The 144,179-nt window shown below is 40.3% G+C and overlaps 3 protein-coding genes across 6 annotated transcripts; 2 read left to right on the top strand and 1 right to left on the bottom strand.

Annotated features, from left to right (window-relative positions):
- Window positions 1-47,513: 47,513 nt before the first annotated feature.
- GALNT7 (polypeptide N-acetylgalactosaminyltransferase 7) lies at window positions 47,514-109,442 on the top strand. Of its 4 annotated transcripts, none has more exons than XM_042468407.1 (13): window positions 47,514-47,696; window positions 50,386-50,388; window positions 76,775-77,238; window positions 85,972-86,138; window positions 88,333-88,463; window positions 88,707-88,786; window positions 90,247-90,429; window positions 92,522-92,639; window positions 93,481-93,603; window positions 94,795-95,013; window positions 97,368-97,466; window positions 104,234-104,362; window positions 106,781-109,442. In XM_042468407.1, exons 1-13 carry the CDS (start codon window positions 47,547-47,549, stop codon window positions 106,916-106,918), a joined length of 2,004 nt encoding a protein of 667 aa, XP_042324341.1. In that variant the 5' UTR covers window positions 47,514-47,546; the 3' UTR covers window positions 106,919-109,442. The 4 variants fall into 4 exon arrangements, with proteins under 4 accessions (XP_042324341.1, XP_042324342.1, XP_042324344.1 ...); XM_042468408.1 differs by lacking the exon at window positions 90,247-90,429 and adding an exon at window positions 89,912-90,094; XM_042468411.1 differs by lacking the exon at window positions 50,386-50,388 and adding an exon at window positions 58,073-58,207 and having other exon boundaries at window positions 47,621-47,696.
- A 4,905-nt stretch (window positions 109,443-114,347) lies between these two features.
- HMGB2 (high mobility group box 2) lies at window positions 114,348-119,343 on the bottom strand. The gene is made up of 5 exons (XM_042469769.1): window positions 119,191-119,343; window positions 118,647-118,802; window positions 115,624-115,766; window positions 115,297-115,471; window positions 114,348-114,873 (listed from the first exon to the last, which is right to left on the bottom strand). The coding sequence occupies exons 2-5, from the start codon at window positions 118,794-118,796 to the stop codon at window positions 114,709-114,711; spliced, it is 633 nt and encodes a 210-aa protein (XP_042325703.1). The 5' UTR covers window positions 118,797-118,802; window positions 119,191-119,343; the 3' UTR covers window positions 114,348-114,708.
- A 14,169-nt stretch (window positions 119,344-133,512) lies between these two features.
- On the top strand, window positions 133,513-143,517 carry SAP30 (Sin3A associated protein 30). The gene is made up of 4 exons (XM_042469137.1): window positions 133,513-134,312; window positions 138,253-138,375; window positions 140,076-140,174; window positions 143,220-143,517. Exons 1-4 carry the CDS (start codon window positions 133,818-133,820, stop codon window positions 143,340-143,342), a joined length of 840 nt encoding a protein of 279 aa, XP_042325071.1. The 5' UTR covers window positions 133,513-133,817; the 3' UTR covers window positions 143,343-143,517.
- The last annotated feature ends 662 nt before the right edge of the window (window positions 143,518-144,179 follow it).

Raw genomic sequence — 144,179 nt, 5'->3', positions numbered from 1 at the left:
TGATGTCATTTGATAAACTTCAGGCATTTCTGGGTTTTCTTTGGTTTATATCTAGTTTAACTCCTGTTTTCCCACAGAATCTTGCTAGTGTGATAAACTTCATGGAAAGGTTATGCTTTTTGGAAACAGCTTCTAGAGTACTCCAGCAAGCATACCCAGAAGGTAACTTTTTCAAACCCTGATTCAACAGTATTTAATGGGACTCACTCCAAGGGAAGCAGGCATGGGATTGAAATCACAGCTGGATTCTAAACAAATGCTTTCATTTGTTTCCCCAGACTGGTGTTTTGGCTGTATTTCTGGAAAACAAATTGGCCCATTTTCTGAAGGGCAGGATCAATCAAGTAAACTTTTGTTACAATAATCTGCTCTATACCATTTTGTGATATGGGAAATGTTATTTATAAAAGTTATGTGTGTGGCAAAAGGCATATGAACATTTGATGTCCTGTAATGCAAAACATGAAAACAGACCCAATTGTGGCTGGCTGGTGAGCAGGCATAGATGCAGTGCAAATAATGGATGTAGAAACTCTAATCAGTGATGAATACATGCCTCAAACATTTTAATGACAAGCTTAAAGGATTCTACTAAACGTTCTGAAATATGAAGTAAAAATTCTGTCCCTGGTTTTCTTGTGTTTTTCTCTGAATGTATTAAGATGGGAGGGTTTGATAAAAGGTTAAAAATAGTTTGCAAGATTTCCTTTGAATTAATAAATACCTCTCCAAAATGAGAATAATTAGTCCTTTCTGTACATGTTATTTCCATTACAGTACATGACAAATACATTTTTGTGCAGGATTTTTCTCAAAATATACTTTCTGGGCTGGACAGTTCACTGAGTGTACTCATATTTGTCCACAAATGACATTGGCAACCTATGATTGGGTTGCTAATAGCAGCTTATTCAGTATTTTTCCCCCTGGGGATGGAGTTATGACGAAAAAGTCCATCAGTTCTGTCATTCTTCCAACTTCTGATAGAAAGCTCACATGAAATAGTGTTAGTTCCCAGACTAATTGCTACCCTTTGTTTATAATTAGGAGTGGGAAAGAAATGTGATGGGTTCACATTTCACTATAAAAACAGCCACTTTGAATTGCCCAAAACTGGAAACATTACAAAGTATATCTTACCTCAGAAATCTTTACATTTCTGAGTCTTGCAGCTCATTTTCTACTGGAAAAATATGCATGCCTAAAAATGTGTACATTTCTAAGACATAGCACAAATGTACTTGAATCAATGGCAAAAAAATGCATAATTAAGAAAATGCATACTAAAATATGCACAGAGGTGTAGTCGTGCAATTCAATAATGTAATTGGGACAGACCAAGAATGCCCGTGAGTAACCAAGAAACTCTGTGAAAAACAAGAAGAACAGGTTTTCATAACCTGATTGTAACAGACTAGCAAATTGACACAGCTGGAAAAACAAATAACTAGTGTAACAAGTCTCACAGGAGTTCCAGTGCCTTATGCCAGTGATGTACCACATTAACTCACTACACTCCTATAGTGCTGCTATTCCACTTTAACTGCTCTGGCTACCTCCTGTTGCATTCTCGGTTTTGTAGTTCAGTGAGGCATAAGAGCGCTCCTTAAACTGCAAATCCCAGAATGCAACAAGAGGCAGCCAGAGCAGTAAAATTGGAACAGCAGCACTATAAGAGTGTTGTGCGGTAATCTAGGTAGACTCAAGTCAGTTGACTCAGACTCAAGTTGGACTCAGGTCACTTCATTTATTCAACTTGGACTCGATGCTGCATGTCACCCTGGCATGACTTGGGACATATATATTTTTATTGACCAGCTTGCCTGGTCTAACTTCATCCACAATGGGCTTGAGGCAGGGCTTGAGGTCTACTCAGCAACCTTTCCCCATGGCACATCAGAGGATCTAGAAAATCAAGAAGACTTGCACAAAGTTAAAAAAAACATTCTCAGAGGGGAACAGCAAATGTGTTAGGCAAGAAATGTGTTAGGCGATTGTGTTATGTGTAACACATTTGCTATTCCCCTCTGTGATTTTTTTAAAAATCTAACTTTGTGCGGGTCTTGATTTTTTTATTCTTTATTTTTGTTATTTAAACTCCACACCACCACACACACACCACTACCACCTTCTCTTTTTTCTGTTAAAATTGGTTCCCAGACTGGAGACTTGACTTGAAAGTAATTTGCAAGGACTTGAGATTCAAGTTGAGACTTTGAAGGTAGAGACTTGAGATATGAAACTTGAGTAAAAGACTTGAACACATATCTGTCTTTTGCAGAAGTTCCTTCCTGACCACAGAGATGCCTTCCTCCTTCCCAATTCTATTTCATTTTGTCTTAGGAGAGCTGTCTAATAAGTGGGACCTGTCCTACTATTAGGCAATCATATCAGGCAGCAGAGGCAGCCTCCTGTTACTGATGGACTTGACAGCTTTTCTCTTCTCCCACACAACTTGTTTTAAGTTCCCTAATTTATCCTAATGCCTGAAGGGAATTGAAAAATATTCTCCCCTGACTTGTGTTAAGGTAAGATAGACCTCCCAATCCAGCTAGCTTCTAGCCATAAAGAAGAAATGTGTACTCTCTTGATCTTCCCAGGCAGCAAGATATCTTAAATCAGTCCTCCCAGTAACATGCTTCACTTTTGACTTTAGCACAGATTTGAGAGGCAAAGTTGCCATTGTTTTAGTTGGGGCTTGTTTATAGCTGCATTTTTGCTCCTGAAGCCTCAATTAAGCAAGCATTGGTTATCAATACCTTTGAAGATATAGGTAGCTAGAAACTCCCATTAAAATAACACATTGATGCTTTGCTAGGCAGCCTGTAATCAAATGCTAACTAAAAATACCAGCAAGTCATGAAGGATAACTATCAAGTTGACAGCCACTGTAATCACTCCAATTACTCAATTGTCTGAGCCTAATTCGTTATAGGCAGTTCAGTTGTGTTTGTCTTGATTAATATTGCAATAGTTAGACTAAAACAAAGGCAATTTCCAAAAACAGAACCAGCACAAAAATATACATTAGATCCCAAAAGAAACTGGGTGAATTCTGATTTTTTTGGTTCCCCTTCATAAATGGATAAGCACAGGGGAAAGGGGGTTGTTTTTAAGCAATAATGATTATAATTATTGCAATAATCTAGTTTATAATAAGTTCCACATAAAAGAGCTCTCCATCAATTTTAAGATAAATAACAGGGCCTTAAGTAGATCATATTAAGATTATGAAAAGCACTTTTATCTCCTGTGCAGAAACTCCTCAGGCAACAGGCAAGGGGGAAAACATTCCTAGACAGAAAATTGTCTTCTAATTAACTACCTCAGTAAATAAAGCAAACTTTCTAGGGAAGGTCTCAGGAAACCATATTAAAGCTCAAATTTGAAAAGGGAGAGGGGGCAAACCTGAAACCTAGCAGCATTCTCAGGCAAATATCTTACTTCTAAAATATATTCTAAAACTCATATACTACTTATATGGTGGTCATGTGGCCAGTATGATTGCTTCAAATGCTGTTTACCTTCTCACCAGAGTGTTACCTATTTATCAACTTGCATTTGCATGTTTTCAAAAAGCTAAGTTGGCAGAAGCTGGGACTAGTGACAGGATCTCACCCCATCATGCAGCACTCAGGCCTTGGACTGCCACCTTCTGATCTTCCAATAGTCAGAATTGGCATCTTAACTACACATTTATTCCATTTGTCCTCCAAGGAGAGCTAAGTAGTAGACATGGTTTTCTCTTTCTTCCATACATAGTTATCCTTAAAACAAGCCTGAAACAGAGTGACTGTTACCCAGAGCTTCCAGATCTGATTCTTCCCAGTACTAATCATAGTAATGTAGCACAAGCCTATGCAGGCTGACATGGAAATAACTCCCACTAAGTTCAGAAAGCTTAAGATACTTAGGGTGGCAGCTCTGTACTCTTTCTGTTACATCACACTGGTTCTTACTTGAGTTTCTTTACATAATACTGGTAACTGCAATCTGGAGCTTAGGGCCTGAACAGAAGCCCCAAAGGGCCAGCATCACATTGCAGCCTCGGCCCTGATCTGGCAATTTGCCTGCTCCAAAAGACATGGCAGAAAGCTGCTTCTTTTGGAGCTGGCAAAAAGCCGCCCTTGCCCTGGTGGCAGCGGCTTTCCCTGTTTCTTCCCTGTTTATATGTTTACATGGTTAACTTCTTCCTTCCTTCCCATTTTTGCAGTGCCAGGGTTCACCCTCTGCTCTGCATCTACCTTTTGACCAGAAGTATGTAGGCTATATTAACTATCCATAATCCCATCTCCCTAAGTAATTTAGAAGAAATAATGTCCTCATATCACCTTGATCTGGGAATAGCCCATTCAGGGGCAAAAGAGATGGTCCTGAAGAGGTAGTGTGACACTGCCCATTAGAGAGCCTGTGGCAACTGCATGCTCCTATTTGGGGCAGAAAAGCAGCCTCTAGAGCTGGCTTTTCACTAGCTCTGGGGTGAGTGGCATCTGAATGTCATGCCCCCAAGTTGTTTACATCTAATTGCCAGCATGGCTTCTGGGTGACTTAGGGGTGTGGCATGTCTAAATGCCACACCTGCAAGTTGGTTAAAAGCCAGCTTTATCAAACCATCAGTTTCAAACTCATGTTAAGATTTTTGTCTTAATTTCTAATCAGAAATATATGTCTGTGTGTGCTTGAATGAGAAGCATTGAGTGTCTATGTTTGGCACTTAATATGTAACACTTAATGACATCAACCAAGGCTGTCCCTAACTTTTAGGTTTTAGCCTCAAAACATCAGGATCTCAGATGATCTTGAACTTGCAGCCCTGCTTGAAAACCAGGTTTGGAAGGCAGTTTTGAGTGGTTTGACCTTAACAAGTGGCTTTAAAATATTTTAAGCAAACAAATGATATCAATGAATAGTAAATTCATGCAATATATTTCCACTGCCACATTGGCAGTGGCTTCATCATCCCCTTAGTGCTGCATAAATACTCACAAGCAGACATCTGCCACAGCAGCACTACACAACCCTCATGCAGAATGGCAACATTGTGCAAAAAGGCAAAGTATAGGATGCAGAATCACAATGGAAAGTATAGGGTGCAGAACCAAAATGTAAAGTAGAGGATGCACAACTGCAATGGGTAATTAAAATGCAAAGTGTAGAATGCACAACTTCAGTGCATAATCACAAAGCAAATTATAGGGTGCATGACCACAATGCAAAGTATAGGCTTGGCAGCCTCAATGCACAATATGTAACTTGGAAAGACAAGGCAGAGAGGAGCAATAATAATAATAATAATAATAATAATAATAATAACAACAACAACAACAATAATAATAATAATATTTATACCCAGCTCTTCAGCCAAAAGGCTATCAAAGCAGCTTACAGTTTGTTAATTAGACATTTCCCTGCCCTCAGGCTTACAGCAGGGACGTAGCTAGGATTTTAGGAAGGGGGGGGTCCAGACTAAGTGCCACCATTATAATGAGGCTTGAGTGCGGCGGTGCAGCAGCATACCCCATTCATTTTTCTAATGGAAGGGGGGGTCTGGACCCCAAGAACCCCCCCCTTCACTACGTCCCTGCTTACAGTCTAAAAAAGACAAGACACAAAAGGAGAAGGGAATGGCAGTAGGGAAGGGGGAAAGTCCAGCAGATCTGCTCTCCCTCAGAGGCCTTTTGGATCTGGGTTGCCTTCCTCTCCCTCAAGATGGTGGATAGAGGGATGGAGTCAGATGCCTTCTGGGAGGGCTCAGTTCTTTAGGGAAGGCCTGATGATGTTGTGCCCATCTTTTCCTCCCTCAGAGGCCAGGATGAAGTCAGATGCCTTCTGACATGCTTCCTGTGCAGATCCACTTCCACTGCAATCATTACAATAGGTCCATTGTGCAACTGTGAGTTTTCGACCCTGTATGTGTAGCATGACGTACACATGCATATGTCTCTACATGAATTTCAGCCATTGCCAAGCCATAGCTCACTTTGCTATGCTAGCTGAGGAACATTGGTCATGCTGTCTGCAGGATTTGAGGAGCTGTAATTTTAAAAAGTGGCTTATCCAGGTTATGAGTTTTAGGGACCAGCATGTACCAATTTAGTGATGGTGCGAAGTTTTTAAAGTTCAGTCTAGAAAAGTAGTATAAACAAAATATTCAGGAACAATGTTGAAAGCAACTGTGAAATAACTGAGCTGACATGAATAAATGGGGAAAGTGTCTAGATATACAAGCAGGAAACCAATGAGTTTAAAAAAAACACTACAAGCATCATATCTATGCTGCTCATCTGCTGCTATACTTTTTGATAATGACCAGTGATTTGGGATGATATTGGAAAAGATCCTTTCACCAGAATGAAATTTATTGATTTTCCACAGTGATTGCCAAACAGAGCAGGTTATATTGATAGGAGAGCCAAGAGGCAGTTCTGAAAGGGATGCAGACACTATCTTAGATGAAGTTAATTCTGGCCTGAATGCCAAGCCAGTAGTTTCAGACATAGCTGGTTTGACTGCTTCTCCAAGCAGGATAATGAGTCATGCTGAGACAATCATGGCTTTTGGAAAAGTTCAAGCTAAAGAGAAAATAACGGTTCTTGAAAGTGTTGGAGTAGCCATGAGGATAACTCTTACTCACCTGGAGCGTGTCAGGTACAGTGAGTTACAGCAGAGGAAAACATTTCCAAATGACAAGAATGGGCAACCCAAAATATAGTAACACTCATAGCAATACAGCAATTTCTCTTGGGATTATTATCATGACAGTACATTTTAAAGGAACCAGATCTTAGAAAATGAGCAGGATCAACCCTAGTTAGTGCTTGTATGAGACTGGCAATGAATACCAGGTGTTGCAGGCTATATTTCAGAGGAGAGAACAGGCAAAATCACCTTTGAGTATTTCTTGCCTAAGAAAAGCCTATGAATTTTATAGGGGTGCCATAAGTCAATAGGCAACTTGAAAGCAGGAACACGCACACTTTTTTATAATAAATGGAACAACACATTACCACTTCACTGGTAAATTCACATGTAATATTACTAATACATGTTGGCTGAGAGTGCTGTTCCATCTATTCAATGTCCTGCTTTTTAATAATGAGACTGTAGGTGGATGTCAAATGATGGCATTACCAAGACCACACACATTTGGTTCAGCATGCAAATGAAACTGCATTCTGTGTCAAATCAGACAAGCAGAAATAGAACTGTTGGGTCAGTCTCTTTTTTCTCTCCCTAATCCAACATAAATAATGCTCTCTCATTCACCTCCTCCCCCACCCCAAAAAAATTAGGCAAACTGAAGCAAATGCTAGGAGGTAACCACAAGGTGTTGTGGGAAAAGAGCTGTGTTCTATGTTCTATCACCTAATCTTGCATGCTGTCTCCAGATGTAGTGAAAAATACTCTCCCACCATCTTGCTGAACAAAGTGTCAGCTGCCAGTCTAGTTGGTTTTTATACATGGGATGTACAACACCAAAACATTCTTCATCTCAACTACAAAATGTCTCAATCTTTTCCTGGCTCTATGCTATGCTATAGTATGTTATGCTATACGCATAAAAATCTTGAACTGGGGGATCTTTGTGCTAGACTAGGACACAGCCCTCTATAAATCCAGTGCATCAATTCCAAGTCCTAAGCAACGGGTCAGCATACCAGATCTAAGTCTAAGATCCTCTCATCCTGAGGAACATCAATGTGGTTCTGCACACTGTAAGTCCCTATAGAAGCCTTTTTCCAGATGTTTTACTACAATCTCCCAAATCCTTGACCACTGTTATGCTGGGTGAGTCTGGTAGGAGTAAAAATGCAACTATAACTAATGTAACCAATGATCAGGAATTTTGTGAGATGTAGTCCAACAACAGCATCTGGAGACCTACATTTTTCAACTTCTGCCCTGTAGTAAGGAATAATAAGGTGTTTGGAAAGACAGGTAGGGCCACAGTGCTAACTCTATTTGCAGATAATAGCAAATACAACTGGCTGTTGGAAATTGTTTTACTTACAGCTATAGCAATGATAAATGTCACAGGGATGGCACATTATACTGGGGTAGCTTTTCTTTGGAGAGAAAAAATACATCATGTGGAGGACTGTTATACAACTATAAACAAAAGAACTTTTCAGTGTCTTTATAACTGCCTTTACTAGGAGAAAATGTAACACTTCCTGTCCCTGTTCCAAAGGTTGATAGAGGAATCTAAAGGTACATGAAAAGTCAGCTTCTGTCCACAGAACTGCCAAACACACCTTTGCCTTACTGAGCTCTTAACACGGAAGTATCAACAGGAACCAGGACCCACTCCCTTTTTCTGGGCACTTAGTGTTACAACCAGTAACTGTTAGGTGTGTGCAATAAGCTTTCAGGTGCTGGAAGGAAAAATTACAGGCTGTCTCTGAAGCTTCTAAGATTTGGTGAAATGTCCAGGACAAAGATACAAATCATCTCCTTGTGTTGACACTCAGTCCTAGTCTAGGGACAGAACAGCAATATTAATCAGTGCTGTTTCTTCAGCAACTCACAAATCACTACAAGATACATATATGCTTTGCAGTAGACTGGTATTGGGTCAGGTATAGGCAGAGTTAGGGGCATGAATGGCCACATACTTTGGGTTTGAAGATCATTAAAGTAAACTCAATGAAACATGTTGTTATTTGCATGCCTTCAAGTCATTTCTAACTTGACACAAGTAAAACAATTTACTTGTGTGCATGTGTGCTAGCATAGGGGCGGCACACACTGGAAACCCTGCCCCCCCCCCCCCCTCACAAGGTGTCATTTCTGGCAACCCTAAAGTGAACCTATCATGGGATTTTCTTGGCAAAATGTGTTCAGAGGAGGTTTGCCATTGCCTTCCCCTGAGCCTGAGTGCATGTGACCTTCCCAAGGCCACCCAGTCGGATTCCTGGCCAAACCAGGAATCAAACCCTTATCTCCAGAGTCATATAGTCCAACACTCAAACCAGTATGTAAGCTGGCTCTCTCAGTGAAACATTTGGATCGCCAATAATTTAGAGAGATTTAAAAGCTGTGTTAGACAAATTCATGGAGGAAAAATATTTTCATTGCTATTAACAAAGGTGACTATTCACATCCTCCATGCTTTCGTGTAGTATACAAGTAGAGAACAAAAGCAGAAGGAGGCTGTTGCCTTCAGGATCTACTTATGGCTTCCTGCAGGGATGGCTAAAATATCTGGCTGGTTGAGCTAACAATGATGATCTCCTCCCAACCTCTGCACCAATCCACTTACAGACGGTGATTTGACTGACAGCTGAATCTGGCACAGGCGCACACTACTGTACCTGAGGGCTGCAACCTGCAGAACAAGTTGCTTAAGAGACTCAAAGGAAATGGCACAGAAGTGACTGCCACTTTCCCATTATCCGACATATGTTCCCTGAGGTGGTAGCCTCACTCTGCCTAATATTACATCTCACCTACACATCTGGAGGCAACTGAATGGTCACTGTGGAAAGCAGGGATGCTGGTTGAAATGGCCCTTAATCAAATCCAGCAGAGGGTTTTCTTTCATTCTAACCACGAGCCAGTGAAATACTATCTCAGAGATCTAAAGCTGTTAAGACAGTTTCACAATGCCTTTATATGAATTAAGGAGCCCTGGTGACGCAGTGGTTAAATGTTGATACTGCAGCCCAGTAGCATGACTGGGGAGTGCAGGCCGTACTGGGTGACACTCCAGAAGGGGGTTGACACCCCAGAAGATGGGGTGACATCCAGTCGGTACCATGCCCCCATGGGGCTTTCCTGGGGCCTTTGGTGCCCCATCTGGGCCACTGCAAGCTCTTGGGTGCCTTCTCTGAGCCATCTCGAGGCTTTGCACACCTTGTCTAAGCCATCGCAAGACCTTCGGTGCCTGTCTGAGTCACCATGAAGCTTTGCGTGCACAATTCACTTGTGTGCATGCGCGCTGCCATGGGAGGGGTCTGCACTGGACGCCCTGCCCCCCCTCACCGCGTGTCACCAAGTCAGGTGACGCCACTGCTGCAGCCACAACACTGATCTCTCAGGGCTCCAGGTTGACTCAGCCTTCCATCCTTTTGTAGGTCAGTAAAATGAATACCCAGCTTGTTATGGGAAATTGGCTAACCCATTCTAAACCACTTAGAGAGTGCTTAATTCACTGTGAAGCAGCATAGAAATGTAAAGTGCTATTGCTATTAAAAGAATGTAGTGTCGGAAGCACCAGATCCTGTCTGGCTTTAGAAGCTAAACAAGGGTCAGTCTTGATTAGCACTTGGATGGGAAATTACCAACAAATACCAGATGCTGTAGACTAGATTTTACACAACAATTAAAGCAAAATCTTGACCACTAGAATATTAATAATCCAGCAGATGTAAAGAAAATGGACACATGAGAAAAGAGCTCCCAAAAATACTGGATCAATTCCTCTGTGAAGAAAGATTGCACCATATGAGACTGTTCAGCAAGTGGAGGCATGATACAGGAATATAACTTTAGCCACAATGTGAAGAAAGCTGACAGAGAAAATAAAATCCCTGTCTCTCGTAATTTGAGATCCTGGGTTTATCCACTGAAGCTGAATGATGGAAGCTTCAAAACAGAGAAAGGAAAGCTGTAGCTCTTCACAGAGGTAGCAATTAAAACAGCAAAGTTTGTTGCCACTTGTTGCAGTAATGGGCAACAAATTGCATGGCTTTAAAGGGGATGGGCACAAGGGATAAGGCCATCCGCCTACTGCTGCTAGCAAGCTAGACATATATTCTCCCCATAAAATAAATTGTATACGTCTGAATATTTGTTGCTGGAGAACATGAGCAGGGTCCAGGGTGGAATTGCACTCAGGTACTGTTTGTGGGTTTCCTAGAGGAATCTGGTTAGCTACATGAACAGAATGTGGAGTATAGAGTATTTCAGACTTATTCAGAAAGGCTCTCCTTATGTAGTTGACTCTTCCTAATTTTTAAAAGGAGTTGGCTGTTCATCTTTTGGAAGTGCTTTAGTTTTGCATTCCTGCACAGCAGGGGTTGGACTAAATGGCCTTAGCAGTCCCTTCCAGCTCTAAGATTCTGTCATTCTATGATTCTGTGATCTTATGTGGTTTAGACTCTGAGCATAAAGCTGTGAAAATGGCAATGATTTCTAATTAAAAGAGGGTAAAGGGGGGTCTGCCAGAAATACATCAAAGATATTTTGAAGGAGCAGCAATGTATTTCAGCCCTCAGACAGAAATCTTAGAGATATTTTTAAAATATCACCAACCTGCCACTGTTGTTTGAGAAGAAAAGAAGGTCACATGTACAGCTAATTCAGAGAGAGATGAAAGCATGTATGGAAAGGACAAAAATAGATAAGGCCACCTAGGCTGTGCTCAACCATTCCTCACCAAGGCTTCAATTTCTGCCTGTCTTTTTCTCCCTTTTGTTCCTGTCTCCTTTGTGAAGGATTATTTTTGGATGGAGCACATTTTGCAGAAGTTTTCAGGACATCATCAGAAAGGTGACTGTTCTGCCACTATAGTTCCACCATTATCCTCCCCTTTCTCAATCTTTAATCATGAAATAGCCAATGAACCACAAGTCAGTACAGGGAGAAGACATTCCACTTGCACAGCTTGTGGATAGATTGAATCGAAAATGTGTATAAGGTAGCGTTTGCAAGAACAATTTCTGTATTTCCTGGCCTGACAGGCAGGAATGTACATGAATCCCAGAATATTTAAAAGGCATTGTGAAAATCCAAAAGCAGCCCTAATGACAATAATAATAATAATAATAATAATAATAATAATAATAATAAGTTCCATAGAACCAGTACAAAATGTTTTTCTACCTAAGGTGGAGCAATAAATACATAGAATCATAGAGTTGGAAGAAACTTCAAGGACCATAAATCCAGATTCTCTGGAATCAAACAATCCTGACAGATAGCCATCCAGCCTCTGTTTGAAAACCTTCAAAGAAGAAGATGCCACCATGCTCCAAGGCAGCATATTCTACTGTGTATTCCCCACTCAGGTCAACATCTATTATATCCCAAATGTTTTTCTGTCACATGACACTAAATATCACTGGCAGTAAAATAGCAAATTAAATAATTATTTTTTTGTAGTTCTTTAGCATTGCCCCAGTCCTGATACCTGAGGTGGCTTCCTTGCTCTGTCAGATGGTAGGACCTGCCTGGCAATTCTATACTTTAAATCAGTGGTAGATCACTGCAACTTTTACCGTTTGATTTCTGCACACATTTCCACATTAGAAATAAAGTCATGTCACTTCCAGTTTCCATTTTGAGTGGGGTTAGGCTGTTTCCCTCATTTTTGGTGGCTCAGGCAGGGCAGAAACCATCATAATTTGCATTCATTTGGGGAAGCTTTGGGGCATTTTTCAGGCCAGAATTGCTCCAGAATTGGGGCTATAATAGTGGGGCTATAATACACCAGATATTGTCTGACCTTGGAAGCTAATCAGAGTCAGTGTTGGTTAATACCTGGATAGGAAACCACCAGCAAATACCAAATGCAGAGGAAGGAACTGGTAAAACCACCTCCGAGTATTCCTTGCTTAAGAAAACCCCATGAAATTCATGGGGATGCCATAAGTCAACAGGTGGCTTGAAGGGAAATGCAAACACATAAATAGAATCCCACTTTCTTAAGACTTAAACACTAAAGCCTAAGAAAAAAGAGCAATTCTGTGATGACCTGTGATGCCAGTCATACATACTCATTCTTGCTAGTAATTTTAAAACCATTATAAAGCAAGCATCAGATTCCACACTTACTGTCATCTGCAGTAATTCAGTAGACTTTTGTTTATACAGCACCCCCCCCACCTCCAATATATAAAGGCCTCCTATATTTTTTTTTTCCATGAGAGCCAGTGAGGCGTAGTGTTTTGACCATTGGACTATGACTCTGGAGACCAGGGTTCAATTCACAGCTTGGCCATGAAACCCACTGGATGGCCTTGGGCAAGTTACACTCTCTCAGCCTCAAAGGAAGTCAGTGGCACGCCCTCCTCTAAACAACTCTTGCCCCCCCCCCCAAAAAAAAAACATAAGTTCACCTTAGGGTTTCCAATGAATCCTTTAGTAGGACAGGTGCAAGATATTTTGTTATCTGAAGTGAAGAACAACACTGTACCCTTCTCTTTTATTCCACCCACCAAACCCATCCAAACAGGCAAATAAATTTGCCTTCAACACTGATAATGTGATAATGTCTCTCACCACACCTGAAGGCAGCAAACTAGCATAGCAAAGAGTAAACCACATGAAGCACAGCCCTTTTCTCCAACATCTTGTTGGAACTACCACCTGAAGCAACTACCTCACTTTGCCTAATGGTAAAGCCAGCTGTGCCCTCAAAGAAACTTTGGCTTTATTTTATACATAGTTGGAACTTTTGACATTTTGTATAGAAATGTAGCCCACTTAGAAAAAAAAAGATTATAGCTCAATTTGGGCTGACAGATGCATCTTACATTCAAATTTACTTCAGTCTGTCAGATGTTTTGCCTAACAGAGAACCATGTCTTGTAACAGAACTTGTCTTCAGAGATACATACACAGGAGAGCAATTCTTAGAAAATTTGGTTGCAAAAGCATTAGAAAAGCAAATAAGTAGTTCTCATGTATGAGTTTTCTTTCCCTTTCTCCCTTTCTGTCTTTAACAAAATAGAGGTTGAAAAATCACAGCCACCTCCATTTGGGCCTCCTATTTTCAAATGAGTAGCAGATCCCATCTAACTTTGGAAGTTAAGCAGGGTCAACCCTTGTTATTACTTGGGTGGGAGACCACCAACAAATACCAGGTGCTGTAGGATATATTTCAGAGGAAGGAAAAGGCAAAACTTTCTCTGAGTATTCCTTGCCTAACAAAACTCTATGAAATTAATGGATTCTCCATAGGTTGATAGGAGGACCTATACACAGAAATGTAACCTTTCTCCAAGCACAAGCATATCAGATTCCCTGGTAGTTCTCAAATCCTGCTGTTACCCATATTAACAAACTATCATTGTCAATGAGCCATTCATATTTGGATGACAAATGAGATCACATTGTATTGTGTTCACTGAGGATGGAAGTTCTAATACTAGTATGCAATTCTGCTCTGAACCAAGGGCAAAAAACACAGATGAGAAAGGAAGCTCAGTTACTTGTCAAACAAAGCAATTTTAGTAAGGTGAAGGTCTATGCAGCTCTTCTTAAGTCAGATGCCATCCAGAATCCATGACACCGGTCCCCTCTCACTATCTGTCAATAGAAACAAGGGAAAGAAGTAAGTGAAAAAGCTTCAGACAAAGGATAAATGAAACGAAAAAGCAGATAACGCTGTTGTGTTGGCACGTGCATTCTTCAAATTCTAAATGACAACTTGAGGACTGTGTTACAGGAGAAGGAAATCTTTTTTGCTGTGGAGAGCTGCAAGGTGGGTAATCTGGAAGGGGCTACATATTAACAAATGGACAGTAACCGCCAATCTGCCACCTTTTCTCTCTCATGTTTCTTTGCTGTTTCTTGTTGTATTTCACTTTTTGTTGACATTCCTTTCTAGCCTCCTTCCCTTTCCCTAGGGGTCCTTTCACACTACACAATTATAACACTATGATTCCACTTTAACGGCCATGGTTTTGTACAATGGAATCTGGGGATCTGCAGTTTAGGGAACGGATTCTTAAAATTTGGTGTCAAAGAACACAATTTCCCTAACAAAACATGCCCCAGGCTATAGAATATAGAATGTAGCCATGGCAATTATAGTAAAAATGCAATTCTATAATTGATTTGACTGATATATCCTACCTGCCTCCCAATATCAGATTCAAGGCGGCTTACAATCTTTTTTTTAAGCTAAAACATTTATTTTAAAAAGTTAAAAAAGAATTAAAGAACAGTATTGTTTTTAAAAGCATTATTAAAAACATTTTTAAAAACCTAAAAAACATTTAGAACATCATTACTAGTGAAAGATTCAAAGTATACCACACCACTTTACACATGTGCAAAAGGGGCCCTTGGACCCAACCAACTGCCAGGGGAGAGAAAGACTTTTACACTTTCTAGAAGTCTGAAATGACTTTCTACAGAAGGCTTTAAATTAAGCCAAGAACTACAGGAAATTATACTAAGGGGATACACACAGCCCCAGAGCTGCCCACCATCACTATATTTTTCTCAGGTGCATGTTTAGATTGACTCTGTACCCTGCAGAGTACAAAAGATATTCCTTTCTCTATTTGTGTGGGATTGCCATTGCTTCTTTTCATCTGCAGGGAAGATGTTTTCCTCTGCCAGGAGGGTTGGGTTAGCATCCACTTTCTGTATGGCCAGCTGTCTCTAACTGAACGCTGACATTCAACATAAAGAAGCATCAATCTGTCAAGCCAAACCATTTCAACTCCCTAAAGGAACTGACCATTTTTTTGTGGAGATAACATCATTCCGCACTAGGCTGTATTTTCAATCAGCAGCTCCTTTCCTTGAAAATCTACCACTCCTGAGATAAATCCATGCTGCAGTAAACTACAGATGGCCACACTGGAGAGAGTTAATATAGACCACTCAAGTGCTGGATCACCAGCTGGCAGAATTAAGCAACAGCAGCACAATGATCTTGGCTGTTACCAAACAACCGGTACATCAGGCTGAAACAAATGTGCCCACAATGATGCAGAGCAACTAATAAAGCAAACAAACTGTACAGAAAATCTGCACAATGCTAACACAGAGATCGCAGCTTAAGCAGATACATTGGAACTTGATACTCCTAGTTGCTGGCTTGCTTACCACAAATATTTAAAAACATCACATGAAGGACGGTAATAATGGTAACACTGTGTAAGTTACTACAACAACAAAAACAAGACATTTCGTGCAAGGTAGGGGTGGTACCCCGATTAAAATAAATTTAGTTAGATGATATGATATGAAAACTACATCCACATGGAAGAGTGCCAATACAGCATACCTTGGTTATCAAAGCCTCTGACAAAGAAGCTCCTTTTTATCAAGTTATTTTAATGCCTGCCAGTCTAACTTTTCTCCTCATCCTTTGTCCAGCTGGAAGGTTTTTAGCAACATCAGCATTGGGAATATGGTGAAGGAGGGCTGGAAAAACACCGATTTTCAGGTTGCAGCAGCATGTCTACAGTAAACAATGCAATTAAGCTTACGGCAGGGAAAAGTGGGGTTTTATTCTAGCCAATCCTACTGTGTTCCAGTCTACAGCAGGCAAAGTTAACAACAGCTTCCTCTAGAATCCCTTACTGAGTATGGGTGAAAAGCAAAAGGGGGAGAATAGTTAAGCTTGCCTTACCACCTTAAAAAAGATCTATATCTTTTGATCTATAAATTTTCCCACCAAAAAGGAAATCATAAGAAAGGTGAAGGCTGGTGAAAGAAAAAAAAATTCCCTGGACGCATTTTGGAATAAGCTTTCTGGTGAGCTTTAGAAAGTATTTTCAGTTCAAATGTACTTATTGTTAAACTTTGATAAAAGTTTCCCAAGACTTAATGGACAGCTCTTCTTTGCAGTGGTGTAAGAATCTATTCTTTCCATGTTATTTCTGCCTCCGGCACCAAATTTTCTGCTCAGGAACACAACTACTTGGTTAACCAAGGTATACATTTATCCTGGAAGTCTCATTTCACTAGATCCTGGTGAAGGTAAATATGGGGCAGTACAGACCGCTGTGAAACAGTGGTCTGCATTCACTCGTTTTAACTCCGTAGGGACAGCACAGCCCCCAAACCGTGCGCTGTCCCTACGGAGTAAAAAGAACCTAGTTCTTTTTGCAGCGCCAGAGTGATGTCATGAGTGCGCCACTGGCACACTTGTGACATAAGTGATGCATGACAACATGCGGATGTTGTGTGTTGGTTATGTCAAAATGGTGGCACCCATATGGACGGGACGCCGCCATTACTCTGCCGCCACACCATGCTAGAGTTAGAGACTGTGCAGTAGGTGCAAAGCCCCTAAGCCTAGTATCAGTGCCAGCACAGCACATTCAGCCCATCTGTTCCAGGCCTTAGTCACTTTTCTTATCAAAGGTACACTCGCTCAGCTAAAATATGAAGCATAAAAGATACTACTTCTTGCCTTCTATGCCTCCTGCTCTAGACTTTTTCCAGAATAGTACCCCACAAGAGAAATGCAGTGCTTTCCTGAATAGGGGTGCGACTTGTGTGGGGATGGCCAGTGTAATGTGGAAGCAGACTGGATCCCTGGTCTATCAACAGTGCAAATTGCAATCTGTTTCAGATTGTCTTGCTGAAGAATTCAAGCTATTTTAGAGAGTAAAGCTACCAGTCTCTTGTGTCTGTCTGTCTGTATGGATGGATAAATAGATAGCTAGGCAACAAGATACCTATGATTCTAAGACAAGGAACTGTTTTATAGCGAGTCAGACCAATGATAGATGTAGCATACCATCTACACCAGAGGAAGCAACTATGCCAATTGTTTGTTAAATGGGTTCATGGGGCTTTGGGAGACACAAAAGTGTGGTTTGAGGCTGGTCACATGGAGCCTACAGGTAGCATTTCCCTCATTCTAATTTCTGGGTAGCAACACTTCTCCAGAGTTCAGACAACCTTTTCCAGCACACTTTAAATATGTCAAAGATGGAATCTGGGACACTGTGAACTTAACAGATGGATGAAGAGATAGATAATTGGCCAAAGACATTTTGCTACTACAGGCACAGCACTGAGGTACATGCACATGTACACACACCCCTAAGTCAAGGTGCATAGTATCCAAATTCAGGCAGCTTATTTGGTTAGATAAGGCAGAAGCCATAAGTCCCTATTTCTATCTTTAGCAGTAAAAACACAATGTGTGTGTCTACGTGGCTCCAAGTGGCCTGTCAGCTTATAGCAACCCCATACATTTCATAGGGTTTTGTTAGGCAAAGAATTATCAGAGGCGGTTTTGCCAGTTCCTTTCTCTGAAATATAGCCCACAGCACTTGGTATTCATGGATAACAGCAACATAAATAACTAATAGTTTACTTCTTTTATGGCAAAGCTGTCTTGATATGCCTGTAGTAGGGTGAACCCTAGAATGACCTAACTATCAATCAATAGACAGCTATACAGACAAACAGACAGATAATACCTATCACCTTTAATTTCAGGCACATGAAATAGATATGCCTATTTTTACATAATGTGTTAATAAACTGATTAGAAATATTGTGACTATGAATTGGACCAGAAACATACAGACATGGGTCCAATAGGGCAGATCAGCTGTCCAGTGAAATATGAAAACAAGTTACATTTGCCACATTCTGATCTGCATTTCCTTGATATTTTTCCAGATCTGAATTTGCCTTGACACCCAAGCTATTCCCCAAGACTGAAAATATAGAAGATATATATATATAGAAGATACTATATTCTACATTCTATTTTGTACCTGCAATATATCTATGAACAAATAGCACTAACACTGGGCATCATAAATTACACTGGATGAAAAGTCTCTACACTGTTAAAGGGAAATTATGTCTGTTGCTGAAATAGGACAGCATATTCTGAAAGACCACAATCTCTACAACACATTTTTCCAATGAACATTATTCTGTCAAAAATGGTTCTGTTGTGCTTCTACTTAATGAGAGGCCATTGCAAAGTAACAGATTTCTGGGGAAAAGTTTTTAACTGGGGCAAATCTTCAAAGCTTTAGATGGGAGACTCACATGGAAATCATATTATTTGAAAAGCTGCTTAGCCTTCCAAAGTCAACACACCAAAGAACAGCCAGAAACATGATTCCAAAGAGCTACAGGCATTTTAAACAATTAGTTAATATTTGTAAAGAGGCAAGAAGGATTTGTAAGGATTTAAAGGGAAAGAATTACAGAAGGTTTATATGTTAAGAAGGAGATAATTGAAAGGGATTGAAAGTTTTACATAGAAAATGGCTAGTATTTGAGAAATCAGATAGTCTTACTGCAATCCTGTGCAAATTTCCAGTGGAATCCTAATTGAAAGGTGTATTGGCTCTAGAAGTTAGGATTATGCAGAAGCATAATCTCTCTCCTTAGCTGGCAGATCTCAGAAATCTTCTGATATAACAATCTGCCAGCAGTTCTGCTGGCAATAGAGTTCCCAGATCTCAAAGTCTGGATCTAGTCCTCAAAACAAGGAGAAATATTCTTGTGACAAGAGTATTACCTTTCAAAGTGTGTTGTATGTGTGTTCCACATTTATTAGACTTTTTATCTGCCATAGCTGTGGCAGCGCGGTTGTTTGACACCCCTTAGGGACTGCATCATCTGGATGCTGCACCGGAGGCGCACCATGATGCCATGCACCATCTGAAATGGCTTGCAGCATCAAAATGCCCTGGGGACAGAGTCAGGGCGTTCAGTGTCAGGATGCTGCGCCCTGACTCTGCCCACAGTCCGGCACTTTGTGCCAGTCTGTACAGGGCCGCTAGTTAAGAATAAAGTAGCATTTTTAAAATATTAATTTTCTGTAATAAAGATGTTTTTGTTGTTGTTTTCTTTTACACAGTGCTTCTGGCACTTGACAGTTCAAGAAATGCAGCTGTGAAATCTGAATATTTCTAATCATATCTCCTGTCTCTAAACAACACATCATGAGGGGGAAACATAAGTATTCTGTAAAACAATCTGCATCCAATTTACATTTCTAATATTTTTCAATTCCAAAAGCTAACGGCTGAAGCTATTTAAAGGGGTTCTTCTGACAACTGACTTGTTTAACATGCAACAAAAACCTTTGATTAAAAATAACTCCTGAGATTTTCCTGATATATTTCAAAACAGAAGGTGCTACAGAAATATAAAAATCCTTCCTGGTGCAAAAATGTTTGGGTAGTTGTTATTTTGATATATAATTAATAGATATTAAAAAAGTTATCTTTTCTTATTACAGGAAAAGATGGTGCATTGTTAAATCAGTGATCAAAGAAAGGACCTGAGGCAATACGATTATTTTAGTTAAATTGGCTATTTCTGTTACCTAGCCAGGTTGTTGTTATTGCTATTGGCTTAACTTAAGTACTAATATATGACGTGTGTGTGTGTGTGTGTGTGTGTGTGTGTGTGTGTGTATTGTTCAATCTTTTTTTAACATGAGGAGGCAAAGCAATTTTCAGGGCCACTCCAAGGCATACTGTTGCCTAAGGGAAAAGATTATCTTTGGGCCTGTACAGACAGGTCAAAATAAAGCTGCTTCAGGCCACTTTGGAGGTATGCTGTTTAAATGCTGCATGCATTCTAAGAGGCTGGAAGATGTGTGTGTCATTTAAACAGCATAAAAGTGACCCGAAGCAGCTTTATTTTGGCCTGTCTGTTCGGGCCCCTTTGTCTCCTTTTCTGCCTAAACTTAAGCCCTGATAACCTTGGTGGCCAAAACTGTGCTTCTCATGCAGAGTTGACAGCTAAAGTAAACTGATTAGTGATAAAGTCATTAGTTATTAACTACCTGCTTGGAAACATGGTCTTAATAGACCCTTAGTCAAGGCACAAGGACAGCCATCCTTGGTGTCTGACTTTTCAGCACCTCTTCATAAACTTAGAAGAGCCCAAAGCTGGCAACCACTCTGAAACATCTTTAATGTATTAATCTATACTTCTTCATGTTCTGCTCTTCCTCCAAGAAGTCTGAAGCACTGCACATGGGTCTCACAGCCCCCTTTATTATCACAACTACCCTGTGAGATAGATCAGGCTAAGAGAAATGACTGGTCCAGTGCTACCCAGTGGGTGTTAAATGGAATTTGAACCTAGATCCTCATTCTAATCTGACATTTGGGGAACTGATTTTAGTGGAGATAGAGTTAAAATGTTAGTCTAAAATAATACTTCTCCATGGACCAGATATTAGACTCTCTTCCTTCTCTGCTATTTACAAAGCTTGAGTTGGGACAAGACACAAATCTCAGTCATTCCACTTCTCTGTTTTGTAAACAGAGCATTCAAATAACTTGGTTGTGAAATTTTTCAGTTACTGCATGGTGCATCTGGCCCCACATCATTCATGTGTCTTTGCACCACCTTCACAAAAATCAAATGCAAACATAAATAAAATGTACACACACACACACAAAATTATTTCTAACCCACTTTATATCAAATTACATCAGTGATTACATAAAGTGATAAATATAAAATGACAATCCAATGAGGAAAGCCAAGGTATGTCACAAAGACCCCACACAGCGGATAGACAGGCACATCTAAATGCATTGCCACAATAAAATCAACATGGGTATCAGTTAAATCTCCAATGGGGATGAGGGCATTCATAAGTGGGATGTCACACCCAAGAAAGAATTCCCATGGGTCTCCACATAATACATTGTTTCCCCAACAGGTATATTCAAAAGTGTATACTCAAGCAAGTATATATAATGACCTCAGTGAATAAAATCTCACACCATATAAGGCTATAAATATCATCACTAACATCTTGAATTCAGTTCAAGGAATCTCAGACTAGGCTCCCTGTTGGCCCATTCACACCACACTGTTATAGTGCTATGATTCCATTGATGGAATCCTAGGATTTGTAGTTTGGTGAAGCACTGGAATTCTCTGGCTGAGGAGTCTAAATTGTTGTTGTTGTTGGTAGTGGTGGTGGTATGTGCCTTAAAGTAATTTCCGATTTATGGTGATCCTAAAGTAAACCTATCTTGGGATTTTCTTGACAACATTTGTTAAAAGGAAGTTTGCCATTGCCATCCTCTGACACTGAAAGAGTGTGACTTGCCCAAAGTCACCCAGTGGGTTTCCATGGCTGAGCCAGGATTCAAACCTGATTTCCCAGTACTGTATCCTAGTCCAATGCTCAACCATTACACCAAGTTGGTCCTTGCCCCTTCCCAAACTGTAGGATTCTATGGGATGTTGCCATTGCAGTTAACATGGAATGTAGTACTGTACTAGAAATTGTGTGATTTTAATGGGCCCTGTGATGTTTGTATGGCAATCACATTTCCTGCATCTCCTGTGCCATCTTCAAGGCAGCTCCATATAGAGTACATTGCAGTAATCTAGAAAGAATGTATCTCATGATGTATAAATTCCTGTGATCAGGATATACCTGCCAGTTATGTTTCTTCTTCAAAGAGAAGAAAGGCATAAAGATTACTGAGCTACTTCCACCTTTTTTAAAACAGATTCATGCCTTTCCAGCTTGTAAATACATGTACAAATCTTTTCTCTACTCTGCTTTAATCAAGATAGTGCAGGCATACTCCTGTTGCTTCACGGGAAGGCGACATAAACACATTCTCTTGTGTAGAATTAGATCGATTTCTGAGTGTCAGGCTTTTTGTTTATCAATGCAAAAGGGGCAGTTCTCAGTGATGTGTAACAGACAGTATAATTTGATTGATTACCTAAACTGAATTCATTGGGACTGCAAAGAAATGATGCATCCAAAACTGTTCAAGCATTTAGTCCATATAACACACTGGGAAGAACTGGAAACACATCAACAGAAATATAATGTCTGGACTGATGTAAGTAATAGTGCATTGGTGAGACCTCACCTGGAATACTGTGTCCAGTTCTGGGCACCATAACTCAAGAAGGATATTGACCATCTGAAACTTGTCCAGAACAGGGCAACCAAAATGGTGAAAGGTCTGGAAACCATGTCCTGTGAGGGGTGTCTTAGGGAGCTGGGTACGTTTAACCTGTGGAAGAGAAGAGGTGACATGATAACCATGGCCTGATACAGACAGCCAAAATAAAGCTGCTTCGAGTCACTTTGGAGATATGGTGTTTCAATGATGCATGCATCCTAAGAGTCCAGAAGCCGCACCAAAGCCACGCTCCAGTCCTAAGGACTGGAGTGCAGCTTTGGTGCAGCTTCCAGACTCTTAGGACACATGCATCATTGAAACACCATATCTCCAAAGTGACTCGAAGCAGCTTTATTTTGGCTGTCTGTATAGGGCCCATGTTTCAATATTTGAAAGTGTGTCAAATTGAAGATGGAACAAGCTTGTTTTCAGTTGCTCCAGAGACTAAGGCATGGAACAATGGATTCTAACTACAGAATCACATTGGCTTTTTAGCAGCTGTGTGAAACTATTGACTTACATTCAGTCTTCGGCCTGCTAAGACTCCTTGATTCCTTTACCATATACTGTTGTGAAGGCAGGTGTCATGCATCCTACATCTGTGCATGTAATTTTTTCTGTCTAAGTGTAGTACCTTACATTTCTCCCTGTTGAAATTAATTTTGTTGGTTTTAGCTCATCTCTCTTACCTATTAAGATAATTTTGAATTCTTGCCTATCCTCTGGGCTAATACCTACCCCTCCTAAACTGGCATTATCTACAAATTTAGTAAGAATGCCCTCTATTACATCATCCAGTTAATGATAAAGATGTTGAATAGCACTGGACCCAAAACAGAACCCTGTGGCACCCTACTAAATGTACAGAGATATACTGGTAAATCCCCTTATTAGCCCCTGGTAAACTAGACTAGTCACTTTTTCCAGAATAAACAGGAGACGTTGCTAAACACCCTTTGGATTTGGTCAGTCAAACAATTACAAATCCATCTCTTTACTAGCTTGCTTGCACGAATACGACGGGGAACCTTGTCAAAGGCTTTACTGAAATCAAAATATGCTACATCCACATCATTCTCTTTATCTACCAAGTTGGAAAGTCTACCATGAGATAGATAGATAGATAGATAGATAGATAGATAGATAGATAGATAGATAGTCTGGCATGACTTATTTTTGAGAAATCCATGTTCACTTTTAGTGATCATAGTATTCCTTCCTAAGTACTTATGGACTGTCTATTTAATGATTTGCTATAGAATCTTTCCTGGTATTGATGCCTGGGCTGACTGGGCAGTAATTATTTGGGTCCTCACACACACACCCTTCAACCTTGTGAAAATGGGGACAACATTTGCTCTCCTACAGTCTGCTGGGACTTCTGTCCTCCAGGAATTCTCAAAGCTTATTGCCAGTGGTTCTCGATTATCTCTGCCAATTCTTTCAATACTCTTGGATGTCATTCATCTGGCCCTGGAGACTGGAACTCATTTAGAGTAGCCAGGTATTCCTGTGCTTACTCTTTGGCCGGTTACAGACCGGCACTTTAGTGCGTGACGAGCACACACTAGGGTTACAAAAGGGCGGTGCTTGCACTAAACGGTGGCGGCCCTTCCATACGGCCGCCGCTGTGAGGACGTCACAGCCGTGCCGCCTCTATACAGGGCGGCGCGGACGTGACGTCCTCAATCCGCGGCAGGGCGCCTAAGGCGCCCTTTCCACAAACCAGGAAGGAGCTCCATTTCGGAGCTCCTTCCTGGTCCACGGCACCGCTTTGCTTCGCTGGGCGCAGCCTTCAGACGGCTGCGCCCAGCAAAGCAAGGGAGAAACCCCCTCCCTGCCGCCGCAGGGTGTCCTTGGGGCTTGAAGCCCCAAGGACACCCCTTTTCAGGCTGCGGGGAAGCAGCGTTTTGCTACAACCCGCCTTTGTTTCCTGCTACGTGCTCTGCTCCATTTTCCCCAGGTTGAGCACTGTTTTCTTTTGGAAGAAAATGGAGGCAAAGAAGGTGTTGAGTATTTCTGTTCCCTCATAGCATTTTTCCATCTTCTCCACACAGTGGCCCTATCATTTCCTTGTTCTTCCTTTTGTAATTCGTATAACTAAAAAAGCCCTTTTTATTATTTTTAATCTCTCTAGCAACCCTGAACTCATTCTTTGCTTTTAGCTTTTCTGACTTTCTCCCTACATATGCTGGCTTTGTGTTTACATTCCTCTTTATTTCCCCATTTTCCCCCATTTTTTTATACATGTCATTTTTAAATCTTGGGTCAGATTAAACTTCTTTAGACATCCACCCTGGTTTCTTGAGACACCTCCTATTTTTCCTCCCCAGTGGAAATGTACGGAATTGTAGTTTCAATGCCTCACTTTTTTAAAAAAAACACTCCCATACATCATGAACTCCCTTCTCTTTTAGTATTCCTGATTGCAATCACACCCAAAATTTCTCTAAGTTTACTGAAATCAACTTTCTTGAAGTCTAGAATGTGTGTCTGACTACTTTTGGCTTTCCCTTTCCACAGTACAACAAACTCCAGGAGAACATGGTCATTTCCACCAAGGAACCTGCCATTTCCACCCTATTAATTCAGTCATCACTGTTGGTTAGGATCAGATCTAAAATATCTAATCTTTTTTGCCTCTTCCACTTTCTGGACAATGAAATTGTCTGCAAAGCAAGTGAGGAATTCATTGGACCTTATATTCTTGACAGTCTTCCAACAAATAGCAGGATAGTTGAAATGTCCCATTACTACTACATCTCTCCTTATGGAATGTATGATCATCTGTTCCAGGAAGGCATCGGATTTGTTCAAAAACTGTTTCATATCCACATCTAGGGTAATTTGGATCACATGTTCTGTAGTAAGATATCACTACTGCACTTTAGTTGAGTGTCCAGTTCCCTGCCCTTAACATTTATACCTTTTATCCAACTTGCAGTGGGGAAGGTTGGGAACAGACATATTGGACTGGGAGTTCATCAAACCACAATCCATATATTTCACTCTGTGCTCAACAGCATTTCTCCTCAAAGCAATTTCTATTTACAAAGAATTGAAAATAAAAGACATTGAGTGTATTATCTAGAGAGGTTTATGGTGGCCTCTGTCCTCCTTGAAAAGTAAATTTTAATTGTTACATTTTGGTCTTCAGATTCCTGCTCGAAAGGAGCTGTGATTTAGTACAGTACTTTCCCATTTGCCATAAAGTCTTTTCTGCCCTGCTTACCTCTACTGAAAGCAGCACAGCAGAGGAATATACAAGGAATAGTCCAGAGTCCAGTCTAATGTCAGTCAGTCACAGCAAAAGGCAGAGGCAAGAACATAGTCACAAGGCAAGTCCTGGGGTCAGATAACCAGAGTCATGAATCAAGAGCAAGGAACAAGGCTGTAAAACTGATTGTCAGCTGCAAAAAAAAAAAAACTCTCCATCTGGAGATCTTTTAAAAGTCTTCTGCTTCTCTCAGCTGTAACCTATTAGCTCTCATCTTGGCCTCTAGCCTGGAAGAATGCCTCAAAGACTCTTTGACCTGTCTTCCCGCCACTGGTCCCAGCACCTGCATCGTAGAATCTGTTTCTCTCTGCAGCTTCCTCAGCCTGCTCTGAGACTGTTAATTCAGGCTGCCCCAGATCTACCCCTGTCTCAGCCTCCTCCATGTCTTCAGAGTCTGAGTCCTCTGATTGTGCCTCTAAAGGCCTGAACAGACAGGCCAAGATAAAGCTGCTTCGGGTCACTTTGGAGGCATGCTGTTGAAATGCTGCATGCATCCTAAGAGGCCGGAAGCCAGGCCAAAGCCACACTCCAGTCCTAAGGACTGGAACACAGCTTTGGCACAGCTTCTGGCCTTTTAAGATGTGTGTGTCATTTAAATAGTATACCCCCAAAGTGATTTGAAGCAGTTTTATTTTGGCCTGTCTGTCTGGGCCCAAATCAGGCCCAGGGCAGTCCATGACATTTTCATCAAGGAGATTACCCAAGAAAAGGATTTCAGAGAAATAAATACAACCGTGAATTGTGTGTAAAAGGTGATCAGGGAGCTGTTATATGGCTTTACTTAGATGAAAGAAACAAGAGGGCATACTAAGTGAGAAATTTCAAACAATGCTCAAGAACAAATGGCATTGCTTCATACTCAGTAACAACAATGATACTTTTGATTGTCAGATACACAACAAGTAGATTAGTTGGTGGATCTGGCCCTATCATTAAGCGTTAGGCAGTCAAGGAGGGACTTGTAGAAATTTACTAATAAATGTCTTTTTAACATGTCTGGAATTAATGCCCCTGTAATATGCAAACGAGATGAAGTATTGTGCATCACAGGACAGCAAAGCTCATTGTGATACAAAGTATACATGTGTTTAATGAAGGGTTTGTGCGTTGTCATTTCTTAGAGAATGTTATAACACTACATTTACAGTGAAGAATGTATGCCATAGATCCCACCATTGCCACACACTAGAAATCAATGGGATCCATTTCCAAGTAGGTGGGTCAATAACTTTGTGGCAATCAGTATCCGAAATTAAGGATTTTAAATGGAGGGAATACCATTGGTTGATGTTAACTCTTTAGGAACAGGAAAATGAATTCCAAGACTGCAGTATGAAGCACATTTACTTGGAAGCATGCTCTTCCCCAATCCAATCAAACTTTTTTCCAACTTTATTTAGTATGCCAGTGTAAAGCAGGATAAGGTCCTGCTGGTGGAACTTAGAAGATATCTGAGTATATGTTTGGGTGGAAGCTCAAAAATGGAATGTTCTGTCTAGATGGAAAAAATTATGACAAATTATTGTGATGACAGGAAAACAGGGCTGTGAATTACTGACTCATACAAAAATATGGCACATTTGCTAAGTAAAAATTAACATGGTCATAGCAAAACAGGAAGATGTGTTCATGACATTTTTTTTAAAAAAAATCAAATTTGAGTAGACAAATTCTACTGCCATCCTGGAACTTACAATGACATAATTAGCTGGTGTCTAATATTTTTTTAGCACAACATTAAAATGAGTTGGTCTAAACATCCTAAAGCACAAGTTCCCCTCTGATCTTGAAAACTAAGCAGGGTCAGCCCTTGTTAGTACTTGGATAGGAGACTATCAACAAATACCAAGTGCTGTAGGCTATATGTCAGAAAAAGAAACTGGCAAAACCACTTCTGGGTATCCTGTACTTAAGAAAACTCTATGAAATTCATAGGATTGCCATAAACTGACAGGCAACCTGAAGGCACAGACACACAAAAACCATCAAAAGCCCAATAAAAATGCAATAGTAGAAAAGCAGCACAGAAAATGAAAGCCACTGTCACAGTATCCTTACCAATGGTTGCAATGATTTGTTTTCACCAGATCAGTAGCAGTTGATGGCTTGCTTCCATGGCAGCAAGACAGTAAAACTCCCCCAGGTTTTAGATGGGACTTTAGAGGAGCCATCCAAAGTTGTCAATCCAATCCTCCAAACAGGTTCACCACCTTAGACAGAGCTTTTAAAGTTCAAACTAAAACCCACAATGGATTAACTGCTCCACTGAAATAGAAGGAAGCCGTCAGCTGCCACTGCCCCAGATGACGGCCCACTATAGCTCTGCACAGAAAACTCCAGTCATCATACATTGATTGTGGGGAGACTCAAACAATGTCACAAAAATGATTCATAGAGGCTCCAACAAAGAAAGCACAAGTATGTAGGCAGAAGAAGTCCCCAAAGAATAGAAAGGGACCCACACAGCCTGTTTCTTTTCATTTCTCCTGAATCCTAGATTTAAGAGGGTTCAAAAGCCCAAGAATCCATGACTACCATCATGTTTTTCAGGGCTCCCTGGCAGACCAGACACAGCTGTTTCAAACCATCCCACTGGCAAAAGAATGGCAAAACAATGGGTGAGACATGAGAGAAAAGATTGCTATTCTACTCCAGACATCCCCTATAGGTACAGAAAGCCACACTCAATAGAGGTTTACCCATCAACTGTCTCAATATGGCAGGGACAGTCTCAACGAATCCTCTGACATCCCACATTTTCACATTTTTCCATGACTAATAACTTTTGCTGTCTTGACCACAATCTGATGTTGCTTGGCCAACATATCCCAGTTTTCATCTGTAAAACATTGGATGAAACTCATAGGCCACAGATCCTCTTAGATAAAGAGTTCAAGTCCTGACATGTTACAGATGCATACACACAGTGTGTAACCGTACTTTCCTAGTGATTTCTGACTGGCAGGGACAAACGTGGAATGGATTCACTGCACAGAAGTAGAAGAAAAGGAAACTTAAGGTTGCATTATCACACCCATTCTTACAAAGAAATCCTATTGACTTGATATTTAATTTCAAGCAAACACTTATAGGAATGGGCTATTAAAGGGTAAACATTATTGGTCTTTATATGACTGTTACACTTTTGTTTCTATCAAAAGTGAATTATCAAATACCATACAGTACTACCAAAAGACAGAATAATATTTCTTAAAATTGTAATATTAAGAGTCACTGCTGAATTTTCAGGAAAATGATGGCACTGTAGGGTGAAGACTGAAAAACTAAAATTTTCAGAACATTTCTTTCTCTCCTTGTCATCTCCACCACCACCACCCACCCCAGTATGTCCTAAGAACTGCACAATATTAAGAAGAAAAGCACATCATAAGATTGACAGGCTGCCGTCTATCAAGATGCAAGAGTGAAAAAAATACATATTGCTATTCACAGGCAGTGAAAAACGGGGTGAGCTAGAGGTGATGTTGCAAGAGGGTAATAAAGAGAGAGAAAAGACATGAATCATGAAAGCATTTAGCAGGGTAGACTTCATGACAAGAATGGAAACAGAAAAAACATGATCTTTGCAGAATTGACAGAGAGGAGGAAAAGAGGCAATGTGAGCAAGCGTCAAGTGATATTATGAAGCAAGTGAAGTATCATAATGGCTAATTTTGGCAGGCATGGGAAGTCAAAAAATAGCTACAGTACAAAATCAGAGCATGTCTCTGTGGTGGTTTTTAATGGGAGCTGGAAGTATATCCAGTGTTCACCTGAGACCCAAAGTCTACATATTTCATTGCAGGATCCAGGTCAGTCTATCATACTCAACTGAGGTCACATGCTTTAAAAATGGTTTCAGGCAAAGCTTTTATCACACTGTTGCCCATTTCATTCATTGAATGTTACAGCTCCTTCAAATAATTCCTGCTGCATTTGTAAAGCTCCTTTGTTTTTTCTACGGTATATTCTTTCCTATTATCATAGAAATCATATTAAGGAGAAAAAGAGAGGAGAGCTGAACAGCAGAGTTTGGAAACTTAATATTTTGGGGCCTCAGTTCCTGAAATTCTCCAGAGGTCATATCCACTGATCATACTACCTGGTGTGGTAAGAGTTGTAGTCAAAAAAGTATCCCCACTCCACCCTTGGCTCTGCTAGACAGTGCCTTCAAAATGCTAATGTGAGGAGCCTTCTGTGTTTAACTGCCCTAACAAAGAAAAGAACAACAAAAGAAAAACAAATTAAAAATATAAACTAAGAGAAAGGAGACCAGCTGAGGAGCACTGATGCAGACATGGCTTCAGCTAAAATTATCTGAAATGAAGAAATTGAGATTTCTTCAGTATCTACAGTATTCAAGTTGTTCCATCTCAGTCTTTATTCCCCCTCCTTGTACAAAAGATAATGGGATGGCTCCAGGTTTTGGCACATGAAGCTGGACTTGAAAAAGCAGACTTTATTATATCTTTTTTCACTTGCCATTTCCTTTAGCTTCCTGAAAATGCTACCTTGAAGACTTGAGGACTCTGCCAAAAGGAGGAGACTGTGGTACAAAATTGGAGAGAAGATCCCTGGAATTTAGGCAGAGAAGCCCATAGATCCCATCTTGCAGAGTCCCCTTGTGAGAAGAACTGCCATGGGATCAGGGAACTGTTCACTTCTGCCAGCACATATATTCTGGATACAACCCCATACATTTACTTAGGCTGATTTCTTTTCTGTCTGTTTTCTGACCACTTCCTTCACCTTGCTTTTAAATCTTGTGCAATCACATATCCATCTAAATTTTCAGTATCCACTGCTGAAACAATTTGGAGCTTTTATAACAGTGTGGACAAAAACATACTCCCTAGTACTCCCTAGTCTCACCACTCCCATGATGTGGGACCCACCTTTGACCATTCTCTGCATAGGGAGAGTCCCTTTATGTACGCCTCGCTGTCCTATTGGAGGATAAGAAACCAGTTAGGAAAATCTTTCCTGCCTCACTATCCGTCTGAATTGGGAATATGAGTAGTGAGGAAAGAGATCTCATTGTTTTCTCTGATCGGTGATAACAGGATAGCAGCACATAAAATAATCTCTCCTACACCATAGGCTTCTGGAAGAGAAAGGCTTTCTGGAGCAGAATCTTCCAGGTCCTCCACAGACTGAACTGGAGCCACTCAACAATAGAGAAGACCCACAGGCCGATGTTGCATTCTTCTGACTCCCGGCATGGGAAGATTGTTCCACAACTGGAAAATGTAACAAAGGCGGGATAAAACCGCCGCTTTGCGGCGGTCTGCCGCCGCCGCCGTTAGTCTGCAGGGGAGCCGGAGCCTCCACACGGCCGGCTCTGTGCAGACAGAAAAAGAGCTCCAAAATGGAGCTTCTTTTTCAGTCGCGTTTGCGACGTAGCGAGGCGCCAGGGGTGCACTCGCTACGTCACAAGGACGCAATGCATACGGACGCTCAGCGTCCGATATGCAAAGATGGCGCCGGCCCTGTAGAAGGGCCGGCGCCATCTTGTACGGACGGAGTCCGTATTAGGCACAGGGGCGTCTATAAGAGACCCCTTTTTTAAAATAGGACGTCCTCCAGACGTCCAAATGCCGGTGCAGAAAGCACCAAAGTTACTTTTTAGGATTACAGTTTCCAGACTCTCCTAGCCATCATGGCCATGGTGGAGCAATGTTTCCAAGCTCTGGAGTGATTATTTCCATTGAAGCCAAGGTGTGCAAGTGCTGTGTGCATAAGATGGGCTGTTCATAAACACTGGATTAAGAATAGTCTCTTTATCCTCAGCCTAGACCAGCATGTGTGTGAAGTGGAGCCCTGGTGGAACAGTGGTTAAATGCCTGGCTGCAGCCACATACTCAAAAACCACAAGGTTGTGAGTTTAATACCAGCCAGGGGCTCAGTTTCAATTCAGCCTGGCATCTTTCCAGGGTTGCTAAAATGACTGTCCAGCTTGTTGGGGTTATTAGCTTACACATTGTAAACTGCTTAGAGAGTGCCTAAGTGCACTGATAAATGGCATAGAAATGTATTTGCTATTGCTACTTGCTAAGTGTATCTATCAGTCAGATATGGCACATTGTCTTTTCTCTCTCTTCACAGACTTCCTTTTCCAAAAGAAAAACAAGAACTTTTACTGATTATATATAGTTGCTATGGTGCCAAATGCAAGGCTGAGCCCCAGAGAGTCTCCTGTACATAACAGCCTGGGGCTCAGTGCACAAAAGAGAACACAACCTAATTGATGCACACTAAGGGAAGCCTTTCTTATTCTAAGCTTATTTCTATCATACACTTCCTCTACAAGGAAATATTTTTGTGCATCAGTACTTTTCCTCTATGTAAAATGAGGACAGTACATTTTATCTTCTGCTCTTGAGACTGAAACTCATTAATACTTGCTGAACTATTTGAGCTCCGCAAATGGAAGGTAGTATTGAAGTGCAAATTATATAATTATCTTAACAAAAAGATGTCATCATTAGAATCAATGGAAATCAAAATGAAACTTGACAAAACTTCCCATTCATTTATTTGTGTGTTTTTATAATCCAGATGTCAAAACAGGAGAAAGAGTCATAAATAATGAAGGCAAACATGTTAATTGGCGGGAAGAAAACCAGAATCAGTGACTTAAAAAAAGAAGTTACATCTTTGTGGTCTTGTTCATATTATTTAAAATGAATCAGATCCAAAGAACACAAGTATGCCAGAGTCTTACTACCAAATTTGATAGTAATATGTGGGGGTTGGGGTGAAAGAGTTGTGTTATTTTAGTGCCAGAATTTCTAAATCTTGCCTTGAACGTTCTGGCTGCTACACCAAAATCTTTGCTTTTGACAAACCTGCCAACAGTTAATTCTGGGCCAAGATGTTAACTGCAATCCTATTTGCACCAAGAAGCACTAAGTCAGTGGTTCCCAACCTGTGGGTCGGGACCCCTCTGGGGGTCGAATGACCCTTTCACAGGGATCGCCTAAGACCATCGGAAAACACATATTTGCATGTAGCAATGAAAATAATTTTATGGTTGGGGATCACCACAACATGGGGAACTGTATTAAAGGGTCATGGCATTAGGAAGGTTGAGAACCACTGCACTAAGTAATCTCATGATATCTGCAGCTTCGCATTGTCTAACACTTTTGTGCCCAAATTGCTCTATCCCCCACCTTCTGTTAACCCATTCTTTCCAGAACAATACACATACAAATTACTCCTGTCTTTCCAGGTCACACAATATATATATCCAACTCCTTTCCAGGCAAGCGTTCTCTGAAGATGCCAGCCACAAATGATGGCAAAATGTCAGGAAGAAATTCTTCTAGAACATGGCCACATAGCCCGAAAAACCCACAAAAATCCATTCTTGCCAAGCCAGCTCTTGTAAACCCACTAGTCTGTACAGAACTAACAAAGGCATACTGTTCTTAAGACTGTAAATCTTATGGCTTATGATGCCCACAAGCAAAACAATACATGAAAGCCTCTTGAGCCTAATTTAATTGAACCAAACAACTGGCAATACTGGCAGAATATCAAAGCAAATTACATAGATTGAAACTTAAGCAAGAGGGTGAATTTAAGAAAACCGCAGGTTGGATCTAGGGGGAAAAATAGATTGGACAGAAAAGAAGGATGCTTCTGCAGATCTCTTACCTCAATCCCATAGTATATTGCTGTGATTCTTTGATTTGGGGGAAAGGAGTAATGTGGCTTAATGTGAAAAGACAGTTTCATTCTTTATTTTTCCAGTCCCAACTCCTTCAGGCAGCTAATTAGGAAACAAAACAAACATGCAGGCATGTAAAGTGAGATCCAAAAGGTTTTCCCAACAAAGAAAATCATATGCAGCACAGAGGTATAGAGAAATATATGCCACAGAGCAGAGCCAAAACAAAGTCATAGACCAGCTGAGATTTTAACATGTTGATATTCTTGAATTCTCTCAATTTCCAAACTAAAAAATGTTTTTATTAAAGCCTATAATATATTTCAAGTATACATTTACACAGTTTTTAATTGTTATAGTTTTTAAAACAGTTTTAATGTTGCTTTTAAGAGATTTTAACTGTTACTGTGTTTAATATGTTTTCCTCTTGTTCAAATTATTTATGTTTTTAGCCTCGAGATGTTTTTAATATTTTAAATTGTATGTCTCCCCCACTACCCAGAGATCCTGTGATAAAGGGCAGGATAGAAGTGTTTTAATATATATAAATATATATTAAAAATGGAAGTGTTGAACATGGTACGACTGTAGTCACATTCAAATGTATTACCAGTGGCACTTTGTGAGAGCAGTCACTGAAAACAACTGTAAAGCTTGCATTCAAACAGTGCCCAATGTAAAGTTGTGAACTCTTTATGTAAAATATTTCTTTTAGTGCATGGTTGCATCTTAGGGATTCTGGGAGTCATAGTTTGGGGTTTTTTAAAGTGACTTTTCCATATTTTGCAAGTCATAACAAACCTGCGAGGGAGGCTGAAAGAGAATGACTAGCTTAAGGTCACCCACTGAGCTTTGTAGCTGTGTGTTGCTTTTGACTCAGTTGTAGAACAAGACCCAGATCCACCCTTCCTTGATTTCCACACTAAATGCATTTTTTGCCCAAAGTGAACATTTTGTAAGAACACAGAATGAAGAAAAATTTTCTCCACTTTATTCTTCTCTTCATCATCTCCATAACTCGAAGGGAATTGTTGTCAAAATATGCCTGAGAAACTGGATACAGTCAGATTCCTGAGATTTCTTTCTTTCTATCCAGATAGCCATCTCATAGAAATAACAAGATTTGGTTAAAAAGTGAAACATTGTCTGCTGTCTTCCACCTGTGAAATCCAAACTCACTTATAACAGGATGACAGATATTTTAGCATTTCAAGAAAGCCCTGGTTCAGTGGTAGAGAACCTATGGAACATGTGCCAGAGGGGGCACTCAGAGCCCTCTCTGTGGGCATGCGCATCATCACCCCAACACTGCACCACATTGGCTTTCTGTGGCAGTTGTTGTTGTTCTGTGCCTGCAAGTGATTTTCAACTTATGGCGACTCTAAGGTGACTCTATTATGGGCACCTACCACATCTTTTTAGCGATGCCACAATGATCCAAATCTTTGGGGGTGAGGACTCGCTACTGGAGAGATCCAGATCTCACAGGAAATTGTTTTGAAAATGGAAGTGCCTCCATTTTCAAAACGATCTGGTGTCCTGGAAACATCCACTACCTCTTCCTCCCCCCTCCTCTTCCTCCTTTTCCTTTTCCTTTTCCTTCCCCTTCCTCCCCCTCCATCCATCCTGTCCTACCTCCTACCTCCTGTTCCTCCCCCCAGCCATCCCATCCCTCCTCTTCCTCTTCCCGCCATTGCATCCTTCCTCCTCTTCCCTGTTGGCACTTTGCAATAAATAAGTGGCTTTTGGGTTACAGTTTGGGCACTCGGTCTCTAAAAGGTTCTCCATCATTGCCCCAGTTCTTCAGTGAGGAATTTGTGGCTCTCCAGATGTTTTTGGATGGCAAAAACAGTTCCCATGAGTGCAAACCAACCTAACTGGTCATGAAAAATAATGGAAAAACAGTATTGCATTTTCCTACCTCTGTGTTCATTCCTTTTTATGCTTAAATTCAAGATATAGCCATGTTAGTCTGTAGAATTAGTATGTAGAGAGACCTTGTAGCACCTTTGAGACTAACTGAAAGAAAGAAGTTGGCAGCATGAGCTTTCATAGACTTAAGTCTACTTCCTCAGATGCATTTGATGGAGTCATCCTTTTTATGTTGTTTTTTTAAAGCAGCACCATGTTTTAGCTATTTAACAAATTATTAATTGGATATGCTGGAATTCAATGGTTGTGCAGTAGTAAACATAGGCAGTCATAATGACAGCCTCAAAAACGATTCCCTCAAGCAGAGTCCAAACAAGGATGCAACTAGGCCGCTTCATTTTTCTCTCTGTCCTTCCTCTGAGTGTTTTGTGTGTTTGAAATATACTTTTGCCAGATAGACAAACACACACACTCAGAACAGCATAATACCCATTTTTTAAAACAGTCCTAGGATAAGGAGCTAGCAAAAAATAAAGGCAGTCATTTTCAGTTTAGATTGGAGACACTCAACTTTGTAGGGGAAAAGGAAGAACCAAGTATGACCCCAAACAGCACAAGACCGCAAGCTCAAGCATTTATTTTCACAGCCTCAAGAAGAAACTGGTCAACAAATCAGTTCTAGAAATGTTGATCTCTACCAGGACCAATGGATTAGCTAAGTCCACTTCACTGAAGGAGGAGACTGAGGGAAAACAAAAGACACTACAACTTTTTCTTCCAAATGCCTGCAAAGAGAACAAAGCTTGCAATGATAGCATGCTCTAGGGTGGTACTGTTGAATTGTTCTGACAGTGTAGTCAATGATCTTCCTCTTGTTAATGTAACTCTAAAGTGTAAGCAGTGGGTTCTTGCCCTTCTGTTCTTGAGACTGACATTCTTGTTCTTTCCAACATCCTCCTAAATATTTAAAATCTGTGAACATATCCCTCTTTGTTAATCTTCTTTTCTCCAGTTGGTTAACTGTGCCCATCAGCCTGTGTTCATGGGACTTGCCTTGTAAAACTCTTCACTGTCTTTGCAGGTATCCTCAGATGTCAGAACTAAAAATAGTAAGGTAAATGAGGTCATATCAGCACTGAATAAACCTGTACGATAATTTCTTGACATCTGGAAACAATGTTCTTGTTGAATCCATCTAAAATGTGACACAGTGTAATATTTACACTAATGTTTGCAAAGCAGAAAAGCCTGAATCACTACTGTAGATACCATCCCTAAATCCTCTGCAGAAAAGTGACTTAAATTACTTAAGAGATTAGTAATAGGATGCTTCACCCCACTGTTACAGTAGGTCACCAGTTCAGCTGCAGCATTGGCTAGTAATTACAATACCATCTGACAATACAAAAGTAAATTATTAGGACCGAGGTGTCTTCCAAATGGGAATCTCGTACCTGTAGCCCTAATAGTCAAAAGAGACTGCACTATTAAATCTTTTAATCCCATTTCAAACCAGCTTTCGGGCAGGCTACGGGGTTGAGACTGCCATGGTCGCCTTGGTCGATGATCTCCGTCTGGGCATTGACAGGGGAAGCGTGTCCCTGTTGGTGCTCTTGGACATCTCAGCGGCTTTTGATACCATAGACCATGGTATCCTTCTGGAGCGCCTAGCAGAGGTGGGAATCGGGGGCACTGCGCTCCAGTGGTTCCGATCCTACCTCTCTGGGAGGTTCCAGATGGTGCAGCTGGGAGACGTGTGCTCCGATAAGAGGGCCCTTACATCTGGGGTCCCTCAAGGAGCCATTCTGTCTCCCATGCTTTTTAACATTTACATGAAACCGCTGGGAGAGATCATCCGGAGTCATGGGGCGCAGGGTTATCAGTACGCTGATGACACCCAAATAGTCTTCTCTATGTCTCCGACTGATGCAGTGACCGGGGATGGCATCTCTCCTCTCGTGACCTGTCTGGAGTCGGTAATGGGCTGGATGAGGGAAAACCGACTCAGTCTGAATCCAGAGAAAACGGAGGTGCTCGTGATAGGTTCTCCTGGCCCGGGGATGGCAGTGGTTCCACCTGTCCTGAACGGGATCACGCTTCCTGTGAAGGACTCGGTACGCAGTCTGGGGGTGCTCCTTGATTCATCGCTCCACCTTACATCTCAGGAGTCAGGAGCACCTGTTATCAACTTCGGCTGATACGCCAGCTGCGTCCCTACCTGGGCCAGAGGGACCTTGAAACGGTAGTACATGCTCTGGTAACTTCTCGCTTGGATTTCTGCAATGCGCTCTACATGGGGCAACCCTTGTACCATACCCGGAAGCTACAATTAGTGCAGAATATGGCATCCAGGTTGGTTACTGGCATACCCAGAGCCAGCCACATAACACCAGTGCTTAAAGATCTGCACTGGCTGCCTATTCGCTTCCGGGCGCAATACAAGGTGTTGGTTATTACCTATAAAGCCCTAAATGGCTTGGGCCCAGGATACCTTGAGGACCGCCTCTCCCCATACAATCCGCCCCGCACTCTCAGAACATCTGGGCAGCAGCTGTTGAGGGTTCCAGGGGCTAGATTAGTCTCTACTTCTAAGAGGACTTTTTCCATCTCGGGCCCTACCCTCTGGAATTCCCTGCCCATTGAGCTCTGCTCGGCCACCTCCCTGGCCCAGTTCAAAAAGGGGCTGAAGACCTTTTTATTTAAACAAGCATTCCCTGATGTAAGCCCCGACTAACTTCTCCCTCTCCTCCACGTCAGTAGTGGCAAGCTGGCTTGAGTGTTTTTATTGGATTTTGCTTTGTTTGTATATTGTATTTTATGCATGTTATGATTGTTGTATTTTTTGACTGCTGTACACCGCCCTGGTTTTATAGAAGGGCGGTATATAAATAAAATTTTTATTACAATATTTATTTATTATTATTTTATTTCATCTTCACAATTTTTATTTCTGGTGAATAAAATTAAATTCCAGAAAAGCAGAACAGAAAGGTCTCAAACTGCAGGCAATGTTGTCTGGATTCTCTTTCAAATTCCAGAAAAGAAGCTCAGCAATTGTATAATAAAAATCTCATTTAAAAGCTCACTGAGTCTGGCAGTTCTTCACAGTTCTGTCTACAGAAGAGGCTTGTGGTCTATTTTTGCTTCAAGCCACTTTTACATCTATGCACATAAACCAGTGCAACTTAGTATTTGGACATGATTTGTGCCAAACTTATCCTGAACAGGTTTCTGTTCAATACCTTCTATGATCCCTTGAATCAATAGGCTTGTTGGCACAAGTTAAGCAAATATAACCAGTTTTAAAACAACATGTTACAGGGATGTGAAGAAGCAACAGAGCATATTGTTAGCTATTTTAAGCTGAGCTGGCTAAGCTTCCAAGGAACACAACCTGAGTGGAGTAGACATTAGTTCACAAGGGCAGAAAAAGGAAACAATTTCTTATGACTTAGTTTAAGCAAAGGACTTGCACTGCAGTCTCAGACACACAATTAGTACATTTATTTCTTTGCTTTCCCATATGCTCAACCAGCAAGCAGTAGTAATATCATTAATTGCTGTTAATGAATTTGCAAAAAGAACTTCACAAGGTAAATCAGTTGTCATGCAAGACAGGCTGGAATAGGAATGTCCACAGTACTTGAATAATCCTGTTAAATTTTCTGATATACTTAGAGGCAATGGGTTGATGTCAAATATGCCATGAATTGAGACTGAGGGGTTGTACAAACAGCCCCAAAGGGGTAGCCTCCAGCTGCCCCTTCTTCAGTCAGATCAGGGCTGCAACAACCACATGCCGCGGCCTCAATCCAGCTTTTCCAGGACGTGAAAAGAAGCTGCAAAGAGCAACTTCTTTTTGCACCCTGGAAAGGGCGTGATAGCCGTGGCACCATGGCTATATGGCACTCCTTCAGCACTGTGTCATGCAGATGAAGCGCCAGAGGAGCACCATGATGCCGCGCACCGTGTGGAGTGGTGTGTGGTGTCACGGTGCCCTGGGGGGAGCAGGAGGGCATCATGTGGACGCGATGCCCCAACTCCGCACCCTGTTTGGTCTTAATGGCCTGTCTGAAAAGCCCCTAAGAGTTCAAATATAAGATTTAGTCTTCCTAGCCAAAACGAGATGAAAATTCCAATCCTATACCCACTCCTCCCAGAGCAGTAATGATAATAATATTGTAATAATATTTCAGGGAATGTTAGCCATTGCCTTTCTTGAGGCTGAGAGAGTGTGACTTGCTCACAATTATCTAATGGACACACTTTCAGTCCTAGAGAAAGACAGTGGCAAAACCCCTCTAAACATATCTTGCCAAGAAAAACCATGAAAGGGTTTAGGGTCACCATAAGTTGCAATGATTTGAAGGTACATGACAACGATGACAACAAATATTTCTAATCAGACACAGGGTGCAACTACATGGCAGAATTAATGTAGTTTTTACACCACTTTAAATGTCATGGCTCTATGCTATGGAATTCTGGGATTTGTAGTTTGTTGTGACACTAGAATTTTACAGCATTGATTCATGGCAGTTAAAGCAGTGTCATACAGCATTAATTCTGCAGTGCAGATACATCCTGTTGGCCTGCTATATCAAGGGCATTGTGGGAAGCTTCCAGTCACTTACTGAGGGCATTCAAGGCTGATTGGAGTGCTTCAATTTGCTGTTGCCCTTGGACTAGGTTGCAGGTAATGGAAGAAGTGGTCCACAAAGTGGCCCCCTGAAACCTAGAGCCAACCCTAGAATATGGTCTTCTTATGCTATGTTATGGGACTCCACATTTCTGTCTGACGTGGAGTGCAGTAGATAGATAATTTAAGTGCGTAGAAACAGAATGCAGCAGAGTCTTCCCTGGAATTTGTCTTCCATCAATTTGGTTGCCTTTGGCAATTGACTTTGCTTACTGCAAAAGTGGCTTTTAACTCAGCAAGTGTATATATTTTTCTTTTGCTGGTTTTCAAAGAAGTAGTCATATTAGTCTCTTGCAGCATAAAAAGGAGGAAGGGAAGGGAGAAGGAATGCAACAGCATCTTTAAACCTAACTGGTTTTTATTTTAGCATGAGCTTTTGTGGATATATATCCATCTCTTCAGATGCAGTACAGACTGATATCCAGGCCTCAGGATATAAAGCATATTGACACAGTTGTAAGAGTGAAATGGGAAGTATTGGGAATTAGAAAGATGAAAATCATGATCCTTGCCCTATATTTTCAAAGGGCTGCATATCTTTCAGATCTTTACAGTGGTCAGTTAGTACTGACGTGTGAAAGCAATAAATCTGCTTACCGGAAATCAGTTTCCTTAGGTTCAAAGGCTTCTCTGAGAAGATTCCTTTTGTTACATGAATTCTTGTATTAATACATGCAGTGTGCCATGAAGCAATTGTTTTTGTTCATACCTCTGCTAATGGACTGAAATTTGTGAATATAATTCAATTTAGCTGTTTCTCTTTCTAGTCTTCTTTTGTAATTTCCTTATTCAAAGACTGCAACTTTTAAATCCCATACTATATGTTCTGCAATTGCCACTTCTAATGTCTATTTTGTGTCCATTTATCCTCTTCTGTTGATCCTGTTTGTCCAAAGTAGAAAGTAGAGGGGTATTGCTTGCATTGGATGGCATATCTCAAGCTGGAAGAAGAACAAGTTACCTCTGATGCTATGGGTGATATTATTGAATCCTATAATACTGCACCCAGAGTAGATGTACACAGGTAATAGCATAGAATTTCCCCCCCAGAAAAAACAAAAACAATTTTTTTAGCATGTAATGCAGCCCTGAACCATAAAACACCGGAACCACAAGCATCAGAACTTGTATAAACTGCATAAAACTCACTGGAGTGATGTGATACTTAGTTATATATACAATTGCTACGGATTGTCAAGCACTATTACATAGTTTGAAGTAACTCTGGTAAGAATAATTTGATATAAAATGCAGTAATGCACATTTAATTGGGAGCAAGTCCAATGATGGCCATTGGGGTTTCCTCTCCAAAATGTGTACTCAGAACTGCAGCCTTAGTAAAATATTGTCTTTGGAACATACCAGTGAAGCTGTGCACTTTTGTTATCTATGTCTAACCCAAGGATGACGAACCTTTGACCTTCCAGATGTTTTGAACTGTTGACTCCTAGAACCCTCAACCATCATTCCTAATAGTAAAGGATTGTGGGAGTTGTAGTCCAAAATGTCCTGTAGGCTAAATGTTCACTACTACTGTTCTGACAGAAATATCTATCTTGAACTGATCTCTATTTCTTTACATGCTTAGTGAACTCATATAAAGATATTCCAGGATGTTTACACTCTGTAGAACTGTAGAAATGACTGAAGCCATTTATGGAGCTACGTTGCAATCTTTGCTGACAAAAGAAATTCTACACATTGCTGGCAGAGCTCTACCAGATGTTAATGCAAATTAAGATTTGTTTTCCAGGTGTGTCAAGTTGAACGTGTTGTCAATACTGAATAAGTGTTAAATTTATTTTCATGGAACATATTGTTCTTCATACAATGCTTCCTGTTTTTAAAATAAAATATCATCTAAAAGAAATTTTCCAAACGTCAGATACAGTAGATTTCTGCAGGGTGCACAGATTTGAATGGCAGGGCATAATCTGCCCCTATAATGAGCTAAATATATGATCTAAAGAGGCAAAAAGAACAGTACAGTTTAATAATAAGCTGGCATAATTACATATCTGGAAATAGATACATTTGAAATACTGCCTACTAATCACTGTGGAAATTATTACAAAAATACTAAAAGCAAACCCAGATTAATTTAGAGTGGCCAAAAAGTCTTGAATGAAAAAAGGCTGATGGCTTAATTTTGCTATGATCTGATTCTGTTTAGTAATCTGTTTCTATTCTTTATCTTCACATAGTTAAGTCCATCAATACTAAATAAAAGGAGAAAGGAGGAATAGATGGAACCACTGTTCCATCAGAGCACGAAAGCTGAAGGGTTGTAAGATACATTGAACTTATAATTAAACTAATGATGCCATGGCACAGAAAAATCAGTACCAACATTACTCATGACATGATAAAAACGCTGCTCCACCGGCCACATTTGCCCGTACATTGTCACCAGCAGCGCTCTCATTGGACGGCATGCCTATGGCTTAACAAAAGTTGTCTTTACCATTACATCGAGGGAGATGGCCAAGTAAAGCAACAGATGTGAACTGGTATGGACAGTGCTGCACCTTCCACCAGCTGACCACCTCAGCATTCTCTAAACTAGACTACTGTAGGGTAGGAGTGTTACCATCTTGTCCTTCAGCTTGAGAAACAAATGTTTTGGATCTGTCTTTAGCCTCAACACATTTCAAACGTAAACCCAACTGGACCTTTTGCATTACCAAAGACCAGCTCCATGTACTAAATATATAAACCCGTAAATAATAGAGAGCATGTGTGGTGTAGTGTTTTGAGTGCTGGACTGCGCCTCTGGATTCCGTGATTCAAATGATTCAAATCCCCACTTGACCATGGAAACCCACTGGGTGGCCTAGGGCAAATCACCCTCTGAAGAAGGAAAGAGCAAGCCCCCTCTGAACAAATCTTGCACACACAAAAAAGCTATAAGTTCACCTTAGGGTCACCATAGATTGAGTGACTGAAAGCCTGCAACAACAAATAAAATAAGTGACTATCAAGGGAATTAACTGACTGAGGACCTCCCCAGGAAACAACAACCAGATACATAACCAGAGAGAATCAGTAAAGAGATGTGGATGGTCATGTCTTCCACAATAACAGTGAACCGTGCTTTTTACTATTAAGCTTCCTACTGTTCTCTTGGCATGTTGTTTATATTTCTGATGACCAGCACTGGGAATCTGCCTTGCAGACACTAAAAAAAGCTACACTGACCATCAAGACCAAATGAGATTGCTTCCACCTGCTATCAGCAACACATATTACTTGGCTTGGATCTGTCATCCTCACAGCAGAATGACAGGTAACACAAAAGGGTCCTCAGTTCCCACATTTATTATCACTTAACCAGTTCCAGGCCACTATTGGCAGTCTAACCCAGTGCTTCTTTAACTATCTAGTATTCTACAATCTGATATGAGACACTGCCAGGGTCCTCACCACCACCACCACCAATGTCCCAGCAACTGGCACCATATATTTGTGCCTATGAACAACTGTTTCCGGGTGCATCTACACCGTAGAAAGAATACAGTCTGGCACAATTTTAAGTGCTGTAGCTCCATCCAATGGAATCCTGGGGTTTGCAGTTTTACAAGGGCTTTAGCCTTTTCTGCCACAAAACAACAAATCCCAGGATTCTATAGGATGGAACCATGGCAGATAAAGCGGTGTCAAACTGCATTATTTCTACAGTGTAGATGCACCCGAAGTCTTTCCTGGAAGCTCACCATAGATCAAATGCCACTAGCTCACCAACTGGGGCGGTCCACAAACCACACCCGCTTTGAGTAGCCCTGGTCTTTTAGAATAACAATTCCTTTGGGGAAAGTTGTGTTTTTGCTTTGTTGTTGTTAACAACGTCAAGATCGCCAGTCCTCCACTGCTCTGCTCAGGTCTGCGGCATCTTTTATTGCTGTTGTTGTTGGGTACATTCCAGGCATTTCTGACTTATGGAGACCCTAGAGTAGTGAACCTGTCATAGGATTTTCTTGGCAAGTTTCTTCAGATGGGGTTTGCCGTTGCCTTCCTCTGAGGCTGAGAGAGTGCGGCTTGCCCATGGTCACCCAGTGGTTCTCCATGGCTGAGTTGGCATTTGAACCCTGGTCTCCAGAGTCTTAGTGCAGCGCTCAAAGCACTACTCCACTCTGACTCTCCAGGGAGCCTATCTCTGTGGCATCCCAGTGCATTTAGCAGGCAGCTAAAAACAAAGTGTGAGCTGGTTTATTTTTATGTTGGAGTCTTTAGTGTCTGCCTTTGCTTGGAACCGTGGCTTTTGCTCTCTCTCAGAAAATAAAAAGCCTCCTTGGTTTCCTGTATCAAGTTAATCTCAGTCAAGTTATGCTTTAATCCTGGATGGCAGTGGCACTCTTTTTCCAGGTAGCATATCAAGATGAACACACCTTTTCATGCAGGATTTCCTCCAGGGCCAACTCTGAGCCAAGGCAAAGAGAAGGCCAGGGAAACCTGGCTGATTCACCTTGCCAAAACTAGGAGCAGCCGTGAGACCTTTATTTGCGTAGTAGCTGGGGCCAGACTTATCCTTACAAATCCACCTCCGAAGTAAGAGTAAGAAGACGTGTCAAAAAAGGGAGGGAGAGCAGAGGTTAAGGAAAGGGAGGGGAAAAAAGGAGGACAGAGAAAGCTGCCTGGGGCACGGTGGATTTCAAACCACTCTTGAGAACTGGGCTATTGAGACCAGACTTCGAAAACCCACTTGGCCATGAAAACCCATGAAGACCTTGGGCAAGCCACTCTCTCTCAGCCTCAGAGGATGGCCATGGCAAACCCCCTCTGAAGAAACCTGCCAAGAACAGCCTGCGATAGGTTCGCCTTAGGGTCACCATAATTCAGAGTATGATTCTGGAGGCCAGGGTTCGAATTCAGCCATGGAAACCCACTGGGTGACCTTGGGCAAGTCATACTCTCTCAGCCTCATTGGACGGTAAAGGGATCTGCCTTAAGTGGATCTTCACAGGATGCGCCTCAAGCTTAGTGGATTTCAAACCACCTTTGGGGCTGCAAATGAATGGCCTGAGTGTTGGAGTCTGGAGCCAGGGTTTGAATCTCCACTTGGCCATGGAAACCCATTGGGTGACCTTGGGCAAAGTCACACTCTCTCAGCCTCAGAAGAGTGGGAGATGCCTTGAGTGCACAGAACGACACCCAACACAAGAAGAGGATGTGTCAAAAAGTAGAGAAATAGAAGAATATATGTGTGTGTGTGTTCTTATTCTTCTATAGCTATATTCCTATGTGTGTGTATATATACATATTTCATATATATACTTATTCTTCTATATCTATATATTATCCTTGTGTGTGTGTGTATAGATAGATAGATATGAGTTATATAGAACACACACACACACACACATATATAAAGGCTGGCTTGCTATATAGCAAGCCAGCTTTTGTGTATGTGTGTGTGTGTGTGTGTAATTCTATATCTATATACACACATGTATACAAAGTGGCTTGCTTATACACACACACACAGAGTCAGCTTTTATGTGTGTGTGTGTGTGTGTGTGTACATATGTTCTGTATCTATATAATTCATATATATATATATGTGTACACAAATATAGAATAATATATCAATGTATGATACACACACACACAGCTTTTGTGTGTGTGTGTGTATATATATATATATGTTCTAGTAATAAAATTTATTCAGTCTTTGACCAACATATATATATATATTCTGTATCTATATAATTCATATATATATATATATATATGAATATAGAGATATACTATATATGTGAATGTATATATATATATTCTATATATATATATATGCATATAGATATATACTATATATGTGTGTGTTTGTATATAGATAGATACTTCTATATCTATATAATTCATATATATATATGTACACACATATAGAATACAGTATATTGATATGATATATATATATATATATATATACACACACAGTTTTTATGTGTGTGTGTATATATATATATGTTCTGTATCTATATAATTCATATATATATATATATATGAATATAGATATACTATATGTGTGAATGTATATATATATTCTTATACATCTATATAATTCATATATATATATGCATATAGATATACAGTATACTATATATGTCTGTGTGTTTGTGTATATATATATATATATATTTTTCTATATCTATATTATATATATCATATATATATATATATATATATATATGAATATAGATATCCTATATATGTGAATGTATATATATATTATTTTATATCTATGTAATTCATATATATATATATATGCATATAGATATATACTATATATGTCTGTGTGTGTTTGTGTGTGTATATATATAGATTCTTTTATATGTATATAATTCATATATATATATGTGTGTGTGTGTACACATATAGAATAATATCTTGATATATGATATATATATAGACACACACACAGCTTTTATGTGTGTGTGTATACATATATATTTATATATGTTCTATATGTATATAATTCATATATATATATATATATATATGTAGAGAGATATAGAATAATATATTGATATATGATATATGATATAGATATATATACAGACAGACAGACACAAAGGTGTTATGTGTGTGTATGTGTGTATATTTTTTATAAAGTGCATTGCAGAAGGACAAAATCCAAGATATAAGTACAGATTCCAACTTGAAGAACTGGACTTTAGAGAAGAAAGACTTCCACAAGATTCAACTATTAGGCCCCTGAAGTTTCCTCAAGTCAGAGAGAAGAAGAAGAGAGAGAGCACTGCTTCCAGTTCCAGCTCTTGAGCTTCACCTGATTTCAAGCTCTCATCGTATCATCTCAATATTGGACCAGTCTTAACTTTACACTTCAATTGTTTTTCTTAAAATGAATCATATAGACATAAAATACCGCATTATCTCTCCCCATAATATATGTATATAATTCATATATATATATGTGCAGACATATAGAATAATATATCGATATATGATATACATATATATATATGTAGACAGGCACACAGCACACAGAGAGACCTATGTCTCTCTCTCTCTCTCTCTCTCTCTCTCTCTGGGCCCAGTTGTTCCAGAGGAGCCTTTCTTTCTGCCACTTCCGGATCCCTCATTTTCATTTCATGTATTTATTGAGAAAGTCAGAGAGAGAGAAATAACAGCAGCAGCAACAACAATAGCAATCATCATCATAAAGTTTGTGCCGGTGTTTCGGGGGCGAGAGAGGCGGGGAGGGGAGGGGGCGGGGAAGGAGAGGCGGAGGAGGAGGAGGAGGAGGAGGAGAGAAGCTGCAGGGAGGGAGGGAAGGAGGAGGGAGGCAGACACACACACACAGAGAGAGAGAGAGCGGGGCTTGGCGCCAGAGAGAAGGAGGGAGGCGGCTACCGAAGGAGGAGGGGAGGGAAGGGAAGGGGAAGCCTAGCGAGGCTGCCTCTGCCGCCGCCGCCGAGGAGGAGGAGGAGGAGGATGCGGGTGAAGCTGGGCTTGCTGCTTCGGGCGGCGCTGCTGCTGGGCTCCTTCCTGGGGCTGCTGCTGCTCTGGTCCTCGCTCTCGCCCCGCGCCTCCCAGGAGCCCAGCCCCGGGGCAGCCGGCGGCAGCAGCAGCAGCAGCAGCAGGGTAAGGATGGGCAACTCCCCCGGGCGGGATGCGGCCTCCGGCGCCCGGCGGGGAAGGAGGCCCCGGGAAGGGAGTCAAGGGAGAGAGAGAGAGAGAGAGAGAGAGGGCCTCCTCCTCCTGCTCCCCCCAAGTGCTGCTCCAAATGGAGGGAGAGAGAGAGAGAGAGAGAGATTGATATAAAATGTGTATCGGAGCGTCTTCCTCCTTCGAGGCTCAAAATGGAGGACCTTTGGGAATATTCCTGGACGGAAGCTGGGAAGAGAGAGAGAGAGAGAGAGAGAGAGAGAGAAAGAATCCCTCCTCCTGGACAGAAGGTGGGAATGGAGGACTCTTCAGGGGGCCCAAAAGCCCTCAGATAGAGATAGAGATTAACATTCACACACAGAGTATATCTTGCTATTGAGGCTGAGAGAGTGGGACTTGGATCAAAGCTGCCCATAGATAGATAGCTATAAGCATATATAAATATATATGGATACATAAAGAATCCCTCCTCCTGGACAGAAGGTGGGAATGGAGGACATATCAGGTCACAGGGCTCAAAAGCCCAGAGAGAGAGAGATAAAGATATTAAGATAGTTCATAGTTATATGAAGATAGTGACACCCTCATGGCCTGAGAGAAGAGAAAGACCGACCCACAACGGGGGGGGGGGGGAAATCCTAGCCATAGATATATATATATATATATATATATATATATGTATCTCTCCATGGCTGGAAAGGTTGCTTTGGTTTGCCTTTGGAGGGGTGAGGTGATATTCTTACCTAGTCAGACTGCATCCACACTGCAAATTTAATGCAGTTTGATAGCACTTTAACTTCTCAACGCTGTGGGATTCTGGGAGTGGTAGTTTCTTTGTGAGCCTTCTCTGTAAAGAGAGCTCAAGGTGTGCCACAGTGACAAGATGTTGGGCATAGGGCTGAGCCAAGGCAGTTGGAAGCGGTGTCAAACTGGCTTGTGTCTGCAGCCTCAGAAGCAGTTTCCCTCCAGAGACAGAAGTAAGGCTTCTAGGAGCACATTTTAGCCAAATGTTTTGGCTAATGTTAGGTTTGTTCTTCTTGTTGTGTGCCTTCAAATTGTTTTTGACTTATGGCAACCCCTATAGCAGAGCCTTTGTGTGAGGAGGCACAATTTGTTCAATGATGGTGCCATTGCCTTCCTCTCAGGCTGAGAGAGTGTGACTTGGCCTCAGAGGCTGGTGGCGCAGTAGTTAAATGCCTCACTCGCAAACCATAAGGTTGTGAGTCCAATACCAGCCGGGGGCTCAGGGCCAACTCAGCCTGGCATCCTTCCAAAGTCACTAAAATGAGTACCCAGCTTGTTGGGAGCAATTAGTTTACACACATTGTAAACCACTTTGGGAGTGGCATAAGTGCACTGATAAGCAATATAGAGATGTACTTGCTATTGCGGTTGAGGCTGAGAGAGTGTGTTTTGGCTCAAGGTTGCCTGTATTGTACAAAAACAGTGTGGCGTAGCGTTGGGCTACGGCTCAGTCATCCATGGAAACCCATTGGGCAACCTTGGGCAAGTCACAATTCCCCTGAACCCAAGGGGAAGAAGGCAAGGGCAAACCTCATCTGAGCAAATCTTGCCAAGGAAACCTGATGACATGGGTTGGTGTAAGCCAGAAATGACTTGAAGCAACAACAAATTTGGCTAAGATGAGCCAAAATGTTTGGTGAAAGTGTGTGAGTTTTTGTCTAGACGCTTGGCTTCATCCATGAAGTGTGTGTGGTGGGAAAGGTCTCGCTTTAAGGACTGTGTGCCAGGTCTCATTTTCAACGTGCCACTGAGCAAAAAGAAAGAGAAATGGCCTGGGGGCTTTTTCACTGGCATTTTGTTTAAATCGGAGCATCCCAGCATAGCATGCCAGGGATTTGTAGCCCAGCAGGCGCTGTTGGCATTGCACACTTTCAGTCCTGGATTGCACACTTATTCAGAAATGAGTCTGACTACATTCAGTGGGACTTATTTCCACAGATAAAGAGGAAAAGCGTACATAGGATTGCAGCTCAGGGCCTGTTTTAAAGGAGGCTTTGAGAGTGTGCAAAGCTTCTGAGGCATGTGCGTGTTTGGTGTCGAGTTTAATTTTGGCTCGATTAAAACAGGTTGATAATGATAAGTAAGCTGGAATGTGAATTCTCTGATGCCGGGAGACCTTTGTTAGGCTTACCGCTTTAACTCGTCTTGCACCTGTACTTCCACTCACAGTTAGCAGACAATGCTTATTCTCAAACTGGAGGAAGAGTTGGTGTTGTTTATTTGAGTCAGGCTGTTCTTAAGGGCAGAATAATGTGGCCATCAAAACAGGTAGTTAATAACATAAAACCAGGAAACGTTGTAGATATTTTGCCATGCGTGGTCAGTGAAAACAGATGGTTCTCTCTTGATAAAGTCCTGCATTCCCTTAGCTGCACTTGGATATTTTCTCATCAGCTGGATTTAGCCTCCTCCTTCGCTTTAGTTACTAGTGAGTTTTTATTTTTAAACTTAATGGCAAAGCTCTGACTGAAGCACATGCAGTCAACATAATTAACACAACATTTCACTGCTAATGGTGTACAGTCTTAATGTGTATCCTATTAGCCTCAGGGTTGTTTTTGGTACAGATCCAGCACCTCTAGAATCTTCTCCCTCTGGCAATGTATATAAAGGCCTAAGTGTAGAGCGCTCTAAACTGCAGAGGGTTCTTTCTTTGTCTGAGCTTTTTCCAATTGACCCCTTGCTAATGAAATAAATTCTGAAGAAATTGAATGGGATTCAAAGAGTGCTTTAAATCTTGGTTTTAAATTAGTCTAATTTCTCAAGGACTTGTAGGTTAAAACTAGAGCAGGAATGGACAAGATTTTCATTACTGAGTATCATGTAATGTGCTGCTGTAAGCCAAAATACTACAGAAAATGTAATAATTTACATAAGGTTAATAAATAAGCACGTTACCTGTGGGAAGGTAGGCACTCCTTCCAGATTAGCTACAACTCTGTCTGCCATATGAACTAGAATACTTTGACACTGTTTTGTGAAGTATCTCTTTTTTGGTAAACAGTTGTTGAGATAACAAGAGTGTCGTCAAGTTCCTTTCCACCAGCTGAATATTTCAGTTGCTTGGGACATTCAAGAGGGTTGATATTTGAAGTACAGATATAAATTGCACAAAAAATAATTGGATAATGAGGAAATTTGAAAACAAAATCTTAGAACCATTTTATTTGTAAACAGATTGGAGATATATTTAAACTTTAACAACTGTAATGAGGTCTGTGAACTTACCTTTTTAAACATCTGAGAGGCCCAAATCTTGCTGTTCCAAGAACTCTGCATTTTTAGGCCATGTTGATGTGAACCATAGCTATAGTCTTATAAATCTGTGATTTAATTTCTGTACTGTTTTTGCTTGTAGAGGAGTTTAAAAAGGAGCACGAAATAGGGATTCTTTGGTATGGATTTTGCATCCTTACTTGTTCATGTAAATGTTCATAAATATTGACTCTGTTAGCCCTTCCAAGAGGGGCTGCATCCACTGGAGGAAATCACTAGACTAGAGAAAGTGATGTGAGGGAGAGGTCTGTGAACACATGTTGAGGAGAAAGGACTGTACTCCTGCATATATACAATATACCCAAAAGGAATGTGAGGAAGGAGACTGATTAACTTAAGGGTTGTCTGACTGAACAAGAAGAGGTGGTTTTGCCCCATTTCGAAACCTGTCTGTTTAAACAACACGCATGGCCAACACAAGAAGAGTCTGTCACAAAGCCACACTTGAGGGCTAAACTCTGGAACAAAATTACCCTGGTTCAAGCTGGAAAGTGTTGCCTCTACTTTTTTTTGTTCCCCACCCATGAATTGAATGCACATGCACATGAATGGTCAGCTGCAACATTGATCCATTACACCATCAACCCATTGCACACCTTATGAAGCGAAATGAGACCAACACGGCAGGACACTAACAATACAGTGGATTTAATAATAACATTAACAAGCAGACTGGTCTAACAGGGCCATGGGTATGTATGGAGGGCCTCTGTAATAATGCTGTGCCAATGTGTCACTGGGTGCACTGATGCACTGTGCAAGTGGTCTGTCACTTGTGCGATCAAGTGGCCAGTTACACAGCTGCTTGCACAGGCATCATATGGGCTGTAAAGTGAGTGGGATGAGAGTAGCAATTGAAGGCCCCTAGCAGTGTGTCTGTGTGCTTGTGTGCATGCATTTGTGGTGGAACAGAAAAAAAATTAGTGGTGTGGCACAGCTTGTACCCGTGAATGCCCTGTTTTGGCAGGTCCATCCTTGCAGACGAAGGGGAGCAGTGCAGACTGCCTATTGGTGTTGGGCCTGTTGTGAGAGTCATCCATTCAGTGGGTTGTTCCTACACATTGGGAAATCCCAGAGGTTAGCTGGCTTTTTCACTCCGTCTGCTCAACCTCTTACATCATTTTTGATCCATCTAGTATGAGCCTGCGCATTCCTGCCAGGCAGCTGGCTTTCTAGATTTTCTAACAATAGTTATTCCCATTAGTTGGTACCCGATCCTTCTTAATGGAGATGCCAGAGACTGAAGACAAGATCTTCTAAACACAAACCATCTGTTCCTCCATTGAACTATGGCTTCTCTCATATAACTGAAGAAGTATTTAATGTTTTTTGGATTTTTTTTGTGATATGGAGAAAGTGCTGAAAAACTTGGAGAATAAGGTTATAAGAATATGACCTTAGGTTTGTACCTTGTCCATTTTATGTAAGCATTGTAGGAGAACAGATGAAATGTATTTACAGTCCTGAATAATCAAAAATATCCTAAAAATATAATATGAAAATGTTTTGGTGAAAGTTTAATTTTGCTGGATGAAATGTTAATTATTGTTGATATGAGCTGCAATCTTATAATAGCATTTAGGTGAGCAGTGGACTGGCCAGACTTGAGTTGTAGACTGTGTATGTGTAAGTAATAATCATTCAGTACTACAAGACTACTTTCTTAAAATAATACTTTAACAATGAACGGTCTGCTTTTGAGGTAGTATGCCATAAAATTAGTATGCAGAATCATTCAGTGGAAAAATATCACCTTGCCAATGTGTTGTACGTATGGGCAGAGAATGATCTTGAGAGGTGAGAAGTGCAGTTCCAGATGTGTATGGGGGGGAAATTCTCTCCGCTGATATGATATGAGAAATGGGAAGCGAGACTAAACTTCAAACAGGGCCATATATCACAACATTTTGACACCTGTATGGCTTGTGAAATTCAGGATAGCTGAGTGTTTTGGTTTCAGAATTTCCTCTTAAATTTGTATTGCCAGTAACTTGTAAAAATAGTACAGTACTCTGAAAGTTCAGGCTAAGGAAACAAATTAGCAGGTTCAACAGCTCTGTGAACTTTTACAGAGGATTGCTGTAGTTTTAAACCAAGTCAGTCTTATTTTCTAAATGGAAGGTGAACTGTTTCACCTTTGTGATTGGCTGTTATACGGGCTGCTTTCTGCATAGGAAGGGCTTTTTTGCAGGGTTGTTGTGAGGATGAGCAAGCAAATAAATATTAAGTATTGTTATTAATAATAATAAGTTTTAATGTTAAGTACTTTAAGTAAAATTGTTAGCAAGGATTGTGGAGGGTTCTTGCAAAGGAGGGGGCTGGCAGAAAGAAAGATCATGTTTTGGCCATGAATTCATGTTTTAGATCATAGGGATATCAATATACACAGGGAAACAAGTGATTTGTTGGTATAAAATTATAACTTTTGCACTTAACATCGCTGACATCAGTTTGTCAAGCTATGACTTATTAGAAATGCTAGGGTTTTGCAGTCATATATGGAAAAGAGAAACTGTGGTCTGTGCCAGCCTTCCCCAAAATGGTGCCCTTCATATGTGTTGTACTACAGCAACCATCATCCTTAGCTTGGACAGCCAGTGGACATGTCAGCAGACTACAATGAGAACTGTAACCTATTGTATTTGGAAAACACTGGAGAAGGTCTGGTCTGTGTCAGTGGTATTCACTGGTTTAAAGCCTTCAGCATAGGAATTTTGTTTTGTTTTTTGGAAGGTGTTTTAACCGATATGGCAGGATTGTGACATATGCCTTCATTTCTGCAGAAAAGACCTTTAACTGGAAGGGTATTATATTGTTCCTTTACTAGTGTGTTTTTAATTGTATTGTATTTTCAATGCTTTCATTTATTTTATATATGTTTTACTGTTTTATTGTTCTGTTTGGGGAAGAGATACAAGTAGACGAAAGAAATAGTGGTCGGGGCAAGATTAAGCTAGGTATTACACAGGAATTCCCTGGCTCCCTTTTCTTAAAAAGCAGCTGAGAATGTTTGCTTGGTTTTCACTGGGGTCCTGTTTTCCCCATACTGATTTCTTAGCTAACCTTCTTTGGCTTTTAAGGAATTGGTATGGAGCAAAAGGTCAACCCTTCTCCCTTGCTCTGCTGGTTTTTGAAAAGTAAAAGAATGTGAAGAGTTCCAGGTACAGAATGCCCGCTTAGCATCTAATTTGGCCTTTGTATTCTTGACTGTGGTCAGCAGCTATTGCTTCCTGGGGGTCAGTGTGTTTCCTGGGGAACAGTATACCATGAAATTCATATACAATTTATTGTAGAGATAAAAAATAGATTTGTTGTATAGTAATGAACATTTTCTTCTCTGTAATTACATGTAGTATTACAGTCTCTGTAAAAGTGATGTGTCAGCGGGGAAAAAAGCAGTGAGGAGTGGTAAACTTTGGGGATAACATTGACAATAAAATACTGAAAATGGTTGCCACGTGGGTCTTTTTACCTTCATCTTCAAGGCTGGGATGTCAGGCAAAAGCAGGAGGATTAATGATGTGTTGCTTCCTTGAATGCACACTTGTAGCTTCAATGAAACATCAAAAATCATCTTCAAGTCATTTGTAAGAAGTCTCATGTGACAACTATTCTCAACTGGGAAGATATTTAAAATCACTGTAAAGCCAGGTTTGATATGGTCTATGTATTCTTCCTTGGAAGATGACCTTGCCACCTTAATAATTAATTATTTGGCTAAAATCTGAAAACTGTGTTTTCTTGTTAGAAGAAGTTTAGATATGGTGTGGATAACTTTTTAAAAGATTGGGAACTTTGCTTACTTTACCTGAAGAAGAAAGAAAATAAAATTATGTTTGCAGACTGGGATGGTTGAAGTGCTTTTGGTGATGTAATATTAGAACAGAAGTGGGTTTATTTTATTTAATTTGGTTTGGTTTAGTTTATGTAAATGCTTGGTTTAGGGTTTTTAAGACGGGGAGAGGGAGAATGATTTTTAGATGAACAGATTTATTAGTTGTTTTATATAATACTGTGTTTAGATGTGTTTGTATTGTGTGTTTTGTAGCTTTGTATGCCATTATTTAAATGCAATTTTTTTAAAAAAATGTTTAGCACATAATTATTAATCTAAATTTATTAATTATTTGATTGATATATTTCACAATAATGGCCAGGGTCAGCAAACACTTGTACTGGATGTCTGTTGGGGTTGATGAGTTCCACAGTGGTACTACTCACATAATCCTTCTTAAAGTCAAGTTGTCACTTACATTCAGGTCTGACCTAAGTGAAATGTCATTTATGTCTCCTTCCCCTCAGGTGCCTTCTAGTGCGACCAAATGTAGTCTGGGGAAAAGAAGGAGTGAAAAGCAGAGGAATGCAAAGAAGGGTCAGAAGAGATGACGCACACCCCCAAGATGCCCAGAAGCTGGCTTCAAGCTGCCCAGCTGTTTCCAGGCACTCTGGCAGTGTGACGTTTATACACTACATGCCGCTGGGGCATCTTAAAGCCGGCTTTCCATTGTGGTCTGTTTTGCCCCAAAATGTGTTAATATCATGCAAAAATAATGCAATTTGACACCTCTTTAACTGCTATGGTGCCATCCTATTGAATTATGGGATTTGTAGTTTCTTGTGGCAGCAGAGCCCTCAGACAGCGATGGTAGTTAAAACTTTGTCATACTGCATTATTTATACAGTGCAGATACAGCCCAAGTGTGTCTGAACTAGTTTTTAGAGTGACAGGCTAGAAATGACAGTCCATCTTGAAACTGGGAGACCTTTGTTTAAATCTCCATTCTTCTATGGATATTGCTGACTGAGGAGCAAAACAGATGACCCCTAAGTTGCAGCTTGACACCATCCCTTTCAGCACTGGATTGGGGCTACAGCAACTGCACACCATTGGCCCAATCTGGCACTTTACCAGCCCTTAAAGAAATGGCAAAATGCCGTTCCTTTTTAGAGAGGCAAAAAGCCACCCTTGCTGCTACGGCAGCAGCTTTTCCAGGTTTCTTTGGTGCAGCATGTTTAAATGCTGCGCCAAACAAATGGTGTGACACCGCCTGTCGTATGGGTGGATGGGCAACGTGACACTGGCATCGAGGCAGTGCTGGTGTTTTATGCCGGTCTGTTTTGCCCTTGATTTTGAATCAGTCACTATCTGTCTGTGTAGCCTACTTCATAGGGTTGTTTTTATGATGCCTGTAGGGCAGTGGGTAATCTTATAAACATCAAAGCCCTGAGGATGAATGGAAGGATATAAATTATAGTAACAACAGGAGGAAGAACAGTGCTCTATATTTCCATCTTCTGCAATGCTGCTACAGTTTGACAGGTTTCCAGTATAAAATCATTATATGTGTCCAGGAATCTCAGTTCTCTGCGCAGCATTTTTTGCATGCACTCAGACTGTTCTACTTCTTTCCTATTGCAACCTTTGTGTTACCAGCTGAACTATTGCTCACAAAGGTAAAAGCAAGTAATTCATTACAGCATAAGATGTGAAGCCCTTGGAATATGCCTATGTTTCAGGCAAAGTGTTTTCTACTCTCATTAAATGTACTTTGGATTCTATTTAATGTATTTTATTTCTGTTAGCACTATCTTGGTGCTAATACTAAATGCCAGTGCAGCAGGTGGAATTTTTTTTATCATCCACCTGAAACAGTTGAAAAATTACATGTTTTTAATAAAGTGGGAAATATTCCAGTCATATGTCTTCTGAATTCTCAAAAATGTGGTGTGACCTGGGAATTGAAGACAGGTGTTCATAGAAGTCAGACCTCAAAAACACAGTGGGACTTACTTCTTTGTAAAATTGAACAGGATCAGGCTCCAAGTTCTTTCCATTCAGCTTTGTATAGGACTACTTCTGGGAATTTAATTACGTATTTACAGCTGGATATTCCCAAATATATTATACATTAACATAACAGTTGGGGATGGTATCATCTTCCTGAGTTTAAATTTAAATGTTTCAACCACTCCTGTATGTGACTTAATGAGATAAGACATACATGAGTTTACAAATCCTTTGGTTACTTTAATTTGGTGTCCAATTTATATTTACTGATTGTTTTATGACTGTAAAACCTTTTATTGTGATCTTGGATACAAAATGGTGAATCCTCATGGCATTGGTATACACTTGTAAAAGAAATGTCAGACAGCACAAGAAAAGCCTGTTGTTTTCTTTACTTACCAAATATGCCTGGAGCAAATTTCCCAATATATCGATTATACAAACAAACAAAAAACTTGCTGCTTCACAGTTACAATACATTTGTTGACTTTCATTTTTTTCCTGTAATGAGCTTGGCTAGTGAGTACCAGCAGGACTGTAGCCAAACAAGGTCACTGAGAAGCATAAGAGTTGCTGGCTTGCTTGCGGGAACCCCAAGGTTTATACAAGTAAACAAAAAGGGGGGGGAGTTATAAAGGGAGTACAATGCTCAGTGGCCTCAGAAAACTGAATAGGTTTTGAAAGTTGAGGTGGAGAAAGGAAATGTAATGGCATATCATGGTACTACCCTGTGTTTTTTGTTTCTGCTTGGCAAACATCACCATATTTTCCTTATACTTGCCAATCATGTATCTTGTAATTAATATAGTACACCATTTTGAAGTAGAATTATTTTTTGTCAAACAAGGGTTGTTTTGTTGAAGCAAAGTTTATAATATAATGACAAGGTCAGCACAAAAAGTATTTGTTTTTTAAACTGAACTCAGTTGAATAATACTCACATAATACTTGACCCACAGACATACCACCCATTTGCAGATGTGATGTCAGTGTAATAGCTTTAATATTCAGCGATTAAGCAAGGCTGAGAGAGTAAGGGGAATGGACAAAGATAGGGCATTGTGGTTGTCCTGGATGGTTAATAGCACACTGAAAGATAAGGCACTCTTCAGTAATAATACTTAGGATTACTATGACACTTTCATGAAGTAAATTGAGTTAGGATTAATATATCGTCTTTCCTTTCTCTGGTATTTTATATTTCCCAGTGACCTGTTACTAGAACACTGTGAGATATGATAGCATTACTATTATCATATTGCAGATGGGGTACTCATCAGAGAGAGACCTGCCTAAGACCATCCAGTGTCCATGACTGAAATGACATTTGACCTAGGTCAGACTTGAATGCATTGGTAAAACTCTGGCTTGCATCTAAATTCCAGACACATTGGTTTGAGTAAGTGTTCATTTATTTTCTAATATTTGATGTCTGCACTATCTATCTAGATTGACATCATTAATGTAGCAGAACAGGCTAAGCTGGTTCTACCTTAGTGGGATCCTTGAAACCTTATTTTGAACTTGGTAAAAAGGACACAGATCCGTCATTTTGCATTAAGGCGTTATAGCTTAATCCAGTGAGGCTGTGACTCACCAGTGCTCGGCAAGAGTACTCTTGTGCTTTATCCTTATGCCACTGAGGCCGTACGTGAAGAAGGCATGAGTGTCAATCAACATACATTTCTCAATAGATCTGTACTCCTTATAAATCAAATTATTGTTAGGTTTGTTGCATTCAGTACAATCTATATGCAAAATGAGTTAAATATAACACCCCCCTCCCCCCAAAAAGAAGATATTGACAGCATCTAAAGAGGAAGAAGAATCTTTTTACTTAATCCTAAAACAGGTTAGGGAATCTACAGGCACCTTGCTGTTCTTTTGTGGTTGCTGCCAAGTGTCCATGTATAAGATCTTTCACAAAATGATTTTAAAATGTCAGTATATATAATGATGAAATTCTCCTGTGAAAGCTTTTGTCTGCTTTGTGCTATTTGTTTATAAGCGCTGTTTCTCATTCAGTGAAGATGTCTGATTGCACTTAAAAAATGAGTTCAAATATCTATAGAAATATCCTTTAAAGAACAGCTGAATGTCAGATAAGGCAGAAAGTATTACTCATCTTATTGTAGTAAACGTCACAATGAGAAACCAAAATATGATACATGTTTTTAATGTGAACATTAGTCTTTTTTGCTACAGGTGTTGAATACCCTGCCTTAGTGTCTCCCTATATTTCATTGGTATCTAAGGGCCTGAACAGACAGGCCAAAATAAAGCTGCTTTGGGTCACTTTGGAGGTTAGCTGTTTAAATGATGCATGCGTACTAAGAGTCCGGAAGCTGTGCCAAAGCTGCGCTCTAGTCCTTAGGACTGGATCATGGCTTTGGCATGGCTTCCAGACTCTTAGTATGCATGCATCATTTAAATAGCATACCTCCAAAGTGACCCAAAGCAGCTTCATTTTGGCCTGTCTGTTCGGGCCCTAACTTTGTAAGTACTGCAGTTGGCTATTGTATATGACCTTGGACCCTTAATGCCAGACATAAGAGGATTCCCTTCTGCTCTGGAAATCCTGGCCTTTTGTGCAAATGAGAGATGCTTAAAATGTTTTTTGTGTGAGGCAAACCCTTTGGTTAACTGTATAAAAAGAGGCAAAACCGTGAGGATTTGAGGCTGCAGTCCAAAACATGCTTACTAGAACAAGCCTTGTTGTACATAGACTTAATTCTGACTAGGGTTTTGTAATTAGCGTTCTTTAATATGCAATTAGAGTAGCACATCTGCAGGGAATACCTTCAGAAGCTTCAAGAAGAAAAGGAGGATGCTAAAAATATATGTATAAAGCATTCCCATAGCCTCCCCCAACCTAGTCCTCTCAAGGTGTGGTAGACAGCAACAGATATCATTCCCAGCCAGCATATTGTAGCCTGCTTTGACATAATGCTTTACTCTTGCTATGTATTGCATTTCTGAATCTTTATAGGAAATGTAATGCTAACTCTCAGCATAAATCATGAATATATTTTCCATATGCAGCCTACATAGTGATGATGTGTAACAAATTGTAGTGTGCATATGCCTTCTTCACAGGTTGTTTCCAAATGTGTGTGAGATATTTTCCTCCTTTCCTCTCAAACATCCAAATCATTCTGTGGCAGAATTTTGTCTGTGACAGAATGATTCTCCCAGTCCCTCAACATGGTATTGATTTGAAATTTACACTCACATCTCAAACAGTGATTTTAGTGCAGGGGTATGAAACATTAAGTCCTCCAGATGTTCAGAGCAACAGCTCTCAAATCCCTTACTTAGCACAGCTGGTTTTCATAGGCTGCAGACATTGCGTTGTTCAGAACAAATGGAGGAAGCAATTTGGCTACCCTTTAGAGCAACGTTGGGCAGCTATGTCCCTCCAGATATTGTCAGACAGTACTCCCATCATCATTCATCAATGGCTATGTTGGCAGGTCAGTTAAAGTCCAGCAACATCTGTAGGGCCAGTGTTGTCCATCCCTGCTTTAATTTCTATCTTGTTACACATATGGGGTCTTGTTTTATAAGAGGTGGTTTATTTGTGGATTAATCAAGTCTTTTTCTTAGTTCAAGTGATAAGATTAATTATTCAAACAATAGTTCTTACCATTCTGATACGCAGTTGTGTCCCCAATTACATCCTCAACCATAACCATAAGGGAGCCCTGGTGACCCAGTGGTTAAATGCTGGTACTGCAGCCACAACGTTGTGAGTTCGATCCCAGGGCTCCAAGGTCAACTAAGCCTTCCATCCTTTTGTAGGTTGGTAAAATGAGTACCCTGCTTGTTGGGGCAATTAGCTTACAGATTGTAAACCACTGAGTGGTATAGAAATGTAAATGCTATGCCATAACCTACTGTATATACTAGACTATAAGTCAACCTCATGTACAAGTTGAGGGTAGGTTTGGGCCAAAAATCATGGATTTTGATATGACCCATGGATAAGTCAAGGATAAAACTTAGGGGCATGTAATAGAGGATGGAAATGATGAAGCAAAGGAAAATGATGCCAAAGAACTTATAAAATTCTGACCGGTGTATATGTTTATGCTCAGACTAAAGGCTGGAACAGTTAGGAGAGAACTAGGGTAAATTCTGGCTGTGCAATGTAAGCCCCAGTTCTGAGGGGAAAGTGGAGTATAAATAAAGTTAACAACAACACTGTCTTTTATTAGTGATTTATTAAACAGTGAAAATAAAGCTTGGGATAAAGAATAATTTCCTAATTTCAATTGGAAATTATACCTTTTCCATGATTAAGATATGTTTTAAATTCTTGACTGTGTCCTTCAGTGACATGGAAAATATTTAGTACCTTAACAAAGAAAAGTACCACTGCTGGCACATGTAAGATAAGAGTTCATATGAAATGTTACTGGACTTTATCATTTGTTTTATGTTTATTTTAGAATAGTTTGGATAAGACCCCAGGACCTCAGTGAACCATCCTTGTGGTTGGTTCAGCTGTGTGGTTCACACCCTTACTCTGGTCAGTGTGCTGAAGAGTTGTGTTGTCTAAGATTGGAAAGGGTCTTGTAGACCATCTGACACAGTGCTGTGGTCAGTGCAGGAAACCCAGAGCAGGAGTATCTACAACAGATGTTTGACTGGTTCAAGCTTGAAGACAGGCTGCCGCTGCTCCCGGCAAAGTTAAGGCGCTAACACTTTCATGTGCTGTGATTGAATGAGTACTCTGCTGTAAACAAAATAAATATATTTCTGAAATATAATTTGGGCACTTGGCATGATTATCCCCTCAGTTGTAAGCCGCCCAGATTCCCAGTGATTGGGTGGCATATAAATAAATCCTATTATTATTATTAATAATAATAAATAGTGGTTCTCTGTTATTATCTTATGCCCTACTGTTCTTTTTCATCCTATTTTCAGGGTCCTTTGCAGAAATCAGGCTTGTGCTGTGACTGGAACTGTAAAGAATTCCTAGGATGTATGCCTAGCCTTTATATTACATCACATTTTAGGTGCTGTGATGCTATTGCTAACTTGCTTTCTTTTTCTGCTTGAAAGCAACATTAGATTCAGCAGTTCCCTGTGAGACTCAAAATGAGCGACTTGCAATTTTATGCCTAAGGTGTCAGTATTCCACTCTGCTCTAAAACCTACATGAATTAATTTGTTGAAGGATAAGCCTTTTGAACATGTATAACTTGGAAATTTGGCAAAACTTGCTTCAGTCTTACGATGACAAATTGATTGTTATGGGTGGCGTTCCTTAAAGATGTGTTCTATTGAAACATCACATGGAACATACCATAGTATTGCTGACAGAAAGGTTAAGATGCAGATTCTAGCAGCTGTTTTAGGAATGAGGCTGAATAAATGTAGCAAAGATAATGCCAGGACTACCTATTTGACAGATGAAAGACAAAATCATAGGTTTTTCAGGGAAGGGGATGTACAAGTAGCAAATGAGTTGAGTATTAAGTCTTTTCCTTCCAGGCAAGTAGAAAATAGTAGCAATGATATGTTTGACGTTGGACCCAACCAGATTTACCAAAGCATTGGAATCTACAAAATCAGATGAAATAAGACTTCAGAAAACAGTGGCAGCTGAGCCCTATTTTGGTTGGTGGGGCACAGAAGAGGTAAACTCAGATAATGCTTCCTGATCCCAGAAAGCCAAATACACTACAGTGTGTGTGTGCAAAGACCCTGAAAGAATTAAAACCTGTATTCTTCTGATGAACCACCTTGTCAGCACATGCACATTATGGATACTGTAACTACCAGTGTGTATTGGCATAATGAACTCTGTTGTTCAGCTTAGGAGAGTTTTATTAAGTGATATGTTACACAGGAGAGGACAGATGTTCAGCATCTGACAATTATGTCCATCTTTAGAAAACAGATAATCTCTCCCCCCCACACACACACACCCCAGACCTTTTCAAAACACAGCATTACCCTCTGTTCAGGTTTCCATTGTTGCACTTACTAGTTTCTGTTCATTTGGCACTTCTCAGCCCCTATGTGTATTGGAATCAGTTGCAGAAAACCACATGAGAAAATTCCAGCAACTACCTACCAGACAGAAATGATGTATCTTTTCAGGTCTTCAGTATTCTTCCTCTGAGATTGGTTGTATAATTTAGTGAAATATTAAAATATTTCTGTCTGCATTTTTATTCCCAGTCCAGGATCTCTAAAGGGATTTTAATGTCAGCGTAACTAACTTCCCCAAAACATGTATGTGAGGGTGGGATTTACATTTTTTTCATATATACTGTAATCTGAGAAGGGAAGGAATATCCTCAATGGTTCAAGCTGTCTATTACGAAAAAGGTTACAAGAGTCATCTTTAAATTGACATTTCATGGTACTGTATGTATGGAAATTTATCCTGTCTATTTTCTCCATATGAGTGGGTTCTCTTGTCAGCTTGGGCTGTGTATCTCTGAACCCTTATTTTTATAAGAAAAGGAAAAGAAAGCTATGTGATTATTCAGAGAGGCTTTTTTTTTTTTTAAATGCATCAATATTCTTGGACTGTCCCCGTTTACAAGAGGAAAGTGTATCTCAGAAGGGGAGAAGGGTGACAACTAAGAAAGCATTTAACAACCTTTCTGGCAGAAAATGCTATTGGTAGATATGATAAATTGAGAATATTATGCCTTTTCCCCCTCAGGTTTCCACTCAAATTTTCCTATCTCCAGGATGGAGTGGTCGAGTAGGGAGTATGTTTTTAAGACTCTTTAGGATTGTCCCTTTAGCAGTAATTTTACAGAAAACTGCAGCTGTAGCTCACAGAATGTAGATGAGGCATCAGTGGAGAAGAGAGGAGCATGAAAAAGGAGTGTCTGAAAAGATAAGAAGGAGAATGCTGTGATCTTAAGCACACTTGCCTTCTTTTAAGCAAGTACCATTACACATTGTTAGAGTTACTTGTGAGTAAACATGTCTAAATTGAGGGGAAGCCTCCCTCATCCCTTATAAATGCAGCCCACAGCCTTCTTTCTCTTGTCAGCACACCACTTGACATTTCTTCCTGTTGTTGTTGGCAGCTGAGCAGAGCTGGGAGCGTTTTTTCTTGGATGTGGCACATATTTCCTGGTGGTGACATTAGTTCCACAAGATTTTTGATTCAGAAATCCAGTCCCCACATCCCAAGTCCAGATGAGCAGGACAGACTAGCCCTCTCCCCACAGAAAACCAAGAAGCCAACTTAACAGATAAAGGAAAAAAGAAAAGTCCACAACAGCCATGCTACTTCCATTGGCCACACTTTTCCACATGGCTGAGCTGAGGAAATGGATCATCTCCTTATTTCTTCCCACAGAAGACTCCAGCCTGTTTGCTTTGGGGGCAGTTTTACAAAATATCCCATTGAACATAAAAAGCTCATGTGCACTTGCAGCTCTGGATCACCAACAGCAGAAGAACATAGGAAGAATTATAAACTGTTTAGTCTTAATATTTCCTCTGATGCAAAGTACGCCTTGGTCTTTCCCCCACCCCTTGCAGTGGCAACAGGGGGCTTCTGTGTCAATGTATCCACTCTGCCTTTTAGTCTGAACTTTAAGAATGCCATGAAAAGTACTGCACACTATCCTCAAGGTTGGTTCACTAACTTGGATAACATCTTCAACATTTGGAACAAAAGCTGGAGCAGATTCAGTGTCTCACTGACACTGAAGCCACTAGCTTTCACTGCTTTGAGAATGAGAGAGACAGGGTTAGCTGGTGAGGACTCCATGTTTATGCTATGAGAAGGCAATGTCCCCTTTCGGTCTACAGAAAAGCCACGCAGAAAAGAATAGTACTTTAGGAGCAATCTTAAATACATTCACAAGGGAGCAAGCCTCATTGAACACAGCAAGACTGACTTTGAGTAAATATCCATAGGATTGTATTGTTGGACATCCCTGAAAGATCAATAGGTATATTCTATTAGAGAACTCATTACTTGCAAGTGCTGTGAGTGTTTACAGTTGGTTTTCCAGCAGAAAAGTCTCCCAGGGTTTGTGTAAAAACACACACAGAGCTTGTAAACAACAAAGGAAACTTTCAACATTTAACCACCACTTCTACCGCAAGCAAATAGAAATTGGTGGATTTTATAAATAGAAGGTGGTGAAGGTGATGTTTGAGGGGAAAAGGTGAGGAGAAGAAATGAATGTATTTCTTGTAAAACAAACAGACCCAAATACTACTTTTGTCTATACACCTTTATTAAAGTGGTTTATGCAGTATTATGGCTGAGCTGTGGTCAGCTTTTTAAAATTCCTGTCCTTAGTGTATGTTGGATTCCTAATATGTATAACCAAAAGGCAAATAAAACCATAGAATCATAGAATCATAGAGTTGGAAGAGACCGCAAGGGCCATCCAGTCCAACCCCCTGCCATGCAGGAAATCCAGATCAAAGCATCGTCGACAGATGGCCATCCAGCCTCTGTTTGAAGACCTCCAAGGAGGGAGACTCCACTACACTCCGAGGGAGTTTGTTCCACTGTGGAACAGCCCTTACTGTCAGGAAATTCCTCCTAATGTTGAGGTGGAATCTCTTTTCCTGTAGCTTGCATCCATTGCTCCGGGTCCTAGTCTCTGGAGCAGCAGAAAACAAGTTTGCTCCCTCCTCAATATGACATCCCTTCAAGTATTTAAATAGGGCTATCATATCACCTCTTAACCTTCTCTTCTCCAGGCTAAACGTCCCCAGCTCCCTGAGTCGTTCCTCATAGGGCAAGGTTTCCAGACCTTTCACCATTTTAGTCGCCCTCCTTTGGACACGCTCCAGTTTCTCAATGTCCTTTTTGAATTGTGGCGCCCAGAACTGGACACAATATTCCAGGTGGGGCCTGACCAGAGCAGAATATAGTGGCACTATTACTTCCCTGGATCTAGATACGATACTTCTATTGATGCAGCCTAAAATCGCATTGGCCTTGTTAGCTGCCGCATCACACTGTTGACTCATGTTCAACTTGTGGTCTACTTGGGCTCCTAGATCCCTTTCACATGTTGTCTCCTTAAGCCAGGTGTCTCCCATCCTATATCTGTGCATTTCATTTTTTCGCCCTAAGTGCAGTACCTTACATTTCTCCCTGTTGAAGTTCATTCTGTTAGCTCTGGCCCAGCTTTCTAGTCTATTCAGGTCATTTTGAATTTTGATCCTGTCCTCTGGAGTATTAGCTATTCCTCCTACTTTAGTGTCATCTGCAAATTTGATAAGTATTCCCCCAATTTTTTCCTCCAAGTCATTGATAAAGATGTTGAATAGCACTGGGCCCAGGACAGAGCCCTGTGGGACCCCACTGGTTACTTCTCTCCAGGATGAAAAGGTGCCATTGTTGAGCACATCTCTAATGTGCATGATAAGCCATTACAATAAGGGAAAGAGCTACAACTTTGACAACAAAGTAGTACCTCCCCATTCTATATTCATGATATAAGCAGCACATACTACTTAGAGCATGTGCTGTCTACCTCAACAGGCCCAACCAATCGACATGAAATGCTTTATGATTGTCCAGTTACATGACATGATCAAGTAGAGCAAAGCTACACCTGGAGAATATACCCAATCAGTTCAGGAATCTGGAGGTGAAAATGCAACTTGACACCTGTTCTATATGCTGTGTTTTTATTTTAAAATGTTATGATGCAGTTATGTAGCATTTGCTAATATTTAGCTATAATAGTTTCCATGTCCAGGTTTACACTGGATAGGCTTGAGCAACTTGGCAGCTGAGAGGAATACATATACTCACATGATAGCATTCCAAACTGCCACTGGTTCTGGTGGTTCATGAATCCACGCAGAGACCCTTCCTAACTGGCCCCGTTCCCAACACGCGTGGAGAGCGTCCTAAATGGCAGTGCCCATCCACATGGGCGCTGCCATTTTTACGTCTTGGACGCACAGCGTCCAGACATGGCGCACCGGAAGTGATACCACGAGTGCGCACCTCGCACTTCACGGCACCACTTCTGGGGGCCAAAAAGGAGCGCCATTTCGGCGCTCCTTTTTCTCTGCGGCCGGAAGCCTCGCGGTCTGGCCACTGGGGCTTCCCACTGCAGCTAATGACGGCGGTCTTTAGGGCGGTCTGTAACGCACCTTAGGCATCATTCTTTCTTGGACTAATAAGTTGATGAGTTCAGACTTGTTAGATGGGCTGTACAGATAGCTTTTTAACTGCTAGGTTTTATGGGGTGGTTCTGTTGAAGCATTTGTCTGTTGCTTGCAACTTTCAGCATTTTTAATAGAGGTTTCCAGACAAACATGGTTTCACTATGAATACAGTTATGATGTATAAAAAAGAGCATTAGTTTTGCCAGGAGGTTTAAATGTCTTGCTCTGTCAGTGATACAGGTATGGTAGTACAACTTTGATAGTCTTCCAGAGTTTTCCATTTCTATTTGCAGCTAGCCAAGGCAAAGTTTCCCACAGGATGAACCAAAGCACACTTCATGTGTAGCTGTCAACTTTGAGCAACAAGAATCATTCTCCCAAAGAGGATTCAGTTAGCTTAACTTTACCATTACCTGTATTATGTATTGTTTTTCTATTGAAACAGAAAATGTTCTGTGATTCTCTTCAGATATCTTGTCACAAAAATTCTTTTAAACACATCTTCTTGGAACCCAAATATGCTGCTTTTCAAATTTCAAGAATTGTGAAGGGAACTTTGATTACATCTCAGTGTGCTGTTATAGCAGCTGACAAGACAAATCTGACTAGTCAACAGGTTATTTTGGTGACTGGATATTACCATAACTATCCTTAGAAGCCAAGATAACTAAATTGAGACTGTCATACTCTGGACACATAATGTGAAGACAGAACTCACTAGGGAAAAACAATTATCCTTGGCAAAGTAGAAGGTAGTAGTAAAAGAGGAAGACAGCATTGCAGATGGTGAAAATCAGTCAAAGAAGCCATGGCCCTGAGTCTGCAAGACCTGAGCAAGGTTGTTGATAGGGTGATCTGGAAGTCTTTTTGATAGAGTTGTCATAAGTCAAAGTCAACTTGACAGCAGTTAATAACAGCAAATGGGTGTCAATCCTTTATATGCCTTCAGCATATTTGAATGATGATCCTCTATCTCCTCCTACTTCCTTTCTTTCAGAATGTCTTTTTGTGGGGGAAATCATTTCAGTTTTTGTAAACAATTTTACTTTCAAATTAGGGGAGTAACTATGGATAGTCGATTTGCACCCAGTATAGCTAATTTCTTTATGGCATACTTGGAACAGTTATATATAATTTTTCATCTTACATCTTTTATGGTAATACATTCTTCTGTAAAAGGTATGTAGATGATGTTTTCCTCCCTCCCCCCATCTACAAAATTTTCCTTCCTTCATAGATCGGCTTAAAACTTTATACTACCATTATATTTTTGGTTCAATGAGTTAAATTATTATTATTATTATTATTATTATTATTATTATTATTATTATTATACTTTATTTATATAGCACTGTAGATCATTTACAAAAGGTTCAATATTTGCACACAGATGGGAATTTTCCATATTTATGTGTGTTTACCAAATGCATGGACAAAAAATTCTGTTCTTTTTTTTTTTTTTTTTTTTTCATTTTGTCCATCTACAACAGTGGTCTCCAAACTGTGCCCTTTAAGAGATTTTGGACTTCATCTCCCAGAAGCCTCAACCATGTTGGCCAATAGTCTGGGTTTCTGGGAGCTGAAGTCCAAAATCTCTTAAAGGGCATAGTTTGGGGACCACTGATCTACACAATAAATTATCAGGTGGACAAATTTTTTAGACTCTAAAGGAATGTGTCAGGAGGAATTTAGAACTCAAATAGATAAGAATCATCCCATTAGGATCACTGGTAATGTTGAAATTAGGCAGATATGATTCCAAGATCGCATCTTTGAGAAGAAATCTCAAAATTGCTCTTCCACCAAATTTACCTGGTCATTGGAATATTCTTATCTTTCACCTGCCATCATGAAAATTGGGCATAGATATTGGTACTTAGTATGGGAGATCTTAGGGCCTAAGCAGACAGGCAGGATACAGTGGACCAAACCTGTGGTATCCTGTGTCTGGTTCAACCTGAGTCAGTCCCTGGGCAGGTTTTTACACTGCCTCCCACCACTGCACCATGGAATTGCTGTGCACCCCATCCTATTACCACCATCACATCTTCTCTGAAGGCCCCCATTGGCACCCATAAGGGCAGGAATGGGTCACCTGGCTATACCCACATGGCCAGGCACCCCCATCTGACATCACAGGCCATGACATCACTGTGTCTTCTTCAGAGAAGACACAGTGATATCGGCAGATAATGGGTATGCAGGGAATGGGCACGTCTGTCATCTGTCGAGTTTCCAGGAAAGTCCATGGCAAACAGCAGTCTTTTTGCCCAGAACTAAGACCCCTTTGGGCCAGGATTGATCTGGGACCACCAGATCAGCGTCTGGACAAGCCAGGTGTAATGGGTGCTCCATGTGTCCTCTTTCATTATCGACTAAGGAAGCTGCATAGATCTTCAAACTAAATACTATTGTTCCCAAAGCATTAAAATGTGTCTTTGGACTTGTTTTCTGTTAGGTCTCACACCTGAAATTAGTTTTAAATCTTATCTGAGCTTCACAGTTTGAGTCCTTCTAGCATGTGCCCCTGAGAGCCAGTCACCTATATGTAGTATATGTGTATGTATGTATGTGTATAAAATTGGTATTGCATATGGTATTAACCTTTGGTTAGTTTGAAGGTTAAAGGCCTTTTGGTGTTTCATTAGTCTGTAAGTCTCTTTTTCTCTCCTTTGCCTTTTGTTGTGACTTTCACTGATTCATAGTTAATACTTTATATGTTTTTGTTTCTTATCCACTGTCTGTTAGGTGGTCCATAGCTTTTCTTTCTGACCCTATGGTCCTTCTATTTTGAGGTAGACAGAAAGGGATTTCTTCTGTCATTTGGTCTCATTATGGTCTATATTTCCAAACGGTTTTGAATGGTTCTTTATGTTTATGAACATATTATCTTTCCATCTGTTAGATTGTTTCTGTTATTGTGTTTGTGTGTTTCTGACTATTTACAGGAAGAATTTATTCAAAACAGCACCAGTACTGAAGAAGAATTTTCCAAATAGGATGATATCTAGAAGTCCTATTCACCTAACATCCTTGCTTCATCTACATTTAATTGTGCCAGCTTTGAGCATAGGACTGTTTGTTCCTGCTAGTTTACCATTTTGTAGCATGTTGTTTCATACATACTGAGTATATTTTGGTGTTGCTTCTGCATTCTTCCTGTTTACACCAGTACACCAGTACAATTTAGTATTCATTCAGTGTTTTTGTGGCTTTGGGTTTTGTGTATCTAGATTTTGCAATTACACGGTTTACTTCTCATGTTTTTTGGAATCGTGTACTTTTATAGCGTTTTGGTTGTTGTCTGGATGTTCAGTGAGCAGCCAGGTGGTCTCCTGTAGTAGTATAGAAGAAACATGTACTGTCAGCCCTAATTGCCGTATCCACAGATTTTTATCCACTGACTCAAACATCCATGGCTTGAAAATATTTTAAATATATATAAATTAAAATAAACCAAAGACCAAACCTTGATTTTGGCATTTTATATCAAGGACACCATTTAACTATGCCATTGTCTTTTTAACAGTACTTGAGCACTCACAGATTTTGGTATCCACAGGGGGTTCAGCAACCAAACCCCAGTGGATACCAAGGGCCCACTGTATTGAGGCAAATAGTCAGCATTGTCTTGTATTATTGTGAAATCTTCACAGCAAATGTGTTGACACTGCTTGCATGATGACCAGCTGCTGTCTACTTAGTTCTCATTGTTTTACACGCATGTCAGAAGCAACATGAGATTCTTCAGCAAAGGGCAAAATAGTATTTGATTCTACTTCATTTTAGGTTACTGACCATAACATAAGTCTCTCTTACCAGCATTGTATATTGTTAATATAAATGTGTGGCTGGAAATGGTTGGCTGGCATCCTGTTCAAGATTTACGATGTCATAAGCTAGTTTTAAGACCTCATAAACTCTCCTGTTCCGATTTATGATCATGAGACCGTTGCCATAATTATAAATGTTCCCCAAACCCCACCTTAAAAGCCAGGCATTTGCACCAATTGAAGGAGTTCTATGGTGCTAGCAAGCAGTACACTTAGTTTATGCATCCAGCTCCCTCTCCTGTGCAAGGTAGTTGCAACAGGACGCCACAGGGCCCCATTCTGCTACTTGTCACACCATGATTTTTTGGTGTGAGGGGGTTGGACATGCCATCCTGCAGTGTCCTGTTGCCCACCACCACAGAACATCTTCACTCGGTGTGGCCATCAAGAGATGGATCATAGCTGTACTTTCATATCTATACCTCCCATGCAGGATCACAGATGGTTCTTTTCTTTGTTTTTAGCAATTGAGACATTGGATATACATAGTCAATTGAAGCCCAGTTATCTTTGAAAAAAATGGCAGCATCAGTGACTCTGTGTGGTGTCCCTTTATCACTGTGTTCTTTTAGTTGCTCTGTTCAGGAACAAGGTAAATAAAAATACATGGATATTGAAAGATGATGATCTCATACAAATAATATAGTTCTTTTCTGTAATATTAGATATACCTATTTCCTGTATATTGGATACAATCATATAAGCAGTGGATATTTTCAAATATGTCTATGGCATATGAACATTAATTTATTAATGTATAGGCCAATTGGAAAGGTAAAACAGCAAGCTACAAATGGCTAACAATATCAGAGATATCTCATATGCAATTAAACCACATAAAAATGAGGGGAAATTGACTTTTTCTTTGAAATATGGCTTGTATCCAAAAAAAGGATAATGTAATTAGTTTACTAATGCAGTTTTAAAATTTAAAATGTGACATGTTCATACAGTATTATAACTAAAATTAGAAAAGTTAGAAGATGGCTTCAGCCATCTAGATGACATAAAAAACTTAGGCTGTCAATCAGAATGGGCTGTCAAGTGGATATACACTTTCAAAAGATGCATAATGAAATCTTGCAATCTTATATGTTAGTGATTTGAAAACTTTCATCTCTTGGCCTCCCAACCCACCTGCACTATTTTTTTGTGACAGCTTCCTTGGTTTCTGACATAACTCCAGTGTAACAGTGTATTATGTTATAGTATAACAGTGTAAACCTGCCAGTCATATAAACAATCTGTCAGTAAAATTATCGTTATAATCTGACTCAAATCTTTCCATGCTTATGTTCATGCAGCCAAAAGAGGGAGGCTTTGGTAGGATCAGTAATCTACTGGATACTGTAAAGTGTGTTGCAGAGACCACTTGTAAAAAATAATGCTGGAGGCAAGTTGATCATCCTGTGTGATTTACATAGTGATGTTGCCTAGCAGATTATGTATCTCATATATACATTGCCTTTATTTGAGAATCTTTTGAGGTACGTGTGTAGTTATATTGATATGTCAAATAAGTAGTTTTTTGTTTATCAAATAAGACTTTGCTTATTTTTTATCACTTGATGTATGCTCTACTGTGTTGTACACTCTCTTTGTCAAACAGCAGCTACAAACAGAAGAAACCAAACCACTAAGATTTATGATTATTTTTCCCTTTTTCAAGTTTGCTTCTCAAAACTCACAGAGTTCTGAGAAGCACTGCCCTTAGCCAAGATGAGAGTCAAGTGTGCTTCCTACATGAAGACAGATTTTCCTACACTAATATACAGGAGTTCAGAGCTTTTATGTTAAGGCTTCCTTCTTAAGCAGTCATGGCAATCATCATATTCCTGCAAATCAAAGCAGTCAGGTTTGATTTATGGTTTATTGTTTTTCCTGGCAAGTATATGAATATTAATGTAAAACTATCTTAGTAAATATTTTTGTGCAACTTGATACTGAATTATAGTAAGGTGTCACTCTTATTAATGTTTTTTAAAAATCAAATTTGTAGATGAAAAGTATAAAAGCTTTTCTGTGACCGCAGTATAATGTGTAGATTGTCTTTCTGTTTCTAAACTATTCCATCTCTATATTTTTTGTGGGTTTTTCGGGCCATGTGGCCATGTTCTAGAAGAGTTTCTTCCTGACATTTCGCCAGCATCTGTGGCTGCCATCGTCTGAAGATGCCAGCCACAGATGCTGGCGAAACATCAGGAAGAAACTCTTCTAGAACATGGCCACATAGTCTGAAAAACCCACAAAAAACTATAGATGCCGGCCATGAAAGCCTTCGACTTCATATTCCATTTCTGATCAGTGAGTGTGATTTCCACAGAAGTTTGATTGACAGAAACAGCCAAGTAGTTTGTGTGGTGAAAGGTACTGATCATGGCATCTTTACTATGAGCTTGTCGACACTGCCGTATATACCAGCTTAATTTTGTCATTTTGCATTTAAACTTCATTTTATCCTTCTAATTTAAATTAGTATTAGCCATCTTAAATTATATCTAAAAAAATTTAGTCTGTGTTTTCTTTATGAACTAAAGTCAAAGTATCTGACACATACAAATATATAAAATACTGAAAAACAGCATAAACTATGTTCCAACAAAGACTTGATACTTCCACTTGGATTCCCTCTGTCGCCTTTGTGCCCTGGGTTGGTTCTCTTCTCCATTTGTTTTTTCTGGTTTTATTGTTATACAGTTGGCCCTCCATTTTCGCGGGGGATCCGTTCTTCCCGCCCTTCCAAGAAAACTGAGGCTTGTGCTTATTCAAGCCCCATAGGCTTGAATGGGGTTTGCCCCGTGCACGGGGCCTGCGCATGCGTGCCAGGCCTGCGGACCATTGTAAATAGTGGAGGCCACCCCTCCATGTATATTCTCAGATCCACAAGTTAGGAGGGGTGACTGTATTTCATATTCTTGTTTGATATTGCCACATTTGTGGCAAGGAACATGTGGCTCTCCAAATGGATTGGACTCTAATCAGCCCTAGCCAGTAAATCTGCTGTGTGACTCAAGTATTTGTACTATCCCATGTAACTTAAGCTGTGTCACAAATAACCATTTATTTTTTAAAAAATACAGTCAGTTGTATTATGGGTTATCATTATGCCTGCAATACATGCTTACCATAATAGCTGCATGTCTTTTGAGTTTTTGCTGTAGAAGCCAATCTTAGATATTCTGGTCTTTCTGGAACTTGGTATGGCTGTGTTTTCTTAAATGGCTAGTTTTGAGTTGGATAGTTAGTTCAAGAACTCAGTGCTACTGTTGTTCACAAATATGTGATGTCGAGGGGGAAAGTCTGATTATGTGCATGTAGATTATTTTAATATATTTGGAGGTGAGAATTTGTAGAGATTGTTCTGGTAATTTAGATTGTGATTCGGTATCCTCAAGCCAGTGTGGCATAGTGGTTTCAGTGTTGGACTAGGACTCTGGAGACCAGGATGTGATTCCCAGCTCTGCCATGGAAACCCACTGGGTGACAATAGATGATGACAATGGCAAACTCTCTCTGAAGAAACCTGCCAAGAAAACCCCATGATAGGTTTGCCTTAGGGTCGCCATAAGTTGGAAATTACTTGAAGGCACACAATAAATGTTGCAAATCCTCAAGTAACATATGTCGTTTTTGTAAACAGCAGTGGTACCTCCATAATTGGTGTTACATAAGCCTCTCTTAAAACAAAACTGCAGTTTCACTTCATCAGTTATTCATCAGATTGTGCCTCACCTGTTGGTTTTTATTTTCGGGAGAAGTTCTGGCTTGTGTGAAAGTGTGATATTTTCTTCATGTGTGAGTCTTGCAAAAAGAAGGAAATAAGATTTCCAATTGCTGTCTGTAGAAGTTCAGAATCATTACATAGAAATCCAGCTTTGATAAACTGGAAGTCATGAAATTTTGAAATCCAGTGTAAGTTTGTTTCATTATATAGAGCCATCAGCTTATGTTTTAAAGTAGTGTAGAACTTTTTAGGGATGTAATAAAGATCCTAGCACATTGAACGTAAGCAACATGTTTTCAAGCTGTTTACTAAATTGACATTTTAATTGGGTTTTTTAACCTTTGTATGAATAATTTTTTAAACTGCACCATGTTTTCTAACTCTGTGGAAACTGCCTCGGAACTTTTATGAAGAGGAAGGTGGAATATAAATAAAATAAATAAATAAGTTATTTTTAATTTGATCTTAGTCTCCATATAGATACAGATTGCATTGTTCTAGTCTTATGAAATGCTGTTAAACTTGAGGGCATGGGAGTGGGATGAATGGTTAAGGATTTTTTTTAATGGATTCTACAATCTCTGTTCCCACAAGAGCTAATTTCTGGAATTTATATTTTAAATGACATATACCAGGGCTTCTTCAGCTATCTGATGTGATGGACTGTAGGTCACCATATTTGTTTCCATTGTCCACAATTGTTTCTTTCGTTCCATACTGCAGACCGGCAACTAACGGCTTGTAGGCTGGCACTGGTCCACAGACTACCACTTTGAATAACACCGCTGTATGTTATTTTTTATTAGTCCTTCCTTTCACATGTGTCAAGACACTTCATACCTAATAGAGTTTTTTAAAATTATTTTTTGCAAACAATAAGCTTTGTTTTTTAATAGTGTCATTATAAAGGGGTAGGGAGCAAGGTGTTAATAGAAAGGAATGAGGAAGGAAATCAGTACAATTCTCAACAGCGATTTCATTTTCATTGGTTAAATATGAACTTCTTTTGGCTTTAAAGGGCATCCAACCCAGAAAAAGCTAACAAGTTCCCGCCAGAGAAGTGGGACACCATTTTACTATGCTACTGTATTTAATGGGACTTGAACATCCACAGATTTTGGTATCCATGGGGCATCCTGGAACCAAACCCCTGTAGATACTAAGTGCCATTGTATGAGTTGGGAGTACGGTTTTTTTATGTTTGCTGAATTTGAAATATATGGACACTAGGTTGCAAATATAGGTATGACATTATTATTATTATTATTATTATTATTATTATTATTATTATTTGTTTTATTATTATTATTTAATTATGTTACAGCATAATCTTAAGAACAAAACTAAACTTTCTGTACGTATACATAACAACAGTCAGAAAAAGGAGAAAAAGAAAAGAAAAAAAGGGAAAAAAGTATATCCATATCCTCTGAGAATTTCAATTTCTACTCCAATTTTTACCAGTTTATAACAGAACATCTTTCTTGATATCAAATGCCTTTCCCCAAAGTTGTGTTATCAGAAGCCATTCTTCGTTTAAGTCAGTTTCAGATCTATTATTTATCAGCTTTGTGAGTCTGTCCATTTCCCTCAAGTCTTGTAATTTTAACATCCAGTCTTCAATTTGCAGTGGTTTGCTGTTCTTCCAATTTTGTGCAATCACGAGTCTTGCCACTGTAACTAAATATAGAAAAACTCTCCAATATTTTTTTCTATCTTTTTCTCCATTGCTGGTAACATGTTTAATAGATAGAATTCTGGTGACATAGTAAATTGGAGAGTAAAAGTTTCTTGGATTGCTGCATGTACCTTGAACCAAAACTTCTTGACCTTCTTACATGTCCACCACATGTGAAATAAAGTACCCTCACTTTCCCCACATCTCCAACATTTTAAATTTGGAATTTTATTGATTTTTAAAATTTTTGATGGGGTGAAGTACCATCTATTTGATATTTTTAGATGGTTTTCTTTTAGTGTTTGTGAGGCGGTGAATCTATTTGTTTTTTCCCAAGATTTCAACCACTCCTCATACAGTATTGGATGTCCTATGTCACGCGCCCATCTCATCATGTTTTCTTTTATTGTTTCTTTTTTGCAAGTCCCTGTTTAATAATACTTTGTAAAATTTTGCTTTAAAAATATTATTAGCAATATGTAATATAGTACCTAAGCAATGTGACGTTCAAATTGTACTTAGCATGGAAAACTGAAGCTGAGTCTTCAACTCTGGAAATAATTTTGTTCTGTGATGTTGTTTGTCCCTCTTATGTAGGATGAGAAGGAATCTAGCAATCTCATGCCAAACAATGGAGACCACGGCCTGGTTCCTGGAAATGACAGATTCAAACCTGTGCTACCTTGGCCTCATGTTGAAGGTGTAGAAGTAGACTTGGAGGCAATTCGGCGAAGGAATAAAGCCAAAAATGAAGGGAATCCTCTTGTTGGTGGCAGTAATGATCAGCAAAACATCATGCAGCGACAGTATCTTACATTTAAGCCACAAACGCTTACCTACCATGATCCTGTATTACATCCTGGAACTCTTGGTAATTTTGAACCCAAAGAACCTGAACCCCATGGAGTTGTAGGTGGTCCTGGTGAGGAAGCCAAGCCATATGTGTTAGGACCAGAGTATAAAGAATCTGTTCAAGCCAGCATAAAAGAATTTGGGTTTAATATGGTAGCAAGTGATATGATCTCACTAGATCGAAGCATTAATGACTTACGACAAGAAGAGTAAGTACCTATTAAGTGCCTCTTTTTATCGTATTTTTTAATGGGATAGGGTACTTTCATTTTTATGTTTAAGGTGATTTCTGGAGGTATCATGATTGGACTACTCCATTTTCACCTTGTTATGAATAAGATTTTAATCTGTTTTTTAATTTTGTATACTTCCTTTCCTGTGCTTCATTCCGTGCTTTGTAACAAACAAAACTTTGTCCAGACCATTTTTGTCAACTTCTTGTGGCTGTCATTCCAGATTTTCTTGCAATAATTATATTCCTTTTGTGTCATCGTATTCAAGTAGTCATCTACCATATATACTCGACTATAAGTCGACCTCATGTATAAGTCAAGGGCAGGTTTTGGAGCCATAATTATAGATTTTGATATGATTCATGGATAAGTTGAGGATAAAATTTAGGGCCATGTAACAAAGGATCGAAATGATGAAGCACAGGAAAACAATGCCAAAGAACTTAAAAATTCCAGCAGGCATCACTGTTTGTGCTCATGTTAAAAACTGGATTGATGAGAGAATAGAGGGAAGTCAGTGCTTCCAAAACAGATTACATTCTTGCTTTTCACCAAGGTATGGTTCCTTTTTATATAAATAAGAGTTAAAGTACAATACTTCCATTGACCCATGGATAAGTGGACTCAGGTTTTTGGGGTCACTTTTTTCACTAAAATTTCTAGACTTATACATGAGTGGTATACTGTATATATATTCTATTATCTACAATCTACACCTTTGCTTTTCTTTTAAGTGGAATAAATCTATTAATATAATTTGTATTTCTTGATGTGTATATAAAGTTCTACGAAAAATGCTGGTATTCTTAGGAGTATGTTACTTACAGTGGTATTTAAAATTCATGTGACTCACAGTATTGTATTCTTGGTGATGGTTAGTGCTTATTTCTCTAAATAAGAAAACAATGGTATAAATTATCCCCAGTTCATCTCTTATATAAAAAAAAAACTCTTCCATTGTTTTAGGAGAGTTACAAGCATATGATTAACTCCTGGTAAAATCAGTGGGGGAAAAATGACTCAATTATGACACATTAGCACACATGTAGTATTCTTGTTTAAAGTTTGTTTGTTTGTTTATTATGCTGCCTTTGTCCCAGAAGGGACCCATGTTATGAGTAGTATAGCAGGCATTCAAACAGTGAGCAATGAATAAGTTAATAAGCCACATTTAATATGAAATTATTTTTCTCTTTTTGATGGGTAAGAGTTGTCCTGCTGCTATAGAAAGGTTTACATAATTCTTTCTACCCTTTTATGTTGCTTGCTGTTTAAAATATAGCCTTTCTCTCTCTTGTAAGGCATAGTGCAAGGATCTGGTGACCATGCTATTATCAGAGCCATTGCCTTGGCTACTGCAGCCCAACTTTTTGTCTGAGGAACATTTTCCACTGTGTGATCAGTGAACAGAATCAACCAGTTGCTACCTTAACTGGTACTTCTCACTGTGTTTATTTTAAAAATTTACTGTCTTCTGCAGAGTATGTACTACACTAAATTCACTCAGAATGAATATTACAATAGTTCAATTTAAGAGTTATGCAAAACATTCTTTCTTTCACATTGCTGTAGAAACTACTAAATGTAATTGTGTTGTGAAATGATCTTGTTTTGTACAGTGTATCTTTTTCAAGTACAAAGCATTGGATTATCCTCTCTCTGTTGCCATTAATAATTTAAGAATCTTACAATTTGGGCTCTGTGATTCTCTTCCATCCAATTGGATAAAGCCAAAAACATGTAGGCTTGTATCCAGAGGTCTCTTTCTATAGATGGAATAGCTGCATCTATATTGAGAAGGCTTTTAATCCTGATGATTCTTTCTTCTTTTAGAAGAAGAGAGGAAATAATCTTTGTTCCCTCCTTTACTGCAGATCCCCATCGTCCTTGTAGTCCCCCAAACCCATTCCAGAAAATCAGCTCTGTAAGATTAGAGTGTACCAACAGTAGCAGATGGAGAGAGAGGAAAAATTCAAATAAGATCCCATCACCCCCCCCCCCTTCCCTTCCCACTGGCTAAACCATCCTGAGAAGACTGTAACATAGCCAGCTCTGGGATTATAGAGATAAAAGGCAGCACATTCTGGACACAGCCTCTGGGGAAGCTAGGAGCCAAGAAGAGGCAGCACCCACCTTCTCTCAAGCAAAGCAGCATAGCAAGAGGGAGATCAACCTGTCCTACTGTTTGTATTCCTTTTACCTTTTCTTTCACTTCCTATAAATTGTGAACCTGCAGGTCACGTCTGTCTAATATTTCAGAAAATGTGTGTTTTCTTAAGTATTTATAAAGTATATAATAACAGTAGCAACAGAAACAATAAGTAAAAGAAAAAGCAAATTCACTTGGGCTGCTCTATCTGGCAAACTGAATCCAAATCATATGAGTTTGTTAATAAGAAAAAATATCTTACTAGCTGTAAGTGTGGTTTCCATAGACTTTTTCTTGTATAAGACTTATAGATGCAAATATTTCAGTGTGTGTTTTGCTTTTATTGTTGGTTAGAATTCTTTGGTAATTATTGTCTTGAATGATCAATACATTTTCTTGATCAGCTTGTTTCACTACATAAAATCTGTCACAACTGTGGCTTTGGCACTAATGCTACTTGTTAAGTGCAAATGTATTATCAGCACATTCTCTTTCTACAAATAGCTTTATCTTGATATTTCCTTAGGTTGAATAATGGAACTTTTGTCATCCTCTCTTCAAGGGGTGGGCTGGTAGGGGCCAGGAATATGGGCCAGAAATATGACCCAGAAGTGACCAGAAATACTTCATTTCTGGAAGGAAGTAACAGAAGATGGTAAAATTGAACCCGATCCCAGAGAAGTAGCTATTTTAATTACTGCACCAAAAGCAACAGGACATTTTGTTTGATTTTATCAAACTAATTAAGCTTTTTGTAGATTAGAGTCCAGTTCATCAGATGCATGAATTGTAATCTTAAATTGGTGGACAGATACACACATAGTGGGGGTGGGTAGAGATTAATGAGTGCAGAGGGCATTTCAACACAAAGAAAGCAGTAACCATTTAGTTAAAGCTAAATAATTTGGTAGCTATTAACAGAACATTGTTGTTTCACAAAGGAGTTCTCCAGCTCAGTTTAGAATGGCTAGTTTAAGTTAGTATTATAACATCGAGTGAAACTGAAAAGTGCTCCTACTTATTTCTGATAGTCACAGTCTTTCATGTCTGTCTATTCTTTTGCATGAAAACTGAGATTTTTCCATTCTGTGTAGACCACAGAAGGACATTACTAACAGATCAGAGTATATATTATGTTACCTTTTGACATTGTAGCTGAACCTACTGCCTAAACGTATGCAAAGTAAATGTGTTATTACTAAAGATTGCCCTTCTTAAATCATTCTAATAATGGCTGCATCCAGGGATGGGTTACTTGTATGTAGGGGAAGAAGGTTGGGTGTCTGGCACAATCTCTTTTGACACTGCAAAATTATGGTCACCTCTCTTTCTTTTGTGTCATGTAAGACAAAAATCAAACCATAGATTGGCTTGGAAGAAGCATCACAGCTCAGTGATAGAATGTGTATTTGGTCTACAGAAAGTCCCAGGTTCAGATCTTAACTTCTCTGGATAGAGCTGGGAAATATTCAGGTTCAGTGTAGACAATACCAAGTTGAATGGATCAACCTTTTACATGTGGTTATGGTAAATTCCTATGCCCTTTTGGGTGTTTATAAACTGATTTATTAAAACTGCTCTGTTGTGGGCACTGTTTGGGGAAGTATACCTGTTTGCAAGGAGCAGAGAGTCTATACTACCCTGAAGTCCCAGACTATGCTAACTGCATTTTTTTCCCGTTCCTAAACTAGACTCAACTACGATGCATTCTGTGTTAAGAGGGTAATGGAAACATTATCCTAGTATCTCTGAATGTGATCAATGTAACAGACTAGGAGAAGCATGTTAGTTCATATGGCACACATTAAAAGATAAGGGCAAGGGGAACAGTTGAGATGCCAGATGGAGACAGGAGTATCTGATAGTATGTTCCTCCAACAGCTGTGTTAGAAGTTGAAATGCTGTGGAATGAGAGTCTTTGCTTGGTGGAGTAGCAGTACAAAAGATTTCACACAAGGTGGCAGCATGCATCAAGTTTTCAAGCAAAAACACTTTCTAAAATGAATCATATATAAAAACACTTCCTTGTTTACATCCAGAAGCCCTTCCCTTCCCATGTAACTTAAATTATTTTTAATTGTTAACAGAAAGAAGACACATTCTGACCTGGCTCATAACTTTAGCCATCTTGTTGACTCTTGATTCCAGTGTGAGATAGATGAGGTATTACATGTTTTGATAAATAGTGAACAGCATAAGCTTTCTGAAAGTTTGATAACTGCTTATAGGTAAAGGAGTCTGCAGATTTTATCTCAGCTTGTTAGCTAAAATCTGGAAACATTTCATATCTGGCTTATGACCATCAGTGTTCATTTTGAAAAGAATGATTTGGCACTCCTCTCTGTATTTAAACAAGAGTTTACCCTTGTCTAAATGTATGCCCTTATGTGTATGTTCGTGGATAATGTAAAATGAAATACTTAATTAGTAGTTTAGTTAATTTTTACCTGTTGGTATTTGAAATATCCACTGGATGTCACTGTTCTCCTACAGACTAGCTCCTTGGTTCATCTAGTTAGATTCTTCTTGGACACTTCATTTTTTTTCCCTTTTCTTTTTTTAAGGTATGCTTATAGTTTGGTTAAGATAACATTCAATATCCTCCATAAATTAAGATTTTTAAAAACGTGAACAAATACAGGCCGTCAGAAAAGTTGGACAGAATTTGCACTATGAATGGCTGTCTTGGTGTTCTAAGCTTCTGAACTTAGGACACAAGATAAAAAGTTGGAGGTAAGGTTAAGGACTTATGTAAAATGGGTAGTGCAGATTTCTATCTTTCTTAGGTTCAAAACACACTACACAAATAATCCAGTTTGAGACTACTTTAACTGTCTTGGCTAGGTGCTAGGGAATCCTGGGAATTGTAGCTTATTGTGGCACAAGAGCTCTGTGACAGAAATGGCTGAATGTCTCACAAAACTACAGTTCCCAAAATTCCCTAGCTTTGATCCAGGGCAGTTAAAGCTGTCACAAACTGGATTATTTCTGTCTGGAGTTTGTTTTGTACCTTAATCATTAGGTATGAGTTATACTTAATACACATTGGACCACATGCAGGCATCACAACAAGTTAGTTGAAGTTCTTCAGAATTCCAGATTGCCAAGGATTAAGCAACTAACTGGTGCTAGGTGGCTGATCGTGAACTTGTGGTCTTTTTTAGCCTGATGTCCAAACTCAGCAGGCTTGTTGAGGGAAAAACAAGCAAGAGAATGCTACTTTTCTGCAGGAACCAGAAATCATGCTAGATGTCTGTGGTTTCTTCAACTGCTTTTCCTGTAAGTAGGAGCAGTTGGGCAGCATGTAACTGTAGTGCCCTGTCTTGTTTTGATGTGTGAACTTGGATGCAGAATAAATCTAGGCTTTCACAGCATATTTCCTTTTGCTATAACTACAAGCCATTTTGGCAGTTTGAAGGCTTCGGAGTAGAATGTCCATATGAGCTTCTATCTAAGTGCACACTATTTCAATACCATTTTTTTTTTACAAATTTAGTACTTTTCCTGATAGATATAATTGTTGTTTTAATATGTTCTGTGAGATAAATTTATATCTGATAAATGGTGGTCTGTTTCTTATAGTAAATTTTTAAAATTGGTTTGGGAGCTAAGAAAACATGCTGGTTTAAATAGTAAACACACAGCCAGGAATACTGGCCTCAAACAGATGGGTCAAAAGAAGCGGTTTCAGGCTGCTTTGGGAGCATAATGTTTAGCCGCAGTATGCCCCCGAAGCATCTGGAAACCATGCCATGCCCATGCTAAAGGAAGAAAAGCTGGACTAAAAAGAAGCTGAAAGAAACCTCCTGTTCTCAAAAAGTGCACACCTTCAACCCTTCATATCACCTGTGCCAGTCTGAGCAAAGATGGTTACTTTAATTTTATTCATCATTTCAAGCAACTATTTCATTAGTTTGTTACCCTTGTAATTCCAGTTCTAAAGTTTACCCTTGTTCAGAAGTAACTAAAATAATTTCTTTGAGGATTTTTTTTTGGGGGGGGGGGATCTGAATGCAGCAGTATGTATGAGGCACAGCATAAGTCACCATTTAAGCCACGTGAAATCCCCAATCTACGCTTTTGTTGTTGTTGTTATCCACCCTCGAGTTGATCTTGATCCATGGCAACCCTGTGCATGAAAACTCTCCAAGTTTCCCAGTGATCCACTGCTCTTCTCAGGTCCTGCAAATTCATATCCATGACTTCCTTAATAGAGTTCATTCATCTAGCATGTGTACTTCCTCTCTTTCTGCTTCCCTCTACCTTTCCTAGCATTATTGTTTTTCCAGTGAGTCGTGCCTCCTCATGATGTGGCCAAAGTACAACAGCCTCAGTCTACTCCTCTTGACTTCCAGAGAGATTTCTGATTTGATCTGCTCTAGGGCCCATTTGTTTGACTTCTTGTCTGTCCATGGTAACCTCAGCACTCTTCTCCAGCACCACATCTCAAGTGAATTAATTCTCTTCATATCCGCTTTCTTAACTATCCAGCTCTCACATCCATACATGGTAATAGAGAATACAGTGGCTTGTATGATTGTAACTTTCATGCTCAGTTGTATGTCTTTACATTTTAGGATATTTTATAGTTCTCTCATAGCTGCCTTCCCCATTCTTAGTCTTCTTATGATTTCTTGACTACAGTCCCCACTCTGATCAATATTTGATCCCAGGTATGAAAATTCTTTTACTATTTTTATTTCCTCATTGCCTATAGAAATAGTAAAATAATTTTCATACCTGGGATCAAATATTGATCAGAGTGGGGACTGCAGTTAAGAAATCATAAGAAGACTAAGAATGGGCAAGGCAGCAAGTGGAGTGAAACTGCATTATTTCTACAGTGCAGATGCAGCACCAGTGGCTTCAATTGGGTTAGCATTTTAAGAGGTACTATATAGCCAAGTTTGTTTGCACCTGTCCAGCACTGAAAGCACTGCACTGGTTGCCCATTTGTTTCTGGCCCCATACCAGCCTACGTGTCTTAAGCTCTGTGGAGGCCCTACTCCAGATTTCTTCCTTATTGAAAGTGTTCTGTGTAATCATAAAGGAGATAGTTTTCTTAACTGTATTACTCCAGCTTTGTGGTTATCTTCATAAAGAATCTTTGTACAGTCTTTGTAGCACCAGTATGTAAAAAGATCTTGTAGTACATTTGAGACTAAGGGAAGGAGAGAAGTTGATAGCATAAGTTTTTGTAGACTTCAGTCTACTTCCTCACATGCATGGAGTAGAGTGGAAAGCCCAGGCACAGACCTATATAAGCAATCTGTATGTAAGAATGTCCATAGGAATGCAAAACTTTGTGGCTGTAGAGATGAGGTGATGGACATTCTCACTCACAGACTGCTCATATAGGTTTGTGCCTGGATTTTCTACTCTATGCCATACATCTGAGGAAATAGACTATTGACTTCTTTCTTTCACTTAGTCTCAAAGCGCTACAAGATCTCCCTAAATACTGATTTTCCAGACTACCATGGCTATGTCTTGGATTTGTAGCACAAGTTAGGGCATTGATTTACCTGGGCATTTCCTTTGTATAACCCTTCAGTATGCCTGAACAAGCTTGTTTGGTGTCTTCTATTATGTTTGTCTAAAGTTAATATTTGAATGTTTTATTACATTATATGAGATTTTAAGCAATGTGTTGTTTCTATTGTTGTACAATCAGACATTTGTATCCACAGATTTTTATCCATGGATTCAAACATCCACAGTTGCAAAATATTTTTAAAATCTTTAAATTCTAAGAAGCAAACCTTGATTTTGCTATTTTATTTAAGGAACACCATTTTACTGGGCCATTGTATATAATGGGACCTGAGCATCCATAGATTTTGGGATCCATGGCGGGTCCTGGAACCAAACTCGAGTGGATATCAAGGGCCCACTGTATAGAGATCCTATTTTGATGAATGGCAGTATAGAAATATGGCTCTAAAAGCACTGGTGTACTAGTCTATATCTGGGCAATGGCACTCTCTCGTCAAAATCTATACCTTTTTGGCTGAAATTCTGCTCAGAAGGGTTTCCCAGACAGTCCTAGCATAAGGATATGTGGTGAGAGGAGAAAGATCACACACCTGTTTTTCTCATTGGAATAGTACCCTTGGGTCTGCACTCTTGGGTGGGGGGCTGTTTAATTAATGTATTTAGTCTGGAAAGACAAGATTTTCACTTAATAAGCACCTGGATTCATTTATGAAAGTGATGCCGTGAGTATGTTTTAGAATACCATTTTAATTGGTATTCTGTGTGTGTATCTCGTTTCTCTTTTTTCAGCCTAAACCAGTTTTCTGCATTAGTATGTCCAAAGCAGTGGTTCTCACCCTCAGGTTTTCAAACATTGTTGACTGCAGATCTGACAGTCCTTGATTTTTGACCATATTGGAAGGGGGGTTACAGGACCTGAGGTTAAAAACCACTTGGAGACCAATTTTTAGAAACCACTGATCTAAGTGACCTTTTTTTCCCCATGCAAATTGAATATGAAAATATCTGGGTTTTGATACAGATGTATGGAAAATATTGAAATGTAACACTTTTTCAAATTGCAGGTGCAAATACTGGTACTATGATGAGAATCTACTCACTTCCAGTGTTATCATTGTCTTCCATAACGAAGGATGGTCTACACTCATGAGGACGGTTCATAGTGTTATTAAGAGAACACCAAGGAAGTATCTGGCTGAAATTGTTTTGATAGATGATTTTAGTAATAAAGGTAAATGTATTTCATGTCATTACTAAATAGAATAAAAACTGAAGTCACAATTTTACAGAAAAGTTGAGCCAACAGGCAAAGTATTCTGCTGATGTGTAGTTTTTAATACTCTTGACTAGATGCCAGTTTGCAGGTTTAAGAGTATTGGGCCGTTAATCTTTGATGGAGGAGTTTGTAGCATGCTTCTTAGTATAGATTTGCATCATTATGGGTTTGTTTGGGTTTTTTGAATGCCTGGATGAATTAATGTACTGTAGTTTGCTCAAGCCACAGAAGTATTTTGAACTTTGTTCTTTTCCAGTGTTATTTTTTCCCTTTGGTGAGATGCTCAAATAATGACTGTACTAAAAAGAAATGTAAATGCTTTCAAATTTGGCAGATGCCTGTCTTTCTATTATTTTAAATTGGTGTGGGAATTGTGTGTATTGCAAGCTGCATGTAACCCTCATGACTTCTACTTTCTCTCCCTTGGCTCTTACAGTCATCTGAATTCTATATCATTATCATCAACAACAGCAACAATAACATGCCCCCCAAAGGAAGTCACACACCTAGAAACCTCCAGGGAAAAACATTATTTTAAAGCTGCTTTTGAGGACCATGAATGTCTTTGAAAAAGCCCCAAATAGCTTTTTCAAAGTCAGAAATTGCCAGTGGGTCACTTCCACATTTGAATAAATAGAGGGGGATGAAGTCCATGAAGGCCTATAGCATTTGGGTCGGAGACAGCCCCCAAGCCTTTCTTATATATCTACTCCTGCTTTAAATGAAGGCTTTAAAGCCAAATTCATTTCGCAATCTGAAATGGATGATATTCTTCAGAAATAATGTAAGAATTTAAGAATTTAATGTAAGAACTAAAGGCATCATCCAAACTTTCATAATTGAAGATTATGTGGTCAGATGGATGAGCAGGTGCAGATGAGCTAGAGCTGTCGGATGAATATATGGGGTTAGGGTTTCGGCTTCCTGTTAGATATATGGATGAGACTTATTAGCTTTCCTTATGGATATTAGAAGACAAAAGTATAAAGGATATCAGAATAAGTGACAGTTATATGTACAGTTGTATATGAAAATGTAACAGGGAAAATCTAGAAGAGTAATAGCACCCAAACTGTGTGAAGGTTCATAAGGAAGAACACATGACAAAAAAAAAGACATATTCAACAAGTCCTCCTCGTCCCCCTGCACAGTACATTTGATGAAAGGAAATGTTACTATTCCTTTTGCATATGAAAGTGTCCCCTTTTTAAATGCATTTCTGTTCAAAGTGGAATATAACAGAGGCCCAAAACAGATAGGTAAAAAAAGACACCTTCTGCATGGTTTGGGGGTGTGGCAGTTAGATGACACATGCTCTCAAACCGCATGAAGGCCATGCCAGGGCACAAAAGGAACGGCTGGCCTCGGGATCATGGCATTTGGTCCCTCACCACATTTACTTGTGATAGTCATAAACCTTGATAAAGAGTCATGGGTATTTTCTTGAATGTATTGCAGTATCTTTTTGATATCTACATCTGCCTTCAAATTTAGACATTAAGATTTATTGTGGGGTTGAATGCTACATCTCCTGCACCACTCCCTGGACTTGAAAAATGCCTTATAAATGTTCACATTTTATCATGTGAGTTGAAACCCTTCATTTTGTTTGTTTGTTTGTTTGTTTGCCATGTCAAAGGACACCTATTGTCACTTTCCTGCAATCAGTCAAGACTTTCTTACAACATTGAGGTGCACAGAAAAAAAGATGGAACACTTCCTTTATCAGGGCACTTTCTGTTGTTACATTTCCTTCTTTCACATGGCTTTAGCACATGACTGGAAAAGTATTTCAGGGCTTGTGCCTTTGTATTGCCAAGAGGGTCAGAGTCCATTAGGCATCTTCCTTCTATAAATTCACACAGCCCTTTCTCTATACTGGCCTTTTCACCATTATAAAGGCACATGTCTTTTCTACTTCCTTATGTACTTTTTAAAAATCGAAGTAATGTTGGTAGTAATTCTGAAGTGAACTTACCATCAACAAATATACCCATTAGTGATGATTTAATATTCTTATCTTCCAAGACTCTAAATATTTAGTGAAGTACACATAGTTTGTTTTTAATATAGATTTAGTTTGTGTTGTAAGCGCAAAGCTAAATATCTTATAACATATATGGACACTTCTTTTTTTATTATTTGATAGCACACTTAAAAGAGAGACTAGAGGATTATATTAAGCAGTGGAATGGCCTTGTAAAGATTTTTCGAAATGAAAGGAGAGAAGGTTTAATTCAAGCTAGAAGCATTGGAGCCCAGAAGGCTAAACTTGGACAGGTAGATCACTGTTTGCTAAATAAAAACCTCCTTTCCCTACAGTCTGCATTTTGCTTTTAACAAACTTTAAACCACTTGATTATTGTAACTGTAGTTCTTAATTGCAACATTGCGTATAGCCTTTTAAAGATAGTTATTAAAATGATGTCAATCTAAAATGCAAAACGCTCAAGTAAATCAGTTTGTCTTTTGTGCAAGGAAATCTCAACTGAGTTGGAATCTCCTTTCCTCTTTATTTTAAAGGTTTTAATTTACCTTGATGCCCACTGTGAGGTGGCAGTAAACTGGTATGCACCACTAATAGCTCCTATATCTAAAGACAGGTAATAAATTCTGCTTATTTCCATATTTCAGAAAGTCTTTAAAAACAGCTTTATAGTTTGTTGCTCTCTCAGGTTTCTGGGTGAACCTTCTAGCTCCTACTCCAAGTTGCCCAAATAGCTGTCTGCAGGTTTGCTGATATAATTTTGTGTTTACCTGCAAGGCTATTCTGGGGGGGTGCAGGTGGTATAATTACATCAACAAACATGGTTTGAATTCTGTTCATAGCAATAAAACATTTGCCAAGATTGAGGACAGTCAATGTACAGTGAATAGTATTTGTAATTGTACCATATGTAGTGGTTTTGGCAAATGGATAAACTGGAAGGGAAATAGTCTTGGAATGATGTGCATTTGGGATATGCCAAAATGTCATTAATATGATACAAGTTATTAATGTGCCTGTTTGCATAAACCCACAGATAGTTAAAACAGGGTGTAAAATCATAAACATCATCTGTTGAAGGTTTTGTTCTGAAATTGCAAAATAGAATTGTGGTTGAATAGTAAATAATAAAGCATGATGTTGGAACTTACTCTTCATTCTCTTTTTCCTCCATCCTTTTGTGCCCGTTAAATAATAAAAATAATATTAAAATTTGGATCAATACAATAGAAGAGATTATTCTGGCTTTCTACCTTACATCAGAAAAAACAGCCACTTTTCAAATGCATATATTAAGTATTTACAAAGTCTAATTGATTTAGTGCCTAGCTTTAAATTAGACCTCTTTTTTTTTTTTAATAAATAAGTTTTAACCAACCTAATCTTCTCACAAAGTAGTAGCCCTATGAAATTCAAGGGGACAAACATATTACTGCTAAAAGTACAACAGTATGTTTTCCCAGGATGAAACATGCTGCTTCTGGAAAGTATGTCTTCAAAAATCTATGAAGGAAGAGGTAGGCTGGTATACTCAAGTTCTGCTTTCAGCATGATTGTATTCTTATATTACTTTAAATTCATCCTGCTAATGCATATTTTTTTCCTCTGCTTCCTTCCAATAGAATAGCAGTGTCTGTATATGTTTCTTCTGATTGCACTGGAATAAAGCATAAAAGATAGCAGGCAATGTATTAGATTAGACAGTTTAACCTTGTCTCTTCCCCTTCCATAAATGTTTCAGAACGACATGCACTGTACCTCTAATAGATTACATTGATGGGAATGACTATTCCATTGAACCACAGCAAGGTGGGGATGAAGATGGCTATGCCAGAGGGGCCTGGGATTGGAGCTTACTATGGAAGCGTATCCCATTAAGCTACAAGGAAAAGGCAAAAAGAAAATACAAAACTGAGCCATATCGGTAAAGAATGCTGTATCATTCTATTGATCTTTGTAGCTCATGCTGATCTAAACCCTTTCATTTTTCCCCCTTTCTTTTCCATGAACCATGATTCGTTTAAATGTGTCATGTACCTGCTCTCATCCTCACTGCCACCATCCATAATCCTGCAGAACCACATGCACTGTACCGCTTATAGATGTCATAGATGGCAACACTTATAACATTATACCCCAAGGGGGTGGTGACGAAGATGGGTTTGCTAGAGGAGCATGGGATTGGAGTATGCTGTGGAAGAGGGTGCCCTTGACCAAACGTGAGAAGGAAATGAGAAAGACAAAAACTGAGCCGTATCGGTAATCACTAAACCACTTACGTGTTTCTCCTTTTCCTAAGGATGTGCTGAACTATTAAATACTTGCATGAACTCTTCAGAGCTTTTAAATACCACTAGCCAAAGCAAATGCTTTGTCAGGAAGCATCACTCTTCACTAACTCATGGTCAGGCTCTTCTAATTATAGCCTTACTAACTCCTTTTGCACTTCTCTTTGCATACTCAGTTCTCTAAGCAAAATACAGGTTTGTTCTTACTTGGATTGTCAAAACATATGATCTTACTATTGAACCTTAAGGTTTTTTAGAAATGGCTTAGTATGCTATGATTCTATCACACTGTTAAGAATAGCAATCATTTATCCTGTTTCAGTGCATGCATTCTGCACGTTAATCAAAGGAGTTGGTTAGACTGCCCTTGTTTGAAAACACAGCTTTATAGGACAAGAGCTGGGGACGCAGAAGGCATAAGTGGTTTTATATTTTAAAAACCTACAACTTTAAAACCCCATTTTTTGAGTGGAACAACACAAGAGCCAAGAAGCACCTGTGATTTCTCTCCTTTCCCCAAAATTCCTCTGAACCGCTGGATCAAAGCAGCATCCCTCTGCAATACGGTGGACAGGAATGCAAAGCAACTGCTCAGAAGTGGGCATGACATATGAGTCTGAGAAGACCTTGGTCAGAGCCTGCTCTAACCTGCTGTAGGACCATGCAGCAGAAAAAAGAGATGCTGCTTTGTCCTGCCTACTCAAGTGAGCTAACAGAAGTTTAATTGATGGATATTTCCAGGAAGAAGATGCACAGTTAATAAATCTAAGCACCTTATTCTGTTAGGTAAACAGGAAAAATTTTGTTTCTTTTGATTTCTGCAGTCCTCTTTTGCTTGCTTCCATCAATATTGTCCAGGCTTGATTTCGGCCAAAAATAAATAAATAAAAATTTAAAAATATATTTGCCTAGAAAGACTGAGTTTTTCCCAATATCACTACTCCCTTTCCCTAAATTAGTGAAGCTGTGGTTCTGCTTTGTTTCCATTAAGTTTTACTAACTCTGCAACTAGATTTACTCTCATTTCAAAGCTTCTTTCCTTGCGAGTAGATTAACTATATTTTCATATTCTTTGGATGCATCTATGCAATTTTTAAAACTAGTGCTGCTTTTCATTTTGCTCTCACTTTATGAAGTCTTTGATAAATTTCCAAAATATTTTGAAGAAATTATGAAGCTTTGGTTTTGACCTCTGACAGAAAAAAGATATGGTGATTCCATCTCATAACTCAGTACTCAAATAAAGGGTGAAACAGACTAGCTCTAAACACCAGCTTCCTGGTGTCTTGAGGGTGTGGCATTTAGATGTCACATGCCCGTAAGACACCTGGTAGCTGCCTGGCTACCCAGATATGGGCTGGCTTCTGGGTGTTCCGGCGGTGTAGCATTTATACACTGCACGTCACAGGAGCACCATAAAGCCGCAGGTTTTTGTCCGGAAAAGCCACCTTTGTGCCCACACAAAAAGGAACTGCAATTTGCCACTTCTTTTTGGGTTGCCAAAATGGTGGATTGGGTCCACAGCCCCAATCCAACTTTCTCAGAGGCAGCTTGAAGCCACCTTTTTGGGTCAGTCTGTTTTGCCCCTCAGTTACTGCAACAGAAATAATTTAAGAGTGGACACCTGGGCATTTGACCATTCTGGTTAATATGGGCAAATACTGCCAAACAGCCTATATATTATGTACAATTTTGCCACAACTGTGCAGACTAGGGATATGCTGTGTGATTTCTCTCATTGAAAAAAAATGTGGAAGGTCAGTTCTCCAATGCACTGTTCTCATCTTGTATTGCAGCCTTTGTGGTTGCTTTTGCCTTTTTAAAAAATGTTGAGAGAGGAAATCACAAAAGATGTTGATTGCACCTTTGTTGGGGTCTTGTTTTCCAAAACTCTTAATCATTACAGCTTGCAAACAGAACTTGAAACATTTGCTTCCAACTTCTTATTGACCACCATTAAAGCTTTATAATTTCTGTGTGCCTAAGAGTTACTAGCTACTTCTTCAAGTAAAACACATGTCTGTGCTGCATACAAATTGGTCTTGATTTTCCCTGTCTCCTAGATCACCTGCAATGGCTGGAGGATTATTTGCAATTGAACGTGACTTCTTTTTTGAACTGGGTCTCTATGATCCAGGCCTACAAATTTGGGGTGGTGAAAACTTTGAAATATCTTACAAGGTAAACAACAAAGTGAAAAGAGTTGGTAATCATCATTCTTTGCATGTAAAATGCATGAATACTCTTCAGTCCAGTTTTTATATTCCTAGAATCAGGGACATAGCCAGGATTTTGGGAAAGGGGGGGGGGGGGGCCAGACAAAGTCCCCCCATTATAATGGGGCTTGGGTGCAGCGGCGCAGCAGCACACCCCATTCATTTTAACTAACAGAAGGGGGGGGGGCCCAACCCCCAAGACCCCCCCCCCCTTGGCTACGTCCCTGCTAGAGTGGTCCAGGATCTTCAGTCGCATTCTCTTTTCAACTCTGCTGCTGGTTAGTGCTACGCATACAGTTATGTCAAATGGCACTTCTACCTTCCATTGTATTTTTACAGGGTAAAGTCTAGACCTTATTTTCTGCAGGACTCTCCCTCCCCCCAGATGTATCTCTGATTCAGTGAGATCATTATATATGCTAAATATACATAGATTATATGTGCTTTTCTGGATGCAGGGCAAAGGCATGAAATGAGTTCCTAATATTACCTGCAGATATGACTTCAGAAATTGGCTGAACCCAGTTAAGAAGTGATTTAGTCTTGACTACTTCTTAATATTGTGTGCTAATTATTGTACAGTTTCCTTTATAAGTGAAATGTAAGAGCATTTAGCTGTAGGACAATGTTCGGGTTTGATATCCTGACAGGGAAAATGAAAGTGCTGCAAAGTAATAATGACTAACCCTGACATGGAATGTGTGCAGTTTGGTATAGTACAACTATTTTCTGACATTTCAAATCAGCTTGTAATTGTCATGCCTCTTTTACTTGTTTGCTTTAATTCATTTCATTTAAACTTTTAGATTTGGCAATGTGGAGGGAAACTGCTATTTGTCCCTTGTTCTCGTGTTGGACACATTTATCGACTCCAGGGATGGCAAGGGAATCCACCTCCAGCATATGTTGGATCATCTCCTACTCTAAAGGTGAATTTGTATCTTTAAAACACTGTTAGCATTTCATTATTAAATTAAAAATCATGTTTCTGTTATGTGCCCTCACATCATTTCCCACTTGCAGCAACCTTAAAGTGAGGCAAAAAGCAAAAAAACAATCACTGGGTTTTCTTGGCAAGATTTGTTCAGAGGAGGTTTGCCATTGCCTTTCCCAGAGGCTGAAAGCATGTGACTTGCCCAAGGTCATCCAGTGAGTTTCAAGGCAGAGCAGAGAATTGAACCCTGGTCTCCAGAGTCGCAGTCCACTACTGAAACCACAATGCCATGCTGGCTCTCATAAAAAAATCATATTGTAGTTGCAATATGAATATATGTGTGACTGCAGCAGAGCGTGAAAATAACACATTTCAAGTAACAGCACTGCATTAGTTTTTGAAGGTAATGAGGGATTACCACTTTTATTTTGGAAAAGTTATGGCTCCTAATGTTGTTAGATTTTTAGTATTACGAATAGCATTTAACTAATTACTTTGGATGATTATTTGGGGATAGGGCATTTGGTGGCATTTTTTATTTTTAAACATTTGAAAACAGCTAAAATTTAATACACTCATAATGTTTTAAATAAAGTGGAAAAGGCAGTAGATAATTATTAAAATTAAAAGAAATCAGTTAACACAGAGTGGTTTTATGGTTTGAGCGTTGGACTATGAGTCTGGAGACAAAGGCTTGAAATCTCCATTCAGAGGAGTCTTTCCGGGGAAGCCCTGTGGTAGGCTTGTCATGGAAATGACTTGAAGGCATACAACAACTAACATGTTGGTTTTTGAAATAGCTATTCTGAGCGCTAGACTGCAGAGACACTCACTAATCACTACATCAGTTGGTAATTCAGTTGTCTTGTCAATATTCTTCATCTCCCAATTTAAAATGTAACTTTTGCAGTGTTTAATTAGATGTGAGCCACTCCAATTAGATGTTACTTAAAGCAGTTTTATCTCTGAAATCAGTTTTAATAATAGCATATTATTGAATTAAAGACAATAAAATATAATTGCATGGTGAATACTAACAATCTTTTTCCTTCCAAACATTACTCAACTCAATGGATAGTTGAGGACACAAACACAATGTTGTTAAAGTAAGATATTTATCTTTTTTTTGTTTGTTTGTTTATAAAATCCACATGTTAATGTTGTATGTGTCCCCCCCCCCCCATAGAATTATGTCCGAGTTGTGGAGGTCTGGTGGGATGAATACAAAGATTACTTCTACGCTAGCCGTCCTGAAACAAAAGCACTAGCCTACGGTGATATTTCTGACCTAAAGAAATTTCGTGAAGATCACAGATGTAAAAGTTTCAAGTGGTTTATGGAGGAGATAGCTTATGATATAACTTCTCACTATCCTTTACCACCTAAAAATGTGGAATGGGGAGAGGTAGGTATAATACTTTGGCAGGAATGTGTGTGTGTGTGTGTGTGTGTGTGTGTGTGTGTGTGTGTGTTTAATGTAAGCCTATATTTCAGAATGACCTGGGATGGATCATAGGCCTTTCTTTTACACTTTTATGCTTATGGTAGCAAGTTAAGAGACAGTATTAAAGTCAATATTTATTAACCTTAGGGCACCTAAGAAAAAGACCAATATATTCCATATTTTGTTCCTGTTGTTTTTAATTTTATTTTGGAGACCCGAACATGCTTTCATTATACCAGAATATTTTCTGGCAGCTGCTGTTATGATGAGAGACTTTTTATACCAGCTCTCCAGTTTGGTTTATTTTAACCCAGTATAAAATGGTAAAGAACAGGAACAAAATCGGGGGCTTTTCAATCAGTTCAGGTGAACCCCTAGTGTGTATTCTTCCTTTTGAGAGTTCAAGCCTTCTGAATCTAAATAAAAACTTCAAAAACACTGGTCCAAAATCACTGCAAGTTTTCATACTAGAATTGGTAAAATCTCTAGCATTGCTTCCACATAACACTTAAAATTACAAATCGGATGTGGATTTTGCCAGTTACAACTGCATTAGCATCACATTTGTTTGGAGCTAATTAATTGTGCTTTATCACACACAGGTTTTAAACCACTATTTAATTAGGAGGGAAGCGGCATCAGCTACACTGATTGCACGACGCCACTTCCCTCCTGTAGCTGCCCTGTCCCCCAGCCTTCCCTTTTCGTTTATGGGGAAACGCATCTATGAACTGACAATTGTGTGATGTACCAGGCACAAAAAACCATTCCCAGGACTTTAACGCAATTGGAAGTCACACGGTATCACTGTCCCCTCCTCACCCTTGCTATTTTTAATCTTTTCCCCCTTAGGTTTTCATGCAATTCTGGAGCCTCAAGGAAATTTTTAAAAAGATTAAAACATTAAATCAGAGCTGCAGAGCTCCGAAATTGCACAACAAACATTGGGAAAAAACCCAAAAAACAAAGAAATGCGGGGGAGCAAGGGAGAGCGGAGTTAAGGGAGAGGCTGGGAAGGGAGTGCAGTGAGGGCAGGAGCGCCCCCCCCATCACACAAAAGAATTGCAATGCAGTAAAAGCAGCAATAAAAGCAGTACATTGCCATTTAAAAAAAAATTCCCTGTGATTACAGCGAGAAAGGGGCTGGTGTGATAAAGCACTTACTATCAAACATTAGTTAAGATTGCTGTTCAGGTGTGTGAATAGGCACACATACGCAACTTGCACAGCAGAAAACTATGGGAATGCTGTTTCCCACATGTTTCTTGTTTGTGCATTTTGAGCCCATTTTTCCTAAACTTGATCAACTAATAAGCTTCCACAGAAGTTACTATGCTAATTACTGTAGTTATAAAGGAAAGCGGTCAAAGAAAGAAAACATTGCCACTATATTCATTGCTCATATTATTGGCAGCCCATAAAAGGATGTGGTGTTACACCTCTGTTTTATTTTTCCAGATTATCAACTTGGATTTTATTGAAATATTTGTCCTGCCTGTCATCATAGAATTGCAAGTCTACAAAATTTAGAAGCTGTGTGGCATTCACCAATATATAGCATGATGATTCATGCCCAGACCTCTGACTAGGTTAATATATTGCCTGAGTTGCACTATATCAAAATAAAGGGTAGCAAGAGGCATCCTTGCAAGGGTAAAACATATGTTTAGGGGGAAAGGTGAGCCAAAGTACATAGTAAAAAAGAAAGTTAAAAATTCCTTTGTTGTCCTTTATCTTACACTGTGCTGTAAATGCTTTCTATTTTAAAAAAAATGTATCAGTCAAGGCCATCATGTTGCAGCATATTTGAAGTATTTCTCTTTAAACGTTGCATGATTTTACTTTTTTTCTTGGTTTTCCTACATGGCTTGATGGACACTTTAGGTATAAAATCATGTGAGTTATGATACTCTGTTGCAATTAGCCCCATTTCATTTCACTGTGGAAAGCAGGAACATAAATCTGACAGAATTTAGTGTTTTCTTAGCTTTTGAATTAAGTTGCAAGTGATCAGGGTTCACAAGGTTGTTTTCTGTTTGTTTGTTTTTTGTAAATTCTACTAAACATTTCTTCAGATTATAGAAAAAAGGGGACCATGATGTTAATTTATTATAAGGGGCATTAAGATTTTATTTTGCCTCTTTAAAATAATCCTTGATATTTTGTATACCTCTTTGTATGTCACCAGTAGAGTAACCTGTTTGTGTTGATTCAGAAACCTCTGAATGTTTCATTTTCTCATAACACTATTTATTTTTCTTTCTAATTATATTTTGAAATATTTAGCTAAAATATAAACTGTAAATGTGTTTCAGATTAGAGGCTTTGAAACTGCTTACTGCATAGATAGTATGGGGCATACCAATGGGGGCTTCGTGGAACTTGGACCATGCCATAGAATGGGAGGAAATCAAGTAAGTAATCCCAAAGCAAGATGTTTTGTATTAGAAGGAATGCCAAAAGAACATTCCCCTGTGAATTCTGTATTACCAGAAATAGTGTTAAATTGATTGAAGCATAACTTCTTTCCCCATTCCCCAAGTCAACTCAGAGCACTGGGAGCTGGGCTACCAGCCTTGTCACACTAATACTGAAGTTACTGTGACCTTATGTCTTATTGCTAAACATGGCTTGTTTTGAAATACTCCTAGTAAGGAAATACTGTGGTTAACAATGTAGTAAGGAAATACTCCTAGTAAGGAAATACTGTGGTTAACAATAGAGTTGAAGGTATTCAGAGAATAATTGGTTCAGCCCACTACCATGCTAGTATAGACAACTACAACACTGCTGAGATATTTGTTTAAAGACCTTCAAGAAGGTCTTTATGTGTATTTATATGTCCATTGAGATGATTCATACATAGAATAATAGAGTTGGAAGAGACTGCAAGGGCCATCCAGTCCAACCCCATGCCATGCAGGAAATCCAAATCAAAGCATCCCCAACAGATGGCCATCCGGCCTCTATTTAAAGACCTCCAAGGAGGGAGATTCCACTACAGTCCAAGGGAGTGTGTTCCACTGTCGGACAGCTCTTACTGTCAGGAACTTCTTCCTAATGTTGAGGTGGAATCTCTTTTGCTGTAGCTTGCATCCATTGCTCCGGGTCCTAGTCCTTTTCTGGGTCCTTTTCTCCTGGAGTAGCAGAAAACAAGCTCGCTCCCTCCTCAATATGACATCCTTTCAAATATTTAAACGGGGCTATCATATCACTTCTTAACCTTCTCCAGGCTGAACATCCCCAGCTCCTTTAGTCGTTCCTCATAGGGCATGGCTTCCAGACCCTTCACCATTTTAGTTGCTCTCCCTTGGACATGCTCCAGTTTCTCCACATCCTTTTTAAATGGTGGTGTCTAGAACTGGACACAATATTCCAGGTGGGGTCTGACCAAAGTAGAATAGAGTGGCACTATTACTTCTCTTGATCTAGACACTATACTTTTATTGATGCAGCCTAAAATTACATTGGCCTTTTTAGCTGCCATGTCACACTGTTGACTTATGTTCAACTTGTGGTCTACTTGGACTCCCAGATCCCTTTCATACGTAGTTTCATTCAGCCAGGTGTCGCCCATCCTATATCTGTGTATTTCATTTTTTTGCCCTAAGTGCAGTATCGTACATTTCTCCATGTTGAATTTCATTTTGTTAGCTTTGGCCCAGCTTTCTAGTCTATTCATGTCATTTTGAATTTTGGTCCTATCCTCTGGGGTATTAGCTATTCCTCCTAATTTGGTGTCATCTGCAAATTTTATGAGTATGCCGCCAATTCTGTCATCCAAGTCATTGATAAAGATGTTGAATAGCACTGGGCCCAGGACAGGGCCCTGTGGGACCCCACTGGTCATTATATCCACAGCATTCCCTTCATCTACCAAGTTGGTAATTTTATCAAAGAAAGAGATCGGATTTGTCTGGCACGACTTGTTTCTCTGAAAAACCATGTTGACTCTTTGTGATTATGGCATTGCCTTCTAGATGTTCACAGACTCTCTGTTTAATTATCTGTTCTACAATCTTTCCTGGTATTGATGTCAGACTAACTGGACGATAATTGTTGGGATCCTCTTTTTTTCCCTTTTTGAAGATTGGGACAACATTTGCCCTCCTCCTGTCTTCTGAGACTTCTGTTCTCCAGGAGTTTTCAAAGATTATTGCCAATGATTCTGATATTACATTTGCCAGTTCTTTTAATACTCTTGGATGTAATTCATCTGGTCCTGGAGAATTATATTCATTTAGATTAACAAGGTATTCCTGCACTATCTCTTTGCTTATTCTGTGCTGAAATTCCCCTATTCTGTCCTCTGCTCCATTATCCTCAGGTTGAGCAACCTTTTCCTTTTCTGAGAAGACTGAGGCAAAGAAGGTGTTGAGTAATTCTGCCTTTTCTCTGTCTTCTGTTAGCATTTTGCCATCTTCTCCACACAGTGGCCCTACCATTTCCTTTTTCTTCCTTTTGCTGCAGACATATCCAAAAAAGCCCTTTTTATTGTTCTTAACCTCTCTAGCATGCCTGAATTTATTCTGTGCTTTGGCTTTTCTGACTACCCCCCTCATGTGCTTGCTATTTGTTTGAATTCCTCTTTGGTGATTTCCCCATTTCTCCATTTCTTATACATGTTCTGCTTAAAAGAGCTCAGATGAAAGTTCCTTATTCATCCATCCTGGTACCTTGAGACACCTCCCATTTTTCTTCCTCATTGGAACCGTTTCAAATTGTGCCTTCAGTATCTCCCTTTTGAGAAACTCCCATCCATCTTTAACTCCCTTATCTTTTAGTATTCCTGACCATGGGATCACCCCCAGTATTTCTCTAAGTTTACTAAAATCCGCTCTCCTAAAATCTAGAATGTGTGTCTGACTATGCCTGGCTTCTTTCCATTGTATAACAAACTCCAGGAGAACATGGTCACTTCCACCTAAGGACCCCACCACTTGCACTCCATTAACTAGGTCATCCCTGTTGATTAAGACCAGATCCAAAATAGCTGACCCCCTTGTTGCTGCTTCCACCTTTTGGACAATGAAATTGTCTTCCAGGCAAGTGAGGAATTTGCTAGACCTTGAGGATTTAGCTGAGTTTGACTTCCAGCAAATATCAGAATAGTTGAAGTCCCCCATCACTACTACATCTCTCCTTTCTGAGTGTGTAGTCATCTGTTCTAGAAAGGTATCTTCCAATTCCTCCGTCTGACTCGGGGGTCTGTAGTAGACTCCCACAATAATATCCTTGTTGTTTCCCTCCCCTTTAATTTTTATCAAGATGCTCTCCACCTGGCTTTCCTGACATATAAGGCTATTCCTCCTTCTTTCCTGTTTGGCCTATTTCTCTTGAAAGGTTATACCCCTCTATTCCTACATTCCAATCATGACACTCATCCCACCAGGTTTCAGTGGTGCCTATTATAGCATATTGGCTTTGTTGTACTAGGAGTTCAGGTTCACCTTGCTTATTTCCCAAACTCTGTGCATTAATGTAGAGACATTTAAGACCATGTGTTCCCTTTACTTGCTGCCTGTGCAAACATTTTTTCCTCCCGCTGGTGGGTCCTTGCACTGTTTGTCTTGTTCCCTCTATGACAGTTCAGCTGTTTTCTCCATCCTTTTTGCCTTCCAGAATACTGTCTCCCTCCACCACATAACTCAGTTTAAAGCCCTCCTAATCAAATTCTTGAGACTATTGGCAAAAACTTTTCTGCCAACTGGTGTGAGCTGCAACCTCATCTCTTGCCAGAAGTCCTTCCTCATGGAACCTCAATCCATGATCCAAGAATCCAAACCGTTCTTGGTGGCACCATCTACGGATCCAGTTGTTAACATCCGCTATTTTCTTTTCCCTTCCTGGACCATGCCCTTTGACTGGGAGAAGAGATGAAATGACAATCTGTGCATCCATCCTTTTCAACTTCCTACCCAAAGCTTCATAATCCCTTATGATATTCTGAAGGCACAGCAGTATCATTGGTTCCCACATGAACCAAAAGAAAGGGATAATGGTCAGTAGGCTTGACAAGTCTTGTCAACCTCTCTGTCACATCATGGATCTTTGCCCCAGAGAGACAGCACACCTCCCAAGACATCTTGTCAGGCCCACAAACCACTGGTTCAGTACCTCTCAGCAAGGAGTCCCCCACTACGACCACACGCCTCCTCCGAGGCTTAATAGCAGCTGTTCACTTTGGTGGTACTCCCCGAATCCCCTGGTCTGTCCCTGAAGTCTGTCCCTGCTGCTGTTCCTCATCATCCTTGATAACAGAAAGAGGTTCAAATTGATTCTGTAGCTGCAAACTCCCAGAACGTTCCCTGGTTTCCCCTACTTATGTGTGTGACTTCTGTAGTATGTGAAGTGACCTCCTCCTCCTCAGCAACGTCCTCTGCTTGTTTCCCATCCAGGACCATCTGGTCCGTTCTGGTCAAGAAAACCTCTTGCTCCCTATGATGCTGAAGTGTAGCTACCTGAGCCTCCAACTGCTGTACTTTCGCTTCTAAGAGGGCCACTAACTTGCACTTAGTGCAGGTGAAGTTCCCCACATGTCTAGGCAAGAATACAGACATTCCACAAGTGTTGCAGGTGATTGCAGCAGGTCCCTCAGTGTCCATACTGAGAAGTCTTAAGGAGGCACTGAACAAGACTGTGGGCTTCCCCTGCTAAACACCAGTGTAAAGAACCCCTGTGGGCCTGGCCTTTGGCCCCAAACTGTGTTAAAGAACTCAATCAGCTGGGACTCTAGTTATGTACAGTGCTCCTGGCTACTAGCTCCTACGAGAGGCAGTTTCAGATGGAGCGATTATAGATTCCTTGCATGACGCTTGAGATCCATCTTGTAGATACCAATGTGCTTCTCATCCTTTGCTTAAGTCCCCTTCAGTTCCAAGGTGCTCTAGGTCTCCTCAGTGTTGATTTAAGTCTCCACCTAAGAAATGGCCTGCAGATGAGACCCACTCTCAGCATGCTACTGTCTCAGTACCTCCACCCATTCACAATCACAAGTGCAAAAGCAGTCTTTCTACAGCCTAGGCTTCTCCTTTAACTACTTCTAAGACCCTTCCTCATAGGTTGGTTTCACAGTAGGGTTCTTCTGATTCAGACCATACCTCTGACTCTTCAGAATTATCTGTGCAACCCTGAGATATAACCACCCAACTTTGTACTGTAATGTGTTCCCAACTGATGATGGATAATCTTTTGTAGACCAGATGTTGAGAATGGCTTGGTCACTCAGTCTGCAGGTACACTCCAGGTCTTGTAATGAACCACAAAAAACCCTATCTGGAGCCATCTTGGTGGACAAGGTTTTTATGGATGTACTTGGATTCTTGGTCAGAAGCTGCCTTCCTTCCCAATGAAAAGACCCAAATTCTTCAAATGCCAACTCTTAAGATGCTTGCGCACCAGGAAGGTTTTGCTCAAGAGGTCTCGGTGATTCTAGGTCTTGTGGCCTTGACAATTAGTGTGGAGGCTGCAGCCATGCTGGACGCTGAAGGCTTTTGGGGGTGATAGTTGCCTCAGCAGCAGTCTGTGAGAGTGTGGAGGGGAAGAGCAAGGCAGTTTCCTCACGCACACCAGGTGTCACCAAGCTCAGCAATACCACTGGACACAAGGTCAGAGGCAAAAACTGCCTTTGGGAGGTCTGTGCCTTTCCTTGTTTGGCATGACACTCCCTTCTCCTATGGTCAGTAGCTTACTAGTGTCCATATGTGTTAGTCACAGAGACCACAGAGAAGAACAGCTTGCCTACCTGTAATTAGTTGTTCAAGTGGTCATCTGTGAACTCATAAACTCCACCCCTCCTTCCCTCATTGTAGATTGCTTCTCCTAAGCTTCATGGCTACTGCTTTGCAGTCCAGGGAATTGAGAGTTTAGGTGAAAAGTGTGTTATTAGAGTGCATGGAGAGTTAGTGGGGCTATCGCCAAAATGCTTACATAACAACTCTAGAAGGTTTTCAGCTGTGCATTTATGGGAGTTCATAGATGACCACTCAGAGAACCACAGTTTCTTCTACAATATGCCTTTAATGCACAGTAGCAATGCAGGAAAAGAAACCAGCAGCCCTGACCCTTCTAATTTTATTCAGGTGGATTAATGAATGATTAGAGTGGTGCTGTTTAACCAGGAGATATGTATCCAAATTCTGTTACTGCTACAAGATGCTATTTTTGGCACTAACATCTGTTGAAGGTGCATATGTCTCATAGAGTCCAAAACACATTGTAGTTATTGATGTTCAGCAGTTTAGAATACAATGTAGATTAGAAAACTACAGAAGCCATACAAAAAGATACATACTACAAATAGCAATGTAAAAAAGTCATTGTTTTCCTATTGAGAAAGCAAATACTGAATCTACAAACTTAAAAGAATGCTTGCGTGCACTTTTAGCAATGCTTCTGGAAAGCTTGGCCACTTGATAGGACATCTTAATGGGCCTTCCATCTCCTAAAATCCAAGGTGGATTATATACCACATTAAGCAATTGAAGGGAGCATCCCCATCCTCTAATTCCACCTACTGGTACTCCATATCCACCTGCACTTGCTTGTCTTGAACTTCTGTTGCAGTTGTTGAGAGGTGAGATACTGGCTTACGCAAGGCTTCTTGTGTGTAGTCATGTCCAACTCACAGTGTTCACTTCTAGATCAGTGATCTCTATAAAATTTGAAACAAACACCTTCCCAAACTGATGCCTTCCAGATGTTTGTATTTCATCTCCAGTCAGGACTTTTCACTGGTGTCTGTTTGTGGGATATAAATGGGATGGATAAAATGGTCAAAGATATATTTTAGTCTATTATATATGGGGGTACCCCCCATAATAGACTCTAATTATTAATTACTTTCAACGTGTTGCCCAATGACTGTTTTGTCAGGTTATACTTAAGTTTCAGCATACACTTTGGTTTTTACAGAAATGTTCTGTCATTCTGTTTCAATACTTCTTGCATATGGCTTGTCTGAATTTTATAATGCAAAGAGTTAACATGTTATTTTTTTCCAGTACATATCTGTAAAATGGTGCTACTTAATTCTTAACGTACGATGAATACTCAAATTTTAATATTACTTGCAGGTAATAATGTTTTCATGCATAGAATTACACTGGCAGTATTGCAATTGTTGGTGTAAAATATTAAGTATGTTTAATGTGTTATTTTTGTTTGATATTTTTCATACTAGCTGTTCAGAATTAATGAAGCTAACCAGCTCATGCAGTATGACCAGTGCTTGACTAAAGGACCTGATGGATCAAAAGTTATGATTACACACTGCAATCTAAATGAATACAAGGAATGGCAGTACTTCAAGGTATCTCACAAGTTCCATTTAAGATTAGGAGTCAAGGGAAGTCTTGATGTTAATTCTGATTTGTGACATCAAGACAGTCTTGACCCTTAATGTATATTATAAAGCAGTTGTTCTTAATCTTTTTTTGGTTATGGACTCCTAGTACTCTGATAAAAGCTGTGGCTATCCCTCCCTGCATAAAAGCATACACAACATTTTGGCTGCAGTTTATTTTATTGCATGGGAAATTTATTTTATTCACATAGATGAGTCTGGAATTAAATAATTACAGTACAGTTAACACTTGAAAAAAACTAAATGTTTCCTTTAAAATGTACCATGATCTGAAAACTTCAAAGTAACAGGAAGAAAATAGAAGGAGCAGAATCTTTTTTCCACCATCTGTGGACTTAGCTCATTCACAAGGGAATTTCAGGAGGTTTATAAACTTACTCATAAGGAAGTAAGGCACCGGGTGCCAGAAGGATCTGGGCATGTAGTAAAGAAAGATACAAAAGAAAAAGGATGGCTAAACTGAAAGACAAAGAGAAAGAGGGAGAAATAAGATGATCTTGGAAAGCAGCAGGAAGCACTTCGTGAATCTGATAAAGTAGGATTAGTTCGTGAGGAATGCGGTGGCTTAATTCTGATTTTTGAAAGATCAGAAGGATAGCAATTTGAGGCCTGTCACTAGTCCCAGCTTCTGCCAACCTAGCAGTTCGAAAGCATGCAAATTCAAGTAGATAGATAGGTATCACTTCAGTGGGAAGGTAATAGCATTCAGTGCCGTTATGCTGGCCACATGACCACTGGATTTGTCTTCAAACAACACTGGCTCTTCGGCTTATTAACGGAGATGAGCACCGCCCCCTAAAGTCAGTTACAACTAGACATTCATGTCAAGGGACTATTTTTACCTTGCCTTTAGGATTAGTTTACAAATGCTTATACTACCAACTAATCTTAGTTACAGTCTGTCCTCGCCTTACACGGGGGGATCCGTTCCGGATCCCTCCGCGTAAGGCGAATTCCGCCTATGCTCGAGCCCCATTGGAAACAATGGGGCTTGTGCACAGCGGTGCGGGCACGCGCGTGGCGCAACGGGCGTGCACACCCATTCAATTGAATGGGACACACCGCCCCTTCCGCCGTGCGCACCCCGCGGCTTGAGCGCGTATGCTCAAGGCCGCGTATGGTGGCGCGAGCGCGCTGTACATGATTCTGTGAACTCTTTGGATCCTGATCCAGACAAACACAGCTGTGTCTTTGGGCTTTATCACACAGGGGTTTTTGCAGCTCTGATCCGATGTGACTGCAGGTCCAACGATGCGAATTCATGTGATAACGTGATGTATTATCACACGTGATTGCTTTCTATGTGGGGTTGTTCCAAGCCGCTTCCACAGTGAATCCAAAATGACTCCTCATTTTGATGAATTTGGTAACAAGCAAATTCACAGAAGTTGCTTCCAAGCTCACTTCGAGTTCATTCCGAATTGGTCTGATGTGGAATGCAACTTTGCTTCCGTCCTGGTACACCCTCCCCCCAAAATCTTCAAGGTCCCACATTTCCCATGATGCTGTGCTGCAATTTTGCCCTATTTTCTTCCGGTGCTCAGAAGGGTACATTTAGATGTAGATGACAGGTGACTGCTTCCCCTTCGAACGGGCTCTGCATTTGAGTTCCATTCTCATGTGTGATAAGGGCCTGTGTCTTCTACTAGCTTATTAGGTAGTTTGAGAAACAGGTGAGTGCAGAGGTGGAATCTAGAAAGAGTTTTTAAAAAGTATGGGAATAAGTAATCACCACGGATGTTTACTATGTAACGTACAATAGCACAATTATTGTGGAAGCTTGCTTTGAAGTCTTAGTGATAAAGCTTTTTCTCAGCTTGGCCACAGGGTGTGGGTGTGACAAAATCACCATGAAAAATCAGTGGCGTTGAAAGCTAAACATGGTGCATTATTTGCTGCTGGGGCACATAAGAAAGAAGACAATATCACTTCCTCTCTTCCAAAATAACCTGTGTTCATACAGAACACTGCCTTCCTTTCTCCTTTTCCTATTGTAATATTCATTTGTTTTTGAATTTTCTGTGCTTGGAGTCAGGAAGGCAGGAAGACCAGTAGAATGCCAACTCTAGCTTTTCTACTATCTAGAGGTCCTCCAAGAGTTCCCCTTCCCCAGAGGCAAAGGGGAGAGATGCTTCACACTCACACAACTAATTTCACATTTATTTGGAGCTTGGGCTACAGGATTACTGATGAGCCATGCTGTCATGGTTCTCTACAACACCATTTATATTAATTCTCCTTATATATCCAAAAATTAGAAATGGTACCTCAACAAATTAGAACAATAGTTTCAGGAAGACTGAGACAATAAGAGTTTGCTATTAAGAAGTAATGTTTTATTTTTATTTTGCTTCTGCTTTCCAGAATCTACATAGATTTACGCACATCACTTCAGGAAAATGTTTGGACCGTTCTGAGGTTTTACACCAAGTATTTATTTCAGAGTGTGACTCCAATAAAGCAACACAAAACTGGGAAATGAACAATATCCTTAGTGTGTAGACAAAATATCCTGAATCTACCTACTGAGAAAATTAATTTGATTAAGAACTGAAGATAGCCTGAAAACTGCTGCAAACTATTAACTTTGTACAGCTGAAGCCTGGAACCTCCTGACTGGGATGAAGGACATAGGTGGACTGTGATAGATTTATCATCTGCAGTTAATGTTTACAAAAACTGCTCTTACCTTAAACTTTAATAGTTGTTTACATCTCTTCTTTGTTTGTTTTAGGATGTTCTTTTATATAAAAAAATATTTTAGTTGATAATATAATGTGCTTTTGACTCTGTTTCTGTTTTATTGAAACAAAGTTAAAAGTGCTGGCTTGGATCTGAAGTAGCGTGAGGTTGCTTCCACTCGTACAAGAAGGTATTTCTGCTTCCAGTTTTGGCGGCAGCCCTGGCCCCAAAAAGCCCCTCCTGAAGGACCTTTTTTTGGAATGGCTGTTTGGTGTAAAGGGCTGGGAATTGGCAACTTCCCGTATGTGTGTAAGTGCCTTCCACTTGTGCACAAGCAGGGGAATTGGATCCAAGCCTTTGCTGTTTTTTGGGATTACACTCAGGGTTCTGCAGGCAGTTCTTTTTTTCTTCAACACTCACACTTGAAAAAAGGTTAGAATAACCAGATTTTGCTGTAACATGAAATTATCAACCTGTTGTATGTTGTTTTGATTTTACATCTTACCAAGCACTGCCACAGGTTTTTTTTGCCAGAGTGGCCTTCTTTCAGTCATGCTGCTTTTTTGAATGGTATATTTTCAGCATATTTAGTGTCTTAATTTTTCCTTCTTAGTTAAAAAAAAAAGCATTTGTCATAGTATGGGTATGTTGGGGTGTCTCCTTTTGATCAGAATGGGTTAGTAATGCTCTCATTGTAGTTTCACAAATTTCCAGCACTAACTGTTGAACTCCTTATTCCACACCAACAGAGGTAACCAAGAGAGGCACAATTCATACTAGGAATGCTGTGTGCGGGTCAGCATAACAATGCTAAAATATCATTGGAACCTTTTAAAAGAGGATTCCATTTAGTATACTGGGAAGCACTTAAATCCATGAACCACTTGTGTGATACAGCCTTACAATGGCTAGTTATTTTGGAGTATCAAACTGAACCTGAAATTTAGCACTGATACATTCAGTGGAAGCGAGTACTGTATATTATAGCTAAACAGATAAAAGCATTGACTTCCCTGCTGTATCATGCCTTATGAAGCCTGTCCAAGTTGAAATATGTCTATATCTGCACAATGCAGACAGAGTAAAAGTGATTTTGTTCTTACTTTTATTATAATAAATAGAAGTCGGCTGAAGATATTACAAAACCTTTAAAATTATTTTACAATTACATCATTTACTGGATTATTGCCAATTAGATAGAGATCCATAGATTAGAATTGGGCAGATGGGTAGAATGCTTATTTTGTGAAGAAGGGTTGTTCAAATGTTCTTTTCCTCCAAATAATTAAGAGGATGTTTGAACCTTGGAATTTATTTTGACATTTACATTTTTGTTATCCTTGTGCCATAACATGAAAAGAAAATCAACTTATTAAGATGTTTAATTTTATACTAAAAGTAAAATCAAACCATTTGGGGGGAAATGTCATTTCAAAAAAAGATCTACTTTAGCACTTAATCCTAGCTTCGAGGGTAGATATCCCACAGAGATGTCTGTAGGCTTATTGTGATACTGTGTCTCAGTGAACAGTTGGGTACTCCCAAATTCTACTCAACTAACTATAAAATTGATTTTTTAAAGGAGTGTTAGTTCAAAATTAAATTTCTAGGTAAACTGAATAAAATTGCAAATGTACCTTGGCTTCAGTGTTTAAACTCTTCGATCGTTATATCAACTTGTAAAAGTGGGTAATGGAAATACTTGTTATAAGGCCAAATTTTGGTCGTTAGAAGACCAGATATGTATAATTTGGATTTTCTTCTCTGACGCCATTTTTCAGGCCTCCTTTAAAAGGTGTGCATAATTAGGAATAGAGGAGGAAAAACTGGAAAAAATGGTTACTAAGGGTGTAGGGCACATTTACTGTTTTGTGTACAGAGCCTGATTTTCTTTTCTGTGTGACAGATATTAATTTAATCACATTACTATGCATAAGTGAGAAAGATTGCACATAGATTGTGCAGGTGTGTATGTTTTAAATGGATGTTGTGTGCAATTGCATTAAAATCCAATACTGTGTGTGAATATGAATCTGTAATTTTACACTCCAAATCTTACAAGAGAACATAAAGCTGTTACTCCCAATGACTTTTTCCTACTGTAACCTGCTTTTGAAAAAAGTAGATCCCATATCCTTGCTTTGTAAGTTGATCACTATGCATTTCTACACATTTTATAAATTTGATTTATGCAGATTTTGATACACTGTATGTTTCTGTAAAGATTGTAAAAATCTTCAACAGTTTTACTAGGGATAAATTGGAGGTCTTATGTATATCTTAATTCTGGATTGCTTGTTTTTTTAGGTGAGGCAAATAAATTTTAAAATGTGGGTTTATTATATATTTGTACCAAAAGTTTGTTTTTCCCAAGTTATGTCTCTTATCAAATTGAACCATTTAGGATATACTATATATCTTAACTGGAGCATGTCCAAAGGAGGGCGACTAAAATAGTGAAGGGTCTGGAAACCATGCCCTATAAAGAACGACTAAGGGAGCTGGGGATGTTTAGCCTGGAGAAGAGAAGGTTAAGAGGTGATATGATAGCCCTGTTTCAGTACTTGAAGGGATGTCATATTGGAGGTCTTTAAGCAGAGGCTGGATGGCCATCTGTCAGGTATGCTTTGATTGAGAGTTCCTGCATGGCAGGGGGTTGGACTGGATGGCCCTTGTGGTCTCTTCCAACTCTATGATTCTATAATACATATATGATTGTTAAGATTTTATTTTTTTCTTCCCATGTTGTGTGTTGGGAAAGCATTCTGTAATTCAGGTGTAGGGAAAATGCAAACCATAGGTAAAATATCCATCTTTTTTTAAAAGAATGGATGAATAAAGTCATCCCCATCTGGGGATAAATTAGTGGTTCTGCCTCATTAACCAATTCCAAGCATGAACACACACACACAAATCTCATACAGAAATTTAAACCAAGTGACTCAGCCCATGAAATCAGTTACTTGGGGGATGCTACAGCCTGCAAGTGGGTATGGGACAAATTTGGTACCCACTGTAAGTATTTGCCCTCATTATACTCTCTGAGAAACTACAGCCCTAAGGATAACAGGATTTAGTGAATTTCAGTGATAGCAGAAAACTCTGGTTGGGGGGCACATTATCACAGCTGCTGAGAGGCCAGCCTTTGACATCAGAACTGACACCTGGAGGGTGTACATATTGGGAAGAGAAGGAGAATCCAGTTATCCCTTCCCTGACCTCTGTAGATGTTATATTAGTACTGAACTGGCAAACATGTGAGGGAGGAAAAAGCTTCCTCTTTGTTTCTACTCTAGCAAGCCTTTAATACAGGGCATAAAACAGCCTTTGTAAGTTCCTGTATGCTGTTACTAGATAAAGAAATCAATTATCAAGTAAACTCCCTCATCTAAATTTGGTTTTCTTTATCAGTACAGCACAATTATAGCCATTTGGCACCACTTCATATGCCATGGCAAAACCCTGTGAAATCCTAGGGTGTGTAGTTTTATGAGGTTTTCAGAAGTTACCTAAGAATACTTAACATTTTAGCTTTGGAGACCCTATGTGTCACACCAAATTACAAATACCAGGATTCCAGTATCAAGAAATGTCACATAAATTAGTATCAAACTGCTCTTAACAGTGTAGTGTGAACAACCAGTGTGTTCATCGCTTTCACTGTAGTGTACATGATCAAGAGGCAACATGAAGATAACACAGCATTTGGTACTGTTTTCCAAGTGGTGCATCAAAGCTTATACCCTGTCAAAGTGCTTTGAGTTTACTTCCAAACCCACCCTCCTTGAACATGTAAAGGTACCAGATCTTGTCTGCTCTTGGAAATGAAGCAGTCTTAGTACATGGATGGGAGACTACCAATACCAGGTGCTGTAGGCTATATTTCAGAGGAAAGAACCAGGAAAACCACCTCCGAATATTCCTTGTCTAAGAAAACCCTCTGAAATGGATAGAGGTCACAGTAACTTCACAAGCAACTTACACACTAACTTACGCAACCCTGTCATGCAATTTTTTCTCTTAAAATTTCATATTAATGAATTATTTTTGGTTCAGGGGTGACTTGAGAGATTTGGGGGGACTGTTTTGTAAGCTAATGGGAAGCACATTTAGAACAAAAGCTTATGGGTTGGTTATCCTTTATTTTTTATCTTGTCTCATCCATTTGTTGACATTTAAGATGTGCACACTTTTCTAACAGGTACTGAAAGAGACTTTCAACACATACCCTTCTCCATCTACATTTCATAAATCTGAACCAAGGGAATATTTTATGCAGAAAATGAATCAATATCCAACAAATGTGTCCTAAAAATAAGGCAAGAAATAGTAAAACTTGCTGTATTGTATATTACATCTATGCGTTCCTGAGATTAATCACTTTTTAAAGTGCTTTACGGATACATCACTTTCCATCTAACCTGGAAATTTGTCTTTTGCAAGTGGCTGTATTTATCACTAGAAACTGTTTTGTGAATGGGTAACCTCATCCCCACCATTTTACAAGGGTTGTATGCACCCATTTAAAAATGTAGAAAACATGCCAAAAACTGGTGTGGACCCCTTGTATATTTTCAATACTCATTTTGGTAACAGAAACAATGCCATCATCCACATTTGTAGTAGTTTTGAACCAGTAGCATAAAGAGCTTTTACCATGATCTTGTTCCCATTTTCTTTTGTAGTTTCCCTTGATAGTATCACTAGGTTCTATAGATTTTACCCGGTACTTAAACAGAAGGTACTTAAGAAAGAAGCTGGTAGCATGAGCTTTCAGATGCATCTAAGGAAGTAAGCTCAAGTCTACCAGTTTCTTTCAGATAGGTCAAAACACACTGCAGAAACAATCCAGTTTTAGACCACTTTAACTGCTCTGACCCAGTGCTAGAGAATCCTGGTAATTGCAGCTTTTTTGTGGCACCAGGCCTGATAGAGAAGGCTAAATGTCTCACAAAACTAATCCCAGAATTTCATAACATTGAGCTAAGGCAGTTAAAGAGGTATCAAACGGGATTATTTCTGCAGTGTGTTTTGGGATGCTACAAGATCCTTTTGCATGTTTTTTCTAGACTAACATGGCTGTATCTGCTGCTCTGTACGATTAAAGTAGTGCTGTCCACCAAAACCCAGCAGTCCTAGGTAGCAGATGATGGTGAGATTAAGAGGCTGTTGTAAGCCACTCCGAGAGCCTTTAGGGCAAGGTATAGATACTGTACATAAATAACATATGCCAACCTTGGGGCAGAATAGGGGCATGACATCCGCACAACACATGCCCTGATGCTGCCATCACAGCGTGCACCTGCCCACATGGCAGGCAGTGTCACAGTACTCCTTTGGTGCTGCATTAGGTGAGGCAGCGCCACAAGAACTGGAAAGTGCCGCCTACAGTAACAAAGGTGCCTTTTCCCCAGCACAGAAAGGAGCAGCATTTCGCCATTCCTTTTACCGTCGGGGAAAAGCTGGATCAGGGCCACGGCATGTAGTTCCTATGGCCCTGTTCCAGAGCTGAAAAGAGGCAGTAGCAGACCACTCCAAAAGGGCAGTCTGTTTAGCCCGAGTTACAGTCCACAATTTGGGAGGTTACATGATTCTCACTCCATCAGAGATCATGTGGTTCTCTTAAATATAATCATAAAGCCATCTGTATTTCTCCATTGCGAGCAACTCTTCTAATCACTACTGGAGATGGAGCTCAACTGCATTTTCCAGATGCAGAGGGGCACTTTTATTGTCCTAGCAGCTCTTGGTGTAACCTTTAGTAAGTCTCAGTTCCATTTTATGATTGAGAAACTGAAGCATTTGCAGCTCTAAAACTAGCTTTTCCCACTGCTATCCTCTTAGCGTTCCAGTAAAATGTTTCAGTTTTGACTTTCTAATCTCTTTTAAATTGCTATGGATACTTAGTTTTTTGAAAAGCCACAAGACTAGGCAACTAAAAAGACTGAGTCATAAGCATGAAAACTAGTATAAGCAATATGTCAACCCAGTAGTAATACCCAAACCAAACCAAAATCACATTCTTTGTTTTGGTCCTGACCACCTGAGTATCAACAGATGGGAAATACACATGTAGTCAAGGCACAAACTTACCTAGAATTCTTTGACATCCCTTATTAATGCTAAAATGGCATTTAACTCAATAAAATCACAGATGGATAAGAGTGATTATGTTCCTTCTTTAAGCATGGAATTAAGAACGTCCCATAACTCAGATTGTACTGATGTTTCCCACTTAAGGTCACTTTGCTTTACTGTTTTTGTGGCTTGTAGGCACAAATCAGTACAGTAGTTTTACATCATTAGTAACTCTGGAAACCTACTCATACAGAAGATAGGGTTTTGCAGAGACAAAGTAGATATCTCTACTGGTTCTTTGATTGCATAGATCTAGTGTAAATTTCGCCACGTAAAGGTTAATCACAGTATAAATTGATCATAGGCTCTTTGAACAACAGCCACCTATGAAAGTTTATCCAATTATTGTAAGCACACCCCATGTAACCTGAGGATATCCTAATTTAAACTGCTGTCTCTATAAAAATACTGACACTTATTTTAGCTCTGCCTGTAACTATAGGAACAATACTGAATTCAGGCCTCTTGTTTTTTTAAAAAAACAACCATGTATCCGAAAACAATTTATTTTTTCCCTAAGTGTCTGCTTTTATACGTGTCTGTGCTTTGGAGAAGAGTTAATACCCAGAAAGAATCACAAGGTTGCTAAACAGTGGCTTACAAACCACATGCAATATTCTCTAAAGCAGTAGCTGTAGTCCTGAAAGCAAATAAAGCCAACCACAGAATAGCTTGGGGAGAGAAAAAAAGCAGACACAAGAGAATAACGTGGTTCTTCTTGTTTTTAACACTAGTTAACTACTTGTATCAAGGCCAAGCTCTAACCAAGCAACATCTGGCTTTCCAAGGACAGACATCTTCCCACTCGCCTTAGCTAGGTCCATGGTGGTGTACTGCAATAAACCAATTACTTTCTAAGCAGGTGTTTCTCCTAGTTAGCCCTAAACTACACAAATTACTTCATCAGGAAGCGATTGTCACTGAAGAATTTAAGAGATCATGTAGATGTGCATTCAAAGTTCTGCATATTCAACACGAACACTGAAAATTGATTGTATTAAGTCTCTTATGAATCAGATCTTTTAAATTATTTAAACCCTTAATTGTGTATTTGGAATATTCAACCTGCCTGTTTTAGACCTGAGTAAATTAACTCTACAGTATAACAAGATTAATGTACATCATTTTATTATAAAATTGTTTTTAAAAAAGTAATACAATGCAATAGTATGCAAGACAAGGTTGACTATTTGACTACAAATGTTTTACTTTGCTCAAAATCAAGCAGTCACTGAATTTCAAAGAACCATTAAATATGCCAGAACATTTGCCAATATCAGCGTTAAAATCTATCAGTAGTGGCCTTTTGCTACTACTTACATTAGAATACAGATCTCCCTACAGAGAATCATATTACCTATACACAATTCTGTACAGTTTTTATACTGAAGCTAACAATGAGCTGCACTCGACTTCACATTCTTAGCAAAATCATGGACTTTTGAGCACAAATCTTTACACCAGGTTAAACTTTACTCTTCATCCTCCTCCTCTTCATCCTCCTCCTCTTCTTCATCTTCCTCTTCTTCTTCGTCCTCTTCCTCCTCCTCTGGTTCTTTCTTCTTTGAACCTGTTGGCCTACCTGGACCCTTCTTCCCTACATCACTCTTACCCTTGGCACGATATGCTGCAATATCCTGTAAGGTCAACAGAAGAATGAGAATTTAAACAGTTTTAGTTTTTAAAATATCCTTAAAAATGGCAACTTGGTATTCCCAAATAAAGCTTTGCTTTGTCAACAATACATTTGCACTCTTTTTTTTTCCTGCCAAGATCGACCAACTGCCTCTCAAGGTGTCTTCTAATACAAGCAATATTCAAGCAATCGTTTAGGGTCACCCATAAAAATTATATCATGTGGCCAGATTATTTTTCTTGGCCATTACTGTATCAAAATTAACAATGAATCTTGATCAGCAATCTAACTTTGTTTTATTTAATATGCTGTCTTTCTCCCAAACTAGACCAGTCACTGAGTATGCAATGCAAAAGATAATATCCTAAATGCTATGATTGTATAGTAAATAGCTGATAAATAAGAGCAATTGCTTTGATTCTACCTTCTCATACTTCTCCTTTAGTTTTGCTGCCTTTTGCTCAAAGGGTTGTTTATCTTTTGCTGTCTGCGTAGACCACATTTCACCTAATTTTTTTGCTGTATCCCCAATAGACAATCCTGGATGGTCACTCTTTATCTTTGGACGATGTTCAGAGCAGAACAAGAAGAAAGCTGATCTAGAGAGTGAAGAAAAAGATGTCACAGACAATGCCAACCTCCAGGACACACAAGTGTACAAAAGTGTGTCTACGTTTCACTGGTTTTGATTTACAGGTGTCAAAATGAAAACTAGTTCAGTGCTCTCCAGAACTAAATATGGTGGACTTACGGTGGTCTTTTGGGGGCATTTGGGTCCTTTTTCTTTTTCTTCTCTCCTTTAGGAGGAATATAGTTTTTCATCTCTCTATCATATCGAGCTTTGTCACCTTTTGCCATGTCTTCAAACTTGGATTTTTCTTTGGCAGACATTGTCTATGGAAAGGGGGGAAACCAGAATACTTAATACCACATTTAAAGCAGACACAATCATTTTAGCATTTTGGATTTTTTAAGGGGAAAGCCCATGCACTTTCCAGTTTGCCCATTAGTTATACTGCCTGCAAACTATCCTTGCCATCAAAGATGCAATTGAGTTTGGGAAGACCAAGCACCTACAATTAGTTTAGCCCTTCTGCCCCTCCCCCCAACTAAATTACTAAAAATAGCACTTTAAATTCATTAGTGATGTTTAGCTACCTGAAATTATTTGTTCACTTGAGGGCCTCTGAAAAGATGGTGACTCAGTAACTTCCTCCTAACAATGACTACAAGAATGGCTTAGCTATCAAGGAACTGTTGCAAAACCATTTACCACCAAACTCAAAAGATCAGGGACAAGCAAGATAATCTTGCTACTTATACAGCTGTCCCTTCATTTTAGCAAGGGATCCATTCAGGACCACCCCACGAAAATGTAAATGTGCACCTATTCAAGCCCTATTGATTTGACTGGCCATGTGCTCCTGCGCACACACCGTTTTATCCCTCCCCACTTGCTGGCCGGTCCATGAAGGACTAATACCAAGGACTCCAAGTCCACAAAAATGGAGGGAGGCCTGCGTATCAGTTCTTACAACGCTCAGTCCTTTCTTAAATCCAAGAAATTATTTCTTCCAAACCTTCCTCCGAATTAGACTTTCTGAGGAACTAGCAAGGACAAGATGTAACAAAACATCCCAACACTAACTGCTGTTGTTCAAGCTTTTTATGTTGTAGTGTCATATATTACAGTCGGTCCTCGCCTTATGCGGGGGATCTGTTCCGGATCCCGCCACGTAAGGCGAATTCCGCCTATGCTGGAGCCCTATTGGAAACAATGGGGCTCGTGCATGGCGGCGCAACGGGCGCGTGTGCCCATTCAAATGAATGGGACGCGCCGCCCCTTCTGTCCTGTGCGGCTTGAGTGCGTATGCTCAAGCCGCATATGGTGTGCCCGCGTATGGCACGGGCGCACTGTATTTTAACTAATTTTTTAAAAAGCAAAGTAAATGCCTCAAGTGATTGAAACACAGTTGATTTAAAACATCAAGGAGCTGGAAAGATTAATGAACACAGGAGTCAATAACTGTCAATCATTTTTCTTTCACTAAATGATCTATTTTACTAATTTTACAATTTAGTAATGATCTATTTTAACTATTTTGCAAATTCCCAACTGGGGAAGATCAGCCCATTTCTAATACTATCAGGTGTTCTCAAAGCAACCCTTACAATGCATGGCTACCATTTACTCCACTCAGAACTGAGTCCTGGAAGCCAATACAAGATTGCCACTCTTGTGAACAAGTGCTCCCAAAACAATGTACTCAGCATGTGCCTCCATGGATTCAAGCACCCACAGCTTGAAAATCTTTTTAAAATACATAAATCCCCTTGATTTTACCATTTTGCAGACAAGGCATTATCTTACTATGTCTTTGTATTCCATGGGAGCTCTGGTGGCACAGTGGTGAAATGCCAGTCCTGCGGCCACAAGCCTTTCACAGCTTGCTAAAATGAGTTCTCAACTTGTTGGGGGAAACTGTAAACCACTTAAGGAGTGCTTAAGTGCATTGATAAGTGGGATAGAAATGTACAGGGGACCCTTGTTATCCGCTGGGGCTTGGTTCCAGGACCCTCCATGGATAACAAAATTCATGGATGCTCAGTTCCCATTAAATACGATGGCAGAGTAAAATGATGTCTCTTATATAAAACAGCCAAGTCAAGGTTTCTTTATTGATACATATGTATTTTAAAAATATTTTCCGGTCAGGAATGCTTGAATCTGTGGATAAAAAATCTGTGGATACGAAGAATGACTGTGCCTGCCATGGACCACCCAGATTCTGGCATTCCCCCCCTTTTCCCCCCATTCCCTATTCATCGCTTGTGCCAATATTATTATTATTATTATTATTATTATTATTATTATTATTATTATTATCCTGCCTTTTCCCCAGGGAATCAAGGTGGGTTACACAACAAAATAAAATACAATACAAAAGAAAAATTCTTGTTTTAATAAGAAATCTCCTCCCCAAACCCCCCAAACATAAAATAGTGGGTTAAAAAAGCAACAACCATATAAATTAATTAAATTAGTATCTATTAGCTGGTTAAGATGGTTGTGTTGTAAGTAGATTGCATATAGGGGTGTGTGTGTGTGTGTGTGTGTGTGTGTATATATATATATATATATATATTACTGTTAAGTGAAAAACTAAAAAATATAAAATTAAATGAATATCTATTAGTTGGTCAAGACGCTATGCATGTTGGATATATGTTTATATATATATATGTTAATGTTAAGTGGAAATTTTCATAAAACTTCTTTTTTAAAACAAAAAGGAATGCCGGTGGCTCTTTATAACTGGGAGGCTGCAAAGGAAAAAAATAAAGGGAAATAATAATAATAACAATAATAATAAACAAGGCGCTGCCTGGAGAAAAGAAAGGAACAAATAACAAAACAATAATGCTGGGAGGGAAGGGAAGCGAGAGCGGGGCGAGCTTCCTGCGAAGAAGGGCCGATGAGTGCTGCCAGTTCCCGCCTTTTAAGTACTTGGGCGTCTTGGTTGGGAAGGAGCAGCGCGCGCACCGAACCCCGCCCGCGCATGCGCGCGCGCTCAACTTTTCCCGCTCGCTGCCGCGGAGGAAAAAGGGGGCGGGGTCAGAGGAGGCAGCGGCGCGCGCGTTCGTGCCCGAGAATGGGGCGTGGCTTGGTCGTCGCCGCCGCGCGCGCCACTGGGGAGGGGCGTGGCTTCGCGGCGGCGGCGGCGCCCGCGCGCCTAGAGGCCTCTCCCAATGTCTCTTTCCCCCTTCTCTTACCCGCCATCGCTCGGAGCACTTCTTGGAGAACTCGGCGAAGTTGACCGAAGAGTCCGGGTGCTTCTTCTTGTGCTCCTCGCGGCACGTCTGGACGAAGTAGGCGTACGAGGACATCTTGCCCCGAGGCTTGTTGGGGTCGCCTTTGCCCATGGCTTCCTGCGGAGGGAGAAAAGACACAAGGCGGGGGAAGAAGGGGCCGAAGAATAAATACAGAGGGGAATAAACCATAGTAACAAGTATTACACACACACACAATTTCCCGGCTTAGGGGCGCTAAGTGCTCCAAAGCCACACTGGAGAGATAACCCAGTTTGATACCGTTTTAAACTCTCTGGTTCTTTGGTATGGAATTCTGGGAGTTGGAGTTTGTTGTGGGCCCAGGGCGGAGCGGAGCTCTGGCCCCACAACAAACTCCAACTCCCAGAATTCCATACCAAAGAACCAGACAAAGAGTTAAAGCGGTATCAAACTGGGTTATCTCTCCAGTGTGGACGCAGCCTTCGTCTACAGGCCCACCAGCTCCCCTCCTCCTGCCCTTCCTTGCCTGATAGCGGCGACGCTGGCTCTCTTCCCTCTTCAACACAGCCGCGAATGGGTCGCTTCCAACGCACTTGGATAGCCTCTTGTTTTCCACAGTCCTGCCCGCCACAGCAACTTGATCCGCACAGCGCTTTTTCTTCTCCTTCTCTACGGCCCGCCCCCGGAGACAGCGGGTTGGCTGCCGGCTCCATTTGAACCTGTCCAAGCCACACCCCCTCAAGTTTCCCAGCTTCCCATTGGCTAATAGCGGTGTCGACGTCAGCGAGAGGATATTGCTAAGTTCGGTTGCGAAAAAATGAGGGGCGGGAAAAAAAGAAGAGGTGGGGTTAGCTTGCGCTTCATACCCGTTGAAACCGGTTAGGGAGTGCGCTGAGCGAGTGGGATTAAGAGCCCGCTTCTGATTGGAGGAGAGGAAAAGTACCCTCCCAGAGGCGGCTGCTATTAGCCGAAAGGAAAATCCTGAGTTGTGATTGGTCAGTGGAAGGCGAACTAGCGTGGTTTAAAAATACTAAAAAGGGGAGGGGGGAGAAAAAGAGTGAGGAGGAAAACAAAAAAGAGTTCTTCTAGAGGAGAGTTTAAAAAAAAAGATGCGGGAGGCGGCGACACAATTGTTGTGTTTGGGAGCGGGAGGGAGTCAAGAAAGTGGAGCGGGCGGGCGCCTTCCCTGTTTCAAAGAGTGAATTGATTGTGAAACTTTCTTTTAGTGTATTTCAATAAGCATCATGGAGCCCTGCTCCAGCACGCCTTCCATGCTGGCCCTCGTCTGAGAGAGTAAAGAGAAACACTTGCAGAAACATAAGTCCATGCTTCTTAGCCGTGCTTAAAATGGAGGACACTGTTATTTCAACATCTTCCTGGACAGGAGATGGAAAGGCAGGAAAAGGAGGAGGAGGACGTCCTCTGGAGCTAGGGAGCAGGGGCCCCAAACTGCCCTTTAAGACTAGGGCTCTTTGGACTTCACTTCCCAGAAGCCTCGGCTATGTTGGCCAATGCTCTGGCATTCTGGGAGCTGAAGTCCACAACAAACTGCTCTAGATAGCTATATATTCTCTCATATATATATATATATATATATACACACACACACACACACACTATTATATTCTATATGTTGTATAATATATTCTATATATTATATGCTCTCTCTCGCTCTCTATATGTGTGTATGTATATAAACACATTGTATAATATAGAATATAATAATAGTATTATATATTGTATACCTACGTATGTAGAATATGTGTTTGTATGTATGTGTGTGTGTATATATATATAGAGAGAGAGAGAGAGAGAAAATATATAATGTATAGAATATAATAATAGTATATAGATATATATAGAATGCAGTATTATCTAATATATATATATATCGAGAGAGAGGGAATGGTTTCTTGTGGCCCAGAGAGCTCTCTGTCAAAGGAGGCTAAATGAAGTCTGACACAAAACTAGCACAGCCTATAGCGCAGTGGCGGCTAAAGCGGAGCTAAACTGGATTATTTCTCCAGTGCGGATGTAGCAGAAGACGCTAGACTCTGCTTCAGGGCCCCTCTCCCGCCGTCTTCCTTGGCGGAGATCGCAGTGCAGCCCCAGGGCTCCGGAGGCCACTTTGGGCGGGCTTTTGCTCGGGGCCCTGGCCACCTGTTGCTGCTTCTCTCCTCCTCCTCCTCCTCCTCCTCCTCCTCCTCCGCCTGCTGCCTGGAGGAGGTCGTTTCTCCAGCTGTCGCCGCCTTTGAAAGGCCTCTTTCTTCCTTCCTCTTTCCTTTCTCCCAAGTTGCAGCCTTCCTTTGCTCCCCTTTACTTTGGGCCCCAGAAGATACTGGAAGTGGAAAGGGTTAGGGAAGTAAAGGGTGATTAGTCGCCCTCCTTTGGTCCAAAACACATTGCAGAAATAGCCCAGTTTGAGACCGCTTTAACTGCCCTGGCTCAGTGCTAGGGAATTCTGGGAACTGTAGTTTTCTGAGACCTTTATCCTCCTCTGTCAGGGAGCTCTGCTGCCACAATAAACTACAATTCCCAGGATTCCCCAGGGCAGTTAATGCTGTCTCAGACTGGATTATTTCTGCAGTGTCTTTTGAACTATAGTCCAACATTTCATATTAAATTCATAGTATATTTCTGCCCAGGAAGAATTTGAAAACAGCCTCCATTTTGAGCATGACTAAAAACATGAATTTTTATTTCTAAGTGAAGTGTTGGGGTTTTTTAAAGCTTTTATTTGGTCCTGCCCTCTATTTTTCTGCAATGGCCAACATTTTGTGATGCCTCTTCCTCCTTTGCATTTAGGACACATCCTGGTCACTCTAGAGAAGAAGGGAGCATGGCTCCAGCTCCCACAAGAGATACCTGCACCTTATTTGGTTGTTGTCGTTGTGTGCCTTCAAGTCATTTCTGACTTATGGCAACCCTTGGGGTTTTCTTGGCAGGAATTGTTTGAGGAGGTTGGCCATTGCCTTCCCCTGATGCTGAGAGAGTGTGACTTGCTCAAGGCCACCCAGTGAGTTTCCATGGCTGGGTCGGGATTCAAACCCTGGTCTCCAGAGTCATAGTCCAGCCCTCAAACCACTACACCATGCTGGCTAGAATGCCTTATTTGTATCCATGTGCTATGCAGTTGGCTCTCTGTATGCGTAGGGTTTTTTCCCCCACAGATTCAATCATCCACAACACACACATGTCCCTCCATATTCGCTAGGGTTAGGGGCACAAGGCCCCCGTGAATGTGGAAAAAACGCAAATAACAAAAACACCATGTTTTTACATGAGAAGACACTTCTCTAGGAATCTCTAGGTCCTCCGGTGCAACTCTGAGGTCAATTTCCGACAGACACTGACCATAGAACTGCACTGGAGGAGCTACAAAGGCTAGTAGAGTATTCTCTCTAGGTATCTCTAGGTCTTTCAGTGCAACGTTTAGTTAAAGTTGACCATAGAGTTGCACTGGAGGAGGACCTAGATATTCCTAGAGAGGACATATTAATCAAATCCGTGAATAATCAAATTAGCAAATATCAGATCCGCAAATATGAAGGGATGAGTGTGCCGTGAAACGTCTTCTAGCTGTTTTAAAATGAGGATACAGTCCAATACAGAGCTAGTGTGGGGTAGTTTGACCGTTGGCGTATGATTCAGGAGGCCTTGGTCAAGTCACACTCTCTCAGCCTCAAAACAAGTTAAAGGCAAGCCCCCTCTGAGCAAAGCTTGCCAAGCAAACCCTGTCATAGGGTTCCTATAAATCAGAAACAACTTGAAGGCACACAACAACAAGTGGCCCAGTACAGGCAGAGATGACCTATATAAGAGAGTTCTGTAATTGATGCACAATGCCATAATCTCTCTCTCTCTCTGTGTGTGTGTGTGTGTTTCCTGTAACACAAAGAGCTATCCACCTAGAATAGTGTGATGTACATATTAGGGAATTTGAGAGCCCTTTAGTCTATGCATTTGACCTGGCAATATGAATTTGTGTTTGAATTATTAATTTGCACAATATATTGTGCCAAGGAAGTTATTTTTCTGCTCTTAAATTTGACTAATAAGCTTAGGACACCATGTGGTTGTTGTTGTGGTTGTTGTGTGCCCTCAAGTCATTTTTGACTGATGGCAACCGTAAGGCGGTGAACCTATCCTGGGGGGGGGGGGGGTTGGCAAGATTTGTTCAGAGGAGGTTTGTCATTGCCTTCCCCTGAGGCTGAGAGCATGTGACTTGCCCAATGTCACCCAGTGGGGTTTTATTTTACGGCCAATCTGGGATATGAACCCTGGTCTCCAGAGTTGTAGTCCAGCACTCAAATCACTATGCCACCCTGACTCTTTCAAATATAGGTCATATTAATGGTAGAAGACTTTCGTCTTAAAGGAGGAATGCATGGGTCTGTCGCTGCAGAAGCTAGCAGCATTTGAAAATAACAGAATAAAACAAAAGTCCTGTTAGATCAGACCACAGATCCATAATGTAGTCTAGCATTCTGCTTCCAACACTCATCAGCCAAATGCTCCTGGAAAGCTCAAATGGGGCATGAAGGAAATAGCCTTGTCTCTTTGCCTTTTAGAAATTACTATTCAGGTGAATTCCACCTTTAAACCTGAAAGTTCCTTTTAGCTATTATGGCTAATTTGTCTCAAAAAACAAAACAAAACTTGTGATCTATCTAATTCCATGTTAAAACCATCTAACCTTATTGTGTGGTGGCAAATTCCATAAACCAATGGAGTGTTATTGTGACCAGATTAATTATTAGCAAAACCATCAAGGCCTACTATTTACACTTGACATAATATCAGTTCAGATACTGTATATTATTCAGTTCAGACATAACATCATTTCAGCACTTTACCACTGCCATTTCAGTTGTGATATCCATTAGATTAACACAGTTCTGCTTTCCTTCATTTTTGGTGCTGTGTGTGTGCAATGCATTTTAAAACACTCACTTTCCAAAAGGTCATGATAGGAGGCATTTCCACTCTAGCCAAAATCTCTGCACAGATTAATGTAGTGCTACCTGCCGTGCAAGATTTTGCACAAGCATTTTTTCAATAAACTATGAGGAATAATTTTAAATTGACCCAACCCTTAACAGCAAGTATTCTGACAAATACTTGCTGTTAACATACAGTATCCTTGCATAAAGGCAGATTTCAGTCTGCAGTGGTCTGAACATGGGAGTAAGCCCAAGTGAACACAATGGGATTTCTGGTGTAATGTGTATAAAATGTCTTTAATTCCTTTGCCCTAAATCCAGTTGTTAGTCTCAAGCAGATCCACTGAATCAGTTGAATCTTAAATGCTGATTTACCTTTGATTTAGCAGGTCTTCTCTAAAGATGCATTTTAATCTTGATTTGCTGATTAAGAAGGGTTTCCTTAGCTTTAAAGGAAGTGTAAACATATTTTAAAAAAGGAAAAAAATCTTTAAAAACAGCTACATGCAGCATATGTAAACTGGTAATGGGATTGCATTTCAGGTGTTTTCTCAAACAGAAGAAGCCTTTGGATTTGCAATTTCCTTCAGTGCTAAATATTAAAAGTAGCATTTAATAGAGCTTATCGCTGGGAATCCCAGTAATTTTACAGAAATAAAACAGTGGATTTCCACCAAATCAGGTTCATCTTTAACACCAGAGCCCTTGAGCTATGATTAAAGAAACAGGTTTGCCCTTTATTCTTGGCATTAAAGAATAAGCCCAAGTGTTTCTTAAAGGAAAGAGCTACATTCTTTGCTCAAACTGTTTCTTTCCCTGCAGAGTTTAAGTCATAAGTGGAAAGCTTGAAATAAAGGGAGGGAGGAGACAATAACCAATTCAGCAGGTAAGCCTTGCTTTTACAGTATCAACGGCTAACATGTAGCTCTGATGGTAACAGAACAATCAGGATATAGGAAATGTTTAATTGCTAATTAAAAGTTTGCAGTGATAATTTTTAGTATTATTTGGAAAATACTCATGAGCTAATGTGAGACCTACCTTCCCTCCAAAAAGCAAAAAAATCTCCATCTATTCAGAATGATACCTGCTTAGGAAACAAGTAGCTGCTGCATCAAAGCAAGAAGGCTTGCTAATAACATTTGTTTTATTTAACTCAAATATTTGTACCCTGCTAAGGATGTAGTGGAGCCAGGGCTCATGAGGGACTATGGTCTCTAAATCCTCTGAGGTGTTACCCAGTGCGGGCCTCACCCCCTACAAACCCCTAATGACACCACTGACTTGTCAAATAGGCATTGACCTTGCCATTGCTGCCTGTCTGTGGAACCATGGCATTTTCCTCTTCCTCACTTTGGAGAAAGAGCAGGGGTGTGCTAACACATCTGCCAACATACTTCCATTCTGCATCAAGCAGGGAGTATTCATGTTCAGTCTGACCTAGTGCAGTTTGGTAGAAAGAAGAATAAGCAGTTAGTTCAGCAACAGACTATATGTCACAGCCAGACAAAAACAAGGAGGCAGGTGTTATTTAGTAAAATATTTACAGCCCACTTTTTAGCTCCCAGAGCAGAGAGTAGAGGTAGTATGTTAATTCATCCCTCTACTTTACCACCTAAATCTAAGATATGACATACTAGGAGTCAGAGACCTGGAAAAGGTTTTTGTTTTAAATGTATTAATTTAGTTAATATTCCACTCTTTTGTCCCAGAACATGCAGTAGTTCTAGACCTCTCCAAAAGTTAATTGGTGCTGAACACTGACACACATTACTCCTACAACAACAACAAGTTTATTGATTAGTCAGTTGACCATATCAATAGAATACTAAATACAGTTACAAAATTACAACACATTACTGCTATAGCATAAACTTTATTGGTGGGAAATGATGAAGAGCAAAGCATGCCTGCCCTTTCATTGATAGGGCCTAGCATCTTCTCTTCTCACAGTCAGCAGTAGAACTGGAGCCCCAAAAAGCAACAGATCCCATCTGACCTTGAAAGCTAAGCAGGGTCAGCTTTGCTTACTACTTGAGTGGGAGACCACCAACATACAGGTCCTGTAGGCTATATTTCTGCGGAAGGAACTGGCAAAACCACCTCTGAGTTACTTCTTAGCTATGAAAACACTATCGGGTCACCAAAAGTCAACAGACCACTTGAATACATTTATGGATGTTGTCCTATTGAACAAAGCAGGATTTACTTCTAAATAAAGATGTATTTTTATTGCATTGTTGGCTTGTGTTAAACCTTTTTAAAAGGGTAGCTTTCTCAAAGTGAAGAGGCAAGGAAAATCAAGTAGTGTGTTGAGTAATTTTTATGAACAGAAGTATTGAAAACTGGGTTCAGAACAGGTTTGTGCAGCCTTTATGTTCATGGGACTTCGGGGGTAGCACTGGAATAAATTTTCAATACTTTTTACATCAGTTGGACTAAATAGTTTTTATCAGGAGTGGGTCAAGTGAACCCTGAAAATTCAAAGCTCTACACATTACCAACAGGGTACCCTTGAACATGGGTGCCCTAGCCTGAGAGGGAATTTTGAAATGCACAGTGTATGGCTTTTCTGGCCTTTAATGTTATTTTGCCCACATCTAGAGAAATTCAATTTTTGACAGAGAAATTACATGCACTTGCCATTTGTTAAATGTTAGTGTCTCCCACCCCCATTTGTCTTCCAAGAATGTTACTTTCTGAGGGACCCTTTTCAATGTATCCAAGCAACTGTCTCTGTAAACAGTGTTTCTTCTATGCTGAATAGTGCACAGAAAACTTCTTTCAATCAAAGCATTACTTTAAATACCAGCAAGGGCACCCTCTGAATAACTGTTCAGTCGTTTTTATGTGAAATTCAGTAAAGTGATAGATTTCAAAGAGTGGCAATCTCAATCTCTCTTTTTTAAAGCCTTTAAAAATCAATTTTCTGGAGACAGAGCTTCCTACTTGCTTTTTGCTGTCATAGTTTTAGTTGCTGGGAAATAAACGCAACTACAAAAAGAAAGTATGGGATAAATCCTTTTATTCCAGTTTGAATCCTTTTGTCCCAACTTCTTCTGTCAGGGTAAGTTATTTCCCAAATTCTCTATCCAGCAGAGCTGAAGGATTTATCTTGGAAGACCACATAAACTGCGTAAACTTTAAATGACAGAAGAGGTGAGCAAGTCTTACTTGCTGCTGAAAATGAATTTTAGGAATCTATATCTTTAATGCATTAGATAATACCACAACTTGCATTAAGATGTTCACATGAAAGAAGAAAAGGTGGAGGGGAGGAACATATTTGTTTTGTCTTAACATCTTCATCCAAAAGCTTAAATACAATTCTAACATTTTACTGCAGTGCTATTCAAAATGGTGGTCCATGGACTGGTGCTGGTCAGGAACCATTTCTGCTAGTTCATGGCAAGTTTCCAGGCATGAAAGAAACAGTTGCTGTTAATGGGTAGAAATATAGTGCCAGTCTCTGAAACACTGGAGCTGGGGAACTGCCAGTCTACCACATCAGATGGCTTAAGAAGCACTGCTTTGGTGTAAATAACCAGATGAGAGACCAGGGAAAAATAGAGAAATGCAGGATTGTAGTGTGTCTGTGAAAGAGCCAATATGGCATAATGGTTTGGATGTTAGAATGGCACTCTGGAGACCAGAGTTTAATTCCAAACTCAGCCATGAAACCCACTGTGTGGCCTTGGGCAAGTCACATGCTCTCAGCCAAGAAAACCAATGATAGATTTGTCTTAGGTTTGCTGTAAGTCAGAAATGACTTGAAGGCACACAACACACATACAGTGCACCTGTGACTTGGCAAGGAAGTATCCTCCCACTGTCACCCTCCAGTAGATGGAGGGCGGGGGGGGGGGAGGACAATTCAAGGCATTTGTAGTTCTTTCCTTTTTTTAATGATATGGAAAATACTTTTCTATACTTTTTCAACACTTCTGTACAATAACTGGACCCTTTCAGTGCTTTCAATGATCTACAGCATTCAAAGGTTATTTTGGTACATAAAACAATAAATTCTGCAAGCACTTCTCCCTGTAATGGCAGTAAAAATACAGTAGCAACAACTAAATTAAAAATTGTTACCTTTTTCATGACCACCAAAATATCTTGCCTAAGGCAGACCAGCACCCACTGCTCTGCTTAATGACAGGGGCAACACTGTTGTTGTTGTTTTTACAGAAAAAGTGATTTTTCCATAAAGTTTTGCCATTAGCTGCCACAGCTGATCTTGCCAAGGAAGGATTCTACACCTGTGAGATTCTGTTACCCTTTTTGGTGACCAGCTGGAAAAACAATCCCTGCACAAGCATTTGCAGACACTTTTTGCAACTTCTGAAGGACATTTCAGGCTTGTCTCCTACACAGAGATAATATCCTTGGCTCTTTGTATTTCTTCCCCAATTTAACCCCTTGCTGATATTAAGTCCCTAATAGATACTTTACTAGCCAGAAAGAAAGTAGAGAAAACATCCCTTAGTCACCCAGCAGTTAGACTATGCAGTGGCAACTGGAAGTATGTGCACTCATCCCTTCATGTTTGCAGCTTTGATGTTTGCGGATTTGAGTATTCATGGAGGATACAACAAGGGCCATCCAGTCCAACCCCATTCTGCCATGCAGGAACTCTCAATCAAAGCACCCCTGACAGATGGCCATCCAGCCTTTGTTTAAAAACCTTGGGTTACAAAGTATCTACAGGAAATCTAAATATTGTAATGGAAGGAGCCTGGTTGATCCTCTGATGATGTTTTTGAGTGGGGTCCACAATGATGGCACCATTAAGAAGGCCCTGTCTCTCAGATCTACCTGCACAATTTCCCATGAAAGTAAGGCAGAGTGAAGGCCTCAGAGACATGTCCTAAGTTTTGTAAGTCCATATGTAGGCAGAGAGTTTCTAAAGTGAGTCAGTTTTAAGCTGTTTAAGACCAAACAATCTAGACACAAATGGGATATCTTTGATGGATTAAGATCCGAGTTAGATATAAACAGTGGCACCTAATGTGTACAGAGATGGGAATGAATAAGCAAAAGAGAAGGAAAAATACACTCCTATATTCATGTGAAAATTACATATTTTTTTAATTTGAGGTGAACTGAGAACTAAAAGTAATGTCTGTTCTTAATACATAGTGACCATTACGTGGAAGATAAGCTGCAAAAGACATTACAAGAGTGTATGATGTAACTCCTAATGTCTCCAGCAGCTGATAATCACAAGTATGTGGCCAATGAAAATAGCAGTTTTAGCTGCTGGCACTAGTAGTCTTTGATAGACAATATAGCTGGAGGAATTTTAAGTATGGCTTCATCACATATAAAAGATGTGAACATTAAACATACTGCAGAGCTGATAGACACCATAATTACATTAGCACAAAAGCAAAAATGGTCAGTTTTCCAATTAACTTTGTGGTAATGTACACTTGTTAAAAAAAGAAAGTGGTTCTATACTTATTGGATACTGTGATTATTAAACTGTAAGTGATATGCCTCATATCTTGGTGAATGAAGGCAAACAATTATATGCAGCTTCTAACTGTAATGTTTGCTGGAATCCAAGAGTGCTGCACACTTTCTCTTGAATAAGTTCCCCTTTTGCTTCCAAATAAACACGTGGAAGGTCAAACTGCAGATACTGCAACATATTATTGAATACCTTTATTGATACCTTTATAAGGTCAACCAAAAAAGCACAATATTGTGTAAGCTTTCAAGAGCACCAGAATCTTCTATCAGGCAAGATGCAGCAAAAGGTGGGAAGAGGGAGTAATGTGTTTTGAAAACGATATGATCATTATCTTACTATTCCATGGCATAAATCTAGTTGTTAGTCCCAAATAGAGTAGTCCTATTAAATTGGCAATTACATGCATGTACGTTTATAATTCCGCAATTGATTAAGTAGTATACTTTAGTTAGCAATGGTATTTAGGTGTGTGTGTATTAGGAAGATATAGTGGGCCCTTGGTATCTGCTGAAATTTTGTTCCAGGAGCCCCCCGTGGATACCAAAATCCATGGATGCTCAAGTCCCATGATATATAATGATATGTAATGCAGCAGTAAAATTGTATCCTTTTTGGAAATTAAACTATATACAGTAGGCCCTTGGTATCTGTTGGGGTTTGGTTCCAAGACTCACATTGAATAATCAATTCCCATTAAATACAAGGACAAAGTAAAATGGTGTCACTTATATAAAATGGCAAAATAAAGCTTGGCTTTCTGAATATATATTTTTTTAAATTTGCAAGCCATCGGTGTTTAAATTAGTGGATGAAGAATCCGTAGATACACAAGGCTGACTGTATATATTTTCAGGCTGTGGATGGCTGAATCCTAGAGGCAGAATCAGCAAATACAGAGGGCATATCCACTGTAGTGTCAAGCAGTGCTGCTTAAGTGTAGGGAACCTGTAGTGTGATTTATTTGTGCCCATTAGCTACAATTGTTTCTGTCTGTCCTGGAAACTTGCTAGAGACCAGCAGCTGACGTCTCATGGTCTGCACCGGTTCACAGATCATCATTTTCAGTACAACCAGCATAAAGCAATCAAAGGCCTGGTAGCCTTCCTGTGTAGCTGCAGCTAAAGGCATAGGAGCAATCCCAGAAGGGCAAATCAATACCACAGAAGGCAGCAACTCTGTTCAAGAATGAGAATATCATAAGAGGGCTCTTTCATGTAACTAAAATGAGCCCAGTTTGTAATTCCTTTTTTCCTCTTGCCTTCCAATGGTTCCTCTTCTGAGTCCCTACGTTGGGAGAAAGGCAGGAAATGAGAAAATAAAATAATAATTTTTGTTCTACAGTGGTTCCCAAACTTTGGTCTTCTGGGTGTTTTGGACTTCAACTCCCAGAAGTCCCAGCCAGCTTGGCTGTCAGGAATTCTGGGAGACGTAGTCAAAAACATCTGGAGGACTAAAGTTTGGGAATCACTTGTAATGAATGTGGATGATGGTATTGTCTCTGGTACCGAAATGAGTATTGACAATATATGAGGGGTCCACAAAATTTTGGGAGTCACTGTTCTGTAACATTTGGGAAAGACTGAAGTACTTTTAGGTTACAGGGAAGTCGGCAGGGCTTCCTCCTCTGAACAAATCTTGCAAAGAAAAACCCATGATAAGGTCACCTTGTTTGTCACATGAAGGAGATTGGGAATTTATCCTGTGACTGTTCCCCAAAAATTGACATAATTACGCAAAACGATTTTACACAATGTTGCACAAAAGCCGCCATTAAAGTGGTCCTGGAGTTTATCAGATGTTGCTGTTAAAGTGAAAAAACGCAAAGTTAAATTGAATGTAAAGCGGAGAAAACTGGCAGCTTTTTAATTTTGAAACTTCCTGAAAGTAAAAAGCTGCCGGTTTTCTCTGCTTTACGTTCAGTTTAACTTTGCGTTATTTCACTTTGGGGGTCATTTTGTGTGATACACTTCCTGCATTTGCAAGTTTTCCTTAAATCTAAATCTCTTTTAAATCCCGTTTTTCTTTGGGTTCTCCCTAGTATGATAAACTCCAAAGAAGCATCAACACACATCTTTTTACTTCTGGGATTTCTGCAACAATGCATTTCCGATATCACTTTATTTCCACAATTGTGTGTGATAATTATTTGTGCAATTACTTGCCATTTTCACTTTATTTACGGGGTGCTTTAAATGTGCTTTAATCTCTCTATAATGCTGAAATTAGCCCCAGTGTGATAAACCCCTCCATAAATGACTTTAAGGCCCACAATAATAACGACGAGATCACCAGCACTCTGGCAAGGAAGGCTAAAGACTTTATTTTAAACAAACAAACAAACTACAAATCCCAGGATTCCATAGGATAGTGCTCAGGCGCTTCATAGTGCTGTCAAAACCGCATTGTGGTCCAAAACACACTGCAGAAATAATCCAGTTTGAGGCCACTTTAACTGCCCTGGCTCAATGGTAGGGAAATCCTGGGGACTGTAGTTTTGTGAGACATTCAGCCTTCTCTGTCAGAGTGAGTGCTGGTGCCACAACACACCACAACGCCCAGGATTCCCTAGCACTGAGCCAGGGCAGTTAAAGCAGTTTCAAAGTGGGTTATTTCTGCAGTGTGTTTTGGACCTGTGTGTTTCTACAGTGTAGGTGCGCCCTGAGGGAGTGTTGGTTGATTGTAGGCTCTGGAAAATGAAGGATGCTTCCAAATAAATAAAGGCGGGTTAGGCCTTCTGTGGCAGAGTGGTTAAAATTCAGAATTTTACTTTTGTCCAGGAGCTGAAAATTATAGTACTGAAATGAACGGAGGGCAAAGTTTGTCAGGATGAAAGGCTCAGGTCATGTCAAATTCTCTGCTTTGGAATGTAAACAATTTGGAAATGGCTCCAGATTTCAAGCTGCCAGCCGAAATAAAAGGAAGTACTGCAAGAAGAGACAGTGAAAGGTAAAGGGTTGATGGATGGCTAACCCAAGTGAGATAGAGACGTATTTTAGGACATCCAATGAATGCACAGGGGTGTAAATGTTTAATTCAGTGTAACCAGTGAAGATGTGATTTGTAGTTTCCTTCGTTCAAAATACTATAAAAACTTGGTTCATTTTAGATTTGGAATATGGATTTCCTCTGGGGAGCAGTGCTGCAGCTGAAAATAAACACGTTTCCTTTCGAGCTCCTTGGTCTCCCTGATGATTTCTGGTTAAAATCCTGGTTTTAAAATAATAACCAATAGTCTGTAACACTAGAAAGGCCGGTTGTTTTTAGGGTCTGACACAGCAGGGAACGACGAGGGAGAAAGGAAATGAGGTTTTCTGTCCTGTGGAGCCGGAGAAGCAGCCTGAGGCAGAGAGAGGCTCCATTTTCTCAACTGTCAACTTGGATTTCAAACACCAACGGCTGAAACGAAGTCATTTCGGAGGGAAAGAGGGGGAAGAGGAGGCGAGGGCTGCATCTGCACTGGAGAGATAATGCGGGTTGATAGCGCTTTAAGCTGCCACGGCGCCATGCTCTGGAATTCTGGGAACGGTCGTTTGTTGTGGCACCTTTGGAATTCCGGAGCATGGCGCCGTGGCAGCTTAAAGCGCTATCAAAGTGGGTTATTTCTGCCATTTTCCTTTTTCTTAACACGGGGACGTGGGAAAGTGGGAACCCTTGTCACGTGTATTTGGAAACCCCTCCCTCTCTGCTTCCCTCACAGCCGGGAGGGAGCAACCAGTCAACTGACCCGCCCCCGCCCCCCCCCCCGAGTGCCTCTTTGTAAATACACCTCCCACCGGGAGCGCTCATTTTAGCTTGCTTTCGCGGTGCATCTCGGGACTTGTAGTCTCAGCGCCAGCGCGTCCCTTCGGCCCGGGCGGGGACAGAGAACTACAATTCCCATGAAGGCGCCGCGAAGGGAGGAGAGTCGAAAACAGAGCTGCTGGTTCTAGTAGTGGCTGGGGCAGGTTGGCGGCTTTGGTGCCTGAGCCATGGGGGCAGAAGGGGCAAGTGGGGACCGAGCCAGCGGAGGGGCTGCCCTCTTTGGCTGAGGAGGAGGAGGAGGCTGGGGGGCTCCGACGGGGCTCCCTGCGCAGAGGAGGCGCAGAGGGGCTTCCTCCTCTCGAAGGAGCACATATTGAAACAAATACTCTTCTTACTAGTGACGCCTGAAGGGACTTGAGACAGGAGCCCCTCCTTCAGCCCTCGCCTCCTCCGCCTCCTCCTCCTCCCTCTAGCTGTGCCCCAGAGCCCCTGCCTTCCTTCCTTCCTTCCTTCCTTCCTTTCTTTCTTTCCTTCCCTCTCTGCTTATTTCTTTCCATTCCTTACCTTCCTTTACCCCTTCTTCCCTTCCTTCTTCCATTCTCTCCTTCCTTGCTTGTTTTCCCCTTCTCTCCTTTCCTTGTTTCTTTCCCTCACTCCCTTCACTCTTTGCTGCTTCTTTCCTTCCTTCCTTCCTCTCCTCTCCTTTCTTTTCCCTTCCTCCGTTCTTCCCTTTTCTTCTTTCCCTTTCTTTTCGTCTGCTTTTATTCCTCTCCTCCTCTGCTCCTTTCGCCCCTTCCCTCCCTCTTTCTTCCTCTCCGGAGCGAAGGAGGCGGCGCCTGGGAAGAAGAGCGAGCGAGGCTCGGGGGCGGGAGCCAGAGAGGGAAGGAGGGGAGGGCCGAGAGAGAGAGAGAGAGAGGGACTGGAGAGCCACCCAGTTGAAGGGACTTTACTTTGGAGGCGCCACCAAAAACAAAAGCAGAGCCCCATCGGGCCATGAACGGCTTCGGCCCCGACGAAGTCACCCGAGGAGGAGGAGGGGCAGGGGCAGGGGCAGGGGAAGCCTCCTCCTCCTCCGGTGCTCTGCCGGCCTCGGTGCTGCCGGGCCCTGGGCCGGTGGAGGTCCTGCCACCCCCGCCTCTGCCTCTGCCCCCTCTCCCTCCTCCTCCTCCTCCGCCTTCGCTGCCTCTGCAGCCGCCGGCCGGGCTGGGGCTGGGCTTGGGGCTGGGGCTGGGGCTGGCTCCCTCCTCCTCCTCCGCCGTCGGGATCCCCTGCTCTGCTCCCCCGCTTCCTCCTCCTCCTCCGCCGCCTCCGGCTCCTGCTCCTGCGGGGTCTGCTCCGCTGGGCGCCGTGGGTCCCGGGGCGGGCCAGGTGTGCTGCCTGCGGGAGGAGGGCGAGCGGTGCGGGCGGGCGGCGGGGAACGCCAGCTTCAGCAAGAGGATCCAGAAGAGCATCTCCCAGAAGAAGGTCAAGATCGAGCTCGACAAGAGCGTAAGTGTCTGGCTGTGGAGCTTGGGAATGGATGCTCTGTGTGTGTGTGTGTGGTTGTGGATGATGGGTGTATGGCTGTGTCTGTTGTGTGTGTATGATGGACGTGTGGCTGAGTAGGCTGTTCTGTGTCTGGTTGTGTGTGTCTGTTGCGTATGTGGTTGTGTATGATGGGTGTGTGGTTGTGGATGTGGTGGTGTATGCTGTTGTGTGTGTGTGTGGTCATGTATTTTGTGTGTGTTCAGGGTGATCAGATGTCAGCCACAAAGGAGGACCAGACACCACAAATGTAGGACCTTCAAGGGAAAGGCTATAAAAACACCCATAGAAAGAGTTGTGTGTGTAGTTGTGTATGTTGTTGTTGTTGTTGTTGTTGTTGTGCGCATGGTCAGGGTGACCAGATCTCCTCACCGCAAAGGAGAGCCAGGCGCCACAAAACGTAGGACGTTCAAGGAAAGAATGGAAGACATGACCAAAGGGAAAAGCTATAAAAACACCCATAGAAATATTTATATGTGGTTCTGTGTATTGTGCATGCTGTTGTGTGTATGTTGTGTCTGATGATGTTGTTGTTTTGTGTGTGTGTCTGTGTGCCTGCTCAGTGTGAGGCTGTCCTAACCACAAAGGAGGGCCAGGCACCACAAAATATAGGACATTCAAGGGGAAAATGGAGGACATGACCAAATAAAAGCTATAAAAACACTCATAGTAATATAAATCCATGCTTCTTAGTCATGCTCAAGATGGAGGACATTTTGACATCCCTCCTGGACAGAAGACGGAAATGTAGGGTTATGTCCTGGCAAAGGTGGGCCTCTGGGTCACCTTGTGTGTGTTGTGTGTTGTGCTGTCTCTTGGCTACCTTCCTCTCTTGGATGGGATTTGTTTTTCCCTCCCTTTCACACACTCTCAGCTTCAGGCAAAGTCAAGGGCAAACCTCCTCTGAACCAATCTGATAAACAACAACAACAGCAACCCATGATAGGGTCACCTTGGGGTCTCCAGAAATCAGAAAGGACTTGAAAGGTACACAACACACACACCCCCCCCTAGGGATGGGAAGCATTGTAGTTTGGCAACCCCTCTTTCTCCCTAACCCACTTTTTGAGGTACACAACAGATCACAGAGGCAGGAAAACAAAAGGGAATAAAAGCAAGCCTGGCAGAAGAAAGGAAGGAATGAGAAAGATAAAAAGAGAGAAAGACAAGATGCTTTTCCTGGGAAAGCCAAGGAAAATGCTCCTTCCTTTCTCTCCCTTGTCCATTTGGAGAGGACCTGACCTGTGTTTCCATCACTGGAAAATGCATAGATGGAAAGGAAGGGACAGTGTCAGTTAAATGTATCCCTTTTTAGGGATCAGATCTAGTAGATATCCAAGAACAATGGCATCCCCAATCTGCAAAACAGATTGCGACATGTATTTTTTGCATTTGGGGTGACCTCATAAAAGTATCACTGTTTTGTGGATTGGGGAAGCTCTTGTACCTTGTTAGGGAGGCAACAATGTTATCAAAGGTGTGTGTAGTGGTGCACTTCTCTTCCTTTGATCTGCCTCTCTCTCTCTCTCTTTCTCTTTCTTTCTGTTTTGTTTTCATGCCCAGTTGGCTGACGTTGCAAAAGCAGCATTGCTGGGCTTTGTGAGTGTAGCTGGAAGCAGCTGCTCTCTTTCTTTCTTTCCTTCCTTCTTTCTTTCCCTCTCTTTCTCTCTCTCTCTCATTCCCACCCCTGGTTATTTGCCTTGTTATTGCTCTTGCCTCTCCCCCCCCCCCCCCATTTTCTTTTCCTCCAGGTCGCAGTATGTGCTTGTTTTATTAGGACAGAGCAATCAGCCTGTTTGTTTTTTAGGACAGAGCAATCGTGTCAAACGTCTCTGCGCAAGACATCCTCTTTTCAGCATAGTGTGTGTCGTGTGCGTTTCATGGAGTGCTTCTGTTTCTCTGGAGAAGGGGCCATGAGTGTGTTGCCTGCTCCTCCGCCTCGTGCTGCAGTGTTGCACGTCCCACCTCGCCCGCTGTGTCGTCTTCTTTCCCCTTGGCAGCCATCAGGCGCTTCCAGACCCCTTTTAAGCCACACACAACTAAGGCAGGGCATCTCTCCCTCCCAGTGCTTCATGTTTAGAGAGAGAAAAACACTCTTTGTAATGCAACAGACATTCCTAAAGTCAGAGCACGTTAACCTGCGGAGTACATCTCTGCCGGCTTATGGCTCCCTAATGCAGAGTGAATACTTGTGTGCTTTCTAAACCGGAACAAACAAGTCTTTGGATTGCTTCGCTTTATTGTACTGACGCAGTTTAAAAGTGCGTCGTTAAATTTTGGCAGCAGATGGAGGTTGCTGATCACTCCTCGAAAGAGCATGTGAAGCAGGATCAGCTTTGGCTCACCAGCGGCAGGGTGGGGTGACTCATTACTTAGGCTGCACCCGCACTGCAGAAATAATCCACTTTGGCACCATTTTAACTGCTGTGGCTCACGGCTCTGGACTCCTGGAGTTTGTAGTTTGTTGTGACACAGAAAGCTAAACCTCTCACAAAACTACAAATCTCAGAATTCTGCAGCATTGAGCCATGGCATTTAAAGTTGTGTCAAACTGGATTATTTCTGCAGTGCAGTTGCAGCCTTAGTGTTGCTTGTCTAGTGTTTTAGTCATGACTGTGCATTCTGTTTTTTTGGTGTGGTCGATTTATAGCCATTTTGTAGTTACTCTATGTTCTCCAGTTATTTTTTGTTCTTATTTTTTTGTATTTGGTATCTATGTGGTTTCTCCCTAGTTTGTTAGACATTGGCCTGTTACAGACTGCCAAAATAAAGCTGCTTGGGGTCTCTTTGAAGGTATGCTGTTTAAATGATGCATGCACCCTAAGAATCTGGAAGCTGCACCAAAGCTGCACTCCAGTGCTTAGGAATGGAGTGTGGCTTTGACGCGACCTCTGGACTCTTAGGACCCATGCATCATTTAAATAGCATACCTCCAAAGAGACCCGAAGCAGCTTTATTTTGGCAGTCTGTAACAGGCCATAGTTCCCTTTTTGAGACCCTCCTGTGTTTCTTTGATGTTAGTAAGACTTACAACTAGAACAGATCAAGCCTGAATTCATCCACGGGTTTCCATGCGTTGAAGTCTACTCAAGGGCAGTTAACAATAACAGTAGACTTACAGCACATGATGTACATCCTATCTTGTGCATTTTTACGCCTACGTTTGGCAGAGTTCAGTTGAGACTTTTAGCAAATGGGTTTTGGATTGGAGTTTTGATATGCTGTTTTAAATACATTCTGTGTACTGTAGTTATCCCTGATGGATGTAGTGGAACAAATAAATATGGTTAGATGTGTCCTGTTAATGTGTTCTGGCTGGGCGTTGGTTCTTGTTTTTGTTTTCGGTAGTTAAAATAACAATCCCAGTTTTGCATATGCGTGCATTACATTATCTCCACATTCATGAATCTTGTCAGAATGGGAACTGCAGTTCACAGCATAGTCATAGTGGATCATTAGATACCAGATTTTTTTTATCCAAAAAGACATAATAGTCTGAGAAGTTGGAAATGCTGCTTTTGACCTTTTGAAGCTACTAAGATCTGAAATAACTGAAAATCTTCCTTTAGAAAAATGCTGCTTGATTTTTTCTATTCCATTATCATGAACCCTGCTTTGCTGTATAAAATGGCTTTGTGTAAGTTAAAATAAAATAAAACACTGGTAGAGTTTACTTGGCCAGTGGGAGTCAGATAACCATAAAAAGGGCATTTCCTGAATCAGGGTGGCTGCACCTCTGTAACTAGTCAACATAGCAAATTTTCTCTGGCTGGTTTGGATGCAGTCAAATGTATTTGCCAGTGGGTTTTCTTGCTGTATGTTGTTGATTATCATTTGGGATACCATGGGAATTATCATGTCCAAACATTTTGCTCATTGTTAACTTTTCTTTTTAAACCTTTAGGCGAGGCATCTTTATATTTGCGATTTCCACAAAAACTTAATTCAAAGTGTCCGGAACAGAAGAAAGAGAAAAGGTAGCGACGATGATGGTGATTCACCAGTACAAGACGTTGACACTCCAGAGGTAAATTAATAGTTCATCTCTGAATAGATGCACATCTTCTACAGAACTTAGGAGAAGATGTCTTATTCAAAACTGGATAATGGGGCTTTATTGATTGACTCTCACTTTGGAGTTTATCAAACAAGGGGAATTGGAAGTATAATCCGATGGCAATCTGAACTCAATCATGGGGTTTAACATTATTGTGTGATAAGCCACTACACACAAATTCGGGCAATGGGAAGTCAGTCCGAACGCAATCATGGGGTTTCATGTTATTGTGTGATAGACTGCCACACGCAAATTCGGGCAATGGGGAGCCAGTTCGAATGCAATGTGTATTCATGTAATTGCGTGAAACTAGCGATTTTAAGTGAATGTGTTCTGGCCCCACTTTCTTTTCATTCGAATTTAAGAGAAATTCCTCCCATTTGATAAACTCCATAGGGCTGTATACCTTAAATTCTGTTGTTAGTCTTGACTAGTGTAGGCCTATTAAATCAGTGGGATTTACCTGTGTGTTACCATTCAACAATTGATTGAATGTGTCTACTCTAATTGGGAGTAACTAACACAATGTCAGCCTATGTTTGCTGTGTGGGGGAGTTCATATGATTTCATTTATAGTTAGTCATCATTTGGCTTTGATTTGGGGCGACCCTATGTAGGAGGAACGTTTGAGGCACCATGTTATTAACAGCCCTGCTTAAGTCTTGCAAACTGAGATGCATAGCTTCCTTTACAGAGTCAATTCACCTGTGTTATGGCTTTTCTTTTTTCTTACAGTCTTCAACTTTACCTAGTGTTGTTGTCTTTTCTAATGAATAATGTGATTTCATGGTTTATCCACAGTGAAATAATCTCAGTTTAGTTATTTTGGATTCTGATGAGACTTCAGGCTTGTTTTGTTCTTGGATCCATTTATTTAACTTAGGTTTTATTCTCTCTTAATAGGAGTATTTGGTGATATGAAAGTATAAATAATTGTTTATGGGAATAGTTTATTCCCATAATAGGAGTGATTCCCAGCAACAGGAAACATTTGTTGAAGAGTTGTATACGTACATGAGATTTTTGCAAATATTTCTCTAAAGATTGTTACTAGTGCTGCCATATATATTTATTCTATTATGTGGGGCACATTTACAACTATCTTTATATAGGCTGCATCCGCACTGCAGAAATAATCCAGTTTGACATTTGTAGTTTCTTGTGGCACCAGAGCGAAGCTGGTGCTACAACAAACTACAGTTCCGAGAATTCAAAAGCATTGAGCCATGGTAGTTAAAGTGTTGTCAGATGGATTATTTCTGCAGTGCGGATGGAGCCATAGTGTCTTCTGCTGTTGCCATATTGGATGGTTTAAGTCATTAGATACGAAACTTATACTGAGTCATAAATATTGACTTATCTAGGCGAGTGTTGTGTATTCTGTTAGCATTTTACAAAGATCTGAGGTAGGCTTTTTGCAGCTTCTGTCAGTTGTGGGATTTCTACTGGAGTTTGTAGGGACTGAAACTAGAACCATAGTCTTGCAAAAAATACGTCTGTCAGAGGTGGTGGTAGCTGGTGCTGTGTTAGAAATTCCTTGCAATCTGAAAGCCATGTACTGCACATTACAATAAGAGGGGAAATACACAAAGGTTTAGGTAACATTTGCACAATAAAATAAGGTGCAGGTTGGTGGTCAGGTTAAAACAATTGTTTTATTTTCTTTCCAGGTTGATTTATTTCAGTTGCAAGTAAACACACTAAGAAGATACAAAAGGCACTTCAAGTTACAGACAAGACCAGGACTTAACAAAGCACAGCTTGTTGAAGTATGTGTAATGCCACTTATTTTATTTCACCTTTAAAAAAAGATGTACTATACGCTGTACCTTTCCTGAAGTGCAGCTTTCAGACTTTGGCGTGGTGAGGACTCCCTTCTTTTTGTCTGTTGACTTCTGCTTCCCTCTTTTTCTGGCAGTTCATTACCAGATTCCTGGCCTAATGCCTTTCTACTCTTTTATGTTGATGGCAGTGCAGCTTTCCAATAAGGTTAGGTTTCACTCTTGTGAATACATACATGGGAATAAATCCAAGGCGGGATACAAACCGCCATATAGTACGTATAGGATACGTACTAGGGTTAGGAAGGGGCGGTGCTTCCGCACCCCCCTAACCCTAATACGTATCCTATACGTACAAGATGGCGGCGCCCCTTCTACATGGGCGCCGCCATCTTTACGTATCGGACACTGAGCGTCCGTACGTGTCGCAGCCTTTATGACGTAGTGAGTGCGCCCCTGGCGCCTCGCTACGTCACAAACGCGACTCAAAAAGAAGCTCCATTTTGCAGCTTCTTTTTCGGTCCGCACGGGAGCCGTGCCGTCTGAAGGCTCCGGCTCCCCTGCGGACCTACTGGCGGCGGCGGCGGCAGACCGCTGCAAAGCAGCGGTCTGTACCCCGCCCAAGTTACCAAAGAGGGACATCTAAGTAAATATATGCTACAGGATTACAGTACAGATGAAACATGGTTTGGGGTGCTGATATGCTAGGCAGACAGGAACCTTCAGAGAATATGTCCACATTCAAATAAATGAACAACAAAATGACAGTTGATAGTCAGTGTAACAAGCAAGTAGTGCAAACTTCAAATACTGGTTGGTATGTTCTGAATTGTGTTTAACCAGGAAATGTAGTGGAAAACTAATGGAAAAATGTCAGCTCAGTATGTTGAAATAATGGAAAAGCAAATCCACGCGCTAGCAATAAGAGGGAATGATTGGAAAATAAAACTTGTAGGTATCAAAATGCGTGTACATACAATTTGTAGCCTGTTTACTGATTGTCTTGTCTCAGATAGTATAAATTATAGTGAGTCTAGACAACTGGGGCAGAGATAAGGAGGGGCTAAATTACAGTTTTATCTATCTTATTTGTAGAGGGGAGGATGAACCAGAATTATTATTTCACTAAAATCATCTGAAATTGCTTTAGAATCACTTTAGGATTGGGGCAATTTATTGGTTCTCCATGCACTAGAACTTCAAGGATTCATGGCCACAAAATGATTGCCAGATGCAAGGACAACAACAGTTGGCTGTTGAGTCAAGGTCTGTTGTGAAGTCCCAAAGTCACTTCAATGTTGGATGAATCTTAGGAATTGATTTCTTTATTTGGCACATCAGTACCTCACCAGTTACAAATGTGGCTCTCTCACTCCTGCAACATAGCTTGTATTTCTGTATGTTGGCAACTCTAGCTTATAGCACTGTTTGGCAGTGTTTTACACCAGTAAAACATGGGTGAAAGCAAATCCTGGTGGTTATTAATTCCAAAATACTGTAGATGTTACCGGAGCATTGGAAGGCCAGCAAATGAAATGGAGCTGTTTCAGAGTCTTAGTCTTTTTCAAAAGATTGACAGTTTAATACTTTATTTTTAAGAACCTTAGGTGATACACTACCGCTAATGCCCTTTTCTTATTTTGTCACCTAAATTTAAAAGTTAAGTAGAGAATTCCATGTATATTCTGTCAAGAGTGTATGTGCCTTCAAGTCACCTGGTCAACATATGGCGACTCCAAGAAATTTCATTGGGGTTTTCCTAGGCCACTCAGAGGTGGTTTTGTCAGTTTGTTTCCTCTGAAATAATTCTGTACCTGTGTTCATGGGGGCCTCCCACACAAGTGCTAAGCAAAGCTGACTCTGGCCTGTTACAGACAGCCAAATAAAGCTGCTTCGAGTCACAGTGGAGGTATGGTGTTTCAATGATGCATGCGTCCTAAGAGTCCAGAAGTCACACCAAAGCCACGCTCCAGCGTGGCGTTAGGCGACTTCTGGACTCTTAGGACATATGCATCATTGAAACACCATACCTCCACTGTGACTCGAAGCAGCTTTATTTTGGCTGTCTGTAACAGGCCAGAGTTTCCAAGATTAGGCAGGCTCTGGTGCCTTTAGGATATTTAAGCCCTCTGTCAAGTGTGAGTAAACTTAAAAGAGAGGACAGAAAAGGGAATCCTATTATTTATTATTATTAAGCTTTATTTATATAGCGCTGTAAATTTACACAGCACTGTACATAAAATCTTTTAATTAGACAGTTCCCTGCCTTCAGGCTTACACTCTAAGAAGACACGACACAAAAGGAGAATGGAATGGTTGTGGGGAAGAGGATCAGGTCCAGCATTCTTCTCTCCCTCTGAGGCCTGGACCAAGGCAGATGGACAGATGGAGGGCTCTGTATCTTAAGGATAGGCCTGATGGCATTGGCCCATCTCTTTTTTTGCTCCAGACTCGATGACAGCATAATTGTAGATATACAATTCACGTGAACACATCTGTATAAGAAATATGTCCTAGCATAGTGTACCGGTTTGGCTATGACTCTTGAGATCAGGGTTCAATTCCCTGCTTGGCTATGGAAACCCACTGGGTGACTTTGGGTGAGTCACACACTCTCAGCCCCAGAAAACTCTGTGATTGGTTAACCTTAGGATCACCATAGGTTGGAAATGACTTGAAGGCACATAACAACATACATGTATACATTTTACAAACTTCTATTATTAGGTAGAAAAAAATTCCTCCTTTTCTTAGAGACCAGGAAGTGCTTAGTCAAGTGAGTTGAAACCTCACTTAGAAATAGTTACAGTATTGTCTTGCCCCTTGTATTTGGGCATTTTAGCAAAATCCCTGGATTGAGCTAGTTTAATCTTTTGTGCTATTATAATACTGAGTATATTACATAAGGGAAACCTCTCTGTTCTTTGGAACAAGACTGCAATACCATGTGTGCTAAGCACCTCATCCCTCCCCTCATTTCTTTGCAGAATACCAATTGATGTTCATGAAAACTCCACTTTTTTTTTTTTGCAGATAATTGGATGTCATTTTCGGACTATTCCAGTGAATGAAAAAGACACCTTAACCTATTTCATCTACTCTGTGAAGAATGACAAGAACAAATCAGACCTAAAAATGGATAGTGGTGTTCACTAAATAAGCAAACTTGAGACTTTCAGACCTAAAGACTGTTTTGGAATGACTGAAGCTTTCTTTGTAACTGGTATTCAGATGGAGAATTCTGATGTTATTTTCTTGGGGAAAATACTGCTCAAAAATGAAATTTCCATGGTAAAAAATATTTTAAATAAATACTGTTGATGTTCCTGTGCCTTCATGTTGTGATGTCTGGCACTAATGTGTGAGACTACTCAAGTTCAGCCTATTTTTCAGTTATGAAAGCAAGTTGAAATGTTCTCATGTACAATTATTTTGGTAAATTTCTCCCTTGTGCATGTAGGGGGATGAGTTAATGGTGTCACAGGCATCTTACTTAATAGAACTAACTAGTATTTAAATTGCAAATAGTAGTAACTGGTTGAATTGGGTTTTCGAATGGCCTTTCCATAGCAGAACTCTTAACATAATTTCCTTAATGCCCTCTTTGGTTCCTTTGAAGCAATATGCTGTGCCACAGTTAAGAGAACTTCCTAGAGACTGGCCTGATGCCTGAATTGACAAACAGTTGGTTATAAGAGTATTGCAAACCATACAGAAAACATGTTTTGTCCTAACTAGTTCTGGATGCTGTTTGAATTGATAAACTACAGTTGTGGTCATTGCTCTGATTCATGATGGATTGGGAAGGAAGTTATAAGTGTTACAGTTGTAGTCAAATGGAAAATGAAATCAAACCAATAGTCATGGCTTGCCTATTTTTATCCATTTATGTAATGATTTGGGTTCTTATGCCTTGGCTAGTGCAACCATGGTTTGGTATTATGATCTGAGTAGGCTTTAACAACACATTCTTCCCAAATAACATATGCACAG

This window comes from Sceloporus undulatus, chromosome 5, assembly GCF_019175285.1.
Source record: "Sceloporus undulatus isolate JIND9_A2432 ecotype Alabama chromosome 5, SceUnd_v1.1, whole genome shotgun sequence".
In the NCBI taxonomy this organism is placed as follows: domain Eukaryota; kingdom Metazoa; phylum Chordata; class Lepidosauria; order Squamata; family Phrynosomatidae; genus Sceloporus; species Sceloporus undulatus.
The sequence above is the reverse complement of the archived record's forward strand: the minus strand, read 5'-3'. Positions and strand labels throughout refer to the sequence as shown.

Coding starts and splice junctions, on each gene's coding strand:
- HMGB2 (XM_042469769.1), bottom strand. CDS start 118,796: ATGGGCAAAGGCGACCCCAACAAGCCTCGGGGCAAGATGTCCTCGTAC. Junction 115,767..118,646: donor AGTGCTCCGAGCGATGGCGG/GTAAGAGAAGGG, acceptor CCCTTTCCATAG/ACAATGTCTGCCAAAGAAAA. Junction 115,472..115,623: donor AATGCCCCCAAAAGACCACC/GTAAGTCCACCA, acceptor TTCACTCTCTAG/ATCAGCTTTCTTCTTGTTCT.
- GALNT7 (XM_042468407.1), top strand. CDS start 47,547: ATGCGGGTGAAGCTGGGCTTGCTGCTTCGGGCGGCGCTGCTGCTGGGC. Junction 77,239..85,971: donor AATGACTTACGACAAGAAGA/GTAAGTACCTAT, acceptor TTCAAATTGCAG/GTGCAAATACTGGTACTATG. Junction 95,014..97,367: donor AAAATGTGGAATGGGGAGAG/GTAGGTATAATA, acceptor AATGTGTTTCAG/ATTAGAGGCTTTGAAACTGC.
- SAP30 (XM_042469137.1), top strand. CDS start 133,818: ATGAACGGCTTCGGCCCCGACGAAGTCACCCGAGGAGGAGGAGGGGCA. Junction 134,313..138,252: donor AGATCGAGCTCGACAAGAGC/GTAAGTGTCTGG, acceptor TTAAACCTTTAG/GCGAGGCATCTTTATATTTG. Junction 138,376..140,075: donor AAGACGTTGACACTCCAGAG/GTAAATTAATAG, acceptor TTTTCTTTCCAG/GTTGATTTATTTCAGTTGCA.